Genomic DNA, 119,336 nt, shown 5'->3' with positions numbered 1-119,336 from the left:
AATGATGGATTCATGGTTTTTTCCTTAATGCTGTTTTGCAATTTTATTCAAACTCTTTTGTCCTTTCTTAAATTTTACCTTCACTCTTCTTTAATCTACTTCAAACTCATTTAGCTTATTTATTTATTTATTTATTTATTTACTTTGCAGAAAATATTACACATACTTTTTACAAAAATGACTTGAGTCTTGTTAAAATTGTATTTTCCCAGAGAGGCTACATGAGTCTGTTCCCAGTTAGGTTTGTTATGTCTTTGGCAAGAGTGGCAGAAATCTGCCACTTGAGTCCTTGCTTTCACCTCCTCCATCTCTGCCTCTCTGTCACAGAAACTTTACTGCTGGTGAGTGTGGCCCCGAGCATGGAAATGGCTAGTGGGTCACAAGGTCCAACCTTTGTAATCTTGGTTCACCATGTGTTAATGGAAAGAGGTAGTATGTATGACTAATCAAACATAAAGCCCAGTGGGAAGTCATCATAGATCTCTCTTGGATCTTCATGGCTTCCTCTCTCACCTGTGACCTTCCCCTTCCTTAGACAATCCTGCTATGAAATGATCTTCTGAGTCCAGGATGATACCTGATCTTGAACTTCAGCTACACAGCAGAGCTATATGAACTGATCTACTTTAGGAAGCAACCAATGCCCCACACTTCTTTTCGTAATAGAAAAATAGGCTAGTTCACATAATCAACAAAATGAGGTTCCTCTTTCTTTACCTCCCAAGCAATGACTTGCACTTTTTTGAGACTGGTTTCTCTGTATAGACCTGCTCTCCTGAAACTTGCTCTGTAGACCAGACCATCTCACATCAGAACTAAATACAATCAAAAATAATAAAGATTTCAAAATATATGATCATATGGTCTTAGGACAAGTAAGTATAATTATAGGGTGACACTGTGCCATTACCATAGATCCACAGGAAGTCCTTTGATATTACAACACTGAGGGTACATATACCATGTTTATTAATAGAATTAATTATCAAAAATACTTGAGAGAATCTTCATAGAAATCATGTAACACTACTGTGAGTGGATTTTTAGTTATGTGGCAGAGATGCACTTAAAATGTCCCCCCACATGCTCATGTGTTTTTGAGAGTTTGTGGAACATTGGGAGATAGAGCGTAGCCCCAAACATAGATCTGGGAGTGGAGGAGGCTGCAGACTTGTACCCAGCCTGCCCCTTTCACATCTTCTCCTTCCTTGACAAATGAAATGTGAGCCAGCATCTGCTACAAGCTGTCTCAGCACCTCCTGCTGCCAGCCTTCCCTCCTATGATGGCCTGTGTGTCCTCAGACCACTGCAGGCCCAGCAAATAAGAAAAGCAGACAATGAGGTTTGGTGTGATTATCTGGGAAGATTATGAATGAGTTCAAATACAGAACTTATGGTAGTGTTTACTGATGTTGTTACCCACATCATTGCAGTAGCCAATGCTCATGACATACTTGGAAAAAACCTTGTAAATAATGAAATAAAGGTTTATGCAAGAATTTGTAACAACCCTTTTTACCTTGGTCATCATGGTAACCCTAGGTGACTAAGAATTGTTATGTAGAATAGTCTGCCCTCAAATTCACAGAGATCCTCTTATCTCTGCCTCCCATGTGCTTGATTAAAGGTTTGTGATACCACATATAGTCAACAGGCCTTTTCATGATAACTAAAAACTAAACAAAAGCTAGGTGCATGTGACCCACAAGAGGAGTCATAATTGTTTGTGAGGATGAAGTAGGAAGAAAGGATGCAAGGCCATCTTTGGCAACTCACTCAGGTCACAGAAAGAACAAAAGGAAAAATTAAGACTTTAAAGGGAGGGAAAAAAGAAATAATATCACTATATCTGCCAAACATTGACTGTTGAGTGGAAAAATGATCATAGTGAAATCCTATAAGGAATTATTCACAGAAAGGATGAATGGAAAAAGTATTATGTTAAGACCTGGTCTGTGGTCCCTTTTTATAAAACACCAGACATGATGATAGTCATCTTTTTATGTTTGTTTGTTTGTTTGTTTATTTATTTATTTATTTATTTATTTAACATCCTGGCTGCAGTTTCTTTTCCCTCCATCTAGTCCTTCCCCTATCCCCATTTGTTCCCACCCCCAATCCATTCCTCCTGAGGTTCTGTTTAGAAAAGGGCAGGCCTCCCATGGCTATCAATCAATAAAAGGAGGCATCTTAAGTTGCAGTGTAACTAAGCACTTCCCCATGTATTAAGGCTGGGCAAGGCAACCCAGTATGAGAAGTAGGTTCCATAAGCCAGTAAAAGAGTCAGAGACAGCCCTGTTCCCACTGTTGGGTTTCCCACAAGAGGACCAAGCTGCGCAATTGTAACATACATGCAGAGTTCCTAGGTCAGTCCCATGCAGGCACCCTGGTTGTCAGCTCAGTCTCTGTGAGCTCTGATAAGCCCAGGTTAGGTGATCCTGTGAGGTTTCCTGTGGTGACCTTGACCTTTCTGACTCCCATAGGTTTCACCCAACAACTGACAGAAACAGATGCAGACCCACAGCCACACATTAGGCAGAGTCAGAGAAGCCTGCAGAAGCAGGGGATAAAAGATTGCAAGAGTCAGTCTTTGATGAGCAGAGTACAGATTATAGATCCTGAAGGGGAGCAAGAAGAAACTGCACTGATATGTCCTGGTGTGACAAAAGCAGTCCCAGGATTATGAGCTCTGAGTTTGCCTATCACAGACACTGCAGCCTTCATTATAACCTGAGCCAAGGTCTCCAAGAAAATCCCTTCTCATTATCTATGTCTGTGCATGCTTCTATGCTATCATGTCTGTCCTTCTGAAGGGTGTTCAATAATACAGCCTATAAAGCCAGGCATATTCCTTTTTATTCTTATTTTTTATTTTTTCCTTTTTATTTTATAGTGAATAAAATTATATATGTGTTATTTTTATATCATCTCATCCAGAATGGTCATTTTCAAAGAGTATGAATTCTCAAAAGAAAATGTAGACAAAGCACTAATGATAGCAAGCCAAAAATGCCCATTATGTGATACATGTTGTGTTCTTAAACCTTAATCCTCATAGAGTTGAGATGGAACTCATTTGTTGAGGTGTTTGTCCAGTATGCAAAATTCCTTGGGTTCTGTCTTCAGTACCATATTCATAAACAAGTATCTTGTAGACATCTGTCATCCCAGGACATGGGAGGTGTAAATAGGAAGATAAATGTTCAAAGTTATCCTACACTATACAGCTTGTTTGAAGCCAGCCTGGGGTATGGGAGACTATGACTCAAAAAAAAAAAAAAAAAAGTAAACGAGAGAGAAACAGACAGAGACAGAAGCAAAGAAAGATATCCAGAAGAAGCATATACTTCAATGTTAAGAACATAGTTGAGGGCTGGAGAGATGGCTCAGTGGTTAAGAGCACTGCCTGGTCTTCCAGAGGTCCTGAGTTCAATTCCCAGAAACCATATGGTGGCTCACAACCATCTGTAACATCTGTAATGAGATCTGGCGCCCTCTTCTGGCCTGCAGGGATACATGCTGTATATGTAATAAATAAATAAATTAATTAATTAATTTAATAAAAAGAACATAGTTGAACAAGTGTTCTTGTGGCATGATTGGGTATTCCTTGGGTATGTGTCCAAGAGTGGTATCATTAGATCTTGAGATAGATTGATTCTCAATTTTCTGAGAAATCACCATACTGATTTCCAAAGTGGTTGTATACTCCCACCAACAGTGGAGGAGTTTTCCCCTTGCTCTGCATCCTCTCCAACATAAGTCATCAGTGATTTTGAACTTAGCCATTCTGACAAGTGTAAGATAGTCTTTTTTATTTGCATTTTCCTGATGACTAAGGATGTAGAGCAATTCCTTAAATGTCTTTCGGCCTTTTGAGATTCTTCTGTTGAGAATTCTCTGTTTAGCTCTGTACCCCTTTTTTTCTTAATAGGATTGTTTTATATTCTGACATCTAGTTTCTTGATTTATACATTTTTAAGATCAGCCATCTGTCAGATGTGGGGTTGGTGAAGATCTTTTCCAATTCTGTAGGCTGCCATTTTGTCTTATTTACCACGACCTTTGCCTTACAGAAGCTTCTCAGTTTTAAGAGGTCCTATTAATTAATTGTTGCTCTCCGTGTCTGTGGTATTATATTTAGGAAGTGGTCTCCTGTGCCAAAGTGTTCAAAGCTACTTTCCAGTTTCTCTTCTATCAGGTTCAGTGTCATTGGATTTATGTTGAAGTCTTTGATCCATTTGGACTTGAAGCAGATACAGAGATCCACAGTTAAGCATCAGGCTGAGCTCCAGGTGACCATTCAAAGACAGGGAAGAGAGAGCCTATGAGCATGGGGCATCAAGATCATGATGATGATATACAGATGACATGATCTCTGTGTATATACATGAAACACAGAGACAACTGAACCAAGCTAGTGGCAGCTCATTAACTTTAGACCAACAGGTATGGAGCCTGCATGCCACTGGACTAGGCACTCTGCATAAGTGAGGCAGTTGTGTAGCTTGGTCTGTGAGATGAGGTTCTATCACTGATGCATGAGCTCTCTCTTTGGAGCCATTACCTATGGTGGGACACTTTGCACAGCTTTGATGCAGGGGAATGGGCTTGGACCTGCCTCAAATGAATGTCAGGCTCTGCTGACTCTCTCCAGGAGGCCTTACCTTTTCAGAGGAGGAGATGGGGTGGGCTGCAGAGGAACACTGGGAGTTGAGCAGGAGGAGGGATTAGAGGGGGATCTGTGGTTGGTATGCAAAATGAATAAAAATTTTCTTATTAAAGAAAAAAAGAAGAAGAAAGTGGCAAATATGATGAAGTTTCTTTGAAAAATACAAATGAAAAATAATTCCATGTTAAATTTCAGGAATGTTTGGATGTTTCATATCATCAAATTTTAAATGCACAGTAAATGCCTGACACTGTGTGAGGATCTCTTGGTACATCGCCTCCATTTGATATCATAAACATTATGAACACAGTGTTGATGTGCCCACCAGGAAGAAAATGAGGCACAGGGACCCCGAAGCTGGTAAGTACACATGGTTTACGGGCTTGCTGTGCCAGACCTTCATCTAGTGCTGACTGTTCTTACTCCATAGCAGAAAAGCATTCCACATCTGATATTCATACTCTCAGAACTTGGGGAAAAAAAACTTCAAGCAGCGTGATGTAAAACAAACTGCAGATACTTGACTCCAACCCATTCAAGAAGTCATGTGGTTTCTTGACATGCAGGGTGTTTCTGAGAAGCTGAGCCTGTCTGCTTTCACTTTCAGCCTTGTGCCTGTAGTTATAAAAGGTTCTGGGTGTCCTGAATTGGTATCAGAAAGTGTTTCCTTACAAAGAGAAGCAGAGGAAAGCCTTTGGCATTCTCCATACTTTGTTGGGGCCTATGTGGACTTCAAATTCAGGGAGGAAAATGAACAGGCATTTATGGACAGAAAATTTCCATTGGCATTTGTAAAACATAGAATCAGGAAACCGACATTGAATTTCTGTTAACACTGGCCAATTTACTGTTTCTTTGAGCTCTCACTCTCAGATAGAGCAGCTGTCTGGCTACCATGACATGACAAACCATTAAAGATTTGGGGCTGGAGGGATGGCTTGTCAGCTAAGGACAGGGCTTTCTTCTCCTTCAAAGGATAAGTGTTTGTATCTCTGCAACTATGTAGAGCAGCACACAACTGTTTGTAACTCCAGCTCCAGGGTTCCCACACCCTCTTATGCCTACTCCAGACACCTGCATAAACCTGGTGGACAGACATATATACACGAATACATAAAACAAAATCTTAAAAAACACAAGAAGTACCTTCAAGTTGTATTTGTTGTTCCTCAAAATGAAGACAATTAACACATAAAGAAGAAAAACTAACAACACCTAAAAAGATTAAGTGAATTTATCACACAACAGACAATAAAAACATATAGACTCTGCTGGGTTTTGAAGTTACTACCTTTAGCAGGTGTTTCCTAAGGACACCCCACAGGATTACACTCAGGAAAGTGAACATCCAGCCCACAGGGCTGTAGGAAGGTGGGAAATCTTCACTGTAAACTGAGGCTATGTCTGAGGAATGGACTGATCACTTATCCATCTAAAATATATTTCTGATCGATCTTGAAAACATAACTAACATGATTATAAGTTTGATTGCTAGGGATGCTATTTCTTTATTATCATAAGTAGCTTTCCAGGACTAAAACTTTACATTATGTTTTAAGTGATCTGCATAGATACAACACCTTAAACAAGAAAAGAAACCCATATACAGTATAACAAAAATATCCTTAATTTTGTATCAATATACAAAATCCATAACAATGTAAATATATAATATTAATATATTTTTTAGTTTAACAGTATATTCAATAATCTATTTTATTCTACCATTCCTATATCCTCCTTTTTCTTTTCAGAATGAGATCCCCGAATCTGATCTTCTTTATTTAGTTTCTTCCCTGATTATGACCAATAACAACCTGTAATCAACACCATCAATGATGATACACATCCATAATCCACCAAAAAACCAAAAATCACCCAACTCTCCTCTTGGGAATGTGGCTGTCAGGTGTTTCAGACTGCTTCCTCCTGTCTAGGGGTGAAGGCATCTTTAGTGAGCCCTGAGAAAACGGAGAGAATAGTCAATGGGAGGGCTAGTTGTATCATTTGTGTTCCAGCCTCTGTGCAATGGGAAAGTGTAAGGCTAATCTGTAGTTTTGACTGGAGTAGTCTGTGACCATCTAGCTAGACCACCTAGCTGGACCATCTCAGCCAGCAGCCTTGAAGCTGTTCTGGATGAAGAACTCCGAGGAAACTGCATCAGAGGCGCTCTGAGATTCTGGATCACCTGGGGCACCCATTTTCATTGGTATGTGGTCCCCTTGCTCTAAAAAGCACATAAACTTTTGAAGGTAAATTACATATCTGCATTAGCATAAGTATGAAATTTGCAGTGTGCACAAATCAATTAAAGATGTTTTTGTTTGTTTGTTTTATGTTTGAACAGGTAACAGGCATCTGTCAACTTTGTAAGTCTGTCTGGATTATATAATCAAACTGTAATATAAAATCCCATCCATGCCATATGAAAGGATGGCAGGTGATAATAAGTAATGATGACTCTGTAGCCAACAATATGTATCATGTCTCAGCTCAGCTCAGAGCTGTTCCCATGTCAAGGAATCAGCTTATATTTCTGTCCTGTAGTCTTTCCTGGCTTCACCCTCCATTTCTATGGCCAAGATACTCAGGAGGTCTCCCCTGGTCACATCTGATCTTTATTAATCTGGAGAAATCCACAGCCTCTCCCACAATGCAACACATTTTCTGAATTCCATTTTGAAGCTAAGATAGTTTTAAAAAATATACATTAGTTTAATTTAGCAGTTTCCATAATTCAATGTTTCTGAGCAGCCATTGTTTTTGTGCATCAGCAGTTAATAATTTAAAGTTAACAAGTTACCATATAGGATCTAGACTACCTGTGTATTTTCCATCCTTAAGTGGCTTACTTTTTTAATACTTTACTTTCTCTTTAAAGACTATTATTTTTAAACTATTTTATGACTGTCTATATTGTTTTTTTTTCCCTTAAGCCTAAACATGTTGCTAAAGACACTATAACCTGTTTAGAGGCTTTTTCCATCTTAGTCTGCTTTCTGCATATCTGCAACCTTTTCTGTCTACATGAGCAAAACATTAAACCCACCACACAGCTTAGCTCATGGCTCACTGGTGGCTCACACAGACAACTGTTTGGAGTCTTGTCTCTGTACTGTGGCTGGCATGAGAGAGAGAGACACAAGACTAGAAAGCCATGTTTGGCTCAGTTTTTTGGTGTGTGTTTAGAACCTTTTTTCAAGCTTTTTCAGGTTTTATGTGGATATACAATTTCCCATGTTGGGCACCATTTGTAGGTATATTTCTCTGCCCCATCTGCCAGCTCCCAAATCATGACATGGGGTTATTATTGATTATGAAAGTTCAGCTGATAGCTTACACTTATTTTTAGCTAGCTCTTATATGTAAATTAACCCATTTCTATTCATTTATATGCTGTTGCAGGGCTCATAGTTTGTTATCTCTACTCCTTCATGTCCTGCTTCCTCTGCCTCTCATGGCATCTCCTGCAACTCTACTCTTCCTCCTCCCAGCATGCTCCATGCCTGGAGACCCTGCCTAGCTCCTGGCCATTCAGCCTCCCATCAAATCAGTCACAGTGACATTATCTTCACACAGTGTAAAGGAATATTCCACAACACCTTACTCTCTTGAATGCTTTACCACTTTCCATCTGATTTAATGCTGATTTAAATCATTCATTTTCCCCAAAGCCTCTCCAACCTCATAAAGGTCATGTTTCACTAGAGGCTGGCTCAGCAAACCCCTAAAGCCCCTTAACAGTACCAAGGCCCCTGCTGAACTAACCACCAGCTTAACTCTTATGTGAACACAGTACTCTCTGTCCTAGTGAACTGGACACCACACAGTGCCTCCTTCCCAAAACCCTCAGTAATGTCTGCCTTCCTCTATCATCTTGCAGTTTTTGTTACACATGGGGTCCTCAGGCAGTGTTGCTCTAGTGTCCTCAATGTATCATGTGAGCCTGTCCCTCCGGGAAGGATGGTAGTCGATTTCTTTTTTTACTCTTTTTCTTTGACTTTTTTCGGGCCTTCCACCCAGCTCCCAAATAAATATATGGACACTTAGTCTTACTTATGAATTCTTGATCTTAGCTTTGCTTGTTTCTAGTCTGCTTTTCTTAATTTAATATATTTATTCTATGTACTTTCAGGGGCATCCCTACACTCATGGGATGCACTCTATCCATCAAAGAAGCAGGACACTCCGCAGCAGATAGAAGATGTTGGTGTACTGAGATTTTCCTCAAGGTCACTCTGACTCTCAAATGATTTGTTCTTGGTTGCATGTGCCATCCTCTCAAAGAGCAAGTGACCAGCACTATAGCAGGAGGAACACATTCCATGCTGCATGGAATAAAGGAGTCATATCAAGATTGGGCCTGCATTGTGACAAGGATCAGCCTCAGTTGCCTGTCTCAGCACCTATTGCAGGGACCATGTCACCAGTCATCCACAATTCATCTTTGGTTCTTTTGTCCCCTGTACAGGTGACAATTGTGTTCTGTGACTTTTCCTATGAAGATGTAAACAAAAATTTTCTAACCATAAAAATGGTGCAGATGATATATCAGAGAAATGGTCCCATCCAAGCCTAGGCTAGTGAACCAGGGAGTGGTGAAGCAGTTCTATCACCAAAAAGTCCACCCTGGCATGAGTGATGGCCATGGCTAGGGAGCACAGATTTAGGTCCCCCACATTTCATGTTACAATGTGGCAACAATTGCATGAAATTTCTACAGTGACAGAACACTGAATTTCACAAATGAAGACACTCTTAAAATATGTTGTCTAAAACATTAGGTGAACAGGTTACTGCAAGGTGTTAAGTCACTGCTATAGGCCTCACATGCTATCAAGAGAACATTCTTAGATTTTGGGTTGGTGGAAGTCAGAGGGTCTGTTTGTATATTCCAAAAGGACATACTTAATTGTCACAAGAATGTTTCTTCACACAGAGATGGACAATGAATGGCTACTTAGAGGGGCAAGGTAATTTAACTATGCTCTGCCTTTTAACATCCCTACCTGTCCACAATCACTGAAGTTCTGGTCAGTCACCAGCATTTGTAGGAGGGTTCAGTTTGGCTTCTTTTTAGGATCTTTGGTTTACAAATGATACATTATTTCAGGCTTATACATGTCTCTAATTGTATTATGTCAATCATCAGTTTGAGCAAAAATGATACTCACACTTTTCATTCCAGGCATTGTCACTCTGTAATTGAAAGGGTTAAACACTCACCATCAGAATCATGATATGTTACTATGAGCAATAATTATAACTGGCTGTATAATAAATTGTTAAACTTCTTTTGTTCTTTTTGTAGCATCCTAATCAAGCTTTATTACCAATTCTTGTGGACATTCTGTCACAAAAATAGGGAACATAGCAAAATCTCCTTTGTCTCTCCCACCCAGAAGAAAGAGAGAGCCCTGTTCAATTCAATAAACAGAAAAGGGGAAAGTGAGTGGATACAAACATGAACCATGCCTCAGCTTCCAGTTTACCAGCTGTGATAGATGATGCAAGAGAGGTTTGTTGCCCATCCTTCCTCCCTCTGGCCTTCTCTCTTTGCCTCTTATTTCTTTCACTTATGTTCACACAGCAGACAAGAGTTGAAGCATATGTTCAGAGAAGATAGAAGCTTCTGAACTGCTCTTGGTCAAACAAACAAACAAATAAATAAGTAAATAAATAAATAAAGGTGAGAACTGACAGGCGGACAAAGAACTCTGACAAGCAGGAAATGATCGGGGGATTATCCACCCATCATTCAACATAATATTACTGTATCAATATCTTGGGAAAGATTATGATAGACTCCACTTAAACTCAGCCCACAAGCCCCTCCTTCTAACCCTCTCATTTGTCTAAGATTGTCCAAAAATATCTCCTTTTGTCATTGACTTTCTGAAGTCTTTCAATTCCTTCCAAGTGTGGGATCAGATCTCATAAACCCACACTAAACAGGGATCTTCATTTAGGCATTGTGTGTGTCAGCTGCAAACAAAGCACAGGATGGCAGATCAACAGAGTCTTCAACATTTGCAGAGCCCCCCAGGAGAAGCTGTCAGAACTGAAATGAAGTCACGTCAAAGACGGTAGCAGTGAAAATCAGAGGAGCAGAGACAGAACCCACCGGCACCTGATTGGACTAAGAGCTGCTCTCTGAGACAAAGGGTCAACTAGAACTGATTAGACCAAGAGCTCCCACTGGACCAAGAGTATTAATCAGACCAAGAGAGGCTCCCTCAAACACAGACACTGCTTGCACCAAGTGGAGAAAGAGATGGGCAGATGCCGGTGCAAAAATACAGTCAACCACATAAAAGTCAATATGGCAACATCAGACGCTATCTGCAAGACCTGAACAACCCAACACAAAAGAAACATACCTTAAAAATTTTCTTAAGAAGATGATAGACATCTTTTAAGAGGAAACAAAAAATTCCTTTAAAGAATGCCAGGAAACCTCAAACAAAAAATGGGAAGAAATCAGTAAATCCCTTGAAAGCCAAGAGAAAGCAATTAAACAAGTGAGGGAAACAGTTCAATATTTGAAAACTGAAATTGAGACAATAAAGAAGACACAAAATGAGGGAATGCTAGAAGTGGAAAATCTGAGTAAACAAACAGGAACTGCAGATGCAAGCATAACCAACAGAATGCAAGAGATAGAAAAGCAGATCTCTGTCATTGAAGATACAATAGAGGAAATAGAATCATAAGTGAAAATAACACTAAATCCAACAAAGTCATAATCCAAAATGTCCAGGAAATTTGGGACACCATGAAAAGATCAAACCTAAGAAGTATAGGGATAGAAGAAGGAGAAGAATACCAACTCAAAGGCACAGAAAGAATATTCAACAAAATCACAGAAGAAAAATTTCCCAACCTAAGGAACAAAATGCCTATAAAGATACAAGAAGGTTACAGAACCCAAAATAGACTGGATCCAAAAAAAGTCCCCTTGCCACATAATAATCAAACCACTAAACATACAGAATAAAGAAAAATATTAAGAGCTGCAAAGGATAAAGGCCAAGTAACTTATAAAGGCAGACCTATAAGAATAACACCTGACTTCTCAGTGGAGACTCTAAAAGCCAGAAGGTCCTGGACAGATGTTATGAAAATACTAAGAGACCATGCATGCCAACTCAGATTATTATACTCAGCAAAACTCTCAACATAGACAGAGTAAACAAAATATTTGATGATAAAACCAGATTCAAACAATATCTTTGCACAAATCCAGCCCTACAGAAAGCACTAGGAGGAAAAAAATCCAACCTAAGGAACTTAGATACACCCATGAAAACACAGGCAATAGATAGTACCCCCTAAGTATGGGGAGAAGGGACAGCCTTGCCTTGTTCCTGATTTTAGTGGTATTGCTTTGAGTTTCTCTCCATTTAATTTGATGTTGGCTCTTGGCTTACTGTAGATTGCCTTTATTATGTTTAGGTATGTTCCCTGTATTCCTGATCACTCCAAGACCTTTATCATGAAGGGGTGTTGGATTTTGTCAAATGCCTTTTCTGCATCTAGTGAGATGATCATGTGGTTTTTTTCTTTGAGTTTGTTTATATGATGTATTACCTTGACAGACTTTCATATGTTGAACCACCCTTGCATCCCTGGGATGAAGCCTACTTGATCATGGTGGATAATTGTTTTGATGTGTTCTTGGAGTCTGTTTGCCAGAATTTTATTGAGTATTTTTGCATCAATGTTCATGAGGGAGATCGGTCTGTAGTTCTCTTTCTTTGTTGCATCTTTGTTTGGTTTAGGAATCAGGGTAATTGTAGCCTCATAGAAGGAGTTTGGTAATATACCTTCTGCTTCTATTATGTGGAACAATTCAAAGAGTATTGGTGTTAAGTCTTCTTTGAAGATCTGCAAGCTTGTACAGCCACTTTGGAAAACAATATGGTGCTTCCTGAATCCATCTCCCCCAAGACCCAGCTGTAGCACTCTTGGGCATATACCCAAGGAATCCTCAATCATACCACAAGGGCATTTGCTCAGCTATGTTCATATCCGCATTGTTTGTAATAGCCAGAACCTGGAAACAACCTAGATGCCCTTCAACTGAAGAATGGATAAAGAAAATATGGTACATATACACAATGGAGTATTACTCAGCAGAGAAAAACAATGACATCATGAGGTTTGTAGGCAAATGGATGGATCTAGATAAAATCATCCTGAGTGAGGTAACCCAGACTCAGAAGGACAAACATGGTATGTACTCACTCATAGGAGGATACTAGATGTAGAACAAAGATGACTAGACTCCTACACAACTCCAGGGAGGCTACCTAGAAAACAGGACCCTAGGAAAGACACAGGGATCACCCAATGACAGAGAAATGGATGAGATCTGCATGAACAACCTGGATGACAGTGGGAGTAATGCAGGGCAAGATTTGAGGGAAAGAAAGCTTAGGGGAGCAGGAGATCCCAGCTGGATCAAGAACAGAAAGGGAGAACGAGGAATAACAGACCATGATAAATGAAGACCACATGAAAACAGAAATAGGCAGAGTGCTGGAGAGGTCCCCAGAAATCCACAATGATATATCCTCTGTAGACTGCTGGCAATGGTTGAGAGCAAGCCTGATCTGACCTAGTCTGGTGATCAGATGACTAAACACCCTAACAGTCATGCTGGAACTCTCATCCAATAACTGATGGAAGTGGATGCAGAGATCCTCAGCCAGGCCCCAGGTGGAGCTCCAGGTGTCCAACTGGCGAGAAAGAGGGGGGACTGTAAGAGAGTGAATTGTTGAATCCAAGATTGCAAAACGCAAAGGGACAAATAGCCAAATGAATGGAAGCACATGAATTATGAACCAACGGCTGTGGAGCCGCCAGCTGGATCAGGCCCTCTGGATAAGTGAGACAATTGAATAGCTTGAACTGTTTGGGAGGCACCCAGGCTGTGGGACCAGGACCTGTCCTTAGTGCATGAGCTGGTTGTTTGGAACCTTGGGCTTACACAGGGGCACATGCTCAGCCTGGAAGGAGGGGACTGGACCTGCCTGTACTGAATCTACCAGGTTTAAATGAATCCCCAGGGGAGTCTTGGTCCTGGAGGACAAGGGAATGGAAGAAAGGGGCTGGGGGGAAGGTGGGGACGGGGGTGAGAGTGGGGAGGATAGGGGAACACATGGCTGATGTGTAAAATTAAAACTAATAATAATAATAATAATAATAATAATAATAATAATAATAAACAGTGAAGATAGCTTATGTTGGAGAGGATGTGGAGCAAGAGGAACACTCCTCCACTGTTGGTGGGAATGCAGACTTGTACAGCCACTCTGGAAATCAGTATGGCAGTTTATCAGAAAATTGAGAATAACTGTTCCTCAAGACCAAGCTATGCTACTCTTGGGCATATACCCAAGGAATCCTTAATCTTACCATAAGGACACATGCTCAACTATGTTCATGTCAGCATTATTCATAATAGCAAGAACCTGGAAACAACCTAGATGCCCCTCAATGGAAAGGATAAAGAAAATGTGGCACATATACACAATGGAGTACTACTCAGCAGTAAAAAACAATGACATCATGAAATTTGCAGGCAAATGGATAGAACTAGAAAATATCATCTTAAGTGAGGTAACCAAGATTCAGAAGTATAAACATAGTATGTACTCACTCATAAGGGGATACTAGTTGTGAGGGGAGTGATGGCCAGACTGCAACCCACAGCTCCAGAGAGGCTAGCTAACAGGGAAAGACCCTAGGAGGGACACATGGATGACCCAGCGAAGGAGAAGTGGATGAGATCTGAATGACTGGACTGGGAGTGGGAGATGGTGGAGGGCAAGGAATGGGGGATGATAACATGGGGAAATGGGAGGGTCACTTTAGAACGGAGACAGAGTGGGAGGGCAGGGAGGGAGATTCCATGATAGATGAGGACATCATGGAATAACAGGAAGAGGCAGGGTGTCAGGGAGGCTCTCAGGAATCCACAAGAATGACCCCACATTGGAGTGCTGGCAGCGGTCTAGAGGGTGCCTGGACTGGTCTACTCTGGTGACAAGTCTAGTGAATACCCTAACCATCATCACAGAGCCTTTGTCCAGTGACTGATAGAAGCAGATGCAGAGATCCACGGTCAGGTGCCAGGCTGAGGTGGGGGAATCCAACTGATGAGAGAGAGGAGGGAGGGATTCTGCAGGCAGGGGATGTCGAGATCACGATGGGAAGACATGTAGAGATGACCAGCCACACTGGTGGAGATCCATGAACTGTGGACGAGTGGCTGTGGAGCCCCCATGGGACTGAAGTAGGCCCTCTGGATATGGAAGATGGTTGTTTGGCTTGGACTGTTTAGGCAGCACCCAGGAAGGGGGATAGGGATCCATCCCTGGTACATGGGCAGGCTTTTGCAAGCCCGGTGCCTGTGGTGTGATGCCTTGCACAGCCAGTGCAATGGGAAGGGGCTTGAACTTGCCTGGGCTCAGTGTGCAGGGCTCTGCTGACTCCCCACGGGAGACCTTGATTTGTGGGATGGCTTAGGAGGGAGGGCTGAAGGGTGGGAGGAGAGAGGAAGGGGGATCTGTGGGTGGTATGTAGAGTGAGTAGAAAATTTCTTTATAAAGAAAAATGAAAAAAAAAGAAAATCAGAGGAGTAGGAGTTTGAGGTCAGCTTGAACATCTGGAGAGACACAAAGATAATGGGGTCATGGGAAGGGCAAAGAACCCTTCACCCCAGAGTAACGCCTCTCACCAGCTGAGAAACTGGAATTCCAGCCCAGTTATCCTGTGCTGTAAAGGCTGATGGAGTTGTGTATGCAGATGTTTCCTGCGGCCCAAGCTCAAGGCCTGAGTGTATATGACCTTGGTCAGGGCCTCATTCCTTTTTCAGACATAGCCTCAGTTTACAGTGAAGATTTCTCCCCTTCCTATAGCCTTGTAGGCTGGATATTCACTTCCTTGATTGTCATTTTGTAAGGTGTACTCAGGAACCACATTATAAAGTTAGTAGCTTTAAAACCCTTCAAAAATCTATATGTGATTATTGTCTGTTATATGATAAATGCACTCCATCTTCATACACGTGGTTAGTTTTTCTTCTATATGTATTATTGTCTGCACTTTAAACAACAAACACAGATTGAAGATATTTTGTAGATTTTTAAAGGATTTTATTTTATTTGTTCATATGTATGTGTCTGTCTTCTACCTGTATGCAGGTGCCTACAGAAGTCAGAAGAGGATGTGGGATCCCTGGAGCTGGAGTTACAAACAGTTGTGAGCTGCTCTGCATGGATGCTGAGATACAAACTCTGTCTTTTGAGAGAGCAGAAAGCCCTGTTCTTAGCCACCAAGCCATTCCTCCCTCTGCTAATGTATTCCTAATAGTTTATCAAGCCATGATGTCCAGACAGCTGATTGATATGGAATTTCAGCAAAATATGAATTGTCTAGTGTTAACAGACATTCAAGTTGGGTTTCTGTGTGACTCCATGTTTTATCAACACAATTAGAACCTTTCTATGCATATATGCCTGCCTATTATCCTCCCTGAATTTTAGGTCTACACAGTCCTCCAATAAACAATGAAAGAAAGCCTCAGGGTTCCTCGGCTTCTCTTTGTGAGGAAAGGTCTTCTGATGTCAATTAAGGACAACCTGGACATTTTTGCATTCTTGCAGAAGTAAATGCAGACAGGCTCAGTATCTTAGAAACAGCCTGGGTATCAAGAAGTCAGATGTGTCCTGCAATAGTTTGGAGTCCAGTCCATGCTGTTTGTTGTACATCAGACCACTGGACCTTCTTTCCAGGTCTTGAGATTTTGAATATCAGGTGTGGATGTTGTCACACTAAACTGAAGTTTACAAAAGGAACTCTCACACAGCAATAGGGAACACAGAGTTCACACAGAGTGGAGGCAGGACCCTGAAGTTAGGGAAATAATTGACACAATGAATGTAGGTGTTTACTGAGCACAAGTACTATGTACACAACATTGTGCCAAGTATACAAGAAAGCCTGAAGACTCATTAGACCTAGTCCTTGTTCTAACAGGTTCACTGAAGTGGGTAAACTGGACTCTTCTGAGGAAGAACAAAGGAAAGCATGAACTCTAGATACTTCATAACTGAACAATCACCAAGGACAACACTGGAAACTTAACAACGAACAATTTATTTTAATGTTTTATATGTGAAATGGTTTCAGACTATTAAAGCATGGTGTCATAGTTTTCTTAATCATAGTTATTTCCTGATAAATGTTCACTTTTCTTTTAGTAAATACTGTACCACATTATAAATGTATATGGTGGGTAGGTGTGCATAAGTATCAGTCACCAACATGTTCAATTTTTTTGAGATAGAGAATTAGTATGTAGCCTGGGCTAGTGTCAAACTGGTGAGACTCCTGTCTCAGTATCTCAAATCTGTGACTTGATGTATGTGCCACCACACCTAGCTCCTACACAAGCCTTAGAGATCTCAGGGTATCTTTAGAGAGCTCCTCTTTGACCACCATGACTATCATAATTTGCTGAGTCAAAATTAGGATCATTTTGTGAGTGCTCAGAAGAACTGAGCTTATATTTATCATAGTGGATAAATATAAATTGATTGATAAATATGGATTTTTAGCTAATTCCTTTCATTTGGAAGCTTAAATTGTTGTTCCACTTATTTTAACTCCTTGTAAATCACTCATTATTTGGTACATTTCTTCATTTTTCATCCTAAAAGGTTTCAGTTTGGGGTTCAGGGTAGGTACTGAGGCAAATTGTCTTTTGGAGTAAGATTTATTAGCAGTTACTAATGCCATGGACAGACAGTAGCATGATGGTGGATCAGAGGAGAGTTCAGTCCCCAAACCCACTGATAAACAGACAGTATGATGAAGGTTCTGATGAGAGTTCAAGCCCATGAGGAAGAGTGGGGTTCTCTGCTTGGAGGTCTAAGAGGAAGGGGACTTGTAATGTGTAGCTCACAACATTGACCTGCAGCCAGCCTGTCCCTGACTGCTGGGCAGCAGGAGGGAGTCCTACAGTGAGGAGGGTAGAGAATGCAAGACTTTTAGCTGCTGTGGATATTACTCTGTATAAATAAAATGCTGATTGGCCAGTAGCCAGGCAGAAAATATAGGCGGGACAAACAAAGAAGAAAATTGTGGGAGATAGAAGGCTGGGGAGGACAGACACTGCCAGCCGCTGCCATGAGAAGCAACATGTAAAGACACTGGTAAGCCACAAGCCATGTGGCAAAGTATAGACTAACAGAAATGGGCTAAACATAAGTGTAAGAGCTAGACAATGGTAGGCCTGAACTAATGGCCAAGCAGTTTAAATAATATAAATGTGTGTGTATTTATTTTATAAGTGGGCTGTCTAACAGGGCTTGGCGGGGGCTGGAGAGAAGGTCTCCAACTACAAATGGTGCCCAATGTGTTGACAAGAGTTTCCCCCTAAAACCTGAGAAAAAAGATTCTAAAATGGAGCTAAAAACAGCTTCCTACTTGTCTCTCTCAAGTTAGCGGCAGCTTGCCGGTTTGAGCTACTATGGTGGGTTCCTGGCTTGTGCGTCTGACCTGCAGTGTGGCGGGAATGAGGAGTCTACAAGCGGCACTTTACTCTGCTGCATGGTGGATTTAGCCTTTGCTAGTTAAAAAAAAAAAAGTTTCTGGGCTATGCACTGCTTTGATAGAACTGCTTCTGATAGTTGATGGTACACATGGCTCCAGACCCAGAGCTGGTGGTAAACTGTACCACCGCCATGTTGAGAAGCTGAGGTGGGCGGAGCCAGCAGCCACAGCAGGGCTTCAGTCTTACAAAGATGGATATTACACAGAGACTCTGGTTTATGTTGTCTTTGGGATTTTTAACTACAGAAAAAGATTTGATTGTAAAAGCTGTTGAGTTAAACAAATATGTAAATTTTAAAGGTACCTTGACTTCAAACTTTGAATATAAGGATATGTTGTTTTGAAAAAGAGTCTCTGCTTTTGTTTCCACAGAAAGCCAGAGGCTGTGGATTTGTTCCAGATTAAGATACATCAGGTTTGATCAGCCAAGACCACCTGAAAGGTCTCCAATGACACCAGGGCCCAGATGATCCAATATCCAGAATGGTTTCAAGGCAACTGGCTCAGAGGTTTACCCTCACAGACTATTTCATAATCCTAAAATTTTCTTCATGTCCCCATGAGATACAGCATCCCCCTCCAACAGGAAGTAGTAAGAAAAACTATGCCCAATTCCCAGCTGGCTTTGGAAAAGGAATTGGCTCACTCCTTCTCTAAACCCAAACACATTGTTAAAATAAAAGGTTAAGAGCTTCTTATGTCCCAAATCAGAAGAGCCCTCTGGTGTGGGACAGAGAAAAACCACTATTGTATTTAAAACAGGTTAACTATAAATACAATCTCTTCCTAAAGATAAAAAGGAGATATAATGTAGATATGATAGGATGAAAGGGTAGATTAATAAACTTACTTCTAAAGAGCAACAACTCATTTAAAATGTTTTACATTGGTATAGATTTTAGTCTATTGATACAAACTTAAAGTTAATTTTTGTTATACTCTGTGTATATTTCTACTCTTGTTTAAGATATTATGTTTGTACAGCTCATTTAAAATTGTAATGAATAATTAAAAGTAGATTAATAACTGGTCATCTATGATAATCATACTCATAGCCATGTTAGTTAAGTCTTCTAGGTATACACAGAGATATTTCAGATAGACAGGTAATCTTCAAACACTTCAAAGGTCTACAGAATATGGCATTTAAAATATTTTTAAAATTTAGACATTCTGGACAATGAGACATGTCTGCTCCTGGCAGCACCAATTTACTTCAGAGAAGAGGATGGGCATTAAAGACACTTCATATGGAGTTTATCTTCACTTTGGCAAAAATAGCCATTTGGGCAAGAAACTGTTCTTGCCTGGACTGCTTGATTGACTGGACATGCAGGACCCATAGAAAGGTGACCACTAAACTTTGCTTGACAAAATGGTCCTTCAGGTTTCTGCTTCACAGAGGAAACTGCCAGACGTTCTACAGGACACTGAAAGAAGTGACCGAGAGACTCTAGCCCTGTGGGCTGAAGACAGATGCCCCAACTTTACAAAGGAACATTAAGTGACTGTCCAGGCTGCCAGCTGTCTCTGTCTACCCTGCAAGACTCCCAAAAGTTGCTTACATCCTTCTCAGGTAATATTATATCCTTCTGAAGTCTTTGATGTAGTTGAAGACTAGATAGTTATAATTTCCTCAGTTATGATAAAAGATAAGTTAGATATAAAACCTTAAACTCACAAATATAAGATAAACAGGATATCTTCTTTAATATTGTAACTATAATTCTTGCTTGATAATTGTTTTGTTATCTGCAATTTTACTACATAAAAGTTAACCTTCCTCTTTTAACAAAAAAGAAAAGGGGAAGTGCTGTGGATATCACTCTGTATAAATAAAATGCTGATTAGCTAGTAGCCAGGCAGGAAATATAGGCGGGACAAACAAAGAAGAAAATTGTGGGAGATAGAAGGCTGGGGAGGACAGCCACTGCCAGCCGCTGCCATGAGAAGCAACATGTAAAGACACTGGTGAGCCACAAGCCATGTGGCAAAGTATAGAACAGAAATGAGCTAAACATAAGTGTAAGAGCTAGACAATGGTAGGGCTGAACTAATGGCTAAGCAGTTTAAATAATATAAATGTGTGTGTATTTATTTTATAAGTGGGCTGTCTAACAGGGCTTAGTGGGGGCCGGAGAGGAGGTCTCCAACTATGCTTAGCAGGTGAGGAAGTGGTGGAGGGGCCCATACAGTTGAGGTATGAGCCCTTTCATGTCCAGCAGTCTGGCAACCCAAGGTCTGTGAGAACTGGGAAAGTGAGAACTGAATGAGGATGGCTGTTCTCTTGGAGTCAGGAAAACATGCACAGGTCCACTGCCATGGATGGTTCTAGAACTTCATATTGGGCTACATGGTGTGGCAAGGCTGTCGAGAGATAGTCTAAGAATCAGGAAGATCAAAGGCTGATGACCACAGTTTTAAGGGAAGGGAAAGTCAGCTGCTGAATTCCTCACTGAATTGGGAGACCAGGGGAATCCTGGAGGACAGAGTCCTGCCTAGCATAGACTGAAGACTTGTGTTCCTTAGACACCTTTATGACTTTTTGTTTGTGCATTTCTAGGGGTGAGACCAAGGGCCTGAAAAAATAAGATAGAAGATCTGAACACCAAAATGAAGATCAAGACAGATATCTCACCCACCCATGCCGCCTGGGACTCCTTCAAGTTCTGATGTGGGGCAAGAGTAGTCATCACTATGGGGAGGCCTGGCACAGTAAGCATATAACCCAGTGTGCCTTCTACAGCTTTGGTGTCCCTGCGCCTCATTTTTATCTTGATTGGTAGGCACATCAAATCTACCTTTTATCTTATATCTATATCCTCTTTTTTCTAAACAAGAACCCTAAACCTAATCTCCTTTGTTTAACCTTTTTTCTTTTAACAATAACAACTAATAACCAAACATCCTAAACAATGACAATTATTCATAATTCATTGAAACAACAAAATCTACCCACCCTACCTCTTGAGAATGTGGGCACTGTGTTCTTAAAATTACTTCCTGCTGTCTAGTGGCAAAGGCATTTTTAACTGATCCTGAAAAGAAAAAATATTTAGGTTAATTGTCAAGTCCTAGGAGAGGTAGCTGTATCATTTGTTGTTCAGTCTTTGCATGATGCCAAAGTGCAGGGCTTGTCTCAAGCCCTTGCTTGAGTAGTCTGTGAGGCTGTATCATCTCAGCTAGCCACCTCAAAATTGCCCTGAGCAGTTTGTAGTTCAAAGCTGATCTTTGGGTAGTGTTTGTCAGCTTAGTGGTATTATCATCATATGGTGATATTTTATTTGTACTGAAATGTGATTTTACTTGTATATTAATAAAGTTGCCTTGGGGTCAGAGCAAGCCATAGCAGAAGCTGGGCGGTGGTGGTGCACTCCTTTAATCCCAGCACTTGAGGGGCAGAGCCAGGTGGATCTCTGAGTTTGAGGCCAGCCTGATCTACAGCATGAGATACAGGACAGGCACCAAAACTACAGAGAAGCCCTGTCTCAAAAAACAAAACAAAACAAAAAAGACCAAAACAAAAGGCATCTTCTGAAGCCAGGACAATATGGCACCATCCCTGAAGTGAGTGGCCTTTGTAATCTGGAAAAGATACCATGCCCTTTTCTTCAAAGGCAGCTGAACAGGCAGTGGGCCAATGGCTTCTGATGTGCAATGGAATAGCAGATGAAACAGTTATTCTTGAAGAATAACTAAGCTCACCCCTCTCAATAGTAGACTGGCATTTAATAGAGGGATGTGGAGAAGAATAGGATGCCCAGATGAAGCCACACACACACACACACACACACACACACACACAGCCAAGAAGAATGGACAGCTTAATTTAAAAAAAATCAATAATTTCCAGAATTTAAAATCCTGAATCATGACATGACACTAATGGAATTCAGGTGTTTCTGGTACATGGACTGCTGTCACCAAATGTGAGGTCGAACTGTTGACCTTGTGTACTTCCTAGTTCACAAATGAGTCTGTCAGATATGCTAAGCCTATAGACTGAAGATGATGCCCCAACACTGCAGAGAAACCTCAGGTGACTGTCCAGGCAGCTAGCTGTTTCTATCAACTCACATTTTTTTTTTTTTTGGAAGCTGCTTGCATGCACTTCCTGATTTTATTTTTTATTAGGTAGTATTATTTCCTTCTTGGGTCTCTGAGGGAGTTGAAGATCAGTTAATTATAGTTATAGTTTTTCTTGTTAAGAATTTCAGAAAAGAAACTCACTAGAGGTGTAAGTGTATAAATTTGAAAGACTTTATAAGACAGTTCTGTTAGTAATATAAGTTAGGATAGAAAGTGAATTTTCTGTGAATTTGTCAAATACAAATGGACTAGTCATTTTAGTTATAACTTTTTTCCCATGGGAGGTTTTGGTCGTTTAATGAGTTTTGGATATTGTCATTATTTAAAATGCTTGGTTACAAGTTGTTAATTGTTAATGGTCAGGCAAAAAAGATGAACAAGGAGATTAGATTCAGAGTTTTTGTTTAAAAAAAAAGAAAAGAAAAAAGAAAGAGAAAGAAAGAAAGGAAGAAAGAAAGAAAGAAAGAAAAAGAAAAATAATGTAGATATGAGGTAGATCATAGAATCTACTCTGAGAAAAAAGATGAAGAAATAATAGGATAAATGGGTAGATGACTGAATCTACTGTAAAAAGAAAAAGAAAATGTAAAAGTGATAAAAGGTAGATTACTGAATCTATTATGAAAAGAAAAAATACTTTTAAAAAGGAACTGTTTATTTTAAATAGGATAAGTAATGAAAATTTTTTTGTCTGAGTTTATCAAATGTTACTGGACTGAACATTGTCAAAATATATACAATGGAGTTTTTCGCCTGAATCTGTCAAATGTTAATGGACTAGACATCTTTAATGTAACTCTTGACTGTATATATTGTATATACTTATTGAATAATTTTTCTTATATTAGTTATAACATTTTTCTTCTTTTTCTTTTTATTTAAAATAGAAAAGGGGAAATATGGTGATATTTTATTTGTACTGAAATGTGATTTTATTTGTATATTAATAGAGTTGCCTTGGGGTCAGAGCAAGCCATAGCAGAAGCTGGGCAGTGGTGGTGGTGCATGCGTTTAATCCCAGCACTTGGGAGGCAGAGCTAGGCAGGATCTCTGTGTGTTCAAGGATACAGCCAGCATGATGACACATGCCTTTAATCTCAATACCAACCATAGGAGACCTGGAGGTCTGTACAGAGAGGCAGTGATGAGGAGGTCATGTGGCTAGGTTTACAACAAATGAGAAGGCAGAACAGGACACAGGAAGTAGGTCTCTTGTGGAGAGGAAAGACAGAGCAGCAGTGAAGGGTAAAGTTTTCAGCTCTCAGCTATTGCTCTGACCTCTTGGCTTTTAACTCTGCAATTGGCTCTGTGTTTTTTATTTAACAAGATGGTTACATCTACATCATCATCCTGATGGAATCCTCATTGTGGGGTGTAGTTAGAGTTTTCCTGCCTGGCCCAGTCAGGACAAATCTCTCTTACCCGCCAGTCCCATAGTTGCTCAGACCCAACCAAGAAAGCACACAGAAACTTATATTGCTTACAAACTGTATGGCCGTGGCAGGCTTCTTGTTATCTACTTTTTCTATCTTAAATTAACCCATTTCTGCTTATCTATACTTTGCCACATGGCTTGTGGCTTACCAGTGTCTTTACATGTTGCTTCTCATGGCGGCGCTGGCAGTGTCTCCTCCAGCCTTCTACTTCCCAGAATCCTCTTCTCTCTTGTCCCGCCTATACTTCCTGCCTAGCCACTGGCCAAACAGCATTTTATTTGTACAGAGCGATATCCACAGCAGTGGGGTCCCATCATCTTTTTGGAGACATCAAAGTCTCTGTTAGGCATGGTCATGGTTCCCTGCAGAAAACTGATAGAGACTCAAACCCCAAATCATGTACAGGCAGCTACATGAAGCCTTTTTTTCTAGAATTAGTTAATACTCTATATGTCCATTAACATTATGACAAATGTTTAAACATATCTCTATCTATCTATCTATATATATATATATATATCTTATAAATTTTGATATAAAATTCATACCTTAAGAAAAGTTTTAAAGAGTCAAAATAAAACCAAAGAATTATGACATTAGGGGCAATAGAATAGAGCCTTAATTTTGGTTTTTCTTCTGTCCCGAACCAGGTGGCTTCTCTGACATGATACATAGATTTTGCATTTTCTTTTAACAAGCATGCTTGGGTTTAGAGAAGGAGAGAGCCACACTCCAACTCCAAAGCCAGCTATAATTATAGTTGGGACTGTATAATTGAACTGGGACTACATAATGACAATTTGCATTATATGTCTGTAGAGAACAGCAGAAACAAACATTTAGGAAGACTTATGAAATTTTATCCTGCTAGATATTTGATATACCGATAGGCCAATTTACTCTTTTTCTTGGGACATTTTTTTTTCTGGATGATTTGTCCTTTTTCTTCAGTTGTCTCATTTGTCCAATATTCTTCAGATTCCTTAACCTTCACTCTCCTGAAAGACAAAAACAAAGCCCTTCTCCAACCCTAATTTTGGGGAGTTTCCAAATCTAATCTTTATCAATTTTGATTTTTGATTTCTCCTTAAATTTTTGTTTTATTTTATATAACTGTTCTATAATCCAGAGTAGTATGGTTCTTTATAGTAGAAATTAGATTCTTTAATTGCTCTGGGGAGGGTTTTCTTCTATGATCTCAGGAAAGGACTGAACTGAATTTGTCATGGGGGCCTACAGAGGCCCTTCAGGGAGTTTCCCAACAGCAAAGGCAATGGATTACCTTGTCTATCCCTTGCTGACCTACATTTGTTAGTCCAGTGTTTGTCTTTACCATACCTTTTGCATAATCCAGAAGGGAGGGGCATTCTGTTGAGATTATTGAAAAAAGGTTGTTTCTAGGAATGCCCCACTTACAGTCCCTTTTTAGGTGACCTTGTTTATCACATTTGAAACATCTGACATTACTATTTTTCTTCAAACTTATGGAAATCACCTCTCCTTTCTAAGTACCATCATGGTCATAAGATTCGATATTAATTATATCTTGGATCCATTCCTCCAAGGGTGCTGATCTTGCTTTTAACAGCCTAATTACTCTTTTGCATTGTGCATTAGCATTTTCAAAAGCCAAAGATTCAATTATTATCTTTCTAGCTTCTGAATTTGGTATTGTTTTACTAACTGCTGAAGACAGCCTTTGTAAGAAATCAGTGAAGGTTTCTTTTGGGCCCTGTTTAACTTTTGTAAATGACTCAATTTCCTTTTCTACATTTTCAATTCTATCCCAAGCATTCAAGGCTGCCATTCAGCATAAAAGTAGAGTGTGATCATCATATAAAGATTGTGTTTGTGTATCAGCATAATCACATCCTCCAAGAAGTTGATCTTGGGAAATTTCAGTACCTCTAGCCCTACACTGTTATTCAATGGCCTTAGCCTCATCTTTCTACCAGGTCCTCCATTGTAACTGGGGACTAGCCTCTAAGACTGCTGTAACCAAATCTCTCTAGTCTTGAGGGATAATTCTATTACAAGTTGACTATGAGTTTAACATTTGCTTCATGAGTGGAGAATGCACACCACATAACACTATAGCTTCTTTGAATCTCCTCAAATCTAACATTTACACAGAATTCCAATCAGCTTGTACTCAGCCTTGAGCATTTGGCAGTTCCTGTATGGTTACTAGATAGATTAAGGTTGGCTGTTTGAACACCTTAGGCTGTGTCCCTGTAACTGTATAATGCAATGCTGAAATTGGTTCACCTTTAAATTCTTCTTTCTGGGTCTGAATTTCCCTATGATATGTTTTAACAAGTTTTTCTAAAATTTTTATCTTGGCACTCACAATAACCAACTTTGTTGTTGTTGTTGTTTCTGAGACAGAGTTTCTCTGTGTAGTTTTTGGTGCCTGTCCTGGATCTCATTCTGTAGACCAAGCTGAATAACCAACTTTTCAAAGATAAAACAGAAATGATCAAACAAATAATATTTATAATTGATATTACATCTATCCCAACAACGTTAATTATACTCTCATTTAATTGTTCCATTCTTAGACTGCCTAATGTGTTATCAAACAAAGACCAAACACTCTCCATTGTAAAAATGTTTCCCACTTTTTAATGTGTAGAAAAATTCTCTTTTAACTAATTTCTCCCTTTAAGAAATCTTAATTGACTCACCAATCTGCTATTTGTGTAGAACTGTAGAAGCCCAAGCGGGTTTCAAGGCAACTACTTAGTGTGGAAGCAGCCTGAGATGGGGATCCAAAGAGATCCCACAACCCACCAGGAGAGAAGAAGTGAAAGATCCAGTCATCTGGATCCAGTTTGTTAGGGACTCTGGCCCACATGGGGTGGTGAATCTGGCCTCATGTAGCTCAGCACTGAGATGGGGCCTGCTCAGTGATTTTGTGCCAGATATGTTGGATGCCATATATAACACGAATACTAAAGGTTTTTATAATAAAAAACCGAGAGCCAGTTTTTGGGGTGAAAGCTGAAAGATCAGAGAAGCAGAACAGCCAGTCACTAGCTTACCTCAGCCTTAAGAGATTGAGTTCCTGTTTCCTCACACCTTATATACCTTTCTTTGTCCTGCCATTTTATTTCCTGGGATTAAAGGAGTGTGTCACTACTGCCTGGTTCTGTTTCTCTCATGTAGCCCAGTGTGGCCATGAATTCACAGAGTTCCCTAGTGATAGGGTTAAAGGTGTGTGCCACCACTGCCTGACTTCTATGTGTAATTCAGTGGCTTATTCTGTCCTCTGATTTCCAGGTAAGTTTTATTGAGGTACACAATATATCACTACGCATATGCTTTTAGGCTTTGCCATCTTTATTATTTTGGATTACATTTAGTTCTGATGTGAGATGATCTGAAGCATATCAGTAAGATTCTGCCCTGAAGGAGAGAACAGGGTAGGAAGCCGGTGTGCTTAGGCTTTTCACATCACGGAACAACTAGAATTCTTCTCTTTCATCTTTATATTCCTTATTTCTTCCTCATAATTTTTGTTCTGTTTCCTGAGTTTTTTATTAAAAATTTCTTCTTGTTCCTGAAAAGAGAAACTGGAAACTGAAATCTGCAGAGAGTGTTATCATCTCAGTAAGAACGTCTGTCATCCAGGAAGCAAGTGACATAGGTGAAGATGCAGGGGACAGTAGCCCATATACATTGCTGCTTAGAATATAAATTAAATTATTATAGCCACTACAGAAGTCAATCTGCAAGCTCCTCTGAAAACTTGACAGACAACTTCTATCAGATCCAGTCATGTTACTTCTGGGTACACGTCCAAAAGAATCAAAGTCAACATACTACAGAGAAACCTGTATCTTCATGCTTATTATTCACTGCCCCCAGAAGCTAAATTATACAACCAGACTGGATGTTCTTTAATAGATGAAAGAATAATGAATGTTGTCATATATACATAGCTATATCTTTTACAGCTGTAAATGAGAGTTATATTATAGTATTTTCAGGCAAGTAGGTGGAAATGACATAAACTAGCCTAAAAATAGGAAATATGCTTTGTCTCATGTGGAATCCCGAGAGGGGGGAGAAGGATGCATCATTAAAGGGGAAATAATAGGGCAAAAGAGGAGGGGAAGAGAGGTCATTAAAGATTAACATAATGTCTTCAAATCTGGTTATATGCAATTATGGAAATGCTATAATGAAACCCTTAAGTTGTACTGATAATATATAGTAAATAACCAAAACTAAGATAATTATATATTTTTTCCCATAATGGTCAAGCAAGTATCCTTTAAAATTTTTTTAAATGTATCTTTTAGTGTTGTGTCTGTTGTGTGTGTAGGATGTATGTGAACACTCATGAGTGTGAACGTGTGTGTGTGTGTGTGTGTGTGTGTGTGTGTGTGTGTGGAGAGAGAGAGGGAGAGAGAAAAGGAGATGGATGGGGAGAGGAGGAGGAAGATGAGGAGGGGAGAGAGAGAGAGAAGAGAAGAGGAGAGGAGAGGAGAGGAGAGGAGAGGAGAGGAGAGGAGAGGAGAGGAGAGGAGAGGAGAGGAGAGGAGAGGAGAGGAGAGGAGAAGAGAATATGTGTGTGGAGGTCAGAGGATAGCCACCATGTTGTTTCTCACTTTCCACCTCGTTTGAGACAAAATTCTTCCACTGTTTTTCTGAGCAAGCTGGCCTGTGAATTTCCAAGGATTCTCCTGTTTATGCTTTCTATCTCCCTGCAAAATGTTGGGAACAGGAATTCATGGTATGCATCCTGCTTATACACAGGTTCTGGAGATTCAGATTCATGTCCTTACATTTGAACAGCAATCACTTTTATGCTCTGAGCCATCTCTCCAGCCTACATTTTTATTTCTTCAGTGTGATTCTTCATAGCTTTAGTAGTCTTTCTACTTTAGTATTTGAAATGTTCTGTCTACATTTGTTAGCATAGTGTTGCTGTTACATTGCTATATTGCTGTTACCCTATATTCAGCCTCTTATTCCATATTTTGAATTTTACCTTTCAAAAATATCTTTTTAAAAGTCTTTTACCATGTGATGTAAATATCATGTGCATGTAAATAGGATAATAATAAATATACATTTAGAAGAGTAATGCATGGTTTCCAGATTAAAGAATGACACATGATTAGGGAACTTTATATAGACCTGTAAGATTTTGTTGGGGCCACAAAGAGTAAAGTACTGAAGTGTTCTGGGAGTATATTTGTGCATAGTGTGACTCAGATGCACAACCAGGAACAGGGAAGTGCCTACAATCAGTGCTGCTAAGGGTATAGGTAGGTAAAACTGCTTTTTAGGATGCTTATAGGGATAAAGACTAATAGAGATGGCAAAAACAATACCACTGTGGAGTGCACTAGGTAAGAGAAGCATGCCAGATGTCCACCCAGGAATAGTATCCCCACATACTTTCTATCTTTCAGGAATGGCAATTTCTACAGTAGAAAAAAAGACATCAGTGCCCATTGTAGTGGTACAAGGCTGTAATGTCAGATTTGGGGTACTGAAATGGGAAAATCTTAAGTGCCAATCTAGCCTAAGCTATACAGAGACACCCTATCTAGAGAAAACAATGAAATAAAAAGATAATAGAGTAGTCCTGTATCCTTAAAGAAGCACTATTTAATATGGGTAGAGTAGTTTGTGTATGTATTTCAGTTATGTGCTTATATATTTTGGGTTATATAGTGATTCAGTAGTAATGAAGCATAATCTTTTTATAATGAGCCTTTGTCAGAGATACAAAGGTGAAGGTGTCTACACAGAAAAGTCCTTTACATAATCATATGTACTAATCATTAATCAGTGTCTTTTATTACTGGCCATTGAATGAGAAAAAAAGATGCCACAATGAATTACCTGAAGCTTCTTAGTCAAGATCTCTTCTTGCTCTGCCATTAGCCTTGCTGTATCCGCATCCATCTTCTCAGTCAATTGTTTCACATAATCCTCAAAAGCTTTTTCTTTCTGCCCCATAAGCTTCAGATGTGTCTCTTTCATTTCCTGGAACATTTGCCTTGTCTCCAAGGACTGAGCTTGTGCAGATTCCACTGAAAATAAAGAATTAAGCAGAAAAAATATGTAGGATCAGGATTTAGCTTCTCCATCCCCCCAATGCTCATTTATGTTGATTCTTTATGAGGGAAATTCCTAAGCTCATTATAGCTCCTATGACACATTTTCTTAAGCCAGGTATGAGTTTCTCGAGTAAAGACACATCTTTGCTCTTTCTGTAGTCTGAAAACATGATGTCACTGAGCCATGATCAAGGAGAGGGCAGCAGTTACCCTTGGCTTCATTGACAAGGAAGCTGGAAGCTCTGCACACTCACTCTTTACAGGGATAACCCTCCCCTTGACTAGCCACCATGGAGTTTCTGTAATCTGAACCTAGGCTAAGTCAGATGACTAAGCATTCAAGGTGCAATTTAACAAAACTCATTGTTTTACACAATTAATATAACATAAACTTTAAAATTTAAAAAGAAACATTTATTTCAATGTGAACTGGAACATTATTCACTGAACCCCCAGTATTAATATTTAGTTGGGCCTAAAGTTCTTTTGTTCACTTTGCATCTAATTTTCTCTGTGTTCACATCATTCCTTCCAGATTCAACAGTGTGAGTAAGCCCTTAAATCAGAACATGGGTCTACAATCACTATGTGGATGAACAAAGAGTCTTAATCAGACTACACAATAGCTCTCTATTTAAAATATATCTTACTATAAAATTTGTATTTTCTCTAAAGGAAATATAAATGACTTGACATAGAGTATGCACTTAATCATCCTTAGAAGCATTACCAGTAAAAATAAGAGGGAAATCAACAGTTTTAGTAAGGATCATCAGAGAAATTGCCTTAGCAGCAACTCTTGTCCTTTTTACACCATCTTCATTTCTGCAATGTTTATGGGCCAGCATAATTCAAGCAATAAAAGTTCGTGTTCAATGCTATTGATGCTGTGTGGGAGTTGATCATTGCACTTGAGCCCTGGTGATAGGGTGGGGCAGTGAAATATTGATTGTACAAATGCAGAGTCTAATACATTTTATGAGCATTTCTCTGTTTTTTGCCTCTATCTCCTGAATCTCCATCTGATGTTTTCTTCTTTTTTCAGAGATTTCTTCCTTGAGATGTTTTTCTTGCTCCTAAGGAGGAAAGGATGGTTAAAGATGCATAGAATAAAATGATCTCATAGAAATTGTTTCATAATTATCTAATAACTTTTTCTTTTATTTCTCAAATTAAATCCTCATCAGACTTGAAACTCTCTTTTAAGCTAGCCTCTGATCTCATTCATCTTATCTCATCTTATAGCACATTACTTTCTCTTGAGGCTCCTATGTTTGGAATTATTTCCCAAGCACTACTTCATAGTCTTTACAAGTGGCTCATCCATGGAGTCCCTGAAGTATTGATGCTGTAGAGTTCTACTTTGGGATACTTGATACAATAGGTAACACAATTGGGTATAATTATCACTCTCCTCTCCTCCTCCAACTGACCCCTTTTATAGTGTGGATATTCATTTCAAAATGATGGTCACTTGGGAGGATTTCTCCCATGGTGCTCAGAAGCACAAGTATAATTAGATCATAGAATTCTGATGGGATTATTAATAAGAAGAAAATAAAATTGAGGAGACTGGGACTGTAGTTGCTCAGAGTGCACTTCTGGGCCAACGTACAGAATCATCAGATTTAGAGGAATCTCAGAGAGCAGTTAGGGTAAAACAGTGAGGAGAGAATTTTCCCCATGTGTTTCAACAAAGACAAAAATCACTGTTGATTCCACTAGGCAGAAAACATATGCTAGGTATTTTCCATGATATATGATGCAGAAATTCCTTATTTCATTTGTCACCATAATTTTCCTTGTAGAAAAGTTAACCCATTCTGTATCATTTGATGTGGGTACAATATGCAATGCATTGAAGGCTTTTTTGTTCAGAGCTTGGTGACCACTAGCTACTCTACAGTGAGTGAGAATAATGCAGGCTCCAGGGAGTACAGCCTACCAGTGAGAGGCCTTTAGCAAATGCAGATTTTCTATGACACAGACACAAAGGATGTAAAACTGCAGTAGAGTGTCTGGCTACAATGGTCCTTCACCTAGACCAACTGTACTAACCTCTAGTCACTGTCTTTTATTCCTGCCATTAGGTAGGAATGTTGAGATGACACAACAGAATACCTGAAGCACAAGGGTCATCATCTTCTCTTGCTCTGCTATTTGCTGAGCTCTGTCTCTCTCCATCTTTTCTATCAACTGTTGCACATGTTCCTGGTGAATCTTTTCTTTATTTTCCATCATCTGATCATATTTCCTTTTCATTTCTTCCATTATTTTTGCTGTAGTCTTTGAAGATTCAGATTTCATATGATCCACTTTGGAGGAAAAGAAAAAAAAAAACTGTAGGATTGGTATGATGTCTCCTTCTGCCAACACCTGTTTGGCAGTTTGCTATTGGATACATGACATGGAGTTCTGTGGTACCAGCATTTCCCTTGGAGAGACCATGATGCCTCTGACATAGCTCACCAAGATATAGTTTGGGGAGTGAAGGGCCTTCCTTGTTTTTGTTGTTCCAAGGAGACCTATATCTGAGGATATCCACTAATCACTAACAGACTTATAGAGCGATGGTTGAATATGCTGTGTGTGTGTGTGTGTGTGTGTGTGTGTGTGTGTGTGTGTGTGGTGTTTCTACGGTTCTCTCTGGATTCTGAGTCTAAATGTCAATACTTTTCTATCACTAGTTAATTGTACATCACTGAAACTATTGTGATCTGACACTGATGGCTAAAACGAACTTCCCTTTAATTTAAAAAGAATTATTATTTTACTTTCTGCATATGGATGTTTTTGCCTGAATGTTTCTCTGTGCATGTGCATGCCTTGTGCCTGTAGAGGCCAGAAGAGAACACTGTAACTAGAGTTACAAATAATTATGAGCTGCCATGTGGGTACTGGAAATTGAACCATTCCTCTGGAAGAGCAACCAGTGTTCTTGACTACTGAGCCATCTCTCCAGCCCCAGAGCTTCCCTTTACATATAATCACAAATGTTCTATGGCCTATCAGCAGGAATATGCAACAATATCTAAAGAATTGGTTCACTCTTCAGTGCACAAAAGGGAGAATGAGCACAGGGTTGAAGAGTCTGAGTATTACACAGATGGAGACCAAACTCTCAGAACTTCCCTGACAGCTCTCTCTCCTGTCATGCCTATTATTTTCATAATTCATGAAATCTTTAACAAAAAGGATGGATAGTTCAAATATAGGAGCCAGTGAAGTTTATGCTAATGTATATAATACACTTTAAAATGAAATGACAAACTTAAGATAGAAAAAATGGTTTTACAAGTAATTTCACTTTGCCAATGTATACCTCAGTGATGGTATAAGTGCCACAGCTTGTGGCTCAGTGATGGTATAAATGTCACGATTTCAAAGTAAAGCAGTGGGAGTTGTTAGATACCCCAAATTTGTTATTAGACTTACTCCCCAATTGGATAGTGTTCTAATAGAAACTCTTGTCCTATGTATTCAATTTTTATTTATTATTATTGTATGTATGTGTGGCTTGTGGGTAGCAGGGGCATGCATGTGTCATTGTCTATGTGTGGAGATCAGAGGGCAACTGGGTGCAGTCTCCTCTCTCCACCTTTACATAGCTTCTCGTGATTGAACCCAGGTCTCCAGGCTCTACTTGAAGTGCCTGTTACATGGTCAGTCCTCTTACCAGCCCTGTTCTATGTATTTTTACATTCTATTTATAGTACAGATGATAATACTTTTTTCTTTGTATCTCTTCTCCACATTCTTCATCTCTTCTTGAAGCTTTCTGCTCTCTTCTCGGAACCCCTCTTGGAGTAGCTGTTTCTGCTCCTAAGAGGGAACAACAATATTTAATTTTGCACAAAAGGAACAGGATAACAAAAACATACTAAACAATTTTCAAATTAGTGACTTTGAAATAATTCCTTAATTCCTCAAGACCTTTGGTATTCGCTATTCAATTTTGTCTATTTGTCTCCATACCCATCCCTCTCTTGAGTTTTCAGCTTTTATTACAATCCATGGCTTTTTCTTTTTCTTTTCTTTTCCTTTGTTTTTCTTTTGGTTTTTGGAGATAGGGTTTCTCTGTGTAGTTTTGTTGCCTGTCCTGGATCTTGCTCTGTAGACCAGGCTGGCCTCAAACTCACAGAGACCTGCCTGGCTCTGCCTCAAGAGTACTGGGATTAAAGGCGTGTGCCACCACTGCCTGGCACTGTTTTTTTCTTATTTGGTCAAATTTAGTGTATATCTACAGTCTCTGAAAATGTTTTGATCTGGAATTCTACCTGGGGATTTGTGGATCCACAGAGAATTTACTCATTACATCTAAATCTAGACATTTCCATCAACTGGCAATTATATAGTATAGGTTTTGTTTTCACACACACTTGCCCTTCTGTAATGACAAGTCCCAGCTATGGCCAAACATATTTTAATTGCTCCTTCACTAAATATATACAGACATTTAATTTTTATTATTAATTTTTATTATTCACTAAAAAAAATGGACTTGAGCACCACCAACATCCTTGAGGGTCTTGGAATTATTGCTCCATAATCACTGACAGACAATTTTATCATACAGGAATAACTGAAATTTAAGTCTGTGACTCTCAGAGTAAAGTAAAATGTCTCATCAGAGAATTGTATACGAGCTTTCAAGTTCCATATACAGAGTAAGAGATAGTAGTTGAGGACCTGAAGAACTGATATGGCTGACAGTACACTTATGAACCGACATTTAGTCTTAAGTTATACATGGAGGACAGGCTGAACAGAAAGGTGTTGGAAGACTAATTGTGTGTCACTTGGTGATGCTTTGAGGGGAGGGGTTTGATGAAGACATCCCAGTTAGGGCTGAGTGCTCTGAAGTCTCTCATTGTCTATATATTGTCCATTTGTGGTTCTCTGTGTTGACTCCCATCTACTGCAAGAAGAAGCTTCTCTGGTGTGGGATGAGAAAGGCACTGATCTATGAATATATCAGTATGTCATTAGGAGTCATTTGATTGATAGTGGTAGTAGGCTTTACCCTATGACCTATCTAGTCTCATGTTCCTGGCCACTTTAGCAGTATCAGGAGTGGGCCTTAAATAAAATAAAAAATGATTGGTTATTCCTATTGCATATGGCCACTATTGCACCAGTATATCTTACAAGTAGGTCATTGTTGTAGGTCACAGGGCTTGTAGCTGGGTGGTATTGATGATTGCCTTTCTCCTCTGAGTGTGCAAAGTACCTTCTAGTACTATGAATGCTGGTCAGTAGGAGTGAAACTTCTGGTTAGGCACCAGCTTGACTTCTCTGCATTCAATGGCATAAGAAAGTATTGTCTCTAGCAATAGGGCCTTACCATTAGGTTCTGGAGAATAACCAATATCTTTGACAATAGCCTTTGATGTTTGGGGGTTTCTATAGGGCTCCTTTTTACCAATGTACATTTGATCTCTCTCTCTCTCTCTCTCTCTCTCTCTCTCTCTCTCTCTCTCTCTCTGTGTGTCTCTCTGTCTCTCTGTCTCTGTCTCTCTCTCTGTCTCTCTCTCTCTCACACACACACACATACACACACACACACACACACACACACACACACACACACACACACATTTGGAAATGTGAATGCTTAAATTGGAGCTGTATTATTCCAAATATTTTTAAGTTTAAATTTTGAATGGATTTTGAAGAATAAAATAAAGCTTGTAAAATACTTGTACAGTGCCTCTCTGTGGATAGGTGTGGTTTGTATTGATTCAGGAAAATGATCTTCGCAGGACTTTTTTATGTGATCTAGTGGGTTTGGACAGCTATCAATGCACAGTGGTGGGCACAATCAGCTTGTAGGGGTTGGAGAATATCGACTGGAGAATTGCTTATAACACATAATTGTCTAGTCCCCTACAGAGTGGTTTCTTTTAAAGATTCTGGAGGATAAAAAATAACAGAGTACCTGAAGTTTAAGAGCTAATGTCCGCTCTTGCTCTGCCTTTAGCTGGATTCTGTCATTCTCCATTTTCTGAGTCAGCTGTCTCATGTGCTCCTGATAACTCCTTTCTTTCTGTTCCATCAGCTTCTCAGTCTTCTTCTGTGTTTCCTCCAATAGTTTTGCAGCAGCCATTGCAGATTCAGTTTTCTTACGCTCCACTGAGAAAGAGAGGAAATAAATTTTACATGGGTCTACAGTGGGGAGGCACCGAGTGCTGGTGCTCTTTACGTACTCATAGGTTGAAGTTGTAGTCACAGTGTGATGATATAGTGAGTTGTGATTCTGGTGAGATAATTGGATTTAGATGATTGTGAGGACGGACACCCCATAGGAGCTCAGTGCTGTTGTAAGATGATAATAAAGAAAAGACAGAGTTCAGTCTTCCCACCTGTTGGGAAGACAACCCAGATACTAGAGAGAGCACTCTTGACCATCCCAGAATCCAGACTCTGGACTCTTGTTCTCCAGAACTGTGAGAAGTCCATGTGTTTTCCCTGTGGCACCTGTCTGTGGCATTCTGTCCTGGCAGTTCTCCATGGAGGAGACAGTATCACCTCCTTCTTCCTTCCATGGTTTCTTGTTATTACTATTAATTTTTTTGGCCTTTTTGCCCTTCTTTGTTTTTCTTTTCTTTTTTATTTATTCTATGTGTCTTTTACATGATGTATATAGATACTAATCATTTCCTCATCCCTTTGCATCCACCCTCCTCCTCTGCAGCCTCCCCAAGACATAACAAAGTTTAAGAGAAAAAGGGGGGAAAAGAAAGAAAACAAACAGAGAAAAAGATAAAGAAAAAACAAACAAATTTTAAAGGGAAAAAATTTAAAATCTCATCATGGAAGCTGCAGTGTGACACAGTGAGTCATGCAGTCAACCACTTTGTCCACACATCTTTACTTGTAAGTGTTCATTGCAAAGAGTCATTGGTCTGGTTCGAGACCTCTGGTTTCTACTACACTATTAATGCTTAGTCCTCACTAGGACTTTTCTGGATATCATGTTGTTGTCCTGTGTTGTGGAGATCCTGCAGCTTTGCTCAAGAAGGTTCACAGATAGGGTAGATATTGGGGCAGACCAAGTCATAATAACCCTGCTTCTGGGCCTGTTTTATTTTATTTTATTTTATTTTATTTTATTTTATTTTATTTTATTTTATGTGTATGGGTGTTTTGCTTGCATGTATTTCTGTACACTATGCACATGCTTTGTGCCTGTAGAGCCCAGAAGGGGCCAGTTGTGAACTACTAGGTAGGTAATGGAAATCAAACTGGGGTCCTCTAGAAGAATATCCAGGGTTCTTAATCAGGGAGACATCTCCATAGCCTATTGTGGTCATCACTATTTGATAGAAAGGCTGTCCCAAGGCCAATATACTGTTGAGGTAACTCCTAACATAATGTCAGCAACCATGTGCACCATGGTCAGAAAGAGCTTTGGTGATAGGCTCATCTTTCTCATTGTTGTTTCAGTTTGAGAGTTACTGTTTTAAGACAGGCAATGGTTAAGCTGTTACAAGATTTTGTTACTGGTTTGTTTTTTGGTTCATTTCTTACCTTCAATCTCCTTTTCCTTTTCGGTCAGACTCTGATCTGTCTGTAAAATTGCATTAGAAACAGCCTCCTTGGATTGTATGTATGTCTGTAGAACCTCTTCAGCCTTAGAGTCCAGAGAACATAAGTTAGTGGGACAACATCTATCTATCTGTCTCTCTACCACCCTCAAGAATTGTCCTTTTCTTCTAAGATTCCTTACCACAGGAATGGGCAAATCATCAAAGACCCCCTATTGGTTGATACTGGGAGAATGTGATTCTGTATATTTAGACTAAGGCATGTGAATTGGAGATGTTAATATTGTGGGCTTACATTGGCAAATCATTCCGAACCATAAAGCCTTCAGGGAGAAAACAGTTCAGACAGATATAGATATAAAGATGAAAGGGTCAGAATGTAGAGTTAAAGTAATCATCAATCAGATGAATAGGTGTCATTTTTCTGAATGTTTGGATCAAGAAGACATGGATCACACTGATAAATATCTTGGTTACCTGTATGCCTTTCTTTGGTTCTCTGTAGTACTTATTCTTCAGTCTTTGTGTGTCCTGAACAAAGAGGAAGTAACCTCCAGGCTTAGAATACATGCCTTGACTCACACCTTCTTCAAGAGGTCTGAAGATATCCTGAAGCAATGTCCAACAATGGTTTGATGATGCTTCCAGATTGTGTTTACAAAAGTCATCCCATCTTTCTTCTAGCTGAGACTGCAGTGTGAATAAGGGAGTAAAAAGAACACCAGAGAAGAAAGGAACAAGAGTTAGAATTTCTCCAAGGGCTTCCCCAACACCTGTTGTCTCCAGAAACTTGATGACAGCTGAGGAAAACTGTGGCTCTTCTTTGAGTTTGAACCTTCTTATGAATCCCCTCCTTACGAGAAATGATGTTCAGAGGTTTACACCAAACCTAATTGCAAACTTTGCTTTAAACTGGACTGACAATGCCTATGAATGGAATGAAGGAACCAAAGCATAAGCCCAAGGAGACAACTAAAACCACAAGTTCATATCTTTTGGCCAAATGAAAGATAATTGATCTATCCAAGTATAGAATTTGCTTAAAGTACCAATTGTCAATTATAAGTACTTAGACTAAAGGCAAGTATCATAATTTTTTTCTCAAATTTGAGTCTAAACTTTAAAAAATTGTTTTGTTTGAGTATTATGATTCTAAAGAGTTCTCACCATTTTAAGGGTAACAGAGGATAGTTTCCTTCAAAATTAATGGGAAACTATAAAAGCAGTGCTAAGAGGAAAATTCATAGTACTAAATGCCCACATAAAAAAGTTGGAGAAATCTCATACTAGTGATTTAACAGCACATCTAAAAGCTCTTGAAGAAAAAGAAGCAAACTCACCCAGTTGGAATAAATGTCAGAAAATAATCAAATTGAGGGCTGAGATCAATAAAATAGGAACAAAGAGAACAATACAAAGAATCAATGAAACAAAGAGTTGGTTCTTTGAGAAAATCAACAAGATAGATAAGCCCTTATCCAAACTAACCAAAAGGCAGAGAGAGAACATCCAAATTAACAAAATCAGAAATGAAAAGGGAGACATAACAACTGACAATGAGGAAATCCAGAGAATCATCAGGTCATACTTCAAAAACCTGTACTCCACAAAACTGGAAAATCTAAAAGAAATGGACAATTTTCTGGATAGGTACCACATACCCAAATTAAATCAAGACCAGATAAACAATTTAAACAGACCTATAATCCCCAAGAAGTAGAAACAGTTCTTAAAAGCTTCCCAACAAAAGAAACCCAAGACCAGAAGGTTACAGTGCAGAATTCTACCAGAATTTCAAAGAAGAGCTAGTACCAATACTCTTCAAATTGTTCCACACAATAGAAACAGAAGGGACATTACTAAACTCCTTTTATGAGGCTATAGTTACCCTGATACCCAAACTACACAAAGATGCAACAAAGAGAGAGAATTACATACAAAGTTCCCTCCTTCAAAATTAATGCTCATTTCATTGTCTGATGTATACTTTGCCTTGTACAACATTGATCCATATAAACTTAGGAGGAAATTACCCCCAATTCCTTTTGAAATGAGTGGTCTTCATCTTTAAAGGCAGTCCTGAGGAAGATTTCTATGGCCTCTCTCTCACAGGTCCTGTGCTGATCCAGTAGCTCCTGGAGGGTCTCCGTGGGCAGCTGCACCCTCTGGCTCATCTGCTGGTCATAGTGGGTAATGGCCTTTTGCACTGCAGCTGAGTTCTCTATTGTTGCCAATGCCAGGACTGCATTCTCCATGCAGGGCAGGTCTCCACTGCAGATAGCTTCAACATAGGTCAGCACTAGACTTTCTAGTCCTATAAATAGAGAACAAATGATGACATCCACTAAGAAGAACTTTCTTCTCTAAGGAAAAGATAAGGCAGGCCTGTGTATTTCGAACATGAATATCTCAGTCCTCCAACATGTTTAGAATAAGGCTTCTCACAGTGGTTTTCAACCTGTGGGTTGAGACCCCTCTGGGGTCTCCTAATACTATTGGTAATAACAGATAATTAAATTACAATTAATAACTAGCAAAATTACAGTTATGAAGTAGCAACAAAATAATTTTACAGCATGAAGAACTGTATTAAAGGGTCGCAGCATTAGGAAGGTCCTCTCTATTACTCCCTTGGAAAGTCTTTAATTAAATATGTGTGGAAAAGCAATGTTTTCCTTATCAAAAAGTGTTCCTCCTTGTCTCAGTCTAGCTCAGTGTTACTTTACAGAACTTTTGAATGGAGCCAATTGTTTAATGGCTCTGCTTTTCATCACAGTAACCATGAGAAATAAGGCTGTATAGTCTAATTTTTTTCACTTAACAGTATGAATTAATTTCACTTAACTTTTATTTAAATTTAAATGACTATGCAATGGGAGCCCACAACTGACTCAGTTTCCCGATTTGAATCTGAAGTCTATTCTGAGTCAATAGAGTCCAAACGTGTTTGCTCCAGGGCTGTGGGAAAGTTCTCATTAGTCCATGGGAAGGCACATATTATCTAGCTAGACTCAGGCTGCTGATATAGAAAATGAAACTGCCTGCTCCTTGGCTCAAGGATGGGATAGATAGTGGTTGAATGCCTATGTTGTGCATTGTTCTACCTCTGTCCTTCAAGACTATATATAAGCTGACTCTGAAATAAACTCAGGACTGTCTGGCATTAGCTGGCAGTCCTCTCAACTCATTTCTGTTTTCTTCATTGTCTCTACAATCTGCATGCCCTCACCCAGCTACCCAGCTGATTGTCTATTGGCTAGATACTGAGCAACAGCACATATCTGACTTTGTGCAACATTATGGAGACTTAACTTGGTTTAACTTTTTTAAACTAGGTTTTCATTATCTATTCCACTTCAGGATTTGACTAATTAAAATCTGGTAGATCAGTTTAAACTGTCTAGAGTTTAACATAAATAGCCATAGCCTCTACACTTTTGAAAGCTGAAACTATATGAATGTTTCCCTCTCCCTCCATCTTGAAATGAATGGAAGACCAAGAAGGGGACTCACGTGGGCCATTGACAGGGATGCCTCCTGGAAGAGTTTTGGCTTTGCAATGGTTAAAGATGTACAGACAGAATTCTGTTACTTGCTTCAGAAAATCAGAATCGATCTCATTTTCTTGCAGTGTCTCCAGCTGGGAGAGCTTTTTCCACTCGGTGGGTGGGTAGAAGGCAAAACACTTCTTCTTTGGAAAGAACTTCCGAATACAGAGTCGGGGCAAGTTGTATTTTTCAACTTCTTTGCAGGTACCTGGGGAAATAATTTTTCCAAAGGAGGATGAATAGCTAGTAGAAGTGTTAGTTTGTCATTATAAGAATTTCTTCAAATAAATCTATGTTATAGTTTTTAGTTATGTGCAGCTCTGCCACATAAGTTGTGAAGTAAATAAAGAGATGAACGTGCTCTGGTAACAGTACTGAGAAAAGGAGGCAGCCAAAGAAACTGCAAATTAACATAGTTATTATTGGTTCTATTCAGGCAGATGGTAAATAATAATTATTTCTTAGCAATAGCCAGAAGCATAGAAATGAAAAACTGAATGTGTCACCCCAAAAGGGTATAAATTTCTGGCATTTTCGTCTACAAGTATCAATCTCTGTACCTTCTTTGAGCTTCAGTGAATTCTCCAGGTACTCATCTGCTGTGACATGGACTCCATCTACTTCCATCTTCAAGGTCATGTCTCTCAGGCTCCACACGAAGTCAGGGAAGAAGCTCACAAACTCTGCTGAGTCCTCCATCTCATCTTCCTGGTCAGGTGAGGTCCTTGCTCTGATTCGATCTGTCAGCTCTGTCACGTAGCTGGGTAGCTAAGGAGAAGTGGTTGAATGAACAGGGTCCCCAGTCTTCTTCCTCCCATTGGTCTCATCCATCCCCACACATGGTTTTGCCATGCTCTGACTCAGTGTGGACGCATTAGTCGGTGTATGAAATCTCCCCTTATGCTGGGATTATTCTGCCTCCTGTCTGTTAACACTGACTCTGCAGCATTTCAGGCTGGGATATTCTCCATCACAGAAAGGATACTGCAGCTGGTCCATGGCCTGCTGGTTGATGGCTCCCATGCTGTTGTACACGAAGGTGCTGCTCAGAAGTATAGCCAGGGCAAATATCCAGCAGTCATTCTGGTTGTCTCCCTGGAATCCAGACACACATGGGTCAGGAATATGTCTTGTGTCAGTTTTCAGGTGAGCAGTGACAAAAGTATGATCATTTAAAAAGATGTTTTCCACAATGATTAGTAAAACTAATGCTGTCTCAAACACTTACACAAGACAACGCTAAACAAAAGTACTCATGAATTCCATTGAACTTCAAATACAGTTTAGTAAGACTTTTGGTTTCTATTTATTCTTTGAAGGTGTTTTTTGATCATTGGCATGTAATTGTTAAATAGACAGTGGATGTTTGCAGATGTTCTAAAACAACAAATACACTGTAGATTTAAGTGTCTCATTGCTAATGAGAAGATTTACTTTCATGTAACTCATACCTGTGGCTATGTTTTTAAATCTCATTTAATTATTTCTTCTAGTGCTGGAAATGGAAACTAGGGCTTTCCCCAAGCTTGTCAAGCACAAGGGACTGAGACAGGCCATTATAGGCCATTCTTTGGCACTCATTATGTACCAGAAAAATTATTTATTTTATTAAATATTAAAAGAAATGCTGTAAGGTATGTAGAGTACTGATTATTTAATTCAGGTGAATTATGAAATTATTTAATTTCATAAAGATAAGGCTAAAAATATTATTCAAATCTTTTAATAAAAAAACAGAGTCAGATATCAGGGTGAAAGCTAAAAGATCAGAGAAGCAGAACAGCCAGCCACTAGTTCTTACCTCTACAAAATCCTCAGTCTAAAGAGAGTGAGTTCTGTTTCCTCCTTGTATACCTTTCTCTGCCCTGCCTTATTACTTCCTGGGATTAAAGGTGTGTGTGTGCTTCCCAAGCAAAGGCATGAGATCTCAAGTGCTGGGATTAAAGGTGTGTGCTATCACTGCCTGGCTGGCTCTGTCCTCTGATCCTCAGGCAAATTTATCAGGGTACACAATGTATCACCACATAAAAGAAGTTTTTAAATAAGGACTGTGATTTAGTAACAAGGTTTGCATTTAAACACAGTTATGGGCATTCAAACTCAAATCTGTAATTGAAGTTCTTTGTAGTGTTGAATACATGACACTGAGTTTATTCTTGGTACCTTCATGAGGTGGAGTACCAGGTGTAGGTTACATTCTAAAAGTTGCTGGGATACTGCAGAATGACCATCCTGCTCTTCTATGAGTCTGTCTATTTATTTGTGATGGCTAAAGTTAATGACATGACATTACAGTAAATTCAAGCTCTTATTTAAAAATTACAGAATATTTAGATATCAGAGTCTGTACTGCAAATTGAACTTTCAATCCTTACTTTCTCAACATCACCCAGGCCCTCAGTGTCAAGCAGCACAAGTGTGTGGTCTTTCTTGTGGGGATGAGGCACACACCACATCCAGATTCCTTTGGTGTGAGCCTGCACTGTGGAGCCCAGAGAGAAGCCTGTGACACGTAGAAGAGAGGACACAGTGACAGAGAGTTAGAAGCAGGCGTTTCAGGAAATTGATGTAAAAATGAGAACAATCCAAGTCAGCAGAGCTAACTGAAACCAAAACTAGTATTGATCTTGCAACCAGAGAAATAGTAAAATTCATAATACCAAACACTTGAAAATAAATATTTCACATTTATCATTAAAAATAGTATTCAGCAAACTACAAGAATTTCTTAATGCAAATGTATGAAACGCCATATATGAAAATCCATGCCAATATTATACTCAATGGCAAAAGCTGAAAAAAATTTCCTTTAAGATCATATAAGAGAAAAGTGTACCCAATTTGGACACTGGTGTTCAATACAGCACTTGAAGTGTTATCCAAAGTAATTAGGAAAAACAAAAACAAAATGAAAATAGCTGGCACCCAAGTTGGAAAGGAAGAATAAGATTATTTTTATCACAGATGGTACATTCTTATATGTTAAAACCTTTAAATATTCCACAGAACAATGTTAGATGTAATCAATTAATCCAGCATAGCTACAGCACACAGAATTATTTCTGTGATTTCTGTAATTAGTTTCTTTTCTACACCAATAATGAATAAGCAGAATAATAATGTACAGAAAACTAAGAAATTAATCCCACTTATAATGCCATCTAAAGAGTGAACTACTTGGGAATACACTTCATCTATAAGGTGACAATTTACACAAGGAAATATTACAAATTATTAGAAAATATTTCAGAAGACACAAAAAAATTACATGTTCCATGTTTAAGGTTTGGAAGAAACAATATTCTTAAAATATCATTGCTACACGAAGTGATAACTGTCCATTCTTTTTGTGAGGCAGACCGTGCTTGGTTATCAAAGCTGTGCTTGAACTAGGCTATTCCAATGACATTCCAACCTCAGCTTCCTGAGTGCTGGGATTTCTGCCTTGCACCACAGTCCTTACTCCCCTCATATTTTGTTTTAAGGGTTAAATACATAGATTACAGAACAGTGACGGAAAATGGGGGGGGACAATTATTGTATGATGGGTACTTGGTTTGTGTTGGGGAAAATATAATAAACATATAGGTGAATTAATGTGATAAGTTTACAATAATGGGAATTTGTTTAATGATACAGAACTGCAGTTGAAATGGTTAGAAGAGTTAATTTTATGTTATGTTTATTCATGACAATAAGACTTTCCAATTCAATTTGAAATATTTTAAAGCCTGAAAGGTCCGAGGAAACTCAGTGTTACTTCATGACCTTATTAATTACAAAATCATCATCATCATTATTGTGTGTGTGTGTGTGTGTGTGTGTGTGTGTGTGTGTGTGTGTGTTTGTATATGCATGATGTGTGTTAGGGTGTGTGTGTCACAGCATGTGTGTGGAGGGCAGAGGACAGCTCTGTAGATTTGACTGTTTCTTTCTACCTTCTCAGTACTGGATCCAGGTTGCCTTGTGCAGCAAGGGCCTTTACCTGCTGAACCTCCGTCTTGGCCCAGCCTTTACTTTTAATGACTGTCCTACAAACTATTATGTAATTGAATTATTCTTCTTAATGCTTCCTTCCTTTCTAGGATAGGAATGATTTCTGCTTTTAAAACAGAACTGAAGATTATAAAGAGTGTTATGGAGCTGACTGACTTCCTGAAATAGAGTGAAGATAAAAAGCCCAACTCTGAGTAGGAGATTAGATTTCAGAGTCTATCTCCTCTAACATTGTTCCCCCTCACAACCCAAGTTCAAAGTGTGACCAAAGAGAGGGGACTCAGCAAAGCACTGTTGGTGGCACTCACCTGTGTTCTTCCCAGCCAGCTTGTTCATCAGGTAGGATTTGCCTGTGCGGTAGAGACCCACGATGGCCACCACCACCACCGGCTGTGTGATGGCTGACAGGATCTCCAGGGCCTTCTGATTAGGCCTCAGTAGTCCTTTCACATTCTCAATGAGACACAGGGGCTCTGGCATGTGGACCTTTAGGGCTGAGTCCATTGGGGTTCTCTGTCTTTGAGGGAAGAGGTGGAATAAATTAGAAATCCCTTCTCTTCTCAGAAAGTGGAGTCATACAACCATCCAGCACAAACTGAAGTTTTATTGTATTGTTGAAGTTGTACAGCGAAAAGCTGCATGATTTTAGAAGGTTATGAAAATATTATCCAAAAAGTTGAATAAAAATGATAGTATTAATGAATTTTCAAAATTCAACTACAAACAACTCAAATCTTCCCTTTAAATTATCAAGGGAGATACTCCTTTTGAATTCTAATTTTATGCTAAATATTGAATAGGAAAAATAATTTGTTAAAAACATTTTAAAATAATTTTATTTAAAAATTTTTGATATTATAATTGAAATGCATTTTCCTTTCCCTGCCCCCCCTCAAAATCATCCCATATAACCACCCCCACTGTCCTTCAAATTTATGGCCTCTTTTTTCACTAGTTATTACATGCATATATGTATATGTACATGCATATATGTATATGTTCCTAATATAATCTGCTCAGTATATATCATTCTACCTGTATGGCTGCTTGCAGAGCTGAAAGAAAATGAACTTTTGAAAGCATAGGCTTTCTTGGGGCTGGTTTGTTGGCTCAGATAGTACAGGTGTTCAGTGTCCAGCAAGACAACCGGCCGGAGAGCACTCGCTCTCACAAGTGGTCCACCGGTTTCTAAACATGTTACATGACATGTTCACACCCCATACACAAAGGCATATAAGGTAAATAGATAAATGAAAGAATTAAAAACTCCTTAAAAATAGGACTTCTCTAAATTTAGCATTAGGTGAATTTATTTTTTTTATTTAGACTACATGCAAGAAATTCAATATGGATTTAGTAGCACAATAATTCTTTCAATGAGTGAAAACCCTCATGGATAAATTCTCCATTTTCTTCATGTTAGCACCTGGGTAATAATCTGCTCAGGTGTTTAGTATTTGCCCCTCCCTCTGGTTCTTAGGAACATTTTGGTGGATTGAGCATGTGCAGGACCCTTCTGCTGCTGCTCCAGGGATGAAGTCAGCACAACTGACTTGTGCATATTTATAAGCAACAGGACATCCTGGACTAGGAACTCTTCCAAGGACATGGCAGATGTGAAGGAGAGTTCCAGAAAGAAGAATACACCTCAGTTAACCCTCTACAAGCCTTACTCACTGGTGGGACCTTCAGTGACAGTAGAGAGCTGGAACGTTGGAGCCCAGAGTCAAATTATTTTTGCTACTCAAGATCACATTTATTGTCCACTTTTGTGTTTGACCTAATGTCCTCCTATCAGGTATGATCTTTTTTGGAATGTGCAAACATAGTCTTGGCTTCCACCACCCAAAGGGTGAGAATGTTGTCAGAGAGTATCTGAGGCCTGTTTCCCTACTGTGCTCTCAATCGCCTACCTGATGTTTCCAGCAGTATGTTTAAAGTATCTTTAGCTATGATATCTTTGTTCTGTTATAAAACTTTATGAAACTGTTACACTGTTGGAAGCAGATATATCGGGTAATACATATCTGTATCCTTGCAAATTATTAAAATTCACCAGTAACAACTCAAATCTTCCTTTTGGATTCCGATTTTAAAATTTATACAACATATTGAATGGAAGTATTTAATATCACAATATTTACTTCCAAAACAATAAATTATCCCTTTATTTATTAGAAGTAAGAGCTGTGGGTTTTTTGTTTTGTTTTGTTTTTTCTTTTTGTCAGTTAAGATGTCATGTGCCAGAACAGTGCTCTGAAGCCTCATTAGTTACTCAGTAAGCTAACCTAAGTGAGGAGGGTCTGGGGGCAGCATTTTAAATGCCACAGGAGGAGTTGGGGATTTAGCTCAGTGGTAGAGTGCTTGCCTAGCAAGTGCAAGGCCCTGGGTTTGATCCTCAGCTCAAAAAAAAAAAAAAAAGCCACAGGAAGCTCAAAACAAGAAGACTGGAAATCAGGAAGCAGGTCAAGAGCAGTAAGTTGTTCAAAGACAATGGCTGTTTCCTGTGGCCCATTTTTAGGTTTCCTGATTATTTTTTCTGTTTAGTAGAAGAAAGAAAAGAGAACTGGGGAGGAGAGAGAAGCAAAAAAATGCAGTGGTAAGAGTTAACAATTGAGAGAGAGAGAGAGAATTGATGAATGGAGCTGGTGCCTGGCCAGGAACTCAAGGGAGGGGCTTCTAGGAACGTCTTTCTGAAGGCCTGAGCGGTCAAGGTAAGCCTAGACACTGGCCCTAGTCCTGTACTGCATGGGATTATTTGGAGGAAGTCTTTTGGTGAAACACAAGTCTGAATCCTACAGGTGAGAGGGGGGGGGGGGGGCTCTAGGAATGAGAGAGTCTGCCCAATGAAAGAGGAAATTCTCTTAGAAGGCCAAGGTCAGGTGTGTGGTAGAAAGCATGTTAATCAGGTCTTCATCTTTCCCTCTGGGTTACAAAGTTTTCCTTCTGCTTTCACAGTGTCTGTGGCTGCTTGCATCATTTATTGTTTTATATTATTTAGTTTTTTCATCTCAAGTCTGCATGGGCAGACTTTTCAGTTGCTTAGCTGCAGTAGGAGCAGGATAAAGCAAGTACTGTCAATGTCTATAGTCTTTTAATTGTGTTCCCACTCAACAGAGACAATGTGAACATAGAGAAGAGCACACATAGTTTCAGTATTTCCAGCTGAATTCAAGCCCAATACTGGAATGTAGGGAATGTCAACCCTGATTGCACCCCTGCTGATATCACCTGACCCTGACCCCAGTGAATGCTCAGCTGCTGCCCATTTTGATTCTGGTATTGTCTAAGCGACCTATACAAAACCTTTTCATTCCCTTCCTGATATTATAGACCCCATTTCCCTGAGCAGAACTCTACAGAGCTGGGAAGAGAAGTAAGCCTCCTTACCTGCTTTTGCTGTTTATGGTGGATGGACTGGCTTCCTGCCTGGTCTCTTATGTCCTTCTCCAAGGCTGTGAGATTTTCTCTGAGTGTGGTTGATCAAATGTACAGCAACAGTCTTCATGGATACGAGGAATATGAAAATGAAAGTGTTTGCTTCACAGCAGGGAATCAACAATTATGAAAGCAGTTTCTGGAGCTGGGCTAGGGGGCAGGGTTCGTCAGGACTTCTCAGCCAGAGCTGGCAAACATTTGGTTGGAAGAGACCTTTGTAACCGTTTGCTGTTTTGATCACTGTATGTTAGATATGGATGTTTTCCATATAGGCAGTGACTCTGAAGGATGGTGGCCTGTGTGATCCATCATCTGAGATATTACTTTTGAAATTAGTTGCCTAAAATAAATCCCCTCATGTGGCTGATTTTTTTTTTCAGAACTAGTTAGTGAGGGGAACGGCATGTTTGCCACCCTCCTAAAAGCCCAGAACCTTCTGCTATCACTCACTACTGTCAGCTAGTTCAGTCAGGATGGGCTCTATATATTATAAAGTGTTTCAGGCTGGTAGTCAGGGATTACATAATTTTTTTTTCTTAATGCTGTTTTACAATTTTATTCAAATTCTTCTTTCTTAACATTTTAGCTTCACTCTTCTTGGATCTATTTCAAACTCATTTAGCTTATTTATTGATTTAGTATTTTGCACAAAAATGTGACACAAACTCTTTGCAAAAATGACTTGAGTCATGTTAAAACTGTATTTTCCCAGAGAGGATACATGAGTCAGTTCCCAGTAAGATTTGCTATGAGTGCAGTAAGAGTGGCAGAAATCTGCCACTTGAGCCCTGCCTACATCTTCTCCATCTCTGCCACTCTGTCACAGAAACTCTACTGCAGTTGAGTGTGGCCCCAGGGCTTGGGAATGGCTAATGGGTCACAAGGTCCATTCTTTGGAATCTTGGTTCACCATGTGGTGTTGGAAAGAGATAGTACGTATGACTGATCAAACATAGAGTCTAGTAGGAAGTCATCGTAGATCTCTCTGGGATCTCCATGGCTTCCTCTCTCACCTGTGACCTTCCCCTCCCGTAAGCAGTCCTGCCATGATGAGGTCAGCTGAGTCCCTGAGGCTGCCTGACCTAGCACTTCAGCTACACAGCCGAGCTATATGAACTTCTCTACTTTAGGAAGCATCTAATGCCCAATGCTTGTTTTCATACAGAAAAATAGACTAGTTCACACAATCAAGAAACTGAGGTTCCTCTTTCTTCATCTCCCATGTAATAACTTTTCCTGTTTTTTTTGTTTTTGTTTTTGTTTTTTTTTTGGACAGGGTTTCTCTGTATAGCCCTGGCTATTCTAGAACTAGCTTTGTAGACCAGGCTGGCCTCAAACTCAAAGAGATCCACCTCCCTCTACACCCCAATTGCTAGAATTAAAAGTGTGCACTACCATGCCCAGCAACTTGTACTTTTTGATACTACTCCCTTATAAACACTTATTTTGTGTGTCATCCTCAGATACAACACCATTTTCATTTTAAATGTATCTACTTTTCTTAATCCAGACGTGGGTTGTCACTTTTGTTGATCATTTCCATAACTCAACTCTTAGTGATGTTAATTTTTGATGCTTTCTAATGTCTGATCGTGTATCTCTGCTCTAATCATTGTCATTCTCCTGTTGTCAACAAAGCTTAGTTTGCTCTTTTTGTACTTCCTTGAAGTTTCAGTTTTGAGTTTGAAGCAGTTTGATGCTTTTCTTCTTTTAAAAAGTGTTTTGAGCAGCATTCATCAGAGAGTGGGTAGGGTCTCAAAAGCAGCTGCAGAGGCAAGGTTTCTGAGAGCAAGATGGGATATAGATGACCTGGGCAACTGGAAGTGTGGCTGTGTGGGGACCGTGTGTGTGGGGGACGATGGGAGCCAAAGAAGCTGGATTACATCTCCAAAGGACTTGAGTAGGGCTTTCTGTGAACTGCATTCTTAAGAATTACAGAGCTAAATCAATCAATCAATCATTCAATCAATCAATCAAGAATCCCAGAGCAAGTGATGCTGCAAGGCAGAACAAACTCCATAGAGATCTCAAGTCAATAACACATTTTCCCTCTTTGCTAACACTTGTCAAACTATCATGGTTGTTACTACAGTTGACACCCCCCCCCCCCTCACGCACAGAAACTCAACCAAAGACAACCCACTGGGAAGACTCACATTTTCTTTAAAAAGCAAACAAAAACAGTGGGAAGAGGAGAATTAGAAACCAGCAGACACATACACCCCAGCAGATTAAAAAAAAAAAAGTGAAGAAACACACACACATATGCACACATGCAAGCACACATGTATGTACATACATGCTCACATACACATGTACACACACTCGAACATGCACACACCACACATCCAAGAAAATAAAAAGAATATACAGAAAAGAATAGCAATAGAATAATAACACTATGAAAAAAATCCCCAAGCAGAGTCATCAGGATAATGTCAGATTTATTATTATCAGCAGACTTAAGAGCCAGGAGAGCATATGGACTGACATATTCCAAGTCTTAAAAGTAACCATAATAGGAATATTCTGAAAAATTGTGTACTAAAGTAGATTAGAGAAATAAGAATATTTCAAGACAAACAAAAGTTAAAACCATTAATTACATCTAAGCCAGAACTGCAGGAAGTCCTTACAGGAGTACGCTTCAGAGAGGAAGAAGAAAGTTTCATGCACAAGTACTCAGATCAGAATGCAGTCCATGAAAGCCATGGATGGACAGATGAGAGAGCAAAGGAGGAACTAATCTTGTCCAACACAGCAAACCAGCAAGTATTCATTGCTTCAGGAGAGGAAAAAGAACCACCAATTAACCTACCAACCAGAACAACAAACACAAAATTATAAACAATTGCAAACTCTTCTCAATCATTCTGTAAATGAAGATTCCCTTCGCTCCCCAATTAAAAGACATAGACTACTGGACTGGATTTGAAAACATGAACAAACTATCTACAGTCTCCAGGAAACACACATAGCTAAAAAGACACCCATAACCTGAGAGCCAAAGGTTAAAAATCAAACTACTAAGCACAGAGAACATGAAAACAAGTTGACATAGCAATTCTCATATCTGTAAAGTAGACTTTAAACCAACTTCATCAGAATAGATAATGAGGGTTGGCTGCCATGTTTCACTAGAAGGAACACTTAGTCAAGTAGACATAAGTGTTATAAACAAGCAACAAATTTTATTCCTTTGATTTCAAAACACAAACACTAGAAAACTGCTGGAATCCAGACACATCAATAATGGGTGAGTTCAGTGTATCTAGAAAGGGCCTCCAAATAAAAACTCAGCAAGCAAACCTCAGAACTTAATTACTGAATAGATCAATTGGACTTGAAAGACATCTACAGGAAATACACATTCTTCTCAACATTGTCTACAATTGACCACACTGCAAAAGAATAAACCTTAGTAAATACATAAATCATAAAAATCAGGGGCTAGAGAGATGGTGCAGCTGGGAAGAGCATTTGCTGCTCTTGCAAAGGACACAGGTTCCTCCCAGCACCTACAAGGTAACTCAGAACTGCCTGTAATGGCAGTTCTATAGATCCTGACACACTCTTCTGACTTATGCATACGCTACATGCACGTGCACATACATATATGCAGGTAAAACACTCATGCACACAAAACAAAAAATTTAAGTTATTTAAATTAAAAAAAAAAAGCCTTCCTGCATCCTATCAAATCACACCAGAATCAAACTAGACATCAGCAGGACTAACCTTAGAAAATACATAGATACTTGGAGATTAAGCAATACACTTTAAAAGTGTGTGTGTGTGTGTGTGTGTGTGTGTGTGTGTGTGTGTAATTCTTTTGAAAATTTTACACATGTATATAATGTATTTTTAAAATAACCATACCTCACTCTCTTCTTCCAATTATTTCTCAATGTCTCCAAGCTCTTTCAAATTTCATTTTCACTAAAAAAAAAAAACTTCTTTCCTTTTAATTTCTTTATAAAAAGTACCTCACTAAGTCCCACTAGTGTTGCCTATATGTGTATGGGTGTGGTGTCACCCACTGGGTCATGGTCAACCTACTAGTGACTGTATCTCTGGGAAGTACTGACTCTCCTTCTCTCAGGAGCCATCAACTGCCAATAGACAGCGTCTCTGCTAGGGTTGGGGCCTCCTGAACACCTCCCCATCCTTATTGGAGTGAACAATTGTCATTAATAAATCAGAAAGGAAAATTAAAAATTCTAAGATTTACAACCTACCAGATGCTGTGAGATTCAATGAATGCAGTCCTAAGAGAAAAGTTTATAGCTCTAAATAAATTTTTAAAAATCTAATTATGCACCCAAAAGCTTTAGAAAAGCCAGAAGATACCCAATCCAAATGCTGCATGTAGCAAGAAACAGTGGAAACCAGGCCAAGAGCTAATGATATAGAGACTAAGAGAACAATACATAGAATTAGCAAAAGAAAAAGCTGGGTTTTTTTTGTAAGATTACCAAGATTGAACAACACCTAATCAAACTAATAGAGGAACCAAATTAATAAAATTAGAGACAAAAGGGAGTTGTTACAATACACTACTAAGAAATCCATACCATCAGGGAATGCTTTGAAAACAAATTAGAGAATCCAGGAGAAATGGAGAAATCTCTAAACACATGTGACCTCCCAAAATTCAAGGCAAAAGACAAACAATCTAAGCAAACCTATAACAGCCAGACTGAAACAGTATTTAAATGTCTCTCACCAAGAAAGGTGTCAGGCCAATCAGATTTAATGCTGATTTTTACCAAAATTTCAATGAAGATCTAATTCCAACACTTCTCAGGCTGTTCCCCAGAACAGAAACAAAAGGAATACCACCAAACTTACTTTAAGAAATCAGTATGACTCTGACACCAGAGCCAGGTGAAATTACACAAGGAAGCACAACAACCCAGATAAAAACTACAGCCCGATTTTCATAGCTGTAAAACTCCTCTATGAAACACAAAGCAAATTCAATATCATATTCAGATCATACACCATGACCAAGCTCCTGTTATCCTACAAAATTGTTTCAACCTACACAAATCAATAAGCATACACCAGTTAGGGCTGGAGAGATGGCTCAGTGGGAAGGAGCACTTGCTGGTTTTCCCAAGGACCCAGCCCCCACATGGCAGCTCACAATCATGTGGAACTCCAGTTCCAAGGGACCCAACACCCTCTCTGTCAACCACAGGCACCAGGCACATATGTAGTACACATACATACATGCAGACAAAATACTCATGTATAAAAATAATTTTTTTTAAAAAATAACATACATCATATTAATAGACTTAAAGATACAAAACCACACAATCATCTCAACAGACGGGGAAAAACGTATTTAATTTGATAAAGCTCAACATGCTATTATGATAAAAGATCTCTAAGAATAGACTGAGACTTCATCAGTATGATAGTCTGTATATAATAAACCTATAGTCACATATCAGAGAAACAAACCAGTCTCTAAAATCTGGAATGAGACAAAGGTGCTCTCCTTCTCACTCTCACTTAATATAATTCTTGAACTCTTAGATAAGGGAAAGATAGATTATAAAAGAGATAAAAATTAGAAAGAAAGAGTGTATACTTCTCTATTGCCAACATGATTCTATTCTTAAAGGATCTCAGATTCCATAAAAATTTTCTGAACTGATAAACCCTTTCAATTAGATAAGAGGTACAAAATCTTATTGCTTACACCTTTAGAGATCCAGGCTTGCTAATAATCAGGCCCAAGACTCAAAAGATGTACTTATAAACAAGTCAAAGCAGGAAGCTAGTCATACAGACTCCAAGCAAATTATCTTTTCCTAGTTTTATATTAAAATAGACTTTTAGAGATGACACATGGAAATTCTGTCTTCAGAGTTACGTTAGGCAAAATTTTTATTCTTTTTAAGAAAGGGGAAGATGAGACAGTTGCCAATTTTCTTGCTCATCTTTGGCAACAGGTTTCAAGCAGACTCCTTGGTGATGAGCTCCCCATGTCCCAAATACCTTCCTTGCCTTTCTCTCCAGTGTCGATGTCTCTTATTGACTGCCTCCACTGCGTTGGTAACTAAGTGAATTGCTCAGTTCTTTGCTCAGGGACAGGAGAACCTGGAAGTCCAGATGGCTTCCCACTGATGCAGAAGACAGGAAGAGTCCATTACAGAAGAGCACAGTCTGCTTTCCAGGTTGAGAGCAGACAACGAGCACAGGGACCATTGCAGAGAACAACACTCCTGCAATGACACAGACAGCACAGAGAGACTAGAAGACACTTGCAAGGCGTGGGAATGGACAGGGGCCGGAGGGACCGCTGTGTCGGTTTTCATGCTCAGATAAGCCTTATAAGATTTCTTAAAGTTTGGTGAACAGGCAGATTTCCTGGGGGTGGGGGAGCTTTTCTGTATATGTGATTGACAGACTCATTGATTTAACCTGAAGAAGGGAACTATAGTTTCTGTTCTGTTCCAGACAGCCTCTCACTAGATAGTGGTGGAAGCTCAGTAAGCTCTGCATAGGGGAATTTTCCCTTTCCTACCCCCTTTCTACCTTCCTTCCTTCCTTCATCCCTCCCTTTCTTCTTCCCTCTCCCCTCTCTCCCCTCTCCCCCCTCTCTCTCTTACTCTCTCTGTCTCTCTCTCTCTGTCTCTCTGTCTCTCTCTCTCTGTCTCTCTGTCTCTGTCTCTGTCTCTCTCTGTCTCTGTCTCTCTCTCTCTCTCTGTCTGTCTGTCTGTCTCTGTCTGTCTGTCTGTCTGTCTGTCTGTCTCTCTCTCTCTCTCTCTTTTCGAGACAGGGTTTCCCTGTGTAGCTTTGCGCCTGTCTTGGATCTCGCTCGGTAGACCAGGCTGGCCTTGAACTTACAAAGATCCGCCTGCCTCTGCCTCCCGAGTGCTGGGATTAAAGTCGTGCGCCACCACCGCCTGGCTCTCTTTTTCTTTTGGATACTGGTCAAAAACCCAAGCATATTTTCCCTGACACTCTAGGTTTTCTTACTGATTCTCTGAGTCCCACCCACCCACCCACCCGAGGGCAAGAGACAGCAAGAAGTAAGGAATTGGGGATGCGTCCCAGTAAGTCTCAATAAGTCTCTGAGCCCAGACTCCTGGACAACTTCTCCGGCACCAATCATGGATGCTCCACAGATCAAACCCCCTCTACTTACAGGCATTTCATGGATCAAGGTCTCTCTGCCTGATGACCCTCAGATAATCATAATAGCTCATGCTAGTGCTAGGAGGAGATTCATTACCAGGAGAAGATAAGTCACCTTCTAACCCTACTATACTTTTTTTCTTGCTCTATAATCATTTTAAATCACTTAGCCTTCAGTCTCTTCAATGGTGCCATCTCTTGGAGCCCTTTCCCATTTAGGGGGTTTCTGCTATTTCTCTCTGCCTAATAAATAGGGTTGGTTGAAGTGTCCATCTCTATAGTCTTCATACCTTCATGCCTGCAGGACAGGATCCCAGGGTCATAGCCACTGCAGCACTTTACCTGCCAGATGTACAGCTATTACAGCCTACTATTACACCACCCCCTTTCTGCCTTGTAGCTCCCTGCTCACTGCCATAGCCAAACATGCTAGCTTCTTTGCACACCAGCTCAAAACCTATGACTGCCTTCTTCTTTACCTTCTCCAGTCAGCTGATAATATTTGCAGTTTGACCCTCAAACTAATATAATTGTCCTTCAACTTCCTTTTCATTCTGTTTTGAAGTGATTCTAGTCAAGGCTACCTTAGTGAACCAGTGATTTTATTAGAGTTATTTACAAGAGTATGGATGATGGTTTTTTTACTGGACTATGTGACTGAGACAAAGGCAGCTGCTTTACTAAGAGGTCCAATGAACAGTCTCAATAATGATAACTTCAGTCTTTGTCCACTTCCCAAAATAGTATTCATAGAAGGTCACTAGGCAGGCCAGCACAGTGAAGTCATCCCTGGGGCACCTCCCTTCCAAATCAAGGTTTTGTTTTTTTTTCTCATTTTCCCCTAATAAATGTCCCTGTTTTCTGTTTTTGGGCATGAGTCTGAAGCCACTGGCTGGCAGTCACTTGGGTGAATATCTCCCATCACACTAACTTCCCTCCAGAAGTGAAGGGGCCAATTTCTTGGCTCCATCATCCTCAAAGAAGCTATATCTTTGAATATCAAAGAAGCTATTTATAAGAAATAAATGATGGCTTTTGGGGAGAAAGTGGTTGCACCTTTCCCCCGATGAGATGTGATATAGACTTGTTGCCTCTGGCTTCCCCTCTCTGGCTTCTCCCTTTCTTTGCCCATTGTCTCTTTCACTTACAAAATCAGTGTTTTCAAAACTGCACAGGAGGCAAGACTTGAAGTAGACTTTCAAGGAAAGAGATAGACATGTCTTCCTACATCCTACCAAAGAAAAGGTGTGGAGAGGTAGATAAAGCACACTGTCAAGCAAGGAAATGAATGGGTATTTTCTATGATCAGCTATATAAAATCCTGAGACTTAATATTTTGGTAAAAATGGAGAATAGCCTCCAGCTAACCTCAGCTTTAAAGCCCCAACTTCTAATCTTCTCAGTTGGTTAAACTTGTCCTAAAAGGTCCCATTGTCACTGAATTCCTCTATAGCAGTGGATTACATCAAACAAACCCATACAAAAATGGGGGCAAACATATAATTGTGGCAATATGTGACAGATAAAACCAAACTACAGGGTGTCTTAATAGCAAAACCATCAAACATGGGTATTAGTGAAATTATTGAGACAACTCCATGTATTTAAAAGGGAGGATTATTTTGTGGAGTAACTTACAAGTGAAGGGATAGTTTACAGGGTCTGAGAAAGGTGTGGCACAGTCTGGTGGTGTTCTCTGGAGAATTCTGCTCGGTCTACCTCCAGCATCCAGGGTCCAGGAACTAAGAGAGCCTGCACATCCAGATCTCAGGCCTTCAGGGTCCTCTCTCAGCACTGCCTTGTAGGAGTGACTGTTACTGAAGCCTCAATGGGGGTTGGAACTTCCAGGTCAAAGCTGGAATGGGTACCCACTACACATGGGGAAGTTCAGTTATCAGAACTGTTAGAATGTCATAAAAGATATGATGGCTCCTCAAACCAGAAGAGTATGAGTTTGAGGCCAGTTGGAACCATGTCAAGACAAAAAGACAAAAGCAATATAGAGTCACAAGAAGGGAAGGGAAACCTTCAGTCTAAGCCCTCACCAGCTCAGGAGAGAGCATTCCAGCATAATTAATATTTGTTGTAAAGGCTGTTGACACAGAGTTAATATTCTGTTCCCATGTAAATGGTTTGTGTTAAAGTAACAGGGAACCAGACTTAAGGTCTGAGTGTGTATGACCTTAGATAGGACTCCATTATCTCCCCCAGACATTGCCTGCCAATCTTTAGGAAAACTGTTCAATTTTGTTGGTCAGGAAGGGCCCAGAGGTCCCCCCAAACAATGCAGACCATTGTCAATGCTCTTGGTTACCTATCAGAATTAGATAGTAATATACTGTTGCTGAAGACACCTTATACGCTGGTTGCAGGCCACAAAGAAATCAAGCTGGAACTGACCAGAAAACTTTCTATATCTTAGTGCCAGAAGCTTTGTGGGAGACTGGGGGAGGGCATCACCAGTGGTTACATTAGAATGTGGACCTTTCCTGCTGTGATGGATGACGGAAGACATTCACTCAAGTCATTCCCAGTGACTTCCACTTTGAGTTCACTGACACACACACACACACACACACACAGAGAGAGAGAGAGAGAGAGAGAGAGAGAGAGAGAGAGAGAGAGAGAGAGAGAGAAGTTTTAAATAAACCATTCTGCAGAAAGGAATGTCAACAGAGAGAAAAGGCAAACATGTCTTGTTGCTGATTTAGCACATGGCAGTGCTTTCAAAGTACCACACCCCCACCCAACCCCACCTCTCAATTGTGAAAAACCCCTCTCCTCCTACAGGCAGGAACTAATGGATAATTTGGAGCTTGAGAATGCACCTTTTCTTTCTTTCTTTCTTTCTTTCTTTCTTTCTTTCTTTCTTTCTTTCTTTCTTTCTGTCCTTCTTTCCTTCCTTCCTTCCTTCCTTCCTTTCTTCTGTTCTTTCTTTGTTCAGATGAAATCACTTACTAGGAGGAAATAATTTCAATTTTACACATACAGTTTCAGTCTTCTTTAATCCAAAAGATTGCCAAATGATTTAAGAAACAAGTGCTGATGTGATGACAAAAGAAAATCAAGAAAAGCCAGGCATACATTCACTCAAAATAAGTTCAATACTAACAAGATATCAGATCCAATCCAAGAACACGCTAAATTTATGTTCTTCCTAAAGCAATTTGTCTTTTTCTGATTGTGGGCTCAGTCACTAGCAGACTATGTCTGCTTTCCAATTCTCGAGAGTTCTGAGATATGCAGGCATCAGCTGCCAGATAGGGGAGAGGGGACAGAGGGAAAGAGGGACCTAGGGGAGAGAAGTCTTAGGAGAGAGGGGTGTAGGGAGAGAGGGCCTAGGGGAAGGAGTGATCTGATACCCGTTTCTGAGACAGTTTTATTCATTTTGTAACTACAGAGTATCCTGTTCTGAAGTCACCTGAGAGATGCTACCAGTGACTTCAGTAACAGAGTGAATGAGGGGGATAGCTTAGCAAGGAGGCATGTGTTAGTTAAATCAGCGCTGCTTGTGGCACTCATGCCGGCCATGCCACAAGAGGGGAGTGCTGGAGGAAAGTCATGAGTCATGGTTACCTTTTTAGAGCTTCATTGGGAGAGAGGGGGGAGAGAGGGGGAGAGAGGGGAGAGAGGGGGAGAGAGGGGGAGAGAGGGGGAGAGAGGGGGAGAGAGGGGGAGAGAGGGGGAGAGGGGGGAACCAGAGAAACAGAGAGACCACATGGAGGGAAGAGAGCAGAAAGAGAAAAGGAACACACAGAGGGCCCACCTGCTTTTTAGGCTGGGCCGCCATTGCCGGCTGATGACGTAATTAAGGACAGAATCCTTACAGCATATTCTAGGAGATGAGAACCTCACTCCTGCAGTTACCTTGACTTTTCTGAAGTGAAAGGATTTTGCAGTCTTTCGTAGGTATAGTATCTCAAACCCAAACAGATGGGTACCTCTTGTAGGCTGCAAGAATATATTACAGAGATTCAGCTGTGTATTAAAGCTATAGTTTGACTGGCCAAGGGTCTGTCAAAAGGCAAGTCATTTATTATGAATATTTGGTGCTATCCAGCCTTTAATATTTCAGCTGTCTTCTGCTATGAAATTCTTGCATGCCAAAATACTTCCAGACCATTTGGCTAACAGTTCAGCTCCCCAGACCTGCTGAACTTCCCCGCTGGAGCCAGTACTTGGATAAGGTCATGTAGGCAAAGACAAGCTGGCAGAAAAATGACACCTAGCTTTGTTTCTTGTGCAAATGAAGCTCAGACCATCTCCTCACCTTGAGGCCTAGTGTCTCTCCAGAGCAACTGACTGAGAACAAAAGAGGTTTATACATATCAAGGTGGAAGGTAAGGTGGAGGAAGAGTCCTGAGCAGGCAGAGAAACACATGGCCAGAGAGAGAAGAGACTGGCATTTTTTTTTTTTTCTGTAGAGTGGACAGAATGGCATGGAGAGAGAAAAAAGAGGAAGACAGAGTCTACCTAGAGGGTAAGCAGATCTTGGGTAGAATTTTCTGAGTGCCAGGAGTAAAGAGTAGTGGAAATGGAGAATGAGGAAATAGAAGATGAAGATGAAGCTGGAAGCATAGGAGTTTAGTTGTTAGCAAGACTGTGGGCTAAGGAACTGGTCAGAACTGAAGCTATGTAGCTAAGATTTCATCTCAGAGAAACAAAGTAGATGGATAAAGAGCTTAGTGTATCTAAATTTATTCTTGTCCTGAATACCTGACAGAGCTATAGTTGTATTGATAGAATTTTGTCTTAGAAGAATAAAGTTAACAGACATAAGAGTACAGTGTAAGCAGATTTTTTTCCCTCAGATATCCCACACTAGATGTAGCTCAATCCCCAGGACCCCTGGATATTCAACAGGTATCAAGTTAGATCACTAGTCTTAAAAGATGGCCAGTTCTAGAATGGGGGTTGTGATGATCTTATCTGTGTTGGGAGGTCATTGATCTTCCTGAATCTGTGAGTATGAGAAAGCATCCTTCAAGGCTCATTTGAAGGTCTATGTGGTTTTCCTTCACCATATCCAGTCTCTGTTTTATATTTTCCTGAAAACTTCCTTTTAATTTTGACCACTCCCATATCCCATGAATAGGGAAGTCACAGGGCAAAGGCCAATGCATTTAGTTGTGTTTCAGTAAGTTATGAAGGTGAGTAGGGTGTGGGAAGAAAACAGGACACAGTGAAAAATATCACAGAAAAGAGAGAGAAGAAAACTTTTAACTCAGGATAGAACATCAATCATGTCTTAGAAATTGTCCATTTCCAGAATTTGCTGTCATGTAGCTGTCTAGAACAGTGGTTCTCAATCTTCCTAGTGCTTCAACTCCTTTGTGTTGTGGTGACCTCCAGCCATGAAATGATTTTCACTGCCTTTTCAGAACTGTAATTTTGCAACTGTTATGAATCTTAATGTAAATAGCTGATATATAGGATATCTAATATGTGACCCTATAAAAGGGTTGTTTGACCTCCAAAGGGGTCACAACCCACATTTGAGAAGCACTGTGTAAAGAGTCTCTCCTAATTAGTCATCAGCCTGCAACTGAGTCCCAGCCTTAAAAGCTGGGACTCCCAAGCACGCACTCTCTCTCTGTTCTCTCTCTCCCCACACTCTCTCTGTACTTCCCTCCACACAGTCTCTCTGTCTCTGTCTGTCTGTCTGTCTGTCTGTCTGTCTCTGTCTCTTTCTCCTTCCTTCTAATAAAGCTCTAAAAAGGTAACCATGGCTCGTGATTCTTCAGCCACTGCAGCATCCAGCGTCAGCCACTAGCGCTGTATACCTGCTACAGCCGCCCCTTCACACTGGTCTAGAGTATTCTGGGCTGCTAAGTAGCACAGGCACCTTTAGAGGCAGAGCACTATATTATATACCTTTAACATGTCCTTTAAGCTTGAGCGAGGGCCTACTTCAGCCATCCACATCTGCAGCAGGCCCCTATTCACTGTACCCCTCACAGTGCTATAAAAGAAATAACACACTGAGACTCTGTGGGCCTCTGCTATCCTTACTTCCCCAGCAATGTTCAGGAGGTTCCCTATCTCGGACCCTAGGAAATCAACAAACCCCGATTCTGTAACTGCCAGTTCCCTGAGAGGAAGCTAGCAAGTTTCCTGTGGAGCGATGAGAGGCCTCAACCTGACTGCGTGAGCGTGAGCTCCAGGTGCTGGGTGTTCAGGAGGCTGGGAGACACACTGGTCTCCATCATCACTCCTCTAACAGCATACCCAGTCCACTGAGTGAGTCTCTAGTTCTGGAGATTAGAGTTAAAAATAACACACTGTCTCATGTTTGTGCTGCTCCAAATGGCAGCATACATGAAAATCACATCTACTCTTAAGTATTATGGAAGTGCTTTTAAAACAGAATACAGTTAAAAAATCTCTTCAAACTAAATATTTGAGGATTATGCCTGGAAAGACCTTTGCGTGACTGTTGATTCATTGCCTGAGCTGGATGGTTTCAGTTTCACAGCTCTTTGACCCACTGCAAAGGTTGCTGGGATCCAACAATTTATCACTTGGGGGAAATCCAGAAAGCCTCACAGCGTTGCAGGAGGAAGTAACAGAGAACAGAAGGAGACTTTCCACCCACTCTGTGATCCAAAGCCGGTAAGGGGCTGATTGACTTCTCTTTTCAGTCTTCTCTCCAGCTCTGAAGAGCTCTGGGGTCATAAGCTGGGCAGGGATGAGAAGGCATTTATGAGAGTTAATTAATTTCTTTAAAACTATGAGAACTAGGAACGTCTGCTCCTGGGCATGGGCTGGAACAAGGCATCAGATGAATCCTGTGTGGTGTTATCAAGGCAGCCAGTCTCTAAAGGCTAGATATTAGCAGACATGTGTGGTTGAAACAAGGCAGGGTATGCACTGGGATTGTCTTTCTCGGTGTTCACACTGTCTCTGCTGACGGGGACACAGTCAAATGACTATGGTCGGTGATGGAAGTAACTTAGTCCTATTCCTAAGGAAAGGACTGCCTGTGGCTGAGTTACATACACAGGAAACAGAATGTGATGCGGGGTAAAGAGCCATCACCATGGTGAAGGACAGAAAAGAAACACTGTGTGGATGGAAAAACACAGCTCCAACTTAAAGAGAATAGCAATTTATTCTGGAGCCAAATATGAGTGATGATGACCCAGGAATATAGATTCAGATCAACCCAGACACCTTGTTCCAACTCAGTATGTCTCCTGCAGTTTTTATAGTTGTAGAGCAAAGAAAACATCGGCCCTTGTACTTTAAAAATGTATTGGACCATCAGGTTATAATAAAGTGAGGGAGCCTCTGCCACAGGACTCAGATGCTGTCAAATAATATTCTTAGCCTTTGGGGAGGTGAGCACTAGGGGTCTCTGTGTACATTCCAGAAAGGATTTTACTTGATGGTAATAGGACATTAAGTCAAGCACAAAGATTGGTAAGAAGTGGCCATCGAGGCAGCTAAAGATAACCTAGGAAAATCTGGCTTCCCACTTGCAACATTCCAAATCAGTCAGTCAGCCTTGTGGGTTCGTTAACACAGTTGTGGCTGTGTTCTGGGAAGCTAAGGTCACAGCTGGCACCAGAGTGAAAGGCGATCAGGGTGGTGACATGTTTTCTATCACACAGCTGACTTCCCAGTAGATCCCTTTCAGTAGTACAGAGCCACTTGCTGTTGGACCTACTCAGTTCTTTCCCCTTGCCTGCTCCTGTGGGATTCAGACCCTGTGTTTTACCAAAGGGCTTCCTTTAAGAGTCCCTCACAGGACTAAGGATGGTGTCTCTGCTTTACCTGTGACCTGCTCATCTCTCAGTTAGTTGTTCCTGTACTTTGGAAATCTTTCCTCTAAACTTCTGGCCACCAACCTCCCTCCCTGTTTTAACAATTGTCTCCCACCTCTGTTTTCTCCATTCCCCCTCCTCCTTTTCTTCCCATTTCCCCATCTCTTCTGTAGTAAGCAGAACATCAAAACAGAAACGCCTAAATGTATACAGCAGGAAGTATGGCTTTTCTCTGGCCCTGTCCTTTCTAGCACCCTTGACCTGCCCCCTGCTCTCTCACTAACCGCCACAGTTGCTTTCAGCAATATCCAGTATTTGAAATTTTCATTTTGCCAATATCTCTCTTTTTCAATAGTTGATTTCATATCTTTCCTGGTTTAAGATCATTTAGTGTATAGCTAATAAAGCTTATGTTTCAGGGTACAGCTCTTTTTTTATTATTTTTTCATTTTACATACCAACCACAGTTCCTCCTCCCTTTCCTCTTTCCACTCTCCCCCCCCCACCTCCTTCCTACCCCACAAGACAAAGCCACTCCTCCCTGCATCAAAGCTAAGCATGGGGAATGGGCTCCAAAAAGTCAGTTCATACACCAGGGATAAATCCTAGGTCCACAACCAGGCCACACAACTGTTACCCACATTCAGAGGGCTAGTTTGGTCCCATGCAGGATGTCAGTCCATGAGCTCCCATTGGGTCAGGTCAGCTGTCTCTGTAGGTTTCCCCATCATGATCTTGACTCACCTTGCTTATATAATCCCTTTTCCCTCTCTTCAACTTGACTGCAAGAGCTCAGCCCAGTGCTTGGTTGTGGATCTCTGCATCAGCTTCCATCTGTTACTGGATTAAGGTTCTATGATCCTCTCTGGTTTAAGTTCATTTAGTGTATAGCTAATAAAGCTTATGTTCTAGGGTGCAACTCTTTTTATTTATTTATTTATTTATTTTATTATTATTATGTGTTTTAATTTTATACATCAGCCGTGGGTTCCCCTGTCCTCCCCACTCCTGCCCCCATTCCCACCTTCCCCCCAGCCCCTCCCCTCCATTCCCATCTCCTCCAGGACCAAGACACCCCTGGAGATTCATTTAAACCTGGTGGATTCAGTACAGGCAGGTCCAGTCCCCTCCTTCCAGATGAGCATGTGTCCCTGTGTAAGCCCAAGGTTCCAAACAGCCAGCTCATGCACTAAGGACAGGTCCCGGTCCCACAGCCTGGATGCCTCCCAAACAGATCAAGCTATTCAATTGTCTCACTTATCCAGAGGGCCTGATCTAGCTGGGGGCTCCTCAGCCGTTGGTTCATAATTCATGTGTTTCCATTCGATTGGCTATTTGTCCCTGTGCTTTTTGCAATCTTGGATTCAACAATTCACGCTCTTGCAGTCCCTCCTCTTTCTCGCCAGTTGGACACCTGGAGCTCCACTTGGGGCCTGGCTGAGGATCTCTGCATCCACTTCCATCAGTTATTGGATGAGAGTTCCAAGACGACTGCTAGGGTGTTTAGTCATCTGATCACCAGACTAGGTCAGATCAGGCTTTCTCTCGACCATTGCCATCAGACTACAGAGGATATATCATTGTGGATTTCTGGGGACCTCTCGAGCACTCTGCCTATTCCTGTTCTCATGTGGTCTTCATATATCATGGTCTGTTATTCCTCGTTCTCCCTTTCTGTTCTTGATCCAGCTGGGATCTCCTGCTCCCCTAAGCTTTCTTTCCCTCAGATCTTGCCCTTCATTACTCCCACTGTCATCCAGGTTGTTCATGTAGATCTCATCCATTTCTCTGTCATTGGGTGATCCTTGGGTCTTTCCTAGGGTCCCGTTTTCTAGGTAGCCTCCCTGGAGTTGTGTAGCAGTCTAGTCATCTTTATTTTACATCTAGTATCCTCCTATGAGTGAGTACATACCATGTTTGTCCTTCTGAGTCTGGGTTACCTCACTCAGGATGATTTTTCTAGATCCATCCATTTGCCTGCAAACCTCATGATGTCATTGTTTTTCTCTGCTGAGTAGTACTTATATCCCAACTACAGTTTCCCTTCTATCTGTTCCTCCCAGTCCTTTTCTCCCATACTCCTCCTCCCCTAGATCCACTCATCTTCTGTTTCTCTTCAGAAAAGAGTAGGCCTTCATATCAACTGAACATGGCATAACAGTTACAATAAAACTAGCTACAAACCCTCAGATCAGAGCTGGATGAGGAAACCCAGTAGGAGGAAAAGGGTCCCAAGAGAAGGCAAAGGAGTTAGAGAAACTCCCTACTCCCACTGTTAGGAGTCTAACAAGAACACCAAGCTACTACACAACCATAACATAGATGCAGAGGACCTAGGTCAGACTCATACAGGCTCCATGATTGCTGCTTCAGTCTTTGTGAGCCCCTATGAGCTCTGCTTAGTTGATTCTTTAGACCATGTTCTCATGGTATCCTTGACCCCTCTGGTTTCTACAGTCCTTCTCCCTCTTCTGTGGGGTTCTCAGAGCTGTTTGGCTGTGGGTCTCTGCATCTGCTCCTATCAGCTGCTAGAGGAAGCCTCTCTGATGATGGCTGAGCTAGGCTTCCATCTATGAGTATAGGAGAATATCATTAGGAATTATTTCATTAGCTTTTTTTTTTTCCAGTCATGTTTGATTCTATCCTAGATCTCTGGGCTATCCATCCTGCGGTCCTTGGCCAGTGTTAGGCATGGGCTCCCTCTCTTGTCATGGGCCTCAAATTGGACCAGTCATTGGCTGGCCACTCCCACAAGTTCTGAGCCACCATTACAAGCACATCTTGCAGGCAGGATAAATTGTAAGTCAAAGGTTTTATGGGTGTGTTAATGTTCCAGTCCCACCACTGGAAGCTTTGCCTGGTTAAAGAAGATGTAGCTGGAAGTTTCCCTGTGTCTTAGCCTGACAGCGGTTAGGACAAATTCCTCCCACTTGTGTTCCCCAAGTAAACACACAGAGGCCTATATTAATTATAACTGCTTGGCCATTAGCTCAGGCTTATTACTGACTGGCTCTTACACTTAAATTAACCCATAATTCTTATCTATGTTTAGCCACATGGCTTGGTACCTTTTCTCAGTTCTGCCTTGTCATCTTGCTTCCTCTGTGTCTGACTGGCGACTCGTGACTCAGCCTTCCTCTTCCCAGAATTCTCCTTGTCTACTTATCCCGCCTATACTTCCTGCCTGGCTATTGGCCAATCAGCATTTTATTTATCAACCAATCAGAGCAACACATATTAACAGCCTACAGAACATCCCACAGTGAATTTAGGCTTTGTATCCCCTATCACTAGGAGTCTTTGTTAGGGTCACCCTCATAGATTTCAGGAAGTTTCCACTGCACTAGGTTTCCAGATTGCCCTCGAAATGTCCTCCTTTTCAGTTATTTCTCACTCCATTCCCCCCACCACCATTCAATCCTCCTGTTCTCATCCTCACATGCCTCCAGTACACCCACAAAATCTATTCTATTTGTCCTTCCCAGGGAGATCCTTGCATCTCCTTAGAGCCTTCCTTGTTACTTAGCCTTTCTAGGTCTGTGAATTGTAACATGATTATCATTGACTTAAGCTAATATCCACTTATAAGTGAGTACATACCATGCCTTGCTGGGTCTGGATCACCTAACTCAATGATTTTTTTTTTCTGGTTTTATCTATTTGCATGCAAATTTCATGATGTCATTTTTTTTAAGAGCAGAGTAATAATACTCCACTGGGTAAATGTATCATATTTTCTTTATCCATTCCTTGGTTAAGGGACATTTAGGTTGTTTCCAGTTTCTGGCTATTAGGAATAAACCTGCTATGAGATGTCACTTTTTTTTTTTATCTTAGCCATTTTAACACAAGTAAGATGAAATCTCAGAGTTATTTTGATTTGCATTTCCCTGCTGGCTAAGGATGTTGAACATTTCTTTTACTGTTTCAAAAGCCATTTGACATACCTTAGTTGTGAATTATGTTTATATCTGTACCCCACTTTTTAAATTGGATTATTTGGTTTGTTGATGTCTAATTTCTTGAATTCTTTATATATTGTGGATATTATCCCTCTGTCAGATGTGGAGTTGGTGAAGATATTTTCCCATTTTGGGGATGGCTGTTTTGTCCTAATTACAATGTCTTTGCCTTATAGAAGCTTCTCAGTTTTATGAAGTCCCTTTTATTAATTGTTGATCTTAGTGTCTACTATATTGGTATTCTGTTCAGGAAGTTATTTCCTGTGTCAGCTCATTCAAGTCTTTCCCCCAATTTCTCTTCTATCAGATTCAGTGTCTCTGATTTTATGTTGATGTCTTTGATCCATTTGGACTTGAGTTTTGTGCAGGGTGATAGATATGGATTCATTTGCATTCTTATACATGCAGATATTATTTAGACCACCATCAGGGTGCAACTCTATGCATTGTTCTCCCTTATGCTCTTGGAAAAAATAATTGCCATATAAATTGTGAATTATAATTTTCAAAGAAATACATTAAGTTGGTTCCCTTTCTGGAATGGCAACTATCCTGTAGATGGAAGGTCATGCCCACAAAGACATATGTGGGATGAATAAGCATAAGCAAACACATTTTAAAAGCTCTGGGAATTATCCCAAGGGCATATACTGAAGAAGAGAACTTCTATTCCTTATGAGTAAATGAACAAATTAATTAAACTTATTACATGTAGCTGGGGTAGAAAATAAATTCTCTAAATCCTATTTTATTTATTCATTTATATTTTGCTTAGGAACTTATGTTTTGATTTCTTTCAGTTTTAATTTTTTTTACAATTTCATACTTGTATGTCACACATTTGATCATATTCCCCTCTATGTTACTCTCTTTTCTCTTCCCAACTCCCCCATGATCCCTCCATCCCAGTAAATTCTCATCCTACCTTCATCTTTATTTGTCCCTTTATCAACCACTTACATCCTGAGGGTATTGTCAATGGAGAGAGTCTAAAACCCTTTTTAAACTCAACAAATAACAAAGCTAAAGAACTCCACACTAGGAGTATTTCTGGAAACAACTCAGAATTTTAGGGAAAAGTCTGCATTAGTTTGTTATGAACTTTACAATAGTTCATATTTCAAGTTATGAACTCACCTCAGTAGTGTATGTGAAACAATAGAAACAAGTAAAACTGCAGAGAGCAGTCTCATCGCTACTTAACTGTCTGTCACTGACACTTGTTTTTTGTTTTTTGTTTTGTTTTGTTTTGTTTTGAACTGAGGACCGAACCCAGAGCCTTGCACTTGCGAGGCAAGTGCTCTACCACTGAGCTAAATCCCCAACCCGACACTTGTTTTTAAGGTAGTTTGGGGACAATCATGTTAAGATGGTCCTCCTTCTGAAAATATTTTCCAGGCTTGTGTAAAACACAGTAGGAACATATTATTCTCTGTGAACTTCTGTGACAGTCCTTCACCAGGAGAGGACTTCTTTTATACAAGTCAAGGAATGAGGACCTGATGCTGTGGATATCACTATGTATACATAAAACACTGATTGGCTAGTAGCCAGGCAGGAAGTATAGGTGGGAGTAACAGAGAGGATAATTGAGAAAACAGGAAGGGAGAGGAGGACCCTGCCAGCGGCCACCAGGACAAGGAAGATGTAACGTACCAGTAAGCCACGAGCCACATGGCAAAGTATAGATTAATAGAAATGGGCTAAATTGCTCAGAGGTTAAGAGCACTGGCTGCTCTTCCAGAGGTCCTGAGTTCAATTCCCAGCACCCACATGGTGGCTCACAACCATCTGCAATGAGATCTGGTGCCCTCTTCTGTATACATAATAAATAAATAAATCTTAAAAAATTAGATTAAAAAAAAGAAGAGTAAGAGCTAGACAATGGTAGGCCTGAGCTAATGGCCAAGCAGTTTAAATAATATAAGTGTCTGTGTGTTTATTTTATAAGTGGACTGTCGGACTAACAGGGCTTGGTGGGGGCTGGAGAGAAGGTCTCCAGCTACAAATGGTGCACAACTTGGGGCACGGGATATTGGTGAAATTATTAAGGCCACTCCACGTAGTTAAAAGGGAGGTTTATTTTGTGGGGTAACTTACAAATGAAGGGGTAGGTTGTAGGGTCTGGCAAAGCTATGGCACAGTCTGGCAGTGTTCTCTGGAGAACTCTTCTTGGTCTACCTCCAGTGTCCAGGGTCCAGGAACCAAAGAGATCCCTCGCATCTCTATCCTGGGTCTTCAGTGTCGTCTCTCAGCCCCGCCTTGTAGGCGTGACCATTACCCAAGCCTCAATGGGGGTTAGAACTTCCAGGCCAAGGCTGGAATGGTTACCCACTACAACCTGATTCAGCTGTACCAGCTTACCCATTCCAACACACCCATGTGCAGGTGCAGCTTGCTGAGTGAATCCTCAATTACACAACTTCTTTGTGTCTCTATTAGTCAGGGTTTCTGTCGCTGTGATAAAAAACCATGACCAATGCAACTTGGAGAGGGAAGGGTTTATTCAGAGTATACTTCTCCAGTTATACTCCATCACTAAGGAACTCAAGGCAGAAACCTAGAGGCAGGAACTGATGCAGAGTACATGAAAAAAAAATATATTTATTGGTTTGTGCCTCATGGCTTGCTCAGTCTGTTTTCATATAGTAACCAGGACTACCAACCCAGGGGTGGTACTACCCATAGTGAGCTGCACCCCCACATCAATCATCAATCAAGAAAATGTACCACATGCTTTTGCATTGACCCACATAGGAGGTAATTTTTTCTCAATTAAGGTTCCCTATTTCAAATGACTCTAGCTTGTGTCAAATTGACATAAAACTACCCAGCATAGTGTCATTCAACAATGATGGGAATGGATATTAGGTATGTTTAAAGGTCTTAGCAGGCGCTCAATAATTTTATAGAACAGTTAAATAAATATTTCTTGTGTATAAAAACTTAAGCTATTAAGATAAGGGGACAGGAAACAATTGAGAATCTCTTAATTAAAAAAGTAAACCTCGGGAATATTTTGTTAGAGCATGCCCAACTATTAATATGAAAATAAGAATTCTGTTCATCCACAAAATCTGCTGGAGGGAAAGATTTGAGGGATTCTGTTATGACATAAAACACAATTATGTAATCACTGCCTAATTGCATACCTATTTCCTTGACTAAACCTTAAAATATCCATGTTGATATAATTCATAAAAGAGATGACAATCTGACAGTCTAAACATCTGACTTTATTTTACACTTATTCTGTGGAAGAAAAGCTTTCAAACAGGCACCGAACCCTGCATTCATGTTTTTATTTTCTAATAAAGCAAACCTTTTTAGTAGAAATGAAATAAAATGGTTTTGTTTTGCATTAAACTCCATACCTTCTACTTTGGTGGCTCATATACTTTTTTTTCCCAAATGATTCTTTGAGTTTAATTGTGGTTGTTCACGTGAGCAGGAGTGTGGTAGGCTTACTGGATCATGGGCAACTTAACAGTACTACACTACTTAAGGACAGTTCTTCCTTCCACTAGGTATTAACTGCCAATAGCTTCTCAGGTATGGGTGGGGCTTCAACAGCCTGTTCCCCATCCGTAATGGTCTCAAGACTGATGGGCTCGGTCTTCCACAGGTCACTGCCACTACTGTGAGTTCAGGAGTACAAGAATGTGTCATGTACTGAAGAAACTGTTTCACAGCCTCATCTCAGGGCTCCAACATTCTTTCTGCCCCTCTTTCCCATGATGTTCCTTGAGTCATAGGAAGGGGTAATCTAGATTTCCAATGTGAGAATTCAACACTCATCAATTGTACTCACAGTCACTTATTCTCAGCACTTGGTCTAATTATGAATCTCTGTACTAACTATTCCAAGAGGAAGCTTCTCTGTCCAAGGTTGAGAGCAGCACTAGTCTATGAGAATAAGCACACACATATAGAAAGTGGTTTGACAACGTGTCCATTTATAGTAAAACAATGGCAAGTTCTGCCCAAGGGCACGTGACCTCCCAGCCATGAGCCTTTGATCATATTTACAGTACCAGGCATGAATTTTCTCTCATGGATCAATTCTCAAATCTAATCACAAAGAAGCTGGCTATTCCATGTATATATATCGCTATTGTGCCAATGGGTATATCTTGCTTGTCCGGCTGGTATTGGATCTCAGAGTGTATAATATAAAATTTTTAATAAGGAAATTTTCAATGCTAAATTGAGTGGAATATTTGAGTAAGAGAGCAGTAGAATGTTAAATCATTGTTTTGACATTTTACATAAAATTCTTTTTAATAATTTTATACCTTTCTAAACGAATTCAGATTTTCATGCACTTAGCTCACTGATACATACAAAACTTTGGATAATTTTTATTCTTTGACTTCTGAGTGCTAAAGACTAATTCTAATTAATCCTACTTGAAGTCAGGAGACAACCCTGAAAAATGGCCTCAGAGACTTGCATGCCAGACCCCATGTGTCTGATTGAGAATGTGAAAGGACTACTGAGCCCTAATCAGAAGGCCCTGGAGATCCTGTCAGCCATCACACAGCCAGTGGTGGTGGTGGCCATCGTGGGCCTTTACCGCACTGGCAAATCCTACCTGATGAACAAGCTGGCTGGGAAGAACACAGGTGAGTGCCACCAACAAAGCTGTGATGGGTCCCTTTGTCCACTCACATCATCAGCTTCCAGCATGCAAGTGTGAAGAATTTAATATTTCAGCCACAGTTGAGTTGGTTGTTGATTTGTTATTTGTCTTTGAGACAGGGTCTTGCTATGCTACTCAAGCTGTCTTTGAACATATGATTCTCTTGCCATAGCCTCCAGAGTGCTGGGGCTATTGCCCATCCATCACCAGTGGCCCACAGTTTTCCTTTTAAAGACATAAATCATTCCTTTTCTAGATGAAAGCAATAATAAAAATTACTAATTTATGTATTAACAAATTTTAACATGTTATTATGTTTCTTTAACAGTATGTTTCCATTGGTGTCTATATTTAAAAAGTTGCAATCCATATTATCTCCTTTAGATTTTTTGTATTATTGTAAAATATCTAACATAAAATTTACAACTATTGTCAAATACACAGTTTTGTGACAGTCGGTAAATTTATAATTTTGTGTATCCATCACCCCCATTTATCCCTAGAACTACCTCATTTCCCCCTAGAGAAATGAAATCCATCTGTAACCCATCTCCTAGCATTATCTGACATTCTCTATTTCTAAATTTGACAGCAGTGGGGAAGTCACATAAGTGGACTCATTAGATTTGTTCCTTTGTAACTTGCTTCTTTCACTTAACATGATAGTGTCAAGACTTACCATTGCTAGAACATGTATCAATTTTCCTTCTTTTTAGAGTTCAATAATTGTATGTGTATAACAATTTTGTTATCTATTCATCTGTACACAAAAACCATTGGCTGCTATGACTAATGCTAATATCGGTATAAAAATCTTTTTTGTTCGTGCAATTATTTTAGGTTTTATTCTTCTTATTGCTGTGATCAAATACCCAAGTGAAGCAACTTTAGGAAGACAGGTTTACTCTGACTCACAGTTAAAGGGCTATCAGCTCATTATGACAAGGAAGACGACACAGTAGTTCCTTTCATGGCAGTGGAAGCTTATGGATTATTCATATCACACTTAGGCAACAAGAAGTACAAGACCCAAGTTAGAGTCACTGTTAACCATCAAAGGTCTTCTATTAGCCTACCTCTGCTAGCCAGTATTCACCTTCCAAAGGTCTACATCTCCAAAAATTAGCACTACCCACTGGGGACCAAGTATTAAAACATATGAGCCTGAGGGGGATGGTTCACACACAAACCATAACATTCTGCCTCTGGGCCCTACTGATTCATGGCCATCTCAGAATGCAAAATTCATTGGATTTAATTTCCAAAGCCCTCATAATCATAAAGTTCTAATAGCATATACAATTCCAATGTCTCTTCTGAGGTTCAAGGCAAATTTTTAGCTGTGATCCTGTAGAAAATAAAAATACCAATTACACACTTCCAATAGATAAACAGGATAGTTGGAAAGACCATACCAAAACAACAATAAAGTCCAGGCAAAGATCAAACCAAGCTCCACACCTAGCAGCCAGAGCAGGTGGAAGCTTTATGTAGGTTCCAAGAGGTTGTTTAGTTCTGCTCCTAACCATATCCTCCATATTAGACAAGCTACACTCAGTACCCCTAGCTTTTCTCAGTGGATGCCACACAGTTCTGGCATGTCCTGAATCCTGGAGTATCCACTGCAACTTATGTTCTACCTTCACAGCCTTCTTCACAGCATTCTCAGGAATTCGACTTGTTTCTGCAATCTTGGTGCAAGACTGGATGGACGTGTGCCTCTTGCATGCTGAATGACTAGAAACTAATTACTTTTCTGCTGCAACTTTGATTCTAGTTAGATGTCCTGGCCTTTAGTATGCTAATTTTATACCAATTCTTGAAGTACCTGATAGTAACTACATTCCTCTCCTCTCTCTTCTGTGCTCTACAGGCTTCTCCCTGGGCTCCACAGTGCAGTCTCACACAAAAGGGATCTGGATGTGGTGTGTACCTCATCCCCAGAAGGCAGGACACACCCTAGTTCTGCTCGACACTGAGGGACTGGGAGATGTTGAGAAAGTAAGGATTGAGGGCTCAGTTTTCAATTCATTCTCTCATCTCTGATATTAGATAGCTTTTAATGCTATTTCATTTATATTTACCTAACATGTATCTAAATTTAGCTATCAGAGTTGAGGAAAAGTCTTACAAGGATCACTGAAGAGCAATGTGGTTAATAAACAGTGTTTGTGGGACTAACAACAGGCTGGCAGCATTAATCAGAAATATTATAAATAAAAATGCACATAAAATTGTCATTTTCTTTAGAAATTTGTATTTGAATTTGGATGCCTTGCATAGATCATAAGTATCATAAGACACACGCTACATGATCATACTCCTGTTATAGTTGATCTGGAAAGTGGCATAAGAACAGAACTTACTCCTGACCCATGTGTGTTCTGACTCCCAGGGTGACAACCAGAATGACTGCTGGATCTTTGCCCTGGCTATACTTCTGAGCAGCACCTTTGTGTACAACAGCATGGGAGCCATCAACCAGCAGGCCATGGACCAGCTACAGTATCCTTTATGTAGCACAGAGCATAAATATACACACACAGATACGAGAAAGAGAGAGAGAGAGAGAGAGAGAGAGAGAGAGAGAGAGAGAGAGAGAGAGAGAAAGAGAGAAAGAAAGAAAGAAAGAAAGAAAGAAAGAAAGAAAGAAAGAAAGAAAGAAAGAAAGGAGAGACTGAAAGACTGAGACTCTTTTTTTAACAGGACAGTGGCCTATGTATCCTGTAGAGTTAAATTAGGGATATATATATATAAATGCAGGGGGGCATGATACATATCATACACTATCAATAGGTTGATAGATAACTGGATCAGAGGAAGGCAATGCTAAGGTGTGGGAATAGATGAATATAATATGAGGATTTGGACCCTGTCTGTTCACACTTCTTCCTTAGCTTCTTAGATATGTGACAGAGATGACAGATTTGATCAGAACAACATCCTCACCTCATAGCAATGGGGTTGAGGACTCAGCTGAGTTTGTGAGCTTCTTCCCTGATTTCATATGGACTCTGAGGGATGTGACTGTAAGGCTTGAAGCAGATGGACAAAGCCTCACATCAGATGAGTACCTGGAGAATTCTCTGAAGCTCAAACAAGGTACCTGGACTGTTGTTGGAAAATAGGGAGGAGAGTACCAGAAACTTTTTTTTTTGCAGGTGTTAGTATTCATTATTTTATTTTCTAGACTATTTCTAAGAAGTAGTTTTTTTTTTTTTTAAATCTGTCGCAATATGTCAGTTTCAATGATAGCATTCCCTGGCAATGGAGACATGTTAACTCTGCACTGTGATCAGATTGTTTAACATCACACAAAAAAAATGGAACAAAAGGAACATTTATTAGAAGAAATCTGTAAGTAACACATCAACACCCTACTAGCTGTGTGGCTATATTTTCTTTACTTTCTCCAGGTACCAGCAAAGAAGATAGAAATTACAACCTGCCCCGACTCTGTATTCGAAAGTTCTTCCCCAAGAAGAAATGCTTTGTCTTCTGTCCACCCACTGGGTGGAAGAAGCTTTCTGAACTTGAGAACCTGCACGATGATGAGTTGGATTCTGACTTTGTGCAGCAGGCAGCTGAGTTCTGTTCCTTCATCCTCAGCTCTTCCAAGGCTAAAACTCTCCCAGGAGGCATTAGGGTCACTGGAACTCGTGAGTGTCCTGCCCAGTCCTTCTTGAAAGCTTTAGAGAAGCCACTCCTTGCTGGTAAAATAACACCCACTCACTTCACTTTTGACAATTTTTGAAAATTCTAGATATCCTAAACTAATAACTTAAATTTGGGGGTAAGAAAATTTAGTGTCTTTGAAAAGTTCATGTAGGTCAAAGTGAAGAGACTCTATCCTTATCATTTCTCTACTAAAATGGACTTGCACTGTGCAATTTGGCATCCAAAGACATATGACACTATTTAGTTTAAATGTGAATTGATTTAAAGAATACAGATTCAATGCACATGTCCATATTTTTGAGAGCAAAATAGCTGGATAAGGCTAGGGCCTACTGGTAATGGGAGTCACAGATACAAAACATTTTGTTTACCTTAAAGTTCTATTGGACAATACTGAGCTTGGCTAAATTGGAAGTGTGCATTTGCTATCAGGTTTCTGGTTAATATTTATGCTATTGAAGAGTGTATTGATTATTTGTGGACATGCTCAGAACTACAAAATATGAAGACTACTTCACTCTGAAATAAATATTATCACCTGTTTTCTAAATGTAGGACTAGGGAAACTGATGCTCACATACATCAGTGCCATCAGCAGTGGGGATCTCCCCTGCATGGAGAATGCAGTCCTGGCCTTGGCAAAAATAGAGAACTCGGCTGCAGTGCAAAAGGCCACTGCCCACTATGAGCAGCAGATGAGCGAAAGGGTGCAGCTGCCCACAGAGACCCTCCAGGAGCTGCTGGATCAGCACAGGACCTGTGAGAGAGAAGCCATAGAAATCTTCCTCAGGACCTCCTTTAAAGATGAAGACCATTCATTTAAAAAGGAATTACTGGTAAATTTATGCGATGTTTAAATGGATAGGGATCGTGAAATTCAGCATATTATGAGGAAATATCAGGCATTTATTTTGAGAGGCACTTGTTACCAGATAGTGACAGTCATCTTTTTAATAATCATTAAAAAGAACTTTCTTATTATGGACTCAAATTTTGGAGCTTTTGAAATATACAAATTTTTATTATATATATTGTATTTTTACAATCTTCATTCTATTTGCACACATATAAGAGATGATTGGAAGCTCCAATTTGATAAGATGCCGCTTGACGTCATACTGATTTACTGTCAAACTAAACAAAATCAAAGAAACTTGACCAGGCAAATGTTGTATCACATATATTCCTTTTATGGTGATGATTGGTCTGCTTTGAGATGGAACTATTTCATTCCAGTGTTGTAAAAGTAGTTGTGATTGTGCTGAACACCCTTTAGATGGAGGAAGGGCTGCATGAGAAAGTGGGGTTGAGGGAAGAGATGAGGCTCTGCCGTAAGAATGAAGAGTCTTCAAGGAGAATTGCCTCAAGTTCTGGGGTTGAACTAAAGCTTTCCTGTTGCTCTTGTTTTGCTTCCTATTTCTGGATTAAAGGCCCAGCTAGAAAAGAAGTGGAAGGGCATCTGTAATGAGAACGTGAAGCTCTCATCGGACAGGTGTTCACAACTACTTCGGAACATCTTCAGCCCTCTAGAAGAAGCAGTGACAAAGGGTGCTTATTCTCAGCCAGGTGGATATTTTCTCTTTGTTGAGAAAAGAGAGGAGCTGAAGGAAAAGTACCTTAGGGAACCCAGGAAGGGGATACAGGTAATCAAGCTTTGTCTATTAACACTGAGAGGCTACTGGCATGCATGCTTGGAACACCAGTGTGATTAGATGTGATTGCACATGGATGTGGGGTTTTGTAGGCATAGCACTCATTTTCCAAATGAGTAAAAAAGGAAAAGCCACCAAAGGAGTCCATTAGTGACATCAGGTTTGTTCCAGTACTCACCAAAGGCAGTGCATTCTGTGGTTTTTCTGTGCTTGCCTAGCACCAAGGACCCCACAGGCGCTTTTAAAATAATCACTCAGAAGCTTATATTAACTAAAACTGCTTGTCCATTAGGTCAGGCTAACTACTGAGTTGCTCTTCCACTTAAACTCAGCCCATTTCTGTTCATCTACATGTTGCCATGTGTTCCATGGCTTTACCTGTGTGCCATTACATGCTGCTCCCTGGACGGCAGGCTGGTGTCTCCTGCCTGGCTACTGACCAATCAGTGTTTTATTTATCAACCAATCAGAGCCACATATGTTCACAGCATACAGAAAGACATTCACAGCATTTCTTTAATTTGCTTTTCCCATGAAGGCATCATTCTTGAGCATCTTCAGCCCACATGGAGCTGTAGTTCTATTATTTCCAATAATGGAAATGGCTGTCCATTTGAAGGGCCCAACTTTCTGTGTTTGAATGTCCCTATAATGTCTTACAAGACTCCTTCTAGAATGTCTCACAGCTGCCTTGGTGGCAGCATGTGACAGGGAGACTCGAGCTCTAGCACTGCCTAATACAAGAATAGCTCCTTGAGGAGAAGACGGCAGAGACAGACTGCAACACTTGCACCATTTCCTTCTGTTAACCTGTGTTCTTGGGACTCTAAGGCTGAAGAGATTCTGCAGGCATATCTGAAGTCCAACACGGTTATGGCCGAGATGATTCTGCAGAGAGACCAGGCTCTCACAGTGAAGCAAAAGGAGATTGAAGGTGAGAACTGCCCAAGAAACTGACTGTAATATCTCTTAAAAGTTTCAACACTCTCTACTAAATCTGTTGTCACTAGACAAGAGCACAAACAGCAAGACTGTCTTGGCTTCTGAAGTCACTGCTGAGCTCGGCAAATGCACTCATCAACATTACAGTTACCTCAAAGAATGTGGTTTCCTCTATAAAGTCACACAGCTTGCTCTTCAGAAGTGGAGAACAAGGAAAGAGATAATGAAGACAGACTTACTTTGCTTCCCTTTTTCTCCTCAGTGGAACAGGCAAAAGCTAAGTCTGCACAGGCTACTGTCAAGATGTTGGAGGAAATGGAAGAGAAGCACGTGCAGATGATGAAGGAGAAAGAAAGATGTCATCAGGAACGAGTAAGGCAGTTGACTGAGAAGATGGAGCAGGAAAGAGCTCAGCTAGTGGAGGAGCAAGGGAGGATTCTGGCCCTTAAACTGCAGGTATTCAGCTGTGTCCTGTCAGCGTCACCATCCACTGTCCTCAATCAAAAGCACAGCATAGGGCTAAATATCACAGGATTCACAGGATTCTTAATGCAATTCATTTCATTCAGCATTGCAGAAACCCCTCCTGCCTAGACCACTAAAACATCTAAGACCTTGAATTCTACAGGGACATTTATCTGAGGGAGTCAAGCAAGGCATTCTTGTCATGCCTTGATAGTGACAATGGTGGCTTCCCTTGTTTGTTGCAGTATCAAGGGCAGGTTTGGGTTGACCTTTCTCTCTTTTTCTTTAATTAACATTTTTCTATTATTTTACATACCAGCCACAATTTTCACTTCCCTCCCCTCTCATTCCCTCCCCGCAACTCCCATCTACCCTGCTTCTAATCCATCCACTCCCCTGTCTCCATTCAGAAAGGGGCAGGCTTCCCATGAGCTTGAACAAAGCATAGCACATCAAGTTGAGATAGAAGTGAGCTCCCCCCTCTGTATTGAGGCTGCCCAAGATAATCCAGCACAGGGAACAGGTTCCCAAAAGCTAGCTAAGTACAAGGGACAGGTCCTGATCTCACTGCTAGGAGCCTTACAAATAGAGCAAGCTACACAACTGTCACACACATGCAGAGGGCCTAGGTCAATCCCATGCAGGCTTCCTAACTGTTGGTCCAGAGTACATAAGTGTTCCCATAAGCTCAGGTTAGCTGTCTCTGTGGGTTTTTCCATCATGACCTTGATCCCTCTGACTGGCACTATCCATACTCCCTTTCTTCAGGAGGACTCCCAGAGTTCAGCCCAGTGGTTGATTGTGGATTTCTGCATCTGCCCTCATCAGTTACTGGATAAAGGCTCTGTGGTGACAATTAGGATAGTCACCAATCTCATTAAAGTGGATGGCCAGTTCAGGCACCCTCTCCACTATTGCTAGGAGTCTTAGCTGGGGTCATCCTTGTGGATTCCTAGGAGTTTACCTGGCACCAGGTTTCTCCCTAGCCCTTTGTCCTGCCGCCAAACTGCCTCCTGCACCCAGCCCACCCATTTGCTACCTCAAGTTCCTACCCCTGCCTCCTGTGTACACAGGAGATCTTTTCTATTTCCCCTTCCCAGGAAAATCTATACATCCCTCTTTGGGTCCTCTTTGTTATCTAGCCTCTCTGGGGCTGTGGATTATAGGTTGGTTATCCTACACTTCACTTTACTTCTAATAGTCACTTATGAGTAAGTACATACCATCTTTGCTTTTCAGGGTCTGGGTTACCTCACTCAGGATTTTTTTTTTCATCAATTTACCTGCAGATTTCATGCAGCCATTATTTTTTACAAATGAGTAATGCTCCATTGTGTAAATTACCATATTTTCCATATCCGTTCTTTGGTTGAAGGGCATCTAGGTTGTTTCTGGTTTCTGGCTACTATGAATAATGCTGCTATGAACATAGTTGAGCAAGAGCCCTTGTGGTATGATTGAGCATTCCTTGGGGATATGCCAAAGATTAGTATAGCTAGATCTTGAGGTAGATTGATTCCCATTTTTCTGAGAAACCGCCATATTGATTTCCAACATGGGTATACCAGTTTGCACTCCCACCAGCAATGGAGGAGTATTCCCCTTACTCCACATTCTCTTCAACATAAACTGTCATCAGTGTTTTTGATCTTAGCCATTCTGACAGGTATAAGATGGTATCTCAGAGTCTCTTTGATTTGCATTTCCCTGATAATTAAGGATGTTGAACAATTCCTTAAATATCTTTTGGCCATTTGAGATTCTTTTGTTGAGAATTCTCTGTTTAGATCTATAGTCCATTTTTTATCTGAGTTGTTTGGTATTTTGATGTCTAGTTTCTTGAGATCTTTATATATTTTGAAGATCAGCCCTCTGTCAGATGTGGGATTGATGAAGATCTTTTCCTATTCTGTAGGCTGCTGTTTTGTCTTATTTACTCTGTCCTTTGCCTTACAGAAGCTTTTCAGTTTCAGGGGGTCCCGTTTATTAATTGTCAATCTCAGTGTCTGTGTTGCTGGTGTTATATTCATGAAGCAGTCTCCTGTGCCAATGTTTTCAAGACTAGTGCTCACTTTCTTTTCTATCAGGTTCAGTGTAATTGGATTCATGTTGAGGTCTTTGATCCATTTGGAGTTTTGTGCAGGGTAATAGATACGGATCTATTTGCAATCTTCTACATGTCCACCTCCAGTTATGCCAGCACCATTTTTTAAAGATGCTTTCATTTTTCCATTGTGTATTTTTGGCTTCTTCATAGAAAATCATATGTTCATAGGTATGTGAATTTATATCAGGGTCTTCAATTCAATTCCATTGGTCCATGTGTCTGTTTTTATGCCAACACCAAGCTGTTTTTATTACTATAGTTCTATAGTAGAGCTTGAAGTCAGGGATGGTGATACCTCCAGAAGTTCCTTTATTGTATATGATTGTTTTAGTTACCCTGTTTTTTGTTTGTTTGTTTGTTTTTCCATATGAAGTTGAGTATTGTTCTTTTGAGATCTGTGAAGAATTGTGTCAAAATTTTGATGAGGATTGCATTGAATCTGTAGATTGCTTTTGGTAAGATCGCCATTATTTTACTATGTTAATCCTGCCTATCCATGAGCATGGGAGATCCTTCCATTTTCTCATATCTTCTTCAATTTCTTTCTTCAAAGACTTAAAGTTCTTGTCATATAGATCTTTCACTTGTTTGGTTATAGTTACCCCTAGGGTATTTTATATTATTTGTGGCTATTGTAAAGGGTGTTGTATCTCGGGTTGACTTTTCTAATGTTAATGTTCCCTCAGGGAAAAGTAACCTCTGAATGGGCTAATGCAGTCCTGCTCATTGTAATACTGGATTGTCATTATTTAGGTCACCAAATTCATGAATGAGTTTGGCAACCCTAGGGCCTTCTCTCTCTCTCTCTCTCTCTCTCTCTCTCTCTCTCTCTCTCTCTCTCTTAAAGGGATACCATAATTGAGAGATCTAGAGAAGACTAAAAGTTAACAATGGACCCAGCCTATCTCTGAAGGGGATGAAGAGGATAACAGATGATAAAAATGACCAGAATTCATTTACACATATATGACATTGTTGAAGAATAACTATAGCAACAGAGAAAAAAATGTTGAAAGCTGATTGTGGAAAGAGATCTAGGCAGCTAGGAATAAATTCATCCATTTTGTTATTCTCGCAGCTTCATTACTCAATTGTCTTCCTAGGAACAGGAACAACTGCTCAAGGAAGGGTTGAAAGAAGAGAGTATAAGACTTCAGAATGAGATTCGGGTTATGGAAAAGAAAAACAGAGAAAAAGGTACTTTGCCTACATGTTATTATAATCTATGAATTAAAAAATGGAGCTTTTTCCTTTACATTCTTGCCAGGGCACAAATTTAAGAGCAACTTCAGGGCATCAGATGATTGTCAGTAAATGAACGTCTACTCTTGATGCTTGCATATCTGTTTTGCCATCAAGTTTATAAAGATGAAGCCCAGGTAGGGGAAAAATGTGTTAGCCACTAGTCATACATGGTACTGACTAATGTAACCTTAACAGAACCCTTTGTGAAAAGTTCATCGCTAGTTTAGATGCATTTTCAATTATATAATCAAGATGCTATTTAAAATAGGGACTTACCTGCCATAATCTGGAATACTTCCTTATCCCCACCATGCTTCAAGACATCAATAACAGCATTTTCTCAAAATTTACCTGCACCTTGGGATGCACCTGGAGTGTTATGCATTATAGGATGAATCAGGTAGAATTGAACAATGTTTTTGGGTGCAGTTCAGGATCATGCCTGCTTTGTGACCAATCATCATGAGAAGGATGTCCTCATCTTCCACAAGTTAGGACAGTAGTCTGGCTTTTATATGTAGACTGTATAATTTCTCAGCTGGGTCAAGGCTATATGGTATGTAGCCAGTGATCTATATCCCAGTGACTGTTAGAAGGATGCTCACATTTGTACAATAGTAAATGTGTTAGTGGTTGTGGCTGCTGGCTCCGCCCACCTCAGCTTCCCAACACAGTGGTGGTACTGTTTACCACCAGCTCTGGGTCTGGAGCCATGTGTACCATCAACTATCAGAAGCAGTTCTATCAAAGCAGTGCATAGCCCAGAAACTTATTTTTTTTTTTAAACTACCAAAGGCTAAATCCAACACGCAGCAGAGTAAAGTGCTGTTTGTAGATTCCTCATTCCCGCCGCAGTACAGGTCAGACGCACATGCCAGGAACCCGCCAGAGTAGCTCAAACCGGCAGGCTGCCGCTAACTTGAGGGAGACAACTAGGAAGCTGTTTTTAGCTCCATTTAGAATCTTTTTTCTCAGGTTTTAGGTGGAAACTCTTGTCAATACGTTGGGCGCCATTTGTAGTTAGAGTTTTCCTGTCTGGCCCACAGTCAGGACAAATCTCTCTTACCCGCCAGTCCCACAGTCGCTCAGACCCAACCAAGAAAGCACACAGAAACTTACATTGTTTAGAAACTGTATGGCCGTGGCAGGCTTCTTGTTATCTACTTCTTCTTTCTTAAATTAACCCATTTCTATTAGTTTATACTTTGCCACATGGCTTGTGGCTTACCAGTGTCTTTACATGTTGCTTCTCATGGCGGCGGCTGGCGGTGTCTCCCCCCCAGCCTTCTACATCCCAGAATTCTCTTCTCTCTTGTCCCGCCTATACTTCCTGCCTGACCACTAGCCAATCAGAACTTTATTTACACAGAGCGATATCCACAGCACCCTTTGGTTAACTACCACAGCCTTTCCCGTTGTTCCACATATAATCATTAAACTACAAGGATTATACACATGTGCGTGCCCGCGCGCGTGCACACACACACACACACACACACACACACACAATTATGTTTATATAGCAAAGGTGTTCTGTTTTTTCATGAAACTATTCATGAGTAAGGCATAAATGCAGTTAACAAAAGTGGGAATTTTCCAGTGAAAATTTAAGGTGACAGGATTTCCTCTATGTAACAGCAACAATAGCAGAAAGAAGGAGCTGGCACAGTAATGCTACGTTAATTTTCTGATTAATTTTCCTTCTCAATAGTACATGAAGAAGCTGATTATGCTCAGGCTGCCATGAAAATGCTGGAGGATATGCACAAGGTGGAACAGCACATAATGGCACAGAAAGGAAAAAGTCATCAGGAACACACGAAGCAATTAACTGAGAAGAAAGAGGCTTTTGGATGTCAGGTAATGCATCCCACAATATTCACAGAGAATAGGCAGAGAACATATAAAAAGTAATAAAACATGCTCACTCTATGTTTGGAAAGTGGGCTGGTTTGTTGTTTAATAATCTATGCAGTATCTCAAATGACATAGAAGGGTGATTATTGCATTATACCATTGTCTTAGGGTTTCTATTACTGTGATAAAACACTATGACCAGAAGCAGCTTGGAGAGAAAAGAATTATTTCTGCTTGCAACACTCAGGTCATACTCCATTTTGGAGGGAAGTTAGGGCAGGATCTGAGTTAGGAACCTGGAAGCAGGAATTGAAGCAGAGACCATGGAAGAGTGCTGCTTACTGCCTTGCACCATGACTTGCACAGCCGTTTTATATATATATACACACTCCAGGACTGCCTGTTCAGGGTGGTACCACTAATTAATCACTAATCAACAACTAAATAGGAAAATATTGTATAGGCTTACCCACAAGGTTAACATACTGAGGCATTTGCTCAATTGTGATTCCCTCTTCTCAGATAACTTGTCAACTTCACAAGTTGAAAAGACAAACAAACAAACAAAAACAGGGCAGCAAACCATCTGTAGAACTGTGCTGTTTTTCCACCAACACAGTGGCTGCACCTGAATCTACAGCTGTTTCAGTCAGTAATGGCAGCTCTGTAGTTACTGGCCCACTTCTCAGGCATCAGCCTGGCTGAACTTTTACATCCTGTTGGATCCACCTTCTGCTGCTGCCACCAAATATAGTTTTTAACTAAATATCTATCAGTCTATTTACCAAAATAGACTTGAGTCATAGGCTGGAGTGAAAACCTGCTAACTCAGAGGTTAAGAAGCAATTAGCTGAGCTACCCTCTTCACCAGCATCTCAGAAAGAGAGTGTCACTTCTATCACTCCAAATAGGATGGCCACACTCTCTACTACTTACTGTGTGTCTCTCTAGATGTATTTTCTGGACTTCCTCTGACTCTCTGTGATTACTTTCTGTCAACTAGTTGCTGGCTCTGCCTCCTGACACAAGGTTAGTTTTATTTAATTAATGTAAACACAAACTTGGGATTCAAAGTGTTATCATGTATCTCTCAACACAACTGGGCTTAGGTAACCTAGGAGTGGTGAGTACAGCATCCTTCCATGAGGAGATGCTCACTTGTGCCTGGAGAGGTCAATTTTGGCTTATGGTCAAACTGCCCCTCTCAGGCTTCAGGAGTACTTTGCTGACTACATCATACACCTAAGGAGAGGTTGGAAACTATGGAAACACATGAGCATTGCTTCATGCTGTCTTGGGCCACAGGGACAGACAAGGCCTGCTGATGGTCTCTGCTTATTTGTGCCATTAAACATCCCCCTTACTGGGATGAAAACAATCAACAATTAATGGTGATTAGACATGAAACCATCAGATCTTGATCATCCCTGTTGTGAGCTCTTTTCAGTCAGCCTAAAAACAAAAGAAACACACGTCTCTTTATTAAACTAAACTGTGCTTTCTCTGAGCTCTATGACAGTCTGTTCTGTTCTATTTGTGAACTCCACTCATCTTTTTTCCACAGAGGCTTGGATGCAATTATCTACCAAAAATAAACCCCCAACCTATTCCTCATTGTCTCTCATTCCCTATTACACAGTTGCTCTCCTATAAGCCAATATAACTGCTGCCTTCATCAATGCACTGTTCATTTTGAAGTCACCAATTGACTTCAGTTTGCCTGTTCTTGGCAAGGCCTATCATGGCTACACATCTCAGTCAACTCTGGATACTATCACAGAACACTATAGACTTGGTAGAGAAAAAATGTACTTCATGTACCCAGGATGAGTGAGTAGTCCAAGAACAATGTCTCATCAAAGTCAGTGTCCGGGTAGGGCACCCTTTTTGGTTCACAGGCTGCTGTATGCTTCCTGTGTCTTCACATAGTAGACTCAGAAAGCCTTGCTCTCTTCCTTTTCTTACAAGGATACTGATCATGGGAACTCCTCCTGTTTAATGTCATCTAAGTCTGATGATCTGTGAAGGGCCCCCATGTACATTGAGTACCAGGGATTCATTATACAAATTGGGGAAGGTATAAATATTCAGACCATAGTTCTCTACAATTATCATTTCAATATCAAACTTTGCTTTCCTCAATTTTATGATTGTTTTTATACACACGTATACATCCACAAGAATGGATTCTAGTGGAAGAAGATTGATAATACACCAAATAAACTTACAAATGTAAAATTTATTTTGTAGTTATACATAATGTGTATTTACACACACATGTATGAAATATCACTATTATCCCAGTGAGATCTACATGACAGGACAAGAATTTATCTCTGTTTTGTTTATGACTAGATTCTGAACGCTTTGAACTGTGCCCAGCATATAACAGTTATTTTCTCTCTCTACTTCCCTTCCTCTTTCTCTTCTTCTTTCCTTCTTCCATCACCCCTTTCTTCACCCTCCTCTCTCAGAATGAAACAGGGCAGACTTTATGGTGTATAGAGATAAGATGAAACTAATTTGACTCTTAACAAATACTAGACATTAATCAAATACAGGCTTAAATTGATGTGAAGTTCAAGAGTCATATCATCCTGCATAGTTATGCACGACAGTGAGACTAGCCCATGAATTGGAGGGACTGTCTATCACTAGCTCCAGTGCATTGGTGCTTTTCAGTAACATCAACTGAATCACCAAGACAAGCAACTTTGGATCATTCTAAATGTCCCCATCATATTTTAATCTTGTCAGCTGTTGAATATGCTATTTCCTGTCAGTTTAAATTCTCTACCATCTTTATTTGGTGTCATTCTATTTGTCTCTCAATATCTATTCTATACTCTTTCTTAATTCGTAAATGTGTGTGATATGCACATGTGTGTATTTGTGAGTACATACATATGCAGAGACCAGAGGAAGATTTTAGATGTCCTCTTCATCAGTCTCTGCCTTATTACCATGAGAGAGGGTTTCTCACTGAAATTGGAATTAGGCTGGTAGCTATCAAGCATCAGCATCCTCCAGTCTCAACCCCACACAGTTCTAAGTCTAGTGCTTTCTAGTGGGTTCTGGGATTCTCAGCTCCACATACTTGCACAGCAAATCCTCTCATTCCCTGAGTCATCTCATCCATATTTAATTAATTTTCCTTCAACTTATACTTGATCACTTTCCTTTTTGCTCCATTATATATTCATAATAAGTATATATCTGGTAGCATTTATTTATACATATATGAAAATGGCATATTGTCTGGTTTTTACTATATACCATGAGACATTCGTGGTTAATTTGTCATAAATTGATGTTCATTTTCTTGTACCACTTTTTCTTTCTTTTACTGCCTATCTATATTTCTTTTAATGCCTATCTTAGCATTTTGGAAGAGAGGCTGTCAATGAGACCTAATTGTTACAAATGAGGTATGAGTAGAAATATGCATGAAAATTCACCCATGATATGTTCTTAGTGAGAGGAGACCTAGACCCTTTCCTTTTCCCTTTATTTACTGAATGGAATGCATATTATGAGGACTAACTGTGAACCATGAGGTATGAAAAAAGAGAGTTAACTGCTGACTCCATATGGGAGACCTTGATTTGGGGGATGTGGAGATGTGGGGTGGCTTGGAAGGGAGGGCTGGAGGTGGGAGGAGGGAGGAGGGAGATGGGATCTGTGGGTGGTGTGTAGAGTGAATAGAAAATTTCTTAATAAAGAAAAATGAAAAAATTCTAAAAAAAGAAAAAACTTAAAAAAAGAAAAGAAAAAGAGAGCTAAGCAGAAATAGAATAGTGAGACACCCCTTTGTGAAACAGATCCAAGTGCTCTTTGTCTTGAGCTTCTGAAAAGGCAAATGAACTATCAAATGCTTAAACCACAGTGTTCTGGAGGCAGTTCTACTGACTGTCAGTGAGCCAGATCCTAGTTGGTAAACACCTCAAGACATTTTTGAATTCTACATTGACCATGGCATTACAATCACCAAATATGTAATGAATAAGCCAATCATGGTATTAAATAAGACTAGATAGAGTTGGCTGATGTGTCTCTCACATGATGTATAGTGAGCCAAACTTCCCTTCCCCAAGACTCACACGTACTATAGGCATCCTGTTAATTCTGCAGGCATTTCAGGGTCTACAATATGACTTCAGGGAAACAGTTCCTATGAAGATCAGAGCACATACTGAAAACATGTACATGCCTGGCAATAAAGAGCCCTAGAAGCTTCTCTATCAACAACATTGTCATATGAAACTGTTAAGAAAAAAGGAGATTTGGGCGTGTAAATTTTCATAGAGGACAAATGTGGTAAAAAAAGATCAGTTATTCTTTAAATCAGACTTTTCCATGTATAGACTGTAAGGTCTCTGTCCAGTCATTTAGCCTATCTCTCTGCTGCTTTTACGCATCTACAATAAAGAGGTAATTTAAAAAGTCATCTTTAGGCTCCTTCTCAGGATCAGTAAGATAATGAACATAAGATATCTGTACCAGGTATTTCCATACAGATATATTTATTAACAAGAATATTATAGAAAATGGGTCACTAAATACTAGGACATGGAATGTAGTTTTGGTTGCATGGAGCTCTGGACTCATGTGGTACTCATGTGCTGTGATATGTTTGAACATTTATAACTAATTAAGTCTTTCAAAATGTTATCACCTTGGATTTTCAAGGTAAGCTTTTTATCCAATAACAAGTATCTGTATGAGAGAGAGAAAGAGAGAGAGAGAGAGAGAGAGAGAGAGAGAGAGAGAGAGAGATTTAACACAGAAAAGAATAAAACAGAGAAGTAGAGATGGTAATGTCAAGCAAAAGAAAGAGATATGTCAAAACCTGAAGTTGAAGAGACTCTAAAACCATGAAGAAGCAAGGAATAGTGTTACCTTAGTTGCTGGGAGGAAGACCACTTCTAGATGATTTTGGTCCTCTGGCATCCAAGATATTAGAAAGTAATTTTCTGTGTTTCAAGCTGCTTGATTTGGCGTTTTGTTGAGGTAGACATAGAAATTACTAAGACTTAGCCACTGAAATATGGCATGGTGCCATAACAAATACTTAGATCCATGGAAATAATTAGAGGTTAATTGTAAGAGGTACAGTAGGAAAGTTCTAGATTGATTCAAAAGAATGTTGGTGAAAATGTGAGCATTTGATTTTCTGGTGAGGGCTCAGAAGGAAGTGGGGAGAATGTCACGGAAGCACCTGCCATTCTAAGGAATGTACACATATTATCATTAATAATATAGTGATGGGAAAATGAATGTAAAAGAGACTTTTGTTAAGGCACAGGAGAAAGTGAGAAGCATGTGACTAGAAGTTGGCAAAAGAATCTTTTTATACAGTGGTAGAAAACTTGGCTAGATTAATTAACATTTGTGCAGGAAAAGACATGCTTGTAAAGATGAGCTGCAGCCGGTGTAATTTGAAGGGGAAGTCTGGTTTCTCCTTGTTGTTTAGAGAAAATGTGGTAGGGAAGAAATTAAATAGGAACCAGTAGGAGACTTTTGACCTGTCCAAGCAGATTCCAAAGGATGCCACAGTTAGGAAATTCCTCTTGGGAAAGGGACTTTGCAAAGAAACTCAAGTGTGTGGATGGAGAAATTTTTGTTGCGAGTTGGGCATGTGATACATGGGTCCTCTCAGTACTTCTTCATAAGACAGAAGTGAAGGTGGGATGGATATTCATGAAGAATCAGTAGTGCACCATTTTCTGTTATTGTACAGAACCCTAGTGTGTACATAGAAGACTCATGGGGGCTCTCGAAATATTGAATCGACAGCACTGTAGATGATAGTTTAGATAGATTTATATTTAGAATTTGTACATATATGTTTATGTTTAGAAATGGAGCTAATGCCACATTAGTTATGGACTTTTACAGAAGTTATAAGGCAATGGATACTCTTTGCATTTGAGACAAATGTGAACCTCATAGGTCCAGAAAGGCATTCTACAGAAATTCTGCTACTTCAGTTCAGCAAGTCTAAAACAAGGTCATAGGATTACCCATTCCAACACAGGCAACTCCTCAAGAAAGAAAAGAATGATTACCTTTCAGTCTTTCAAATATGTGTCCACGTACTAGCCACCAGAACCAGGTTCCCCTGAAAGTCACCTTCTGACTTGTTTTTTAAGATGGCATAATTAAGTTATAGGTCTTAAAATGAGACCAGGTTGGTTTTCTTTCTGGTGGACACCTTGTCTAATGGACTAATAATGTACATTAAAGAGAGAGGCAGAGGGAAAAAGGCAGAAGTCAAAGAAAGAGAATATGAAATATCAATGAAATGACAAATGCCACAAGAAGCCTGAGTTGGCTGGCACTCAGAGACAAGCGCTCACCCCCCAAATCCCCATAGAGCACACAGCCCTGCCCACTTACCAAAACTTCAGGTGTTTGACCCAAATATGAGACAAGAAAATATCATCATGGTTTTAATGTGCAGTTTGTGCCATTATGATTTGATAGAGGCCCAGGAAACTAGTCCAGCTTCACAAGCAGTAAGCTCTGATGACCATGCCTTGAATAAACACCACTTGAAATGCCTTCAGGATGCAGTATTGTACTGACAGCCGTTGTGGCTTGACAGGTTATCGAGGCATCAGAAACCTTGAAGGCCCCCATGTGTCTGGTGGAAAATAAGAACAAGCAGCTGTTGGTGAATCCAGGTGCCATCCAGATTCTTAACAGCATTTCTCAGCCTGTGGTGGTGGTGGGCATTGTGGGAATGTACCGCACAGGAAAATCATACCTGATGAACTGCCTGGCTAGACAGAACCATGGTGAGTGACAGAGGCCAATTGCTTGAACTCCTTATAGCTTAGGTTCTTATTTGTGATAGAATTACATATGGGAAAGCCAGTCTACCCGAAGAAGAAAAGTAAATCTTGACCTTGAGTTAACTATAGGCATCCATTCTTTTTCTTGTTTGACTTCTGTTAATGAAATAACTCATGCTGCTCCTCAGGATCCAATTACTTTGTTTTAACCTTCACTTACTTAACAGTTGTAGTTATGTCTCCTTTTTAAAAAAAAAAAAAATGCTTTGTTTTCTGTGTGGAGTGTGGCCATCCCAGTAAGGTGACTTTGTTATTTAATGTGTAATAATCCTTCTGGGCTCCACATTCCACCATGAGTACCCCATACCTCATTTACCAGTTTTTTAAAGTAACGTACAATCTCTGTATGTTTCAAGTCATCAGTCTTCCATTTTATTTAAACATTTAATTTAAACGTTTATTTACATGTACATTTCTTTTTTGAGTCTAGTTTCAGGTATTCCAGGCTAGTCTTGAACTCACTGTATAACTGGAGATGATGTTGAATTAATCTTCCTGTCTCCACTCAGGCTTTAAAGCCTGTTTGTTCAGATTCATTCTTGTCATCATCAGCCTTCACTTTACTAGCTCAAAAGATGCTCTTTCATTTCCATCTTGGACCCTTACTTAGCATTGTCCACATAGCTAATTTCTTCTTGCTTCTTGAAATAGATACATATATTTTTTTTTCCTCTTCCCTTCAGGCTTCCCTCTGGGCTCCACAGTACAGTCTCAAACCAAGGGCATCTGGATGTGGTGTGTGCCCCACCCCACCAAACCAAATCACACCCTTATCCTTCTAGACACTGAGGGTCTTGGGGATGTAGAAAAGGTGAGTCAGAAAGAGAGTGACAGATGAAGTTACTCTTGATTTCTCCTTGTGTTTTAATAATCTCCTGCAATTCAGCATATGGAATGTAAATCTGTCTAGAAACAAAATTATAGATGACTTGAACTTGATGCTTTTAGCTATATTTCTCAGGAAAAACAAACACCAAATATTTCATACTGTTAGATAAAGCATTTATTTCTTTTCAAAGAAATGAATAATTAGACTGCATCGAACCAATCATCTTGTAGTGGCTCAGTCCTTTGGAATTAGCTCTAGAGACACTGGTAAGAAGAGGAAAAGTTCTGCCCCAATGCAGGTCTCATATCCATGTGTATCCAATGACCTTAATCTGCTGCTATTGATGCATCAGTATTTAAACAAGGTAGGCTCCCATGAGAGCAGACATGGGGTGCTTTATTGGCATAAGCCCCTTGATGAAAACCTGTGGAATATGGAGAGGAAGGAGAAAGTTAGAGGGAAATGGGCACATTCTCCAAACTTACTCTATTCCATGGAAACTGTGTTTCAAAAATGATTCCTCTGCTTTGAACTGGAACAATAATTAATAATTGGAAGTTTGCCATGGAGACATTTCTCATCACCAGGCTAACACCTCAAGGTGCCATTCATCACCACTCATCAGGGCTTGCATTAGTTCTCCCTAGAACTTTGCCATTCAGCACATTATGGGCTTCATCACAAGCTGGTAAGTGTAAAGCTGACCTAAGAGGGAAGCAGAGAGGCAATGATCCATCTCACAAGTCAAGGAAAGACTGGAGAGCTACCTTCTGAGATACCAGGTGAACAGTGCATTTGGAAGTTAGCATTTAGTTTTGATGGCATTTATTATGGATATTTATCTTCTATACATAGAACATTCAGCAAAGCTGTGAAACCCCACTCCCAGGGTGTCTATAAGGCCAAACATTTTTAGATGACTTTTCAGATATTTTTATATTATAAAATAGATTAGGCAAATGATATTTCTTGTTTTTCTTTTTTCTTTTACTGTGAAACTGACTTGTAAAGAAGACATTTTTCTATAAGTCTTTATATCTTTCCAAAGTAGAGTTAGAGAGTCAATTTTCCTTTAGAACCATACACCAAACAAAGTTATATTCCCAGTATTTAAGGATTTTATTTTTTAGCACAGTTCATACTATTGATTTTCCTAACTAGCTACTTTTAAATTTTGCAATATGTGCTTTTTTTCACCAAAAAGTCCATGGAGAATCTCCTACTAGTCAATTTTAGTTTTACATTTACTTAAGAACTCAGGACTAAACTTTATATACCATCCAGAGAAATGCTATAATTTAGACATTAGTATAATTTATATAAGAAAAATTGCCTGACTTTTAAGGTCCTCTGTCATCTTGTCTCAGAATTCAGTCCAACCTTTTACCCCCTCCAGTAGCAAAAGAGTAACTTTATGCTGATTGGAAGGATTTCTACAGGATTGTATCTCTGATGGTTCTTCTGCTGGCTTCTACCTTCATGTTAGCATCAGTCCATCATGTCCTTATTCCACCAAGTCCTTAACACATGGCAGTAGGCTCCCAGAACATCTTAGCAAGTACTATTTTTCAACTGTCTAAATTAATGCTTTTCCTTAAGACATAATTCAATTTTATCTATGAAGGTCTTGCAATCCTCTTATCTATAAGTAATAGGAAAGCTCAAGTTTGTTGAATTCATCTTATAAATTTACCATTGCCATCACTTTCAATGGATTGTCCATGAAGTATACAGACTGTATGAAATATCTAGTGTCATAGATAGCTGCATGTTGGTTTTAATTGGGTATAAGTCAAGTCCTCAGTTGTGTCAAGGGTATGGTACAAGGCTCAAATGTATTCTGAAAGAATAGTTCCTACCACTGAACATCTAATTTTACCATGTTGGGTTTTTCTATAGGCACTATGTTACTCCATCTCATTGTTTAAAAAAGAAGGAAAAAGAAAACACTGTAAAGAAAATGTCACTTAAGTTCTATTATCAAGAAAATGTAATCACAAAAATTTCCAAAGCAATAGTTAAAGCTGAAATGTGTGCTCATGTCCTTAGAGCTTGTTCCTCTGCAGAACTAAGAGAGTAGTTGAAATAGTAGATGAAAGCTCAAGAGAACAAGGATTGGATGAGCCTTAAATGAGGATTAAGAAAAGAATTAGCTCCAAAGACTGTTGCTGGTGTGCCTTCTAGGGTGACTCTAGGAATGATGCCTGGATCTTCGCCCTGGCTGTTCTTCTGAGCAGCACTTTTGTCTACAACAGCATGAGCACCATCAACAACGATGCTCTGGAGAAACTGCAGTATCCTTCAAAGAGTCAAGGTTTTAGTTTCTATTGAAGAGCTTTTGGGAATGAGACTCAGGTATGGCTGAGTTGCTAGTGGTTGATCTGAAAATAAAACCAAGTGTTTATAGGTACTTTTTAAATGAAGGAATTGTGGGGATTGTGATTTCGAGTTCCTTTTCCTTAATTGAGTCCTGGTTATGTGACAAAACTCACAGAGCTCATTAGATCAAAGTCCTCCCAAAGATCTGACACAATAGAAGATGCTAGAGAGTTTGTGAGTTTCTTTCCAGACTTTATCTGGACTGTACGGGACTTCACCCTGGAGCTGAAGTTAGATGGTCACTGCATCACGGAAGATGAATACCTGGAGAACGCTTTGAAGCTGATTCCAGGTATCAGAGCTTGAAATGGATACAGGGTATCTTAGTAAGGGGTGGGATCCACTGAGTAATGCCCATAATATCTGGAGAAACATTGGCTTTTGAAGCTTGACTGAAGTCCATAGAGGAGGGACGTGGGAGTTGAGTGGAAATGCTTAAGGTCAGGAATTCAAATTCACCCAAGAAGGGCAGAGCCCAATACCAAGCAAGGATACTTAAAGTCAAGTTGTACTTTACCCAAGATGTACCTTAGACTCAAATGAGAAAAAAAAAATGGGAAAGTTTTGAAGACTGAGCACTTCTATTTGCTACGTTGGCCTCTGCTTTTGTTTGCTAAAAGCAATTAAATGCTTATTTGTTAGACAAAAAATCTCAATTAAAAAGCTGCCTATTGGAACAGTCTAGTTCACATATTAAGTCTAATTTTTTCAAAGTATAAATACAAATTTCTAAAACTAGTACTGGTATATTGTCCATAAAATTGTTTATTTTTTTTAAATAAACATGAAGAAAACTATCTCCTCAAACAATGGGGAGCAATGTATTGGGCTGCTGTTACCTTGACTGTGAAATGGCCATTGAAATCATACACACAGTAGCATATGTGACTGCATGCATGGGGCCTAAAGGAAAAAAGAAAGACGGGAAAAATGTGACATTAGAGTGGGGGAGGCATTAATCTGGAAGGAGAAAGGAGTTGGAGGAAGGGGGTGAGAGGGAAGTAGTGTGTGAATATTATCTTATAGTCTTATATATAATACCTTCAAAAATAAAAATACTCATGCCCAGGAGTACACGACCAACACAAAATGAATTCATTAGTATTTTTGAAAGTTTTTTTTTCCCCCTTTGGTCTCACTATGCTTTGTTTGGGCACTTTTTTTTACCATACAGATCTTTTACTTACATATTATGGTTCCCAATTTTGTGTGTGTGTGTGTGTGTGTGTGTGTGTGTGTGTGTGTGTGTATGTGTGTGTGTTGGTTTTCTGTGTGCAAAGGTGTGTGTGTTGTGGTTGTTGTTGTCTGTATGTGTTTCTTGTGCTTTTCCTCAGAATCCTTTTTTTTCCCTATTTGCTTATTTAGCTTGTCCTATTCTAGGGTTTTTTTGGGGGGGCACTTGAGACAGAGTTTCTTTTTGTGTAGTTCTGGATGTCCTAGAACTCATTCCATAGACCAGGCTGGCCTCAAACTCAAAGAGATCTGCCTGCCTCTTCATTCTGAGTGCTGGAATTAAAGGTGTGTGCCACCACCACCCAGCTCTAGTTTATTTTTTATTTTATCTTATTATTACTATTACTGAATGTCTATTTCCGAATGAGGGATAAAAGAAAGGGTATGGATTTGTGTGGGTGGGGAAATACAGTGCCTAGAAGCAGCTGGAGGAGGAGAAACTATAAGCAGAATAGACTTATGAAAGCAAATGTATTTTAATAAATTAATCAATAAAATAAAAATAATGTAAATCACTACCTGGGGGATGTAGCTCAGTTGATAAAGTGCTTGTCTAAGGTGTGGAACCCTAGGTTTGATGTCTAGTACCTCCTAATCTAGGTGTGCTAGCATACTACTGTGGTCTCACATTCACCAGGTGGAGGCAGAAAAAATCAAGGGTTCATGATCATTATTTGGTTATAAAATGAATCCTAGGCTAGCCTAGACTGGGATATTTAAATTGTTGTATAAAAAACAAAACCAAATAAGCAAAAAACCTGGAAAGTAAAACTATGACTTTTTTTTTTAACCCATCGGATATGTCCATGGAACTCTCTGTTTTTCCTCTTCCTCAGGGTATAATCCCCAAATCCAGACATCCAACTGGCCCAGGGAATGCATCAGACAATTCTTTCCCAGGCGGAAATGTTTTGTCTTTGACTGGCCAGTGAGTGACCCACAACTCTTGGCCAAGATTGAGAACATACCAGAAAGTCAACTGAATCCTAAATTCCAGAAGCAATCGAAGACTTTTTGTTCTCATATCTTCACCCATGCAAGTACCAAGAAACTCAAAGAGGGAATTCTAGTAACTGGGACTCGTGAGTCACTTTTGAAAAGTTTATGTTTTCTGTGGGTCAGGACAGGGTGGAGTCTGGATTCTTTGGTAGGATTATCAGTACTTTTATTTGCTGTATTATAGAAATATGGGCATGAAGAAGTTTATTTCATACATGGAAATCCACATTTCTTTATTAACATTTCTCTATTTAGGAAAGAGAAAAATCTGTGTGGTGATATCATATAAGATGATAGTTTCTCAATAAAGACATAAAAAATTTATGCTGGATGTTTTGGTACACAGCTGTAATCCCAGTTATGTAGAATGCTGAAGAGGGGGATCCCTAACTCGATGTCAACCAAGGCAACTTAGCAAATTGTCTCCAGATAATAGACAAAAGAAGGTAGAGCTGAGCTCAGTAGTCCAGCAAGTGCTTACAATGGGCACCAGAACCAGAAAAAAATTAACTAGCAGGTCAATTACTTAAATTAAAAAGTAGATATTAAACAGGGATATAGGCATAGTTCAATGGGGGGGGGGGCACTTGACCAGCATGCAAATAAGGCATACCGCAAGCATGCCAATGGTTTAAGGTTCAGAATCACAAAACATATTAATTAAAAATAGATAAATTAATAAATATAAAACAGATCTGTGGATATAGCTCAGTAGAAGAATGCTCACCTAGCCTTCATATAGGATTATAAGTTCAACCTCCAGCATCACAGTCTATCAGCCAACCAACAAAAGATTTTAGTTGACTTATGTGAGTCAGAAAAGGAAACAGAAGGTTATGAGTGCTGGGCATGGTTAGTGAATACATGAGAAAAAATAATTGAACTTAATCTTCTTTACAGAACTCATTTTGTGGTCATGGGACCTCTGTAGTAGCTCATGCTAAGATGGGTCCAAGCTTCATTAACATCTGTCTCACTGCCTTGAAACCCTTGACTTTTTTGGACAAAGGTTCTACATTTTCATTTGGAAATAGGGCTCACAAATTAAAGATTTTTTTTTTTTATGTAATAGACTACTTCATTTGTTTTGATGGGAAAGTGTTCTAGAAATCCTTTGAATATACTGCTTTAATCATTAATTTAATTTTTACAGTGTGGTGAAGAACAATAAAACTAAATAAATAAGAAATACAGTTGAGATTTTGACATGAAAATGGATTCATAGAAGCAGAATGAAAATAGGGACAAGAAGTAAAATAAAGGAAGAAAAGAGAACTTTATATTCAGTATGATGGGGCTTTTGAAGATGTTGGCCACCACATCATGTAAAATAGAGAGTGAAAACTTTCTACTGTGACCTAAATATCATGTCTCTTTAGGGTTTGGGACTCTCGTGGAGACCTATGTGGATGCCATCAACAGTGGGACAATTCCTTGCTTGGAGAATGCAGTAAAAACACTGGCCGAGCGTGAGAACTCTGCAGCTGTGCAGAGGGCGGTTGACCACTACAGTGAGCAGATGGCCCAGCGACTGAGGCTCCCCACAGACACACTCCAGGAGCTGCTGGATGTGCACACAGCCTGTGAGAAGAAAGCCATTGCTGTCTTCATGGAGCACTCCCTCTCAGATGACCAGTGGGAGTTCCAGAAGAAGCTTGTGGTGATATGCCTTAGCATTTGTTTCTGATGCCTGCCCTTCTGCCATAAGCCTCTACATTTTGATTCCATGTTGTATCTTTCCTATCATGAAGGAGCCAGGGTTCTTATGGGTAACAGAGATTTTCACCACAGTTCTATCCTCTTCTCTATTAGATGTTTTTAATTTTTAATAGTTTTTAGAAAAATATGTGTACAGGTGTCTTGCCTATTGTATACCTGCATATTAATGGTATGCAGTGCTGACGAAGGCTAAAATGGTACATTGGATCTCCTTTTTCTGGAATTACAGATGGTTGTGAGCTCTCATGTGGATGCTAGTAATTGAAACTTCCTTCAGAAGAACAGCATTGTTCTTGACTGCTGAGCCATCTCTCTAGCCCAACTTCATTTTTACTGTGGTAGAATAGGTTGGTATGTGCCTAGTATCTTTAAATATATATATTTATAAGTCACAGTTCTTCAAGTCAGGTGCAGCATTGGATATATGGCTCTCTGTTCAGTGCATCCCAATCTTAAATCAAGGTGTCCTGTAGACTTGGCTCTTGTCTAGAGGCTCTGAGAATCCCTTCTGTCTTCAGTGCGTCAATGAGGCATTCTGTCCTTTCCTCATTTCTCATCTCTGGTTTTCTTTGTCTATAATCAACTGCAGGAAGTGATTTTGGCAGGTTCCTATGGTGAAATAAACATCATTTCTTTTTGTTTCACCCTTGACAAAGTTTAAATATTAAAAACATGATAATGGCTGGGTGTTGGTGGCACATGACTTTAATCCCAGCACTTGGGAGGCAGATCTCTGTCAGTTCGAGGTCAGCATGGTCTACAGAGTGAGATCCAGGACAGGCACCAAAACTACACAAAGAAACCCTGCCTTGAAAAACCAAAAACCAAAAACAAACAAACAAACAAACAAACAAACAAAACCATGTTAAATGTTTTCTTTCTTAGCAGTTTTCCAGACAATATGTGATATCTGTCAATCAGAGCTGACCAACTCTTAAAAATAGTGTCTCTATAAGTTAATGAGTTCATGTATACTTCAGAGAGTTGACACACTGATGCTCTTTTGGTTATGACTGACCCTCTTGGTCAGTTAAACTCTAGTTCTTGAAGTTGTCCTGTGCTGTATAATGATGTGGTCACAAGCTTAATATCCATCCTATTTGGAGATGATGAAGGATGTAGATGCCAAGTGTCCTTGTGGCAGCAACATCATTCTGATGACCAGAGACACTGTCATAATGTTTCTCTTTTACTCTGTCAATGACCATTCTAAAATGGACAAACATCATCCATTGTGAGAAAAACAGCATGAGTGTAACTTAAAAGTATAAATATTAAAACTTGAGTTCTTTTAACTTTATAGCCATCACTCTTGCTAAAGGAATTTTTGAAGCCCTAAATTCTCTGTCCATCACAAACCTATGCAGAACTGACAAGTGAAATGCTGTGCATAAATTTCCACCCACACCAAAGCACATTCTCCAAGGAAGCAGTATCCCCTCCCAGTTAAACTTTACATTCATTATTGATTCATGGATACTCTTCATCTCAGCCCACAAAGAAGAACAGAGATTCCATGCCCACTCACCTCACTTTCATAGCTTTTGAGCTTGAGGCCAATGAAATTAGAAAGGTTTCTAGAAGTCACTCAGAGTTGACCAGACCAAGGCTAAAGCAAGTCTCCCAATCTTCCTCCTATTCCAGTCCATTGTGGGGTCATCACAGTGCTTCATTCAGCAATATCACAGTGGCACCTTCCTTCTAACAGCTTCTTTGTTTTGTCTTCCCAACTCATCTGGCAGGCCACTATAGAGGAAAGGAAGGAAGATTTCATGCGACGGAATGAAGCAGAATCTGTCAGTCACTGCCAGGCTGAGCTGGAGAAGCTGGCAGAGCCCCTCAGGGAGAGCATCTCACGTGGAGCTTTCTCTGTGCCTGGTGGGCACAGCCTCTACTTAGAAGCCAGGAGGAAGGTTGAGCAGGGCTACAAGCAAGTGCGCAGGAAGGGAGTGAAGGTGAGGAATGAGGGCAGGTACATCAGGCGGCTAGAGCACAGCTAGAGTGGTAAGTGCTACTCCTGGAATCGAAGAACCTTCTCTGGAGAAAAATCAGATTATCTTGTATCTTGGCCATTCTAGTCTTCATACTCACAAACACTGCATGATACTAAACAACTAACAAACATTAATTTCCTCAGAATAGACTTATAACGTAAATCCAAATGAAAGAGAACATTAGTTTACTGAATAATCTGTTACTTTTTGATCAGAGTATACATGTTGTTAGAGAAAGAACTTTTGTTCTCAGGAGGCCTATGATCTTAGCTGACATGGACAAACAGAGTTATGCTTGCTAAATGGGAGCTAGTTATTCAACTTAGAGAGATGGAGGTAGCAATGGAGCTGACGGTAGGTGGTGGTGACGTGGATACTACCATACTGAGTCCTCGTTTTCTAAATTAACTTAGAATTATTTTTCTCATGGGAATATCAGTTTATTACAAATGACAGAATGAATTGGTTCCCAACAGTATCTCTATGGTACAGTTGAGGGGTATGCTGAACAGATGAACTCACACAGATTTACAAAAGAAGCAGGACAACTTCACTCAGAGTGAAGCAATCATTTAGATAAGAGAGGAGGACACTGTTCAGATTGTCAGAGGCCATATAAGTGAAGATATTCAAATGACTCAAATTCCACCCTGGGCCACTTTGAATGGATCTAAAGAAGGCAGAGGCAGTTACTACAGTCATAGTTTGAGTTGCTTTGAAGGATAGACTAAGTCATACATTCCATTTCCCTAATACACATACCTTTTCCCACACATACTATATCTGATTTTAATCACATGAAGGTTCAGTTATGCATAGGCATGAGATGCTAAGTATAGGTATTCTTCATACATTTTCACTTGAAGGACCAAGCTTGCCTGACAGAACTGTGACTGTGCATGCACTGAAAACAGCTTGAGGCCAGGTCTATTCTACTGGGTGCACTGGCAATGGACTCGAATAGAACCTGTCATGACTTGATTGATTTAGGGGCAGAGATACTTAGACTATTACTCAGAGAGGAGTGTATGTGTAGCCAGTGCAGGGGTGCAATGGGAGGGTCTGAGGGTGTGTTCTTTTGAGAGGAATATGTGTGCACAGTATACCTGGGTAAAGAAATTAGACTGGCAAGTGCATCATTACAAGACAGGGAGGGATGTATACCCTAAACCGAATAAGGTCCCAGACTACTAACCTATTCCCTAAGCCTGCCTGCCTCATATGTGTTTGTGGAACTGTGTAATTGGGTTCCTTTTAACACTTTTTACTCTTTTGGCTCTTTGCTCTTTGGGGGGCCTGATACCCAGCTCCCAAGTAAATACACAGGCTTATTATTATTTATAAATGCCCAGCCTTAGCTTGGCTTGTTTCTAGTGAGCTTTTAAAAACTAAACCATCCTATCTACCTTTTTGCCTCTGGGTTTTTTACTTTTATTACTTCTTTATATCTTACTTTCACTCTTACTCCATGGGTGGCTGTGTGGCTGTGTGGCTGTGTGGCTGTGTGGCTGTGTGGCTGGCCCCTAGCATCCTCCTCTCCTTGTTCTCCTTGTTCTCCTGTTCCCTGATCCTCTTCTCTCTCCTGTTTTCCTTCTATATATTCTCTCTGCTTGCCAGCCCCATCTATCCTTTCTCCTGCCTTTCTATTGGTCATTCAGCTCTTTATTAGACCAATCAGATGTTAGACAGGCAAAGTAACACAGCTTCACAGAGTTAAACAATTGCTATATAAAAGAATGCAACACATGTTTGCATCATTAAAACAAATGTTCCACAACATAAACAAATGTAATATATCTTAAAATAATATTCTACAAGAGTTCAGGCTGGGGCTGCTTCCCAGAGTGGCTAGTGGGTGACATTCCTAGGAAACAAGGCTGGAGAGATAGCAGGAGGCTGTTACAGAAGGCTGTTTAATCTCAGGAAAGAAATCATAGACTTTGTTACAACCACAGAATTAAAGGACTCACATGGAAACTAAAGCAGGATTCAAATATTGCAGTCAGGTTAGTGATTTCATTGAATGATAACTCTTTCATCAGAAGAATACATCTTGCTGCTTAACTTTTTCTCTCTTTTGGTACCCAGGCAAGTGAGGTGTTCCAGAACTTCCTAAAGTCACTGATCACTACAGAAGACTCCATCTTGCAGTCAGATAAAGCCCTCACTGATGGACAGAAAGCCATGGCAGGTACAGAAGAGGGCTCAGCTCTCAGAGAATTCCTATAAATTCCCCAAACAAGGAGATCTCTCCTGTATCCTCTTCCCAATCTGAAAACCAACAACTGGGACTGGTGTCACCTGGCTAGCTTGTCAGTACATTTCCATCACATATGGAATCAGTGACTACTGATGGGAAGACACAGAGTTTCTGTGGGGAAATCAGTTTGTTCTCTGAGATCAGGAGGGTAGCTCACTTCTGAATGTCCTTTCTTCCCTCTCGAAAACCCTTGTGGACAGCTGAGCAGGCCAAGAAGGAGGCGGCTGAGAAGGAACTGGAGCTAACAAGGCAGCAACAGAAGGAGCAAGAGCAGATGATGGAGGCTGAAAGGAGAACCTTTTCAGAAAACATGGGCCAGATGCAGAAGAAGATGGAGAGGGAAAGGGAGACCCTTCTGAGAGAGCAGGAGAGGGTACTGGATCACAAGCTGAAGGTGAGGACATATGTGTTGAAAGTACCTGCTAGACCCTGGCTCCCCAGGAAGGAAAAGTGTGGCATTGTCAGGAAATCATGATCCCAGAGAGAACCCCCAAAGACATGTATGTGATCATGAAAACCTCAGATCTGCCTAGATCCTAGCCAAGCCCTTAATTCTAGAAACACATCACTTTCTGTAGCATTAGCAACCTAAAGAGTGTTGGAGTGAAGAAAAAAAATATCCACAGGGACTGCTCTTGTGTATTTTAGGGTGGTTTCATTCAAAATGAAAATACCTCAGCCTACCTTTCCTAAGAATTTTTAGCACAACTGCCCAGGATATCAGTTTGAAATGATCAGACACACCACCTTCTGTGGCGTTAGTAATCTTAAGAGTGTTGGAGTGAAAACAACCCACAGGGGCTGCTCGTGTATGTTTTAGAATAGTCTTATTTTACTCCAACTGAAAATACCTTAACCTGTCTATCCTAAGAATCCTTAGCACAACTGTCCAGGATATCAGTTTGAAATGATCAGATTAGTCAGGAGATGAACCTGGAGATCTGAATCCTGCAGTGTGTTTCCAGCTCTGGCTGGTGCATTCCACACAACTGGAGAAAAGTGCAGTCTTTCTCAACCCAGAGTGTGACAGCCCCGCTCTCAGGACAGCAGGGAGTTACCATCATTTGTTACACAGATGGGCTTGGCTTAGCTCACTAAAACTGAGACTGAAGGAGTCAAAGCTGCAGCCCTGCCAAGTGGCACTGTGCTTTACTCCATAGTTCCCGGGGCTGTCCTGTCCCCAGGTCCCCTTCATACCAGGGAGAGACTTGCAAACAAGTATCTGCCATAGCTACTCTCACTCCTCAGGTCAAAAGTGTGAGGTTTTGGACAAACTTGTCAAATACTGTTTTTTTCTTTTATAGTTGGAGGAATAATGTACACATATGCTCAGCTGCTGACATTGTTAATTATGAAATATTAGTAGTGATATTTTTTAAATGGGCTCTCTCTTTTCATAGGCACTAAAAGAACTAATTCTTGATGGAGTTGAGGAGAAATATGATGATTTAAGAAGAGAAATAAAGCTAAGAGAAGAAACGATTGAAGACATTAAACATAGCTCCGTTCAGAATATCCTTGATATTGCTGGCAATATGTTAACTGAAGCACTTCCTGTACTGTGTAATGTAGGGATGCAGCTTCTCAACTCCTATATGATAGGCTAAGGATTCTTGTGAAGTATAGTATAAAGGCCTCTTATGTGTTAGCAATAATGTTAAACACACTTTTTTCATGTGTGTGTCATCATGGATTCATTCAACAGCCATTTCAAATTAAAGACTTCCCAAAGAATGTCAGAGGCCGACAACTTCCCCACCAAAAAAATCAACTAAAATTTCATTTGATAAATATAAATCATTCATGAAAAAGATGTAGTCAAGGCACAAAGGCAAATGGTCCACCCATAAATTCTCACCAACATAACTGCCCAATCAGGAGCTGAACAAATACAATAAACTTGTTAAGTATACAAGAAAAAGCCCTCTGCCTTATGCAAAGAACAACAGAAAACTACAGAATGCTAAGAGAAAGAGAAATAGTCTTCTCTAGAGAAAAGCACACCAATTGGTTATCCAATATCAAATGGTCAACACTGAAAATATACATACAAGTAACATTATACAGACTGAACAGCTTACATTTAGAAACACATATATGCATGCAATAACAATTAATGAAAAAAGAGGCCATGAATTTCAAAGAGAGCAAGGAAGGGTATATTGGGAGGGATTGAAGGGAAGAAAGCAAAGCAAGAAATGTAACTTCTAATGAATATATTAATTAATTTCTAATGTAATTTATATAATTAATATTATAATATCAAAAATTTAAAAGGTAAAAAAGTAAATGTTTGCAATGCCTATTTCAATCCTGTGCATTATCATAAACTTTTTGTGAGACTGCCAACCATATTTTAATAGGCATAAATATGAGGGAAAAGTATGTTTTGATGGAATAAAATCATACAAAATTAAATTAAGAGGTTTATGTTTTACTTGTATAATGAACAAGAAAAGCATGTTGGCACATTAGTTGAGTAGGACTTTACAGAGTTGACAGTCTCTCATGTTTGGTGATAAGAAGGGACATGTTGGAATTATACATCAAAATTTAATATGCATAGACTTCTGACCTATAAAATCCATATTCAGGAATTTCTCTCATGGGTCTATCTCCAAGCAAAAACGACACTTGCAGTGAAAGATGTGTTCTTAGTTAGGACTTCTGTTGCTGCAAAGAAACACCATGGCCAAAAAGCAAGCTGGGAAGAAAGGGGTTAATTGGTTTATACTTCTAGATTACTGTTGATCATTGAAGGAAGTTAGGACACTAAGTCAAACAGGGCAGGGACCTGGAGGCAGGGCTGATGCAGAAACCATGAAGAGATGCTGCTTACTGGCTTGCTTCTCATGGCTTGCTCAGCTTGCTTTCTTATAGAACCCAGGCCCTGTAGATGTATCCTGCTTGTTAAATAAGAAACACAGAGCCAGTTGCAGAGTTAAAAACCACCCACGAGGTCAGAGCCAAAGCAGAAAACCTTACCCTTCACTGCTTCTGCGGTTCCTCCTCTCCGCAAGAGACCTACTTCTGTGCGTCCTGTCTATTTAAAGACTTTCTGTTCTCCTCCCTCATTGGTTGTAACCCAGCCACATGACCTCCTCGTCACTGCCTGTTTGTACAGACCTCCAGGTCTTCTATGGTTGGTATTGAAATTAAAGGCGTGTGTCTGCTATGCTGGCTGTGTCCTTGAACACACAGAGATCCGCCTAGCTCTGCCTCCCAATTGCTGGGATTAAGGGCGTGCCCCACTACTGCTCGGCTTCTGCTCTGGCTTGCTCTGACCTCAAGGCAACTTTATTGACATACAAATAAAATCACATTTCAATACAAATAAAATATCACTATATTTCCCCTTTTCTATTTTAATAAAAAGAAAAAAAGGAAAAAGTTATAACTAATATAAGAAAAACTATATACAAAAGTACAATAACTATATATACCATATATACAAACAATAAATACCTAAACAATGTCTAGTCCATTTGTAATTGACAAATTCAGAGAAAATAATTCCATTATCTATCCTATTTTGGTAAGTCCAGAATGTACCTGATTCACTTTTTATCCTAACTTATATAGCTAACGGAACTGTCTTTCAAATTTATACACTTACAGCTCTTAGTGAGTTTTTCTGAAATCCTTAACAAAGATAATTATAACTATAACTAACTGATCTTCAACTCCCTCAGAGACCCAAGAAGGAAATAATACTACCTAATAAAAAATAAAAACAAGAAGTGCATGCAAGCAGCTTCAAAAAAAAAAATGTGAGTTTACAGAAACAGCCAGCTGCCTGGACAGTCACCTGAGGTTTCTCCACAGTGTTGGGGCATCATCTTCAGCCTACAGGCTTAGCGTTTCTGACAGACTCTTTTGTGAACTAAGATGTATACAAGGTCAACAGTTTGACCTCACATTTGGTGAGAGCAGTCCATGTACCAGAAACACCTGAATTCCATTAGTGTCATGTCATGATTCAGGATTTTAAATTCTGGAAATTATTGATGTCTTTTCAATTCAGCTGTCCATTTTTCTTGGCTGTGTATATGTGGCTTCATCTTGGCATCCTGTTCTTCTCCACATCTCTCTATTAAACGCCATTCTACTATTGAGAGAGGTGAGCTTAGTTATTCCTCAAGAATAACTGTTTCATCTGCTGTTCCATTGCATATAAGAAGCCATTGGCCCACTCCCTGTTCAGCTGCCTTCGAAGAAAAGGGCACGGTACCTTTTACAGATTGTAAAGGTCACTCACTTCAGGGATGGTGCCATATTGTCCTGGCCTCAGAAGATGCCTTTTGTTAAAGCCACAACCACACTTGTTTTGGCAAGAATTGGTAGTCCTTGGTTTCATGTCCTGTCTGTCCTGTTTGTCAGCAGTTGATTCAAGGATACTTCGTTGTCCAGTGGCTGACTTTTGCAACAATGAAAGTTAGCTCCATATGCAGTTTCTTCAATGCCCATATTTTCTCTGAAGTAGATTGGTACTGCCAGGAGCCGTCATGTCTCATAGTCATAGCAAAAAAGAAAAATTCTTAAGTTATTAAAACATTTTAAATGCCATATTCTGTAGATCTCTGAAGGGTTTGAAGATGACCTGTCTATCTAAAATATATCTGTTTGATCTTGACAACACACCTAATATGACTACAAGTTCAATTGTAATGTCTAACCACTAATTTTCATTTCTATATATCCTAATAGTTGGTAATACTAACATTCAAGGATTAGCAAATTACAATTACATTGTTAAATGAATGGTATAAATACAATATCTTGAACAAGATTAGAAATACGTATATGGTATATTCTAACAATCTCAATCTCAATAATAATAATTTGTATACAATATAAAACAATCCAATTGAATGTAAAATATTTAAAACTAGTAATTGTCTTTTTTTTTTTTTTTTTTTTTTTTAACAAGCACCTTTTGCCTAGCCCTTTACCTAACCCTTAACAACAACTTGTAACCAACCCTCCTAAACAATGAAAACTATCCCAGACCCAATACCCATAAAAAGACCAAAAAACCACCCACCCCACACCACCCCTTTGGGAATGTGGGCGTCGAATTCTTAAAATTGCTTCCTGCTGGGTATGGGCGAAGTTATCTTTATTCTGAAAAGAAAAATTTTGGGTTAATTGACAAATTCTAGGAAAGATAACTATATTCTTTGTTATCCATAATGCCAAAGTTCAGGGTTTATCTCAGGTCCTTGTTCAAGCAGTCTTTGAAACTGGATCATCTCAGCTAGCCATCTCAGAATTGCTCTAAGCACTTTGTAGTCCAAAGCTGATCTGTAGATGATGTTTGTCAGCTTAGTGATATTATTTTCCACGTGGAATTGTCGTTGTGGGGCCCCATCTTCTTCCTGGAGATTTCATTTGATGTTAGGCCTGGCCGTGATTTCCTGCAGAAAACTGAAGAGACTCGAACACAAAGACATGTATAGGCAGCTAATCGAAGCCTTTTCTCTAAATTAATTAGTACTCATATGACCATTATTATCTCAACAAAGTTTAAAATATATATATATATCTTGTGAATTCTGATATAAAATTCATACTTTAAGAAAAGTTTAAAGAATCAGAATAGAGTCAAAGAATTGAGATTAGTAATAGAATAGTCCCTTAATTAATTTGGTTTTTCTCCTGTCCCATGTCAGAAGATGGCTCTTTCTTCTGGTATGATACAGGGAGTTTTCATTTTCTTTTTAACAACATGCTTGAGTTTAAAGGAGGAGAGAGCCATTCTCCAACTCCAAAATCAGCTTGGAGCTTTAATTGAACTGGGACTACAAGAAGACTAAGAGTATTAATTTTTTAGAGAAGAGCAGAAACAAACATTTAGAAAGATTTATGAAATTTTGTAGATGATATACCAATAGGCCATTTTACTCTTTTTCCTGGGACAGATGATTTGTCCTTTTTTTCCAGTTGTCTCATTTGTCCAGTGTTCTTCAGATTCCTTAGCCTTCATTCTCCTAAAAGACAAAAAAAAAAAACCCTTCCCCAAGACTAATTTTGGGGAGGTCCCCTTTTGGCAAGTTACATCTGATTAAATGAAAAGGCATGTATTAATGGTATAAGTGAGTTTAAACTGGATGGTCATGTTGGTTGATGAACTATCACCTCTTCTAATTAAGAGGTCTCTCTTGTTCAAATCGAACCTTTATCAGTTTTGATGGTACCCACAGCTTATCTTCTCCTGCAGAAACAAAAGCAAAACCTCGTCCCCAACGTAACACATGCCCTGGTTTCCATTCTGAGGTCAGCACATCCTTGAAGTATATAGGCTGATTTAATTCTGTTGTTTTTTCTATTAACCAATGTCTCTCTGCAGCTGTTGTTCCTTTCTCATTAGCATTGAGAAAATTCAAAGTTAGTAGAGCATTGTGCAGTCTATTTCTGGGGGTTTTTGTTACCCCTTTTTGTTTATTTATCATGTCCTTTAGAGTTCTGTTGGATCTTTCTATAACTGCTTGGCCTGTAGGATTATGTGGTATACCTGTAATATGCTTTATATTATAATAAGCAAAAAACTGTTTCATTTTAATAGAGACATATGCTGGAGCATTGTCAGTTTTAATTTGTGCAGGTATACCCATGATGGCCATAACTTCTAGCAAATGAGTGATTACAGAATCAGCTTTTTCAGAACTCAAAGCAGTTGCCCATTGAAATCCTGAATAAGTATCAATAGTATGGTGTACATATTTCAATTTTCCAAATTCTGCAAAGTGAAACACATCCATCTGCCAGATTTCATTCCTCTGAGTACCCTTTGGGTTACATCCTGCTGGTAATGGTGTCTGATTGTAGAAGGAACAAGTAGGACATTTCTTTACAATTTCCTTGGCTTGTTGCCAGGTTATGGAAAAATCCTTTTTTAAACCTTTACTATTGACATGATGTTTCTTATGAAATTCTGAGGCCTCCAGCACATTTCCTATCAATAATTTATCAATCTCATCATTACCTTGTGCTAGAGGGCCTGGCAGACCAGTATGGGATCGGATGTGAGTTATATATAAAGGATGACTCCTTTCCCTGATTGTATCTTGTAATTGAATAAATAGTGAAGTTAATTCTGAAGCATCAGGGATAAATTCTGCAGTCTCAATATGTAATACCACTCTTTCAGCATACTGAGAGTCAGTAACTATATTGAGAGGTTCTGAAAAATCCATTAATACCAAGAGAATAGCATACAATTCTGATTTTTGAACTGAATTATAAGGACTTTGAACCACTTTACTTAAATTTTCTGATTTGTAACCTGCCTTTCCTTGCTTGTTGGCATCTGTATAAAATGTCCGAACTCCAGATATGGGTTTTTCACGTACAATTCGAGGCAAGATCCAATCAGCTCTCTTTATAAGATCAATTCTATTGCTTTTAGGATATTTGCTGTTAATTTCTCCCAAAAAATTACTGCAAGCTCTTTGCCAAGGTTCACTTTCTGCCCATAATTTTTCAATGTCCTCTTTAGTTAAAGGTACAACAATTTCTGCTGGGTCTATTCCTGCTAATTGACGAAGTCTCAATTTTCCTTTCAAAATTAAGTCAGAGATTTTTTCCACATAAGTTTTTAATTTTTTATTTGGTTTATTTGGTAAAAATATCCATTCTAATATAATATCTTCTCTCTGCATTAATATTCCTGTAGGAGAATGCCTAGAAGGTAAAATAACCAAAATGCAATCCAGCTTTGGATCAATACGATCTACATGTCCTTCATGTACTTTTTTTTCTACCAAGGCCAATTCTTTCTCAGCTTCAGGTGATAATTCTCTTGGACTATTTAAGTCCTTGTCACCTTCTAAGGTTTTGAACAAATTATTCAGTTCATCATTTTTTACCCCAACAATAGTTCGTAGATGAGAAATGTCCCCAAATAATCTTTGAAAGTCATTAAGAGTCTGTAGGCGATCTCTCCTAATTTGTACCTTTTGAGGTCTAATTTTTTGTAGCTCTATTTTATATCCTAAATAATTAATAGAATCTCCTCTTTGTATCTTTTCAGGAGCAATTTGTAATCCCCAGCCAGGCAATATTTTCTTTACTTCTTCAAACATTCTTTCTAAAGTATCTGCACTTGAGTCAGCTAGTAAAATATCATCCATATAATGATAAATTATAGATTTAGGAAATTTTTTACGTATCACTTCTAAGGGCTGTTGTACAAAATATTGGCACAGGGTTGGACTATTCAACATTCCCTGTGGGAGGACTCTCCATTGAAATCTTCTAACCGGTTGAGAATTATTGTAAGTAGGCACTGTGAAAGCAAATCTTTCTCTGTCTTTTTCTTGTAGGGGTATTGAAAAGAAACAGTCTTTTAAATCAATAACTATGAGAGGCCATCCTTTAGGTAACAGAGTAGGCAAAGGAATTCCAGATTGTAGAGAGCCCATTGGCTGAATTACTTTGTTAATCGCTCTAAGGTCTGTTACCATTCTCCATTTACCAGATTTCTTTTTAATAACAAATACAGGAGAATTCCATGGGCTAGTAGATTCTTCAATATGCTGAGCATTTAACTGTTCTTCTACCAGCTCTTCTAAAGCCTGGAGTTTCTCTGTTGTTAAAGGCCATTGATGAACCCAAACAGGCTTGTCAGTTAACCATTTTAAAGGTAGAGCTGTTGGTGCCTTTGGAAGATCATCAGTTTTTCTGCCCTGTTCTTGTATAATATGGATGGCTGGTGACCACTCATTAGAATAATACCTTCTAATATTTCTCTCAGAAACATGTGCTAGTTTATTATTTATTTCTGAGGTTGGAGGGATGTTAATCTGAGTATTCCATTGTTGTAACAGGTCTCGACCCCACAGGTTCATGGCTATGTTAGCCACATATGGTTTTAATCTGCCTCTCTGTCCTTCTGGGCCTATACATTCGAGCCATCTTGCACTCTGTTTCACTTGAGATAATGTTCCAATTCCTAACAGTTGAACATTTACCTCCTGAAGAGGCCAAGATGGATGCCAAAATTCTGGTGCAATTATGGTAACATCAGCACCTGTGTCTACCAGACCAGACAACAAAACACCATTTATTTTTATTGTTAATTGTGGTCTTTGTTCATTTATAGAAGTTTGCCAAAAAATTTTCTTTATGGTCTCTCCTGAATTTTCTGTTCTCTCTGTCTCAGTTGTTCCATTACTCTGAGTAGCCTGGTTTATTCCAATAGGCATTTGGTCATTTAACTGGTCTGAGTAGGGGCCTCCTCTACGATTGCAGGAAAAGTCTGAACTGGATTCACTGTAGGGGCCTGCCTGAGGCCCCTCTGGGAGTTTCCCAAAGACTGAGGCAAAGTATTACCTTGTCTGTCCCTTGTTGATCTACATTCATTGGTCCAATGTCTTCCCTTACCACACCTTCTACATACTCCTGAAGGAAGGGGCATTCTGTTGCCATTGTTCCTTGAAGAAACATTGTTTCTAGAAGTGCCCTGTTTACAGTCCCTTTTCAAATGTCCTTGCTTTCCACATCCAAAACATCTAACATTCCTCAAACCTCTTGAAATTGCTTCTCCTACCCACATATTATCATGATCATGAGCCTCAACATTAACCGTGTCTCTAATCCAATCTTCCAGGGGTGCAGATCTCGCCTTTAACGGCCTGATTATTCTCTTGCATGCTTCATTTGCATTCTCAAAAGCCAAAGATTCAATTATTATCTGGCTAGCTTCTGAATTTGGGACCATTCTCTTTACTGCTGAAGTCAATCTTTGTAAGAAATCTGTGAAAGATTCTTTTGGGCCCTGTATAACCTTTGTAAATGACTCAGTTTTCTTCCCTGGTTCCTCAACTCTGTCCCATGCATTCATGGCTGCCATTCGACATAGAATTAGTGTTTGCATATCATATAAACATTGTGTTTGTACTGCAGCATATTGGCCTTCTCCAACAAGCTGATCCTGGAAGATTTGTATACCTCTATCACTACATTGTTTTGCTATGGTTTTAGCTTCCTGTTTGAACCACATTTGCCACTGGAGCTGCTGTCCAGGTTCTAGAACCGCCTGTGCCAGCTCCCGCCAGTCCTGTGGTATAATTCTATTATAAGTCGACCAGGAGTTTAACATTTGTTTTACATATGGAGAATGCATGCCATAAGATACTATTGCCTCCTTAAACCTTCGTAAGTCTAACATTTCAACTGGAGTCCAAATATTTTGTGTAGTCATTTGACCAGGCTGCTGTTGTATGGTTACCGGATAAATTAAGGGTGATTGTGTGAAAACAGGCTTTCTTTCTGTAACCTTATAATCCAATCCTGAAACAACTTCACTGTTAATTTCTTCTGTCTGAATCTGAATTTCTCTATAATTCATTTTAACAGGTTTAACAAGTTTTTCTAAAATTTTTATCCTGGCACTTAAATTGACTGTCTTTTTAAATTGTAAAATAAGGATAAGAAGAATAATAATGTACATAATTCGATCAACATTAATCTTCTCATATAGTTGTTCCATTACCATACTGCCTAAAATTTCAAACAAAGCCCAATTTTCTTCCAATGTACACATAAAACCCATTTTTTTTTTAATGTGGAAAAAAATCTCTTTTAAATAGTTTCCTTTAAAATATCTGATATAAATGACTTACCAATTCTGCGCAGAACAGTAGAAATCCGAGGGAATTTCCAAACAGCTACCTAGCGTCGGAGGTGGGAATCCAGAGAGAAAGAGAGAAAGAGAGAAAGAGAAAGCGTAGCCACGTTCTGGCTAAAATCTTGAATCCAGCCGCTTCAATGTTCCGGTCTGAGCGGAGTCGAGCCTGGGCTCTGGCTTCCTTAAGCTCCGACCGACCACGTGCGCTGGCGTTTCAGCCAAAAGCAGCCTATCTGCAGTTGCGTGTAGCTACTGCAATTAGCGGTAGCTCCCGCAGGCCTGAGTTGTTTGTAGCACCGGCTTTTTAAGCAAGTAACTCCAGCTGCGGCGCCTGAGTCCTAAGCTGAGCTAGGCCTGGGTTAGACCAGGGCTAAGCCGGAGCTAGGGAGGCAGGCCCGCCCAGGCGGGAAGCCGGACCCACTGCCAAGGCAAGCGGTTTTTTAATGAATTCTTGCCACGTTGGGCGCCAAATGTAGATGTATCCTGCTTGTTAAATAAGAAACACAGAGCCAGTTGCAGAGTTAAAAACCACCCACGAGGTCAGAGCCAAAGCAGAAAACCTTACCCTTCACTGCTTCTGCGGTTCCTCCTCTCCGCAAGAGACCTACTTCTGTGCGTCCTGTCTATTTAAAGACTTTCTGTTCTCCTCCCTCATTGGTTGTAACCCAGCCACATGACCTCCTCGTCACTGCCTGTTTGTACAGACCTCCAGGTCTTCTATGGTTGGTATTGAAATTAAAGGCGTGTGTCTGCTATGCTGGCTGTGTCCTTGAACACACAGAGATCCGCCTAGCTCTGCCTCCCAATTGCTGGGATTAAGGGCGTGCCCCACTACTGCTCGGCTTCTGCTCTGGCTTGCTCTGACCTCAAGGCAACTTTATTGACATACAAATAAAATCACATTTCAATACAAATAAAATATCACTATAAGGCCCATCAGCTACAGGATGGCAGCACCCACCATGGTGGGCCCTCCCCCATTGACCACTAATGAGAAAGTGCCTCACAGCTGGACCTCATGGAGCCATTTCCTCAGCTGAGGCTCCTTTCTCTGATGACTCTAGCTTGCATCAAGTTGGCACAAAATCAACCAGTACAGATGTGTCACAGGATGATCGTCTTGTCAAAATTCTGGAACAACTTTAGTGCTCTTTTGTTGGCTCTTGGAGATGCACATAAATGGAAAAGCATATTCTTTATCTACCCAAGTTAAAGGAAACCACTGTTTGTACTGATTTAAGAAAGTCTTCAGAATTTACTATAACTGAAAAATGATACGCACAGTTTGTGAGTGCCACACTGAGCTAAGAAAATAAGGAGGATTTTAATATCTCATTATCAATGTATAGTAAAATACAAAATAAGTTAGCATTCATGACTACCACAGGAGTGAAGATAACCGAGGTAGGGAAGAAGAGGACCGCTAACATTAAATCAGCTATTGTTTGAATTTTACATTTCTCATGAACTTATTATTCATATTCATTTAAGCATTTAAAAATGGCAAACATTAAAAATGCAGTCACATGGAATGAGAGCATTCATGGCAGGATAAAAGTCTAACGTTACTAGAAACAGCTTGAGTCAGCCTATAGGAGACAGAAGGTATGTGCCACGCCTCTCATTTTATTCTATTTCAGGCCTCTCAATGAGGAATTGAAATGCTAATTCCTACCTTACTTCACAATAGATGGCACCCTGTGATGTTGCTGCAATGATCTTTAAATCCACCCACCACAAAATTTATAAAGATGATGAATCACAAAAGACATTATTTTCTTTTGTGTCAACTCGACATGTTAAGAATCTTTTCAGTGACATAGTTGTCAAGACTGTTATAGAAGAATGAAAGTCAAGTAATTTCCACCCTTGGAAGCTTTCTCTTGACTGTGAGCTTCTGTATCCTGCTGCACACAGACACACAACTTTGAACAGCTCAGCGTCTCCATCCCATGTCCTTTATTTGTGAGTTTGCTTTGCCTTAAAGCCTTGCATTTGCTGATTGCTAGAGACAAAATGAGGTGGTCTGCCTCTGTATTGCCATTGTACCAGCTTGTCACAATTATAATAATCTATTTCTATGGCATTAAAAAGCAAAGCAATCTGTGTTCAGTTCTTTTCCTGCTGTTTCTTGGTTTCAAGTGTTAGTCATACTTATCATCATATCTGTGCATGTGAGTGTGGGTGTGCGTGCATGTGTGCATGTGGGGTAAGTGTGTGGGAGGAGTGTGTGTGTGTGTGTGTGTGTGCGTGTGCGTGTGTGCACGCACGCGTGCACTCACGTGTGTGTGTGTTTGTGGGGTTAGTGGTGTGTGTGTTCCTATGACAGGGTGGGTGCTTGTGTGCTATGGTGAAATTTTGGAAGTTAGAGGAAAACCATGGGTTCCAGTCTGTCTTTCACTTTGATTAAATGGGTTGTTGTTTTGCTGTTGCATGTACCAGGTAGCTGATCTTTGAACTTCCAGGGATTTTAGACTCTGCTTACCATCTCTCTGCTTTACATGGGTTCTGAGAATCCAAACCCAAGTTTGCAAATGTAAGCAAGGTATAGTGAAACCACCAAACTAGACCACTCCATGCATAGAAGGAGGAGGTTTTAGGGCAAACTGCCAAGCTTCCTCAGAGATTAGAGAACAGCAGCTTGGGGAAGAATGTCTTGTTAGTTTTATCTGGACAGGTAGCCATGGGAGGTGGGTGGAGGTCAGAAGAGCTGGGGAGTCAGCATGGGGTTTTGAACTCATACCTGCTAAACAGGTTAATCAGGAACCAGATACACATTGCTGTTGGGGATGGAGAAGGGAAGTAGTTGCTTTCCTCACAAACAGAAACTTGCTTTATAGCCATGGTTCTCAACCTGTGGGTCACAACCATTTTGGGGGTCAAACCACCCTTCACAGGGGTAACCTAAGACAATCTCCATATCAGACAGATATTTACATTAAGATTCAGAACAGTAGCAAAATTCCAGTTATGAAGTAGCAACAAAACTAATTTTTGGGGGGGTCACCACAACAAGAGGAACTGTATTAAAGGGTCATAGCATTAGGAAGATTGAACACCACTGCCTTGGAGAATTCTGAGAAATGCCTAGTTTAGGTTTCTCTTTACACAGTTACAACCCTTCTTTTTGCCTGTAAGAATCTGGTTTGGACCCAGACATCCTCTTAGAACATGGTAAGCAGCACTGCCAGTTTTGGAGTCTACTTTGTGACCTACCATCTCAGCCGTTTGTTGATTAGGGTGACAATTGTCCTCTGGTAACTTCCAGCTCTGAAGGGATATTGAATTAGGGGTAAGAAAAGTCTCTAATACTTGTCTAAAGCAGGAGTTCAAGACTGCAGGGGACCTGAGGAGAAGAAAAGTCTCTAATACTTGTCCAAAGGAGGAGTTCAAGACTGCAGGAGACCTGAAGAAATTCCACCAGAAACATCTGTTGTACTGACTGTCTCTTGGAAGAAGAGACAGGAGAAGTCATGATTTTCAGAAGTATGAGTAAGGGTGGGAGAAAAGAGCTCATCCTCAGAGATGGGCACTAGGCAGGAGAGCTTAAGTGTTAGGTGGTCACATCAGCCCACAGAATTTCTTATCAGGCCAGGGGTCCAGAGCTCATTTGAGTTGTGATGGGTGAATCCATGTTCCAACTCCCAGAATCTCAGCTGCTTTTGGTACAGTAAGGATGACCAAACATGGACCCATCCCATGTGGGCCAAGGGCCTATGAGTGAGAGCCTTTTGAATACTTCATCTCTTGAGAAAATGGTTTGGGAAATGGGATCTGTAGAGTACTGAGGGAGGACATGATTTGCCAAAGAAGGTGTCTTAAGATAATGCAAAAGGTATGTGTTCATGGAATGGGACTTGTTCCAGAAGAGGTAAATTTCCCAAAATAAAAGAACCATACATTACCTGGAATGGGCTGAGGAAGGAGGGGGCTCAGTCAATGACCTGAATGTAATAAGTTATGTTGAGATGTAGGAGTTGGGTGAAGATCAGGAGACAGTCTTGATAAGTGAGTTTCATAAGTCCATTAGTCCTTCCTACATTTACTGGAGACCAGGCACAGTAGGGAATGTGTGACTCTGTAGATGTAACAGTCTTATTAAATAAGAAACACAGAGCCAAATGCAGAGTTAAAGGCCCAACTCCACATAGTTAAAAGGGGAGGTTTATTTTGTGGGGTAACTTACAAATGAAGGGATAGGTTGCAGGGTCTGGGAAAGGTATGGCACAGTCCAGTGGTATTCTCTGGAGAACTCTGCTCGGTCTACCTCCAGCATCCAGGGTCCCAGAACCAAGAGAGGCCTCTCCACTCGATCCTGGGTCTTCAGCATCCTCCCTCAGCCTTGCCTTGTGTGTTGGAACTTCCAGGCCAAGGCTGTGATGGCTACCCACTACATCTCCCCCTTTTGTCTAAATAAGAAGGTTCTAACCTAATACAAGACTATATACAAAGAAATGGTTATCAAATATTGTCCAGGAGTAATGAGAGATAATGACCTAGATAAGTTGGAATTAGAATAAATGCAAAAAAATATCAAGCAAAAAACACATATTAAAATCCAGAGAAGTCTAGAGCATGGGTAGGTGGCATGTAACAAAGGTCATTCCAAAAGGTATCCTATCCTAAAGAACCTGAGTCTAATACTTAATATACTCTATTTAAGATTTTATATTTATATATATATAAAGTTGTAACTATAACTGCTAGTCTTCAACCTCAAAGAAAAGGGGAAGTGCTGTGGGATGTTCTGTATGTAAAATGTGTTGCTCTGATTGGTTAAAATAAATGAAGTGCTAATTGGCCGGTAGCCAGGCAGGAAGGATAGGGTAGGCGGGGAGAGACACACTGCCAGCTGCTGCCATGACAAGCAACATGTAAAGACACCAGTAAGCCACAAGCCACATGGCAAAGTGTAGATTAATAGAAATGGGTTAATTTAAGATAGAAGAAGTAGATAACAAAAGCCTGCCACTGCCATACAGTTTATAAGTAATATAAGCGTCTGAGTGATTATTTTATACGTGGGTTAAGGGACCGTGGGGGCTTGGTGGCACCTGGAGAGAAGATCTCCAGCTACATTTCTATTTTAATAAAAAGAAAAAAGGAAAAAAAAAGTTATAACTAATATAAGAAAAACTACATACAAAAAGTACAATAACTATATATAATACATACAAGCAATAAATACCTAAAAATGTCTAGTCCATTTGCATTTGACAAATTCAGAGAAAATAATTCCATTATCTACCCTATTTTGGTAAGTCCAAAATGTACCTGATTCACTTTCTATCCTAACTTATATTACTAACAGAACTATCATAAAATGTCTTTCAAGTTTATAAACTTACGCTTCTTTAGTGAGTTTCTTTTCTGAAATTCTTAACCAGGAAGACTATAACTATTACCATCTAATCCTCAACTATAACTAACTAATCTTCAACTCCCTCAGAGACCCAAGAAGGAAATCATATTACCTAACAAAAATAAAAACAGGAAGTGCATGTAAGCAGCTTCCAAAAAAATGTGAGTTGACAGAAATAGCCAGTTGCCTGGACAGTCACCCAAGGTTTCTCCACAGGGTTGGGGTATCATCTTCAGCCTATAGGCTTAGCATATCTGACAGACTCATTTGTGAACTAGGATGTACACAAGGTCAACAGTTGTACCTCACATTTGGTGAGATCAGTCCATGTACCAAAAACACCTGAATTCCACTAGTGTCATGTCATGATTCAGGATTTTAAAATCTGGAAATTGTTGATGGCTTTTGAATTCAGCTGTCCATTCTTCTTGGCTCTGTGTGTGTGGCCTCATCTCAGCATCCCGTTATTCTCCACATCCCTCTATTAAATGCCAGTCTACTATTGAGAGGTGTGAGCTTATTACTCTTTCAAGAATAACTGTTTCAGATGCTGTTCCACTGCACATCAGAAGCCATCAGTCCACTGCCTGTTCAGCTGCTTTCGAAGAAAAGGGCACTGTACCTCTTCCAGATTGCAAAGGCCACTTCAGGGATGGTACCATATTGTCCTGGCCTCAGAAGATGCCTTTTGTTAAAGCCACAACCACACTTGTTTTGGCAAGAATCAGTAGTCCTATGTTTCATGTCCTGTCTGTCCTGTTTGTCAGCAGTCAATTTGAGGATACTTTGTTGTCCAGTGGCTAACTTTTGCCACAATGAAAGTTAACTCCATATGCAGTTTCTTCAATGCCCATATTTTCTCTGAAGTAGATTGGTACTGCCAGGAGCCGACATGTCTCATAGTCATAACAAAAAGAGAAAATTTTTCTAAGTTATTAAAACATTTTAAATGCCATATTCTGTAGATCTCTGAAGGGCTTGAAGATGGCCTGTCTATCTAAAATATACATGCTCGATCTTGAAAACATACCTAATATGACTACAAGTTCTATTGTAATGTCTAACTACTAACTTTCATTTCTTTATATCCTAATAGTTGGTAATAATAACATTCAAGGATTAGCAAATTGCATTACATTGTTAAATGAACAGTATAAGTACAGTATCTTGAACA

The 119,336-nt window shown here is 39.9% G+C and overlaps 2 protein-coding genes across 2 annotated transcripts; one reads left to right on the top strand and one right to left on the bottom strand.

The window, feature by feature from the left end:
* Nucleotides 1-37,419: 37,419 nt before the first annotated feature.
* On the bottom strand, nucleotides 37,420-48,532 carry LOC118585742 (guanylate-binding protein 1-like). Its single transcript, XM_036190622.1, has 9 exons — nucleotides 48,382-48,532; nucleotides 45,300-45,508; nucleotides 43,371-43,498; nucleotides 41,981-42,090; nucleotides 41,556-41,755; nucleotides 40,961-41,203; nucleotides 39,481-39,761; nucleotides 37,925-38,137; nucleotides 37,420-37,533 (listed from the first exon to the last, which is right to left on the bottom strand). The coding sequence occupies exons 2-9, from the start codon at nucleotides 45,493-45,495 to the stop codon at nucleotides 37,420-37,422; spliced, it is 1,485 nt and encodes a 494-aa protein (XP_036046515.1). The 5' UTR covers nucleotides 45,496-45,508; nucleotides 48,382-48,532.
* Nucleotides 48,533-62,125: 13,593 nt separating this feature from the next.
* On the top strand, nucleotides 62,126-104,151 carry LOC118585118. The gene is made up of 22 exons (XM_036189271.1): nucleotides 62,126-62,196; nucleotides 71,728-71,937; nucleotides 73,828-73,955; nucleotides 74,350-74,459; nucleotides 74,860-75,056; nucleotides 75,371-75,613; nucleotides 76,188-76,468; nucleotides 77,063-77,275; nucleotides 78,116-78,218; nucleotides 78,489-78,682; nucleotides 81,902-81,995; nucleotides 83,755-83,903; nucleotides 90,508-90,700; nucleotides 91,441-91,568; nucleotides 93,771-93,880; nucleotides 94,061-94,257; nucleotides 96,035-96,280; nucleotides 97,577-97,857; nucleotides 99,659-99,871; nucleotides 101,999-102,101; nucleotides 102,371-102,564; nucleotides 103,571-104,151. Exons 2-22 carry the CDS (start codon nucleotides 71,748-71,750, stop codon nucleotides 103,775-103,777), a joined length of 3,774 nt encoding a protein of 1,257 aa, XP_036045164.1. The 5' UTR covers nucleotides 62,126-62,196; nucleotides 71,728-71,747; the 3' UTR covers nucleotides 103,778-104,151.
* Nucleotides 104,152-119,336: the final 15,185 nt, after the last annotated feature.

The sequence above is a fragment of the Onychomys torridus genome, chromosome 6, assembly GCF_903995425.1.
Source record: "Onychomys torridus chromosome 6, mOncTor1.1, whole genome shotgun sequence".
Classification (NCBI taxonomy): Eukaryota; Metazoa; Chordata; class Mammalia; order Rodentia; family Cricetidae; genus Onychomys; species Onychomys torridus.
Note: the sequence above shows the minus strand (reverse complement) of the source record. Positions and strands in the feature narration are given on the sequence as shown.

Coding starts and splice junctions, on each gene's coding strand:
- LOC118585742 (XM_036190622.1), bottom strand. CDS start 45,495: ATGGACTCAGCCCTAAAGGTCCACATGCCAGAGCCCCTGTGTCTCATT. Junction 42,091..43,370: donor GCCTGGGTGATGTTGAGAAA/GTAAGGATTGAA, acceptor TCTGGATTCCAG/GGAGACAACCAGAATGACTG. Junction 37,534..37,924: donor AACCAAAGAAAGGCATACAG/GTAACCAAGATA, acceptor CTGGACTCTAAG/GCTGAAGAGGTTCTACAGAC.
- LOC118585118 (XM_036189271.1), top strand. CDS start 71,748: ATGGCCTCAGAGACTTGCATGCCAGACCCCATGTGTCTGATTGAGAAT. Junction 71,938..73,827: donor GCTGGCTGGGAAGAACACAG/GTGAGTGCCACC, acceptor TGTGCTCTACAG/GCTTCTCCCTGGGCTCCACA. Junction 73,956..74,349: donor GACTGGGAGATGTTGAGAAA/GTAAGGATTGAG, acceptor TCTGACTCCCAG/GGTGACAACCAGAATGACTG.